The sequence below is a fragment of the Lathamus discolor genome, chromosome 7, assembly GCF_037157495.1.
Source record: "Lathamus discolor isolate bLatDis1 chromosome 7, bLatDis1.hap1, whole genome shotgun sequence".
Lineage (NCBI taxonomy): Eukaryota > Metazoa > Chordata > Aves > Psittaciformes > Psittacidae > Lathamus > Lathamus discolor.
In genome coordinates this window covers 24,092,006-24,234,229 of record NC_088890.1, presented here as the reverse complement: position 1 = coordinate 24,234,229, position 142,224 = coordinate 24,092,006, and positions in this window count along the sequence as shown.

Below are 142,224 nucleotides of genomic sequence, written 5' to 3'. Positions count from 1 at the left end.
AATGAGTGTGTCACCCTTGCAGTGCTCCCTGTGTGCTGAAGATCCTCAGCAACATCTTTCACTCCTGCCTCTTTGGCTCTGGGAGCAGAGTTCAAACGTTCCTGCTTTACTCAGCTGTGCTCAGAGATGACCAGGCACCAGAGATGATTCAAATGCACTTTGTGGTAGGAAAATGAGGAGAGACAGCAATGTGTGTGTCACCCTTGCAAAGCTCACTGAGTGCTGAAGACGCCCAGAAACATCATTCGCACCTGGATCTTCTGCTCTGGGAGCAGAGTTCAAACATTCGTTTCCTACGCTGCTCTGCTCAGGCAGCTCCAGACTCCACCGATGTCGGATTCGAATGCACTTTGAGGTAGGGAAGTAAGGAGTGACAGCAATGTGTGTGTCACCCTTGAAAGCGCACTGTGTGCAGAAGATGCCCAGACACATCTTTCACTCCTGCCTCTTTTCCTGTGGGAGCAGAGTTCACATGTTTATGCTTCACTCTGCTGAGCTCAGCCGACGGCAGGAACCGGAGATGTTGGATTCAAATGCACTTTAAGGTAGGAAAGTGAGGAAAAACAGCAATGTGTGTGTCACCCTTGCAAAGCTCACTGGGTGCTGAAGATGGCGAGAGAGATCTTTCACTCCTGGCTCTTTGGCTGTGGGAGCAGAGTTCAAACGTTCGTGCCTTACTCTGCTGCGCTCAGAGAGCACCAGGCACCAAAGATGTTGGATTCAATCGCACTTTTAGGTAGGAAGGGAGGAGAGACAGCAATGAGTGTGTCACCCTTGCAGTGCTCCCTGTGTGCTGAAGGTGCCCAGCAACATCTTTCACTCCTGCCTCTTTGGTTCTGGGAGCAGAGTTGAAACGTTCGTGCTTTACTCTGCTGTGCTCAGCTGGAAATAGGCACCGGAGATATTGAATTCAAATGCACTTTGAGGTAGGGATTGAGGAGAGACAGCAATGTGTGTGTCGCTCTTCAAAGCTCACTGTCTGCTGAAATTGCAATGCAACATCTTTCATTCCTGCCTCTTTTCCGGTAGGAGCAGAGTTTAAACGTTCGTGCTTTACTCTGCTGTGCTCTGAGAGCACCAGGCACCAAAGATGTTGGATTCAAATGCACTTTCAGGTAGAAAGACAGTAGAGACAGCAATGTGTGTGTCACCCTTGCAAAGCTCACTGAGTGCTGAAGACGCCCAGAAACATCATTCGCACCTGGATCTTCTGCTCTGGGAGCAGAGTTCAAACATTCGTTTCCTACGCTGCTCTGCTCAGGCAGCTCCAGACTCCACCGATGTCGGATTCGAATGCACTTTGAGGTAGGGAAGTAAGGAGTGACAGCAATGTGTGTATCACCCTTGAAAGCGCACTGTGTGCAGAAGATGCCCAGACACATCTTTCACTCCTGCCTCTTTTCCTGTGGGAGCAGAGTTCACAAGTTTATGCTTCACTCTGCTGAGCTCAGCCGACGGCAGGAACCGGAGATGTTGGATTCAAATGCACTTTAAGGTAGGAAAGTGAGGAAAAACAGCAATGTGTGTGTCACCCTTGCAAAGCTCACTGGGTGCTGAAGATGGCGAGAGAGATCTTTCACTCCTGGCTCTTTGGCTGTGGGAGCAGAGTTCAAACGTTCGTGCTTTACTCTGCTGTGCTCAGAGAGCACCAGGCACCGGAGATGTTGGATTCAAACGCACTTTTAGGTAGGAAGGGAGGAGAGACAGCAATGAGTGTGTCACCCTTGCAGTGCTCCCTGTGTGCTGAAGATCCTCAGCAACATCTTTCACTCCTGCCTCTTTGGCTCTGGGAGCAGAGTTCAAACGTTCCTGCTTTACTCAGCTGTGCTCAGAGATGACCAGGCACCAGAGATGATTCAAATGCACTTTGTGGTAGGAAAATGAGGAGAGACAGCAATGTGTGTGTCACCCTTGCAAAGCTCACTGAGTGCTGAAGACGCCCAGAAACATCATTCGCACCTGGATCTTCTGCTCTGGGAGCAGAGTTCAAACATTCGTTTCCTACGCTGCTCTGCTCAGGCAGCTCCAGACTCCACCGATGTCGGATTCGAATGCACTTTGAGGTAGGGAAGTAAGGAGTGACAGCAATGTGTGTGTCACCCTTGAAAGCGCACTGTGTGCAGAAGATGCCCAGACACATCTTTCACTCCTGCCTCTTTTCCTGTGGGAGCAGAGTTCACATGTTTATGCTTCACTCTGCTGAGCTCAGCCGACGGCAGGAACCGGAGAAGTTGGATTCAAATGCACTTTTAGGTAGGAAGGGAGGAGAGACAGCAATGTGTGTGTCACCCTTGCAAAGCTCACTGGGTGCTGAAGATGGCGAGAGAGATCTTTCACTCCTGGCTCTTTGGCTGTGGGAGCAGAGTTCAAACGTTCGTGCTTTACTCTGCTGTGCTCAGAGAGCACCAGGCACCGGAGATGTTGGATTCAAACGCACTTTTAGGTAGGAAGGGAGGAGAGACAGCAATGAGTGTGTCACCCTTGCAGTGCTCCCTGTGTGCTGAAGATCCTCAGCAACATCTTTCACTCCTGCCTCTTTGGCTCTGGGAGCAGAGTTCAAACGTTCCTGCTTTACTCAGCTGTGCTCAGAGATGACCAGGCACCAGAGATGATTCAAATGCACTTTGTGGTAGGAAAATGAGGAGAGACAGCAATGTGTGTGTCACCCTTGCAAAGCTCACTGAGTGCTGAAGACGCCCAGAAACATCATTCGCACCTGGATCTTCTGCTCTGGGAGCAGAGTTCAAACATTCGTTTCCTACGCTGCTCTGCTCAGGCAGCTCCAGACTCCACCGATGTCGGATTCGAATGCACTTTGAGGTAGGGAAGTAAGGAGTGACAGCAATGTGTGTGTCACCCTTGAAAGCGCACTGTGTGCAGAAGATGCCCAGACACATCTTTCACTCCTGCCTCTTTTCCTGTGGGAGCAGAGTTCACATGTTTATGCTTCACTCTGCTGAGCTCAGCCGACGGCAGGAACCGGAGATGTTGGATTCAAATGCACTTTAAGGTAGGAAAGTGAGGAAAAACAGCAATGTGTGTGTCACCCTTGCAAAGCTCACTGGGTGCTGAAGATGGCGAGAGAGATCTTTCACTCCTGGCTCTTTGGCTGTGGGAGCAGAGTTCAAACGTTCGTGCCTTACTCTGCTGCGCTCAGAGAGCACCAGGCACCAAAGATGTTGGATTCAATCGCACTTTTAGGTAGGAAGGGAGGAGAGACAGCAATGAGTGTGTCACCCTTGCAGTGCTCCCTGTGTGCTGAAGGTGCCCAGCAACATCTTTCACTCCTGCCTCTTTGGTTCTGGGATTAGAGTTGAAACGTTCGTGCTTTACTCTGCTGTGCTCAGCTGGAAATAGGCACCGGAGATATTGAATTCAAATGCACTTTGAGGTAGGGATTGAGGAGAGACAGCAATGTGTGTGTCGCTCTTCAAAGCTCACTGTCTGCTGAAATTGCAATGCAACATCTTTCATTCCTGCCTCTTTCCCGGTAGGAGCAGAGTTTAAACGTTCGTGCTTTACTCTGCTGTGCTCTGAGAGCACCAGGCACCAAAGATGTTGGATTCAAATGCACTTTCAGGTAGAAAGACAGTAGAGACAGCAATGTGTGTGTCACCCTTGCAAAGCTCACTGAGTGCTGAAGACGCCCAGAAACATCATTCGCACCTGGATCTTCTGCTCTGGGAGCAGAGTTCAAACATTCGTTTCCTACGCTGCTCTGCTCAGGCAGCTCCAGACTCCACCGATGTCGGATTCGAATGCACTTTGAGGTAGGGAAGTAAGGAGTGACAGCAATGTGTGTATCACCCTTGAAAGCGCACTGTGTGCAGAAGATGCCCAGACACATCTTTCACTCCTGCCTCTTTTCCTGTGGGAGCAGAGTTCACAAGTTTATGCTTCACTCTGCTGAGCTCAGCCGACGGCAGGAACCGGAGATGTTGGATTCAAATGCACTTTAAGGTAGGAAAGTGAGGAAAAACAGCAATGTGTGTGTCACCCTTGCAAAGCTCACTGGGTGCTGAAGATGGCGAGAGAGATCTTTCACTCCTGGCTCTTTGGCTGTGGGAGCAGAGTTCAAACGTTCGTGCTTTACTCTGCTGTGCTCAGAGAGCACCAGGCACCGGAGATGTTGGATTCAAACGCACTTTTAGGTAGGAAGGGAGGAGAGACAGCAATGAGTGTGTCACCCTTGCAGTGCTCCCTGTGTGCTGAAGATCCTCAGCAACATCTTTCACTCCTGCCTCTTTGGCTCTGGGAGCAGAGTTCAAACGTTCCTGCTTTACTCAGCTGTGCTCAGAGATGACCAGGCACCAGAGATGATTCAAATGCACTTTGTGGTAGGAAAATGAGGAGAGACAGCAATGTGTGTGTCACCCTTGCAAAGCTCACTGAGTGCTGAAGACGCCCAGAAACATCATTCGCACCTGGATCTTCTGCTCTGGGAGCAGAGTTCAAACATTCGTTTCCTACGCTGCTCTGCTCAGGCAGCTCCAGACTCCACCGATGTCGGATTCGAATGCACTTTGAGGTAGGGAAGTAAGGAGTGACAGCAATGTGTGTGTCACCCTTGAAAGCGCACTGTGTGCAGAAGATGCCCAGACACATCTTTCACTCCTGCCTCTTTTCCTGTGGGAGCAGAGTTCACATGTTTATGCTTCACTCTGCTGAGCTCAGCCGACGGCAGGAACCGGAGAAGTTGGATTCAAATGCACTTTTAGGTAGGAAGGGAGGAGAGACAGCAATGTGTGTGTCACCCTTGCAAAGCTCACTGGGTGCTGAAGATGGCGAGAGAGATCTTTCACTCCTGGCTCTTTGGCTGTGGGAGCAGAGTTCAAACGTTCGTGCTTTACTCTGCTGTGCTCAGAGAGCACCAGGCACCGGAGATGTTGGATTCAAACGCACTTTTAGGTAGGAAGGGAGGAGAGACAGCAATGAGTGTGTCACCCTTGCAGTGCTCCCTGTGTGCTGAAGATCCTCAGCAACATCTTTCACTCCTGCCTCTTTGGCTCTGGGAGCAGAGTTCAAACGTTCCTGCTTTACTCAGCTGTGCTCAGAGATGACCAGGCACCAGAGATGATTCAAATGCACTTTGTGGTAGGAAAATGAGGAGAGACAGCAATGTGTGTGTCACCCTTGCAAAGCTCACTGAGTGCTGAAGACGCCCAGAAACATCATTCGCACCTGGATCTTCTGCTCTGGGAGCAGAGTTCAAACATTCGTTTCCTACGCTGCTCTGCTCAGGCAGCTCCAGACTCCACCGATGTCGGATTCGAATGCACTTTGAGGTAGGGAAGTAAGGAGTGACAGCAATGTGTGTGTCACCCTTGAAAGCGCACTGTGTGCAGAAGATGCCCAGACACATCTTTCACTCCTGCCTCTTTTCCTGTGGGAGCAGAGTTCACATGTTTATGCTTCACTCTGCTGAGCTCAGCCGACGGCAGGAACCGGAGATGTTGGATTCAAATGCACTTTAAGGTAGGAAAGTGAGGAAAAACAGCAATGTGTGTGTCACCCTTGCAAAGCTCACTGGGTGCTGAAGATGGCGAGAGAGATCTTTCACTCCTGGCTCTTTGGCTGTGGGAGCAGAGTTCAAACGTTCGTGCCTTACTCTGCTGCGCTCAGAGAGCACCAGGCACCAAAGATGTTGGATTCAATCGCACTTTTAGGTAGGAAGGGAGGAGAGACAGCAATGAGTGTGTCACCCTTGCAGTGCTCCCTGTGTGCTGAAGGTGCCCAGCAACATCTTTCACTCCTGCCTCTTTGGTTCTGGGAGCAGAGTTGAAACGTTCGTGCTTTACTCTGCTGTGCTCAGCTGGAAATAGGCACCGGAGATATTGAATTCAAATGCACTTTGAGGTAGGGATTGAGGAGAGACAGCAATGTGTGTGTCGCTCTTCAAAGCTCACTGTCTGCTGAAATTGCAATGCAACATCTTTCATTCCTGCCTCTTTCCCGGTAGGAGCAGAGTTTAAACGTTCGTGCTTTACTCTGCTGTGCTCTGAGAGCACCAGGCACCAAAGATGTTGGATTCAAATGCACTTTCAGGTAGAAAGACAGTAGAGACAGCAATGTGTGTGTCACCCTTGCAAAGCTCACTGAGTGCTGAAGACGCCCAGAAACATCATTCGCACCTGGATCTTCTGCTCTGGGAGCAGAGTTCAAACATTCGTTTCCTACGCTGCTCTGCTCAGGCAGCTCCAGACTCCACCGATGTCGGATTCGAATGCACTTTGAGGTAGGGAAGTAAGGAGTGACAGCAATGTGTGTGTCACCCTTGAAAGCGCACTGTGTGCAGAAGATGCCCAGACACATCTTTCACTCCTGCCTCTTTTCCTGTGGGAGCAGAGTTCACAAGTTTATGCTTCACTCTGCTGAGCTCAGCCGACGGCAGGAACCGGAGATGTTGGATTCAAATGCACTTTAAGGTAGGAAAGTGAGGAAAAACAGCAATGTGTGTGTCACCCTTGCAAAGCTCACTGGGTGCTGAAGATGGCGAGAGAGATCTTTCACTCCTGGCTCTTTGGCTGTGGGAGCAGAGTTCAAACGTTCGTGCTTTACTCTGCTGTGCTCAGAGAGCACCAGGCACCGGAGATGTTGGATTCAAACGCACTTTTAAGTAGGAAGGGAGGAGAGACAGCAATGAGTGTGTCACCCTTGCAGTGCTCCCTGTGTGCTGAAGATCCTCAGCAACATCTTTCACTCCTGCCTCTTTGGCTCTGGGAGCAGAGTTCAAACGTTCCTGCTTTACTCAGCTGTGCTCAGAGATGACCAGGCACCAGAGATGATTCAAATGCACTTTGTGGTAGGAAAATGAGGAGAGACAGCAATGTGTGTGTCACCCTTGCAAAGCTCACTGAGTGCTGAAGACGCCCAGAAACATCATTCGCACCTGGATCTTCTGCTCTGGGAGCAGAGTTCAAACATTCGTTTCCTACGCTGCTCTGCTCAGGCAGCTCCAGACTCCACCGATGTCGGATTCGAATGCACTTTGAGGTAGGGAAGTAAGGAGTGACAGCAATGTGTGTGTCACCCTTGAAAGCGCACTGTGTGCAGAAGATGCCCAGACACATCTTTCACTCCTGCCTCTTTTCCTGTGGGAGCAGAGTTCACATGTTTATGCTTCACTCTGCTGAGCTCAGCCGACGGCAGGAACCGGAGAAGTTGGATTCAAATGCACTTTTAGGTAGGAAGGGAGGAGAGACAGCAATGTGTGTGTCACCCTTGCAAAGCTCACTGGGTGCTGAAGATGGCGAGAGAGATCTTTCACTCCTGGCTCTTTGGCTGTGGGAGCAGAGTTCAAACGTTCGTGCTTTACTCTGCTGTGCTCAGAGAGCACCAGGCACCGGAGATGTTGGATTCAAACGCACTTTTAGGTAGGAAGGGAGGAGAGACAGCAATGAGTGTGTCACCCTTGCAGTGCTCCCTGTGTGCTGAAGATCCTCAGCAACATCTTTCACTCCTGCCTCTTTGGCTCTGGGAGCAGAGTTCAAACGTTCCTGCTTTACTCAGCTGTGCTCAGAGATGACCAGGCACCAGAGATGATTCAAATGCACTTTGTGGTAGGAAAATGAGGAGAGACAGCAATGTGTGTGTCACCCTTGCAAAGCTCACTGAGTGCTGAAGACGCCCAGAAACATCATTCGCACCTGGATCTTCTGCTCTGGGAGCAGAGTTCAAACATTCGTTTCCTACGCTGCTCTGCTCAGGCAGCTCCAGACTCCACCGATGTCGGATTCGAATGCACTTTGAGGTAGGGAAGTAAGGAGTGACAGCAATGTGTGTGTCACCCTTGAAAGCGCACTGTGTGCAGAAGATGCCCAGACACATCTTTCACTCCTGCCTCTTTTCCTGTGGGAGCAGAGTTCACATGTTTATGCTTCACTCTGCTGAGCTCAGCCGACGGCAGGAACCGGAGATGTTGGATTCAAATGCACTTTAAGGTAGGAAAGTGAGGAAAAACAGCAATGTGTGTGTCACCCTTGCAAAGCTCACTGGGTGCTGAAGATGGCGAGAGAGATCTTTCACTCCTGGCTCTTTGGCTGTGGGAGCAGAGTTCAAACGTTCGTGCTTTACTCTGCTGTGCTCAGAGAGCACCAGGCACCGGAGATGTTGGATTCAAACGCACTTTTAAGTAGGAAGGGAGGAGAGACAGCAATGAGTGTGTCACCCTTGCAGTGCTCCCTGTGTGCTGAAGATCCTCAGCAACATCTTTCACTCCTGCCTCTTTGGTTCTGGGAGCAGAGTTGAAACGTTCGTGCTTTACTCTGCTGTGCTCAGCTGGAAATAGGCACCGGAGATATTGAATTCAAATGCACTTTGAGGTAGGGATTGAGGAGAGACAGCAATGTGTGTGTCGCTCTTCAAAGCTCACTGTCTGCTGAAATTGCAATGCAACATCTTTCATTCCTGCCTCTTTTCCGGTAGGAGCAGAGTTTAAACGTTCGTGCTTTACTCTGCTGTGCTCTGAGAGCACCAGGCACCAAAGATGTTGGATTCAAATGCACTTTCAGGTAGAAAGACAGTAGAGACAGCAATGTGTGTGTCACCCTTGCAAAGCTCACTGAGTGCTGAAGACGCCCAGAAACATCATTCGCACCTGGATCTTCTGCTCTGGGAGCAGAGTTCAAACATTCGTTTCCTACGCTGCTCTGCTCAGGCAGCTCCAGACTCCACCGATGTCGGATTCGAATGCACTTTGAGGTAGGGAAGTAAGGAGTGACAGCAATGTGTGTGTCACCCTTGAAAGCGCACTGTGTGCAGAAGATGCCCAGACACATCTTTCACTCCTGCCTCTTTTCCTGTGGGAGCAGAGTTCACAAGTTTATGCTTCACTCTGCTGAGCTCAGCCGACGGCAGGAACCGGAGATGTTGGATTCAAATGCACTTTAAGGTAGGAAAGTTAGGAAAAACAGCAATGTGTGTGTCACCCTTGCAAAGCTCACTGGGTGCTGAAGATGGCGAGAGAGATCTTTCACTCCTGGCTCTTTGGCTGTGGGAGCAGAGTTCAAACGTTCGTGCTTTACTCTGCTGTGCTCAGAGAGCACCAGGCACCGGAGATGTTGGATTCAAACGCACTTTTAGGTAGGAAGGGAGGAGAGACAGCAATGAGTGTGTCACCCTTGCAGTGCTCCCTGTGTGCTGAAGATCCTCAGCAACATCTTTCACTCCTGCCTCTTTGGCTCTGGGAGCAGAGTTCAAACGTTCCTGCTTTACTCAGCTGTGCTCAGAGATGACCAGGCACCAGAGATGATTCAAATGCACTTTGTGGTAGGAAAATGAGGAGAGACAGCAATGTGTGTGTCACCCTTGCAAAGCTCACTGAGTGCTGAAGACGCCCAGAAACATCATTCGCACCTGGATCTTCTGCTCTGGGAGCAGAGTTCAAACATTCGTTTCCTACGCTGCTCTGCTCAGGCAGCTCCAGACTCCACCGATGTCGGATTCGAATGCACTTTGAGGTAGGGAAGTAAGGAGTGACAGCAATGTGTGTGTCACCCTTGAAAGCGCACTGTGTGCAGAAGATGCCCAGACACATCTTTCACTCCTGCCTCTTTTCCTGTGGGAGCAGAGTTCACATGTTTATGCTTCACTCTGCTGAGCTCAGCCGACGGCAGGAACCGGAGAAGTTGGATTCAAATGCACTTTTAGGTAGGAAGGGAGGAGAGACAGCAATGTGTGTGTCACCCTTGCAAAGCTCACTGGGTGCTGAAGATGGCGAGAGAGATCTTTCACTCCTGGCTCTTTGGCTGTGGGAGCAGAGTTCAAACGTTCGTGCTTTACTCTGCTGTGCTCAGAGAGCACCAGGCACCGGAGATGTTGGATTCAAACGCACTTTTAGGTAGGAAGGGAGGAGAGACAGCAATGAGTGTGTCACCCTTGCAGTGCTCCCTGTGTGCTGAAGATCCTCAGCAACATCTTTCACTCCTGCCTCTTTGGCTCTGGGAGCAGAGTTCAAACGTTCCTGCTTTACTCAGCTGTGCTCAGAGATGACCAGGCACCAGAGATGATTCAAATGCACTTTGTGGTAGGAAAATGAGGAGAGACAGCAATGTGTGTGTCACCCTTGCAAAGCTCACTGAGTGCTGAAGACGCCCAGAAACATCATTCGCACCTGGATCTTCTGCTCTGGGAGCAGAGTTCAAACATTCGTTTCCTACGCTGCTCTGCTCAGGCAGCTCCAGACTCCACCGATGTCGGATTCGAATGCACTTTGAGGTAGGGAAGTAAGGAGTGACAGCAATGTGTGTGTCACCCTTGAAAGCGCACTGTGTGCAGAAGATGCCCAGACACATCTTTCACTCCTGCCTCTTTTCCTGTGGGAGCAGAGTTCACATGTTTATGCTTCACTCTGCTGAGCTCAGCCGACGGCAGGAACCGGAGATGTTGGATTCAAATGCACTTTAAGGTAGGAAAGTGAGGAAAAACAGCAATGTGTGTGTCACCCTTGCAAAGCTCACTGGGTGCTGAAGATGGCGAGAGAGATCTTTCACTCCTGGCTCTTTGGCTGTGGGAGCAGAGTTCAAACGTTCGTGCCTTACTCTGCTGCGCTCAGAGAGCACCAGGCACCAAAGATGTTGGATTCAATCGCACTTTTAGGTAGGAAGGGAGGAGAGACAGCAATGAGTGTGTCACCCTTGCAGTGCTCCCTGTGTGCTGAAGGTGCCCAGCAACATCTTTCACTCCTGCCTCTTTGGTTCTGGGATTAGAGTTGAAACGTTCGTGCTTTACTCTGCTGTGCTCAGCTGGAAATAGGCACCGGAGATATTGAATTCAAATGCACTTTGAGGTAGGGATTGAGGAGAGACAGCAATGTGTGTGTCGCTCTTCAAAGCTCACTGTCTGCTGAAATTGCAATGCAACATCTTTCATTCCTGCCTCTTTCCCGGTAGGAGCAGAGTTTAAACGTTCGTGCTTTACTCTGCTGTGCTCTGAGAGCACCAGGCACCAAAGATGTTGGATTCAAATGCACTTTCAGGTAGAAAGACAGTAGAGACAGCAATGTGTGTGTCACCCTTGCAAAGCTCACTGAGTGCTGAAGACGCCCAGAAACATCATTCGCACCTGGATCTTCTGCTCTGGGAGCAGAGTTCAAACATTCGTTTCCTACGCTGCTCTGCTCAGGCAGCTCCAGACTCCACCGATGTCGGATTCGAATGCACTTTGAGGTAGGGAAGTAAGGAGTGACAGCAATGTGTGTGTCACCCTTGAAAGCGCACTGTGTGCAGAAGATGCCCAGACACATCTTTCACTCCTGCCTCTTTTCCTGTGGGAGCAGAGTTCACAAGTTTATGCTTCACTCTGCTGAGCTCAGCCGACGGCAGGAACCGGAGATGTTGGATTCAAATGCACTTTAAGGTAGGAAAGTGAGGAAAAACAGCAATGTGTGTGTCACCCTTGCAAAGCTCACTGGGTGCTGAAGATGGCGAGAGAGATCTTTCACTCCTGGCTCTTTGGCTGTGGGAGCAGAGTTCAAACGTTCGTGCTTTACTCTGCTGTGCTCAGAGAGCACCAGGCACCGGAGATGTTGGATTCAAACGCACTTTTAAGTAGGAAGGGAGGAGAGACAGCAATGAGTGTGTCACCCTTGCAGTGCTCCCTGTGTGCTGAAGATCCTCAGCAACATCTTTCACTCCTGCCTCTTTGGCTCTGGGAGCAGAGTTCAAACGTTCCTGCTTTACTCAGCTGTGCTCAGAGATGACCAGGCACCAGAGATGATTCAAATGCACTTTGTGGTAGGAAAATGAGGAGAGACAGCAATGTGTGTGTCACCCTTGCAAAGCTCACTGAGTGCTGAAGACGCCCAGAAACATCATTCGCACCTGGATCTTCTGCTCTGGGAGCAGAGTTCAAACATTCGTTTCCTACGCTGCTCTGCTCAGGCAGCTCCAGACTCCACCGATGTCGGATTCGAATGCACTTTGAGGTAGGGAAGTAAGGAGTGACAGCAATGTGTGTGTCACCCTTGAAAGCGCACTGTGTGCAGAAGATGCCCAGACACATCTTTCACTCCTGCCTCTTTTCCTGTGGGAGCAGAGTTCACATGTTTATGCTTCACTCTGCTGAGCTCAGCCGACGGCAGGAACCGGAGAAGTTGGATTCAAATGCACTTTTAGGTAGGAAGGGAGGAGAGACAGCAATGTGTGTGTCACCCTTGCAAAGCTCACTGGGTGCTGAAGATGGCGAGAGAGATCTTTCACTCCTGGCTCTTTGGCTGTGGGAGCAGAGTTCAAACGTTCGTGCTTTACTCTGCTGTGCTCAGAGAGCACCAGGCACCGGAGATGTTGGATTCAAACGCACTTTTAGGTAGGAAGGGAGGAGAGACAGCAATGAGTGTGTCACCCTTGCAGTGCTCCCTGTGTGCTGAAGATCCTCAGCAACATCTTTCACTCCTGCCTCTTTGGCTCTGGGAGCAGAGTTCAAACGTTCCTGCTTTACTCAGCTGTGCTCAGAGATGACCAGGCACCAGAGATGATTCAAATGCACTTTGTGGTAGGAAAATGAGGAGAGACAGCAATGTGTGTGTCACCCTTGCAAAGCTCACTGAGTGCTGAAGACGCCCAGAAACATCATTCGCACCTGGATCTTCTGCTCTGGGAGCAGAGTTCAAACATTCGTTTCCTACGCTGCTCTGCTCAGGCAGCTCCAGACTCCACCGATGTCGGATTCGAATGCACTTTGAGGTAGGGAAGTAAGGAGTGACAGCAATGTGTGTGTCACCCTTGAAAGCGCACTGTGTGCAGAAGATGCCCAGACACATCTTTCACTCCTGCCTCTTTTCCTGTGGGAGCAGAGTTCACATGTTTATGCTTCACTCTGCTGAGCTCAGCCGACGGCAGGAACCGGAGATGTTGGATTCAAATGCACTTTAAGGTAGGAAAGTGAGGAAAAACAGCAATGTGTGTGTCACCCTTGCAAAGCTCACTGGGTGCTGAAGATGGCGAGAGAGATCTTTCACTCCTGGCTCTTTGGCTGTGGGAGCAGAGTTCAAACGTTCGTGCCTTACTCTGCTGCGCTCAGAGAGCACCAGGCACCAAAGATGTTGGATTCAATCGCACTTTTAGGTAGGAAGGGAGGAGAGACAGCAATGAGTGTGTCACCCTTGCAGTGCTCCCTGTGTGCTGAAGGTGCCCAGCAACATCTTTCACTCCTGCCTCTTTGGTTCTGGGAGCAGAGTTGAAACGTTCGTGCTTTACTCTGCTGTGCTCAGCTGGAAATAGGCACCGGAGATATTGAATTCAAATGCACTTTGAGGTAGGGATTGAGGAGAGACAGCAATGTGTGTGTCGCTCTTCAAAGCTCACTGTCTGCTGAAATTGCAATGCAACATCTTTCATTCCTGCCTCTTTTCCGGTAGGAGCAGAGTTTAAACGTTCGTGCTTTACTCTGCTGTGCTCTGAGAGCACCAGGCACCAAAGATGTTGGATTCAAATGCACTTTCAGGTAGAAAGACAGTAGAGACAGCAATGTGTGTGTCACCCTTGCAAAGCTCACTGAGTGCTGAAGACGCCCAGAAACATCATTCGCACCTGGATCTTCTGCTCTGGGAGCAGAGTTCAAACATTCGTTTCCTACGCTGCTCTGCTCAGGCAGCTCCAGACTCCACCGATGTCGGATTCGAATGCACTTTGAGGTAGGGAAGTAAGGAGTGACAGCAATGTGTGTGTCACCCTTGAAAGCGCACTGTGTGCAGAAGATGCCCAGACACATCTTTCACTCCTGCCTCTTTTCCTGTGGGAGCAGAGTTCACAAGTTTATGCTTCACTCTGCTGAGCTCAGCCGACGGCAGGAACCGGAGATGTTGGATTCAAATGCACTTTAAGGTAGGAAAGTTAGGAAAAACAGCAATGTGTGTGTCACCCTTGCAAAGCTCACTGGGTGCTGAAGATGGCGAGAGAGATCTTTCACTCCTGGCTCTTTGGCTGTGGGAGCAGAGTTCAAACGTTCGTGCTTTACTCTGCTGTGCTCAGAGAGCACCAGGCACCGGAGATGTTGGATTCAAACGCACTTTTAGGTAGGAAGGGAGGAGAGACAGCAATGAGTGTGTCACCCTTGCAGTGCTCCCTGTGTGCTGAAGATCCTCAGCAACATCTTTCACTCCTGCCTCTTTGGCTCTGGGAGCAGAGTTCAAACGTTCCTGCTTTACTCAGCTGTGCTCAGAGATGACCAGGCACCAGAGATGATTCAAATGCACTTTGTGGTAGGAAAATGAGGAGAGACAGCAATGTGTGTGTCACCCTTGCAAAGCTCACTGAGTGCTGAAGACGCCCAGAAACATCATTCGCACCTGGATCTTCTGCTCTGGGAGCAGAGTTCAAACATTCGTTTCCTACGCTGCTCTGCTCAGGCAGCTCCAGACTCCACCGATGTCGGATTCGAATGCACTTTGAGGTAGGGAAGTAAGGAGTGACAGCAATGTGTGTGTCACCCTTGAAAGCGCACTGTGTGCAGAAGATGCCCAGACACATCTTTCACTCCTGCCTCTTTTCCTGTGGGAGCAGAGTTCACATGTTTATGCTTCACTCTGCTGAGCTCAGCCGACGGCAGGAACCGGAGAAGTTGGATTCAAATGCACTTTTAGGTAGGAAGGGAGGAGAGACAGCAATGTGTGTGTCACCCTTGCAAAGCTCACTGGGTGCTGAAGATGGCGAGAGAGATCTTTCACTCCTGGCTCTTTGGCTGTGGGAGCAGAGTTCAAACGTTCGTGCTTTACTCTGCTGTGCTCAGAGAGCACCAGGCACCGGAGATGTTGGATTCAAACGCACTTTTAGGTAGGAAGGGAGGAGAGACAGCAATGAGTGTGTCACCCTTGCAGTGCTCCCTGTGTGCTGAAGATCCTCAGCAACATCTTTCACTCCTGCCTCTTTGGCTCTGGGAGCAGAGTTCAAACGTTCCTGCTTTACTCAGCTGTGCTCAGAGATGACCAGGCACCAGAGATGATTCAAATGCACTTTGTGGTAGGAAAATGAGGAGAGACAGCAATGTGTGTGTCACCCTTGCAAAGCTCACTGAGTGCTGAAGACGCCCAGAAACATCATTCGCACCTGGATCTTCTGCTCTGGGAGCAGAGTTCAAACATTCGTTTCCTACGCTGCTCTGCTCAGGCAGCTCCAGACTCCACCGATGTCGGATTCGAATGCACTTTGAGGTAGGGAAGTAAGGAGTGACAGCAATGTGTGTGTCACCCTTGAAAGCGCACTGTGTGCAGAAGATGCCCAGACACATCTTTCACTCCTGCCTCTTTTCCTGTGGGAGCAGAGTTCACATGTTTATGCTTCACTCTGCTGAGCTCAGCCGACGGCAGGAACCGGAGATGTTGGATTCAAATGCACTTTAAGGTAGGAAAGTGAGGAAAAACAGCAATGTGTGTGTCACCCTTGCAAAGCTCACTGGGTGCTGAAGATGGCGAGAGAGATCTTTCACTCCTGGCTCTTTGGCTGTGGGAGCAGAGTTCAAACGTTCGTGCCTTACTCTGCTGCGCTCAGAGAGCACCAGGCACCAAAGATGTTGGATTCAATCGCACTTTTAGGTAGGAAGGGAGGAGAGACAGCAATGAGTGTGTCACCCTTGCAGTGCTCCCTGTGTGCTGAAGGTGCCCAGCAACATCTTTCACTCCTGCCTCTTTGGTTCTGGGAGCAGAGTTGAAACGTTCGTGCTTTACTCTGCTGTGCTCAGCTGGAAATAGGCACCGGAGATATTGAATTCAAATGCACTTTGAGGTAGGGATTGAGGAGAGACAGCAATGTGTGTGTCGCTCTTCAAAGCTCACTGTCTGCTGAAATTGCAATGCAACATCTTTCATTCCTGCCTCTTTTCCGGTAGGAGCAGAGTTTAAACGTTCGTGCTTTACTCTGCTGTGCTCTGAGAGCACCAGGCACCAAAGATGTTGGATTCAAATGCACTTTCAGGTAGAAAGACAGTAGAGACAGCAATGTGTGTGTCACCCTTGCAAAGCTCACTGAGTGCTGAAGACGCCCAGAAACATCATTCGCACCTGGATCTTCTGCTCTGGGAGCAGAGTTCAAACATTCGTTTCCTACGCTGCTCTGCTCAGGCAGCTCCAGACTCCACCGATGTCGGATTCGAATGCACTTTGAGGTAGGGAAGTAAGGAGTGACAGCAATGTGTGTGTCACCCTTGAAAGCGCACTGTGTGCAGAAGATGCCCAGACACATCTTTCACTCCTGCCTCTTTTCCTGTGGGAGCAGAGTTCACAAGTTTATGCTTCACTCTGCTGAGCTCAGCCGACGGCAGGAACCGGAGATGTTGGATTCAAATGCACTTTAAGGTAGGAAAGTTAGGAAAAACAGCAATGTGTGTGTCACCCTTGCAAAGCTCACTGGGTGCTGAAGATGGCGAGAGAGATCTTTCACTCCTGGCTCTTTGGCTGTGGGAGCAGAGTTCAAACGTTCGTGCTTTACTCTGCTGTGCTCAGAGAGCACCAGGCACCGGAGATGTTGGATTCAAACGCACTTTTAGGTAGGAAGGGAGGAGAGACAGCAATGAGTGTGTCACCCTTGCAGTGCTCCCTGTGTGCTGAAGATCCTCAGCAACATCTTTCACTCCTGCCTCTTTGGCTCTGGGAGCAGAGTTCAAACGTTCCTGCTTTACTCAGCTGTGCTCAGAGATGACCAGGCACCAGAGATGATTCAAATGCACTTTGTGGTAGGAAAATGAGGAGAGACAGCAATGTGTGTGTCACCCTTGCAAAGCTCACTGAGTGCTGAAGACGCCCAGAAACATCATTCGCACCTGGATCTTCTGCTCTGGGAGCAGAGTTCAAACATTCGTTTCCTACGCTGCTCTGCTCAGGCAGCTCCAGACTCCACCGATGTCGGATTCGAATGCACTTTGAGGTAGGGAAGTAAGGAGTGACAGCAATGTGTGTGTCACCCTTGAAAGCGCACTGTGTGCAGAAGATGCCCAGACACATCTTTCACTCCTGCCTCTTTTCCTGTGGGAGCAGAGTTCACATGTTTATGCTTCACTCTGCTGAGCTCAGCCGACGGCAGGAACCGGAGAAGTTGGATTCAAATGCACTTTTAGGTAGGAAGGGAGGAGAGACAGCAATGTGTGTGTCACCCTTGCAAAGCTCACTGGGTGCTGAAGATGGCGAGAGAGATCTTTCACTCCTGGCTCTTTGGCTGTGGGAGCAGAGTTCAAACGTTCGTGCTTTACTCTGCTGTGCTCAGAGAGCACCAGGCACCGGAGATGTTGGATTCAAACGCACTTTTAGGTAGGAAGGGAGGAGAGACAGCAATGAGTGTGTCACCCTTGCAGTGCTCCCTGTGTGCTGAAGATCCTCAGCAACATCTTTCACTCCTGCCTCTTTGGCTCTGGGAGCAGAGTTCAAACGTTCCTGCTTTACTCAGCTGTGCTCAGAGATGACCAGGCACCAGAGATGATTCAAATGCACTTTGTGGTAGGAAAATGAGGAGAGACAGCAATGTGTGTGTCACCCTTGCAAAGCTCACTGAGTGCTGAAGACGCCCAGAAACATCATTCGCACCTGGATCTTCTGCTCTGGGAGCAGAGTTCAAACATTCGTTTCCTACGCTGCTCTGCTCAGGCAGCTCCAGACTCCACCGATGTCGGATTCGAATGCACTTTGAGGTAGGGAAGTAAGGAGTGACAGCAATGTGTGTGTCACCCTTGAAAGCGCACTGTGTGCAGAAGATGCCCAGACACATCTTTCACTCCTGCCTCTTTTCCTGTGGGAGCAGAGTTCACATGTTTATGCTTCACTCTGCTGAGCTCAGCCGACGGCAGGAACCGGAGATGTTGGATTCAAATGCACTTTAAGGTAGGAAAGTGAGGAAAAACAGCAATGTGTGTGTCACCCTTGCAAAGCTCACTGGGTGCTGAAGATGGCGAGAGAGATCTTTCACTCCTGGCTCTTTGGCTGTGGGAGCAGAGTTCAAACGTTCGTGCCTTACTCTGCTGCGCTCAGAGAGCACCAGGCACCAAAGATGTTGGATTCAATCGCACTTTTAGGTAGGAAGGGAGGAGAGACAGCAATGAGTGTGTCACCCTTGCAGTGCTCCCTGTGTGCTGAAGGTGCCCAGCAACATCTTTCACTCCTGCCTCTTTGGTTCTGGGAGCAGAGTTGAAACGTTCGTGCTTTACTCTGCTGTGCTCAGCTGGAAATAGGCACCGGAGATATTGAATTCAAATGCACTTTGAGGTAGGGATTGAGGAGAGACAGCAATGTGTGTGTCGCTCTTCAAAGCTCACTGTCTGCTGAAATTGCAATGCAACATCTTTCATTCCTGCCTCTTTCCCGGTAGGAGCAGAGTTTAAACGTTCGTGCTTTACTCTGCTGTGCTCTGAGAGCACCAGGCACCAAAGATGTTGGATTCAAATGCACTTTCAGGTAGAAAGACAGTAGAGACAGCAATGTGTGTGTCACCCTTGCAAAGCTCACTGAGTGCTGAAGACGCCCAGAAACATCATTCGCACCTGGATCTTCTGCTCTGGGAGCAGAGTTCAAACATTCGTTTCCTACGCTGCTCTGCTCAGGCAGCTCCAGACTCCACCGATGTCGGATTCGAATGCACTTTGAGGTAGGGAAGTAAGGAGTGACAGCAATGTGTGTGTCACCCTTGAAAGCGCACTGTGTGCAGAAGATGCCCAGACACATCTTTCACTCCTGCCTCTTTTCCTGTGGGAGCAGAGTTCACAAGTTTATGCTTCACTCTGCTGAGCTCAGCCGACGGCAGGAACCGGAGATGTTGGATTCAAATGCACTTTAAGGTAGAAAAGTGAGGAAAAACAGCAATGTGTGTGTCACCCTTGCAAAGCTCACTGGGTGCTGAAGATGGCGAGAGAGATCTTTCACTCCTGGCTCTTTGGCTGTGGGAGCAGAGTTCAAACGTTCGTGCTTTACTCTGCTGTGCTCAGAGAGCACCAGGCACCGGAGATGTTGGATTCAAACGCACTTTTAGGTAGGAAGGGAGGAGAGACAGCAATGAGTGTGTCACCCTTACAGTGCTCCCTGTGTGCTGAAGATCCTCAGCAACATCTTTCACTCCTGCCTCTTTGGCTCTGGGAGCAGAGTTCAAACGTTCCTGCTTTACTCAGCTGTGCTCAGAGATGACCAGGCACCAGAGATGATTCAAATGCACTTTGTGGTAGGAAAATGAGGAGAGACAGCAATGTGTGTGTCACCCTTGCAAAGCTCACTGAGTGCTGAAGACGCCCAGAAACATCATTCGCACCTGGATCTTCTGCTCTGGGAGCAGAGTTCGAACATTCGTTTCCTACGCTGCTCTGCTCAGGCAGCTCCAGACTCCACCGATGTCGGATTCGAATGCACTTTGAGGTAGGGAAGTAAGGAGTGACAGCAATGTGTGTGTCACCCTTGAAAGCGCACTGTGTGCAGAAGATGCCCAGACACATCTTTCACTCCTGCCTCTTTTCCTGTGGGAGCAGAGTTCACATGTTTATGCTTCACTCTGCTGAGCTCAGCCGACGGCAGGAACCGGAGAAGTTGGATTCAAATGCACTTTTAGGTAGGAAGGGAGGAGAGACAGCAATGTGTGTGTCACCCTTGCAAAGCTCACTGGGTGCTGAAGATGGCGAGAGAGATCTTTCACTCCTGGCTCTTTGGCTGTGGGAGCAGAGTTCAAACGTTCGTGCTTTACTCTGCTGTGCTCAGAGAGCACCAGGCACCGGAGATGTTGGATTCAAACGCACTTTTAGGTAGGAAGGGAGGAGAGACAGCAATGAGTGTGTCACCCTTGCAGTGCTCCCTGTGTGCTGAAGATCCTCAGCAACATCTTTCACTCCTGCCTCTTTGGCTCTGGGAGCAGAGTTCAAACGTTCCTGCTTTACTCAGCTGTGCTCAGAGATGACCAGGCACCAGAGATGATTCAAATGCACTTTGTGGTAGGAAAATGAGGAGAGACAGCAATGTGTGTGTCACCCTTGCAAAGCTCACTGAGTGCTGAAGACGCCCAGAAACATCATTCGCACCTGGATCTTCTGCTCTGGGAGCAGAGTTCAAACATTCGTTTCCTACGCTGCTCTGCTCAGGCAGCTCCAGACTCCACCGATGTCGGATTCGAATGCACTTTGAGGTAGGGAAGTAAGGAGTGACAGCAATGTGTGTGTCACCCTTGAAAGCGCACTGTGTGCAGAAGATGCCCAGACACATCTTTCACTCCTGCCTCTTTTCCTGTGGGAGCAGAGTTCACATGTTTATGCTTCACTCTGCTGAGCTCAGCCGACGGCAGGAACCGGAGATGTTGGATTCAAATGCACTTTAAGGTAGGAAAGTGAGGAAAAACAGCAATGTGTGTGTCACCCTTGCAAAGCTCACTGGGTGCTGAAGATGGCGAGAGAGATCTTTCACTCCTGGCTCTTTGGCTGTGGGAGCAGAGTTCAAACGTTCGTGCCTTACTCTGCTGCGCTCAGAGAGCACCAGGCACCAAAGATGTTGGATTCAATCGCACTTTTAGGTAGGAAGGGAGGAGAGACAGCAATGAGTGTGTCACCCTTGCAGTGCTCCCTGTGTGCTGAAGGTGCCCAGCAACATCTTTCACTCCTGCCTCTTTGGTTCTGGGAGCAGAGTTGAAACGTTCGTGCTTTACTCTGCTGTGCTCAGCTGGAAATAGGCACCGGAGATATTGAATTCAAATGCACTTTGAGGTAGGGATTGAGGAGAGACAGCAATGTGTGTGTCGCTCTTCAAAGCTCACTGTCTGCTGAAATTGCAATGCAACATCTTTCATTCCTGCCTCTTTTCCGGTAGGAGCAGAGTTTAAACGTTCGTGCTTTACTCTGCTGTGCTCTGAGAGCACCAGGCACCAAAGATGTTGGATTCAAATGCACTTTCAGGTAGAAAGACAGTAGAGACAGCAATGTGTGTGTCACCCTTGCAAAGCTCACTGAGTGCTGAAGACGCCCAGAAACATCATTCGCACCTGGATCTTCTGCTCTGGGAGCAGAGTTCAAACATTCGTTTCCTACGCTGCTCTGCTCAGGCAGCTCCAGACTCCACCGATGTCGGATTCGAATGCACTTTGAGGTAGGGAAGTAAGGAGTGACAGCAATGTGTGTGTCACCCTTGAAAGCGCACTGTGTGCAGAAGATGCCCAGACACATCTTTCACTCCTGCCTCTTTTCCTGTGGGAGCAGAGTTCACAAGTTTATGCTTCACTCTGCTGAGCTCAGCCGACGGCAGGAACCGGAGATGTTGGATTCAAATGCACTTTAAGGTAGAAAAGTGAGGAAAAACAGCAATGTGTGTGTCACCCTTGCAAAGCTCACTGGGTGCTGAAGATGGCGAGAGAGATCTTTCACTCCTGGCTCTTTGGCTGTGGGAGCAGAGTTCAAACGTTCGTGCTTTACTCTGCTGTGCTCAGAGAGCACCAGGCACCGGAGATGTTGGATTCAAACGCACTTTTAGGTAGGAAGGGAGGAGAGACAGCAATGAGTGTGTCACCCTTACAGTGCTCCCTGTGTGCTGAAGATCCTCAGCAACATCTTTCACTCCTGCCTCTTTGGCTCTGGGAGCAGAGTTCAAACGTTCCTGCTTTACTCAGCTGTGCTCAGAGATGACCAGGCACCAGAGATGATTCAAATGCACTTTGTGGTAGGAAAATGAGGAGAGACAGCAATGTGTGTGTCACCCTTGCAAAGCTCACTGAGTGCTGAAGACGCCCAGAAACATCATTCGCACCTGGATCTTCTGCTCTGGGAGCAGAGTTCGAACATTCGTTTCCTACGCTGCTCTGCTCAGGCAGCTCCAGACTCCACCGATGTCGGATTCGAATGCACTTTGAGGTAGGGAAGTAAGGAGTGACAGCAATGTGTGTGTCACCCTTGAAAGCGCACTGTGTGCAGAAGATGCCCAGACACATCTTTCACTCCTGCCTCTTTTCCTGTGGGAGCAGAGTTCACATGTTTATGCTTCACTCTGCTGAGCTCAGCCGACGGCAGGAACCGGAGAAGTTGGATTCAAATGCACTTTTAGGTAGGAAGGGAGGAGAGACAGCAATGTGTGTGTCACCCTTGCAAAGCTCACTGGGTGCTGAAGATGGCGAGAGAGATCTTTCACTCCTGGCTCTTTGGCTGTGGGAGCAGAGTTCAAACGTTCGTGCTTTACTCTGCTGTGCTCAGAGAGCACCAGGCACCGGAGATGTTGGATTCAAACGCACTTTTAGGTAGGAAGGGAGGAGAGACAGCAATGAGTGTGTCACCCTTGCAGTGCTCCCTGTGTGCTGAAGATCCTCAGCAACATCTTTCACTCCTGCCTCTTTGGCTCTGGGAGCAGAGTTCAAACGTTCCTGCTTTACTCAGCTGTGCTCAGAGATGACCAGGCACCAGAGATGATTCAAATGCACTTTGTGGTAGGAAAATGAGGAGAGACAGCAATGTGTGTGTCACCCTTGCAAAGCTCACTGAGTGCTGAAGACGCCCAGAAACATCATTCGCACCTGGATCTTCTGCTCTGGGAGCAGAGTTCAAACATTCGTTTCCTACGCTGCTCTGCTCAGGCAGCTCCAGACTCCACCGATGTCGGATTCGAATGCACTTTGAGGTAGGGAAGTAAGGAGTGACAGCAATGTGTGTGTCACCCTTGAAAGCGCACTGTGTGCAGAAGATGCCCAGACACATCTTTCACTCCTGCCTCTTTTCCTGTGGGAGCAGAGTTCACATGTTTATGCTTCACTCTGCTGAGCTCAGCCGACGGCAGGAACCGGAGATGTTGGATTCAAATGCACTTTAAGGTAGGAAAGTGAGGAAAAACAGCAATGTGTGTGTCACCCTTGCAAAGCTCACTGGGTGCTGAAGATGGCGAGAGAGATCTTTCACTCCTGGCTCTTTGGCTGTGGGAGCAGAGTTCAAACGTTCGTGCCTTACTCTGCTGCGCTCAGAGAGCACCAGGCACCAAAGATGTTGGATTCAATCGCACTTTTAGGTAGGAAGGGAGGAGAGACAGCAATGAGTGTGTCACCCTTGCAGTGCTCCCTGTGTGCTGAAGGTGCCCAGCAACATCTTTCACTCCTGCCTCTTTGGTTCTGGGAGCAGAGTTGAAACGTTCGTGCTTTACTCTGCTGTGCTCAGCTGGAAATAGGCACCGGAGATATTGAATTCAAATGCACTTTGAGGTAGGGATTGAGGAGAGACAGCAATGTGTGTGTCGCTCTTCAAAGCTCACTGTCTGCTGAAATTGCAATGCAACATCTTTCATTCCTGCCTCTTTTCCGGTAGGAGCAGAGTTTAAACGTTCGTGCTTTACTCTGCTGTGCTCTGAGAGCACCAGGCACCAAAGATGTTGGATTCAAATGCACTTTCAGGTAGAAAGACAGTAGAGACAGCAATGTGTGTGTCACCCTTGCAAAGCTCACTGAGTGCTGAAGACGCCCAGAAACATCATTCGCACCTGGATCTTCTGCTCTGGGAGCAGAGTTCAAACATTCGTTTCCTACGCTGCTCTGCTCAGGCAGCTCCAGACTCCACCGATGTCGGATTCGAATGCACTTTGAGGTAGGGAAGTAAGGAGTGACAGCAATGTGTGTATCACCCTTGAAAGCGCACTGTGTGCAGAAGATGCCCAGACACATCTTTCACTCCTGCCTCTTTTCCTGTGGGAGCAGAGTTCACAAGTTTATGCTTCACTCTGCTGAGCTCAGCCGACGGCAGGAACCGGAGATGTTGGATTCAAATGCACTTTAAGGTAGGAAAGTGAGGAAAAACAGCAATGTGTGTGTCACCCTTGCAAAGCTCACTGGGTGCTGAAGATGGCGAGAGAGATCTTTCACTCCTGGCTCTTTGGCTGTGGGAGCAGAGTTCAAACGTTCGTGCTTTACTCTGCTGTGCTCAGAGAGCACCAGGCACCGGAGATGTTGGATTCAAACGCACTTTTAGGTAGGAAGGGAGGAGAGACAGCAATGAGTGTGTCACCCTTGCAGTGCTCCCTGTGTGCTGAAGATCCTCAGCAACATCTTTCACTCCTGCCTCTTTGGCTCTGGGAGCAGAGTTCAAACGTTCCTGCTTTACTCAGCTGTGCTCAGAGATGACCAGGCACCAGAGATGATTCAAATGCACTTTGTGGTAGGAAAATGAGGAGAGACAGCAATGTGTGTGTCACCCTTGCAAAGCTCACTGAGTGCTGAAGACGCCCAGAAACATCATTCGCACCTGGATCTTCTGCTCTGGGAGCAGAGTTCAAACATTCGTTTCCTACGCTGCTCTGCTCAGGCAGCTCCAGACTCCACCGATGTCGGATTCGAATGCACTTTGAGGTAGGGAAGTAAGGAGTGACAGCAATGTGTGTGTCACCCTTGAAAGCGCACTGTGTGCAGAAGATGCCCAGACACATCTTTCACTCCTGCCTCTTTTCCTGTGGGAGCAGAGTTCACATGTTTATGCTTCACTCTGCTGAGCTCAGCCGACGGCAGGAACCGGAGAAGTTGGATTCAAATGCACTTTTAGGTAGGAAGGGAGGAGAGACAGCAATGTGTGTGTCACCCTTGCAAAGCTCACTGGGTGCTGAAGATGGCGAGAGAGATCTTTCACTCCTGGCTCTTTGGCTGTGGGAGCAGAGTTCAAACGTTCGTGCTTTACTCTGCTGTGCTCAGAGAGCACCAGGCACCGGAGATGTTGGATTCAAACGCACTTTTAGGTAGGAAGGGAGGAGAGACAGCAATGAGTGTGTCACCCTTGCAGTGCTCCCTGTGTGCTGAAGATCCTCAGCAACATCTTTCACTCCTGCCTCTTTGGCTCTGGGAGCAGAGTTCAAACGTTCCTGCTTTACTCAGCTGTGCTCAGAGATGACCAGGCACCAGAGATGATTCAAATGCACTTTGTGGTAGGAAAATGAGGAGAGACAGCAATGTGTGTGTCACCCTTGCAAAGCTCACTGAGTGCTGAAGACGCCCAGAAACATCATTCGCACCTGGATCTTCTGCTCTGGGAGCAGAGTTCAAACATTCGTTTCCTACGCTGCTCTGCTCAGGCAGCTCCAGACTCCACCGATGTCGGATTCGAATGCACTTTGAGGTAGGGAAGTAAGGAGTGACAGCAATGTGTGTGTCACCCTTGAAAGCGCACTGTGTGCAGAAGATGCCCAGACACATCTTTCACTCCTGCCTCTTTTCCTGTGGGAGCAGAGTTCACATGTTTATGCTTCACTCTGCTGAGCTCAGCCGACGGCAGGAACCGGAGATGTTGGATTCAAATGCACTTTAAGGTAGGAAAGTGAGGAAAAACAGCAATGTGTGTGTCACCCTTGCAAAGCTCACTGGGTGCTGAAGATGGCGAGAGAGATCTTTCACTCCTGGCTCTTTGGCTGTGGGAGCAGAGTTCAAACGTTCGTGCCTTACTCTGCTGCGCTCAGAGAGCACCAGGCACCAAAGATGTTGGATTCAATCGCACTTTTAGGTAGGAAGGGAGGAGAGACAGCAATGAGTGTGTCACCCTTGCAGTGCTCCCTGTGTGCTGAAGGTGCCCAGCAACATCTTTCACTCCTGCCTCTTTGGTTCTGGGAGCAGAGTTGAAACGTTCGTGCTTTACTCTGCTGTGCTCAGCTGGAAATAGGCACCGGAGATATTGAATTCAAATGCACTTTGAGGTAGGGATTGAGGAGAGACAGCAATGTGTGTGTCGCTCTTCAAAGCTCACTGTCTGCTGAAATTGCAATGCAACATCTTTCATTCCTGCCTCTTTCCCGGTAGGAGCAGAGTTTAAACGTTCGTGCTTTACTCTGCTGTGCTCTGAGAGCACCAGGCACCAAAGATGTTGGATTCAAATGCACTTTCAGGTAGAAAGACAGTAGAGACAGCAATGTGTGTGTCACCCTTGCAAAGCTCACTGAGTGCTGAAGACGCCCAGAAACATCATTCGCACCTGGATCTTCTGCTCTGGGAGCAGAGTTCAAACATTCGTTTCCTACGCTGCTCTGCTCAGGCAGCTCCAGACTCCACCGATGTCGGATTCGAATGCACTTTGAGGTAGGGAAGTAAGGAGTGACAGCAATGTGTGTGTCACCCTTGAAAGCGCACTGTGTGCAGAAGATGCCCAGACACATCTTTCACTCCTGCCTCTTTTCCTGTGGGAGCAGAGTTCACAAGTTTATGCTTCACTCTGCTGAGCTCAGCCGACGGCAGGAACCGGAGATGTTGGATTCAAATGCACTTTAAGGTAGGAAAGTGAGGAAAAACAGCAATGTGTGTGTCACCCTTGCAAAGCTCACTGGGTGCTGAAGATGGCGAGAGAGATCTTTCACTCCTGGCTCTTTGGCTGTGGGAGCAGAGTTCAAACGTTCGTGCTTTACTCTGCTGTGCTCAGAGAGCACCAGGCACCGGAGATGTTGGATTCAAACGCACTTTTAGGTAGGAAGGGAGGAGAGACAGCAATGAGTGTGTCACCCTTACAGTGCTCCCTGTGTGCTGAAGATCCTCAGCAACATCTTTCACTCCTGCCTCTTTGGCTCTGGGAGCAGAGTTCAAACGTTCCTGCTTTACTCAGCTGTGCTCAGAGATGACCAGGCACCAGAGATGATTCAAATGCACTTTGTGGTAGGAAAATGAGGAGAGACAGCAATGTGTGTGTCACCCTTGCAAAGCTCACTGAGTGCTGAAGACGCCCAGAAACATCATTCGCACCTGGATCTTCTGCTCTGGGAGCAGAGTTCGAACATTCGTTTCCTACGCTGCTCTGCTCAGGCAGCTCCAGACTCCACCGATGTCGGATTCGAATGCACTTTGAGGTAGGGAAGTAAGGAGTGACAGCAATGTGTGTGTCACCCTTGAAAGCGCACTGTGTGCAGAAGATGCCCAGACACATCTTTCACTCCTGCCTCTTTTCCTGTGGGAGCAGAGTTCACATGTTTATGCTTCACTCTGCTGAGCTCAGCCGACGGCAGGAACCGGAGAAGTTGGATTCAAATGCACTTTTAGGTAGGAAGGGAGGAGAGACAGCAATGTGTGTGTCACCCTTGCAAAGCTCACTGGGTGCTGAAGATGGCGAGAGAGATCTTTCACTCCTGGCTCTTTGGCTGTGGGAGCAGAGTTCAAACGTTCGTGCTTTACTCTGCTGTGCTCAGAGAGCACCAGGCACCGGAGATGTTGGATTCAAACGCACTTTTAGGTAGGAAGGGAGGAGAGACAGCAATGAGTGTGTCACCCTTGCAGTGCTCCCTGTGTGCTGAAGATCCTCAGCAACATCTTTCACTCCTGCCTCTTTGGCTCTGGGAGCAGAGTTCAAACGTTCCTGCTTTACTCAGCTGTGCTCAGAGATGACCAGGCACCAGAGATGATTCAAATGCACTTTGTGGTAGGAAAATGAGGAGAGACAGCAATGTGTGTGTCACCCTTGCAAAGCTCACTGAGTGCTGAAGACGCCCAGAAACATCATTCGCACCTGGATCTTCTGCTCTGGGAGCAGAGTTCAAACATTCGTTTCCTACGCTGCTCTGCTCAGGCAGCTCCAGACTCCACCGATGTCGGATTCGAATGCACTTTGAGGTAGGGAAGTAAGGAGTGACAGCAATGTGTGTGTCACCCTTGAAAGCGCACTGTGTGCAGAAGATGCCCAGACACATCTTTCACTCCTGCCTCTTTTCCTGTGGGAGCAGAGTTCACATGTTTATGCTTCACTCTGCTGAGCTCAGCCGACGGCAGGAACCGGAGATGTTGGATTCAAATGCACTTTAAGGTAGGAAAGTGAGGAAAAACAGCAATGTGTGTGTCACCCTTGCAAAGCTCACTGGGTGCTGAAGATGGCGAGAGAGATCTTTCACTCCTGGCTCTTTGGCTGTGGGAGCAGAGTTCAAACGTTCGTGCCTTACTCTGCTGCGCTCAGAGAGCACCAGGCACCAAAGATGTTGGATTCAATCGCACTTTTAGGTAGGAAGGGAGGAGAGACAGCAATGAGTGTGTCACCCTTGCAGTGCTCCCTGTGTGCTGAAGGTGCCCAGCAACATCTTTCACTCCTGCCTCTTTGGTTCTGGGAGCAGAGTTGAAACGTTCGTGCTTTACTCTGCTGTGCTCAGCTGGAAATAGGCACCGGAGATATTGAATTCAAATGCACTTTGAGGTAGGGATTGAGGAGAGACAGCAATGTGTGTGTCGCTCTTCAAAGCTCACTGTCTGCTGAAATTGCAATGCAACATCTTTCATTCCTGCCTCTTTTCCGGTAGGAGCAGAGTTTAAACGTTCGTGCTTTACTCTGCTGTGCTCTGAGAGCACCAGGCACCAAAGATGTTGGATTCAAATGCACTTTCAGGTAGAAAGACAGTAGAGACAGCAATGTGTGTGTCACCCTTGCAAAGCTCACTGAGTGCTGAAGACGCCCAGAAACATCATTCGCACCTGGATCTTCTGCTCTGGGAGCAGAGTTCAAACATTCGTTTCCTACGCTGCTCTGCTCAGGCAGCTCCAGACTCCACCGATGTCGGATTCGAATGCACTTTGAGGTAGGGAAGTAAGGAGTGACAGCAATGTGTGTATCACCCTTGAAAGCGCACTGTGTGCAGAAGATGCCCAGACACATCTTTCACTCCTGCCTCTTTTCCTGTGGGAGCAGAGTTCACAAGTTTATGCTTCACTCTGCTGAGCTCAGCCGACGGCAGGAACCGGAGATGTTGGATTCAAATGCACTTTAAGGTAGGAAAGTGAGGAAAAACAGCAATGTGTGTGTCACCCTTGCAAAGCTCACTGGGTGCTGAAGATGGCGAGAGAGATCTTTCACTCCTGGCTCTTTGGCTGTGGGAGCAGAGTTCAAACGTTCGTGCTTTACTCTGCTGTGCTCAGAGAGCACCAGGCACCGGAGATGTTGGATTCAAACGCACTTTTAGGTAGGAAGGGAGGAGAGACAGCAATGAGTGTGTCACCCTTGCAGTGCTCCCTGTGTGCTGAAGATCCTCAGCAACATCTTTCACTCCTGCCTCTTTGGCTCTGGGAGCAGAGTTCAAACGTTCCTGCTTTACTCAGCTGTGCTCAGAGATGACCAGGCACCAGAGATGATTCAAATGCACTTTGTGGTAGGAAAATGAGGAGAGACAGCAATGTGTGTGTCACCCTTGCAAAGCTCACTGAGTGCTGAAGACGCCCAGAAACATCATTCGCACCTGGATCTTCTGCTCTGGGAGCAGAGTTCAAACATTCGTTTCCTACGCTGCTCTGCTCAGGCAGCTCCAGACTCCACCGATGTCGGATTCGAATGCACTTTGAGGTAGGGAAGTAAGGAGTGACAGCAATGTGTGTGTCACCCTTGAAAGCGCACTGTGTGCAGAAGATGCCCAGACACATCTTTCACTCCTGCCTCTTTTCCTGTGGGAGCAGAGTTCACATGTTTATGCTTCACTCTGCTGAGCTCAGCCGACGGCAGGAACCGGAGAAGTTGGATTCAAATGCACTTTTAGGTAGGAAGGGAGGAGAGACAGCAATGTGTGTGTCACCCTTGCAAAGCTCACTGGGTGCTGAAGATGGCGAGAGAGATCTTTCACTCCTGGCTCTTTGGCTGTGGGAGCAGAGTTCAAACGTTCGTGCTTTACTCTGCTGTGCTCAGAGAGCACCAGGCACCGGAGATGTTGGATTCAAACGCACTTTTAGGTAGGAAGGGAGGAGAGACAGCAATGAGTGTGTCACCCTTGCAGTGCTCCCTGTGTGCTGAAGATCCTCAGCAACATCTTTCACTCCTGCCTCTTTGGCTCTGGGAGCAGAGTTCAAACGTTCCTGCTTTACTCAGCTGTGCTCAGAGATGACCAGGCACCAGAGATGATTCAAATGCACTTTGTGGTAGGAAAATGAGGAGAGACAGCAATGTGTGTGTCACCCTTGCAAAGCTCACTGAGTGCTGAAGACGCCCAGAAACATCATTCGCACCTGGATCTTCTGCTCTGGGAGCAGAGTTCAAACATTCGTTTCCTACGCTGCTCTGCTCAGGCAGCTCCAGACTCCACCGATGTCGGATTCGAATGCACTTTGAGGTAGGGAAGTAAGGAGTGACAGCAATGTGTGTGTCACCCTTGAAAGCGCACTGTGTGCAGAAGATGCCCAGACACATCTTTCACTCCTGCCTCTTTTCCTGTGGGAGCAGAGTTCACATGTTTATGCTTCACTCTGCTGAGCTCAGCCGACGGCAGGAACCGGAGATGTTGGATTCAAATGCACTTTAAGGTAGGAAAGTGAGGAAAAACAGCAATGTGTGTGTCACCCTTGCAAAGCTCACTGGGTGCTGAAGATGGCGAGAGAGATCTTTCACTCCTGGCTCTTTGGCTGTGGGAGCAGAGTTCAAACGTTCGTGCCTTACTCTGCTGCGCTCAGAGAGCACCAGGCACCAAAGATGTTGGATTCAATCGCACTTTTAGGTAGGAAGGGAGGAGAGACAGCAATGAGTGTGTCACCCTTGCAGTGCTCCCTGTGTGCTGAAGGTGCCCAGCAACATCTTTCACTCCTGCCTCTTTGGTTCTGGGAGCAGAGTTGAAACGTTCGTGCTTTACTCTGCTGTGCTCAGCTGGAAATAGGCACCGGAGATATTGAATTCAAATGCACTTTGAGGTAGGGATTGAGGAGAGACAGCAATGTGTGTGTCGCTCTTCAAAGCTCACTGTCTGCTGAAATTGCAATGCAACATCTTTCATTCCTGCCTCTTTCCCGGTAGGAGCAGAGTTTAAACGTTCGTGCTTTACTCTGCTGTGCTCTGAGAGCACCAGGCACCAAAGATGTTGGATTCAAATGCACTTTCAGGTAGAAAGACAGTAGAGACAGCAATGTGTGTGTCACCCTTGCAAAGCTCACTGAGTGCTGAAGACGCCCAGAAACATCATTCGCACCTGGATCTTCTGCTCTGGGAGCAGAGTTCAAACATTCGTTTCCTACGCTGCTCTGCTCAGGCAGCTCCAGACTACACCGATGTCGGATTCGAATGCACTTTGAGGTAGGGAAGTAAGGAGTGACAGCAATGTGTGTGTCACCCTTGAAAGCGCACTGTGTGCAGAAGATGCCCAGACACATCTTTCACTCCTGCCTCTTTTCCTGTGGGAGCAGAGTTCACAAGTTTATGCTTCACTCTGCTGAGCTCAGCCGACGGCAGGAACCGGAGATGTTGGATTCAAATGCACTTTAAGGTAGGAAAGTGAGGAAAAACAGCAATGTGTGTGTCACCCTTGCAAAGCTCACTGGGTGCTGAAGATGGCGAGAGAGATCTTTCACTCCTGGCTCTTTGGCTGTGGGAGCAGAGTTCAAACGTTCGTGCTTTACTCTGCTGTGCTCAGAGAGCACCAGGCACCGGAGATGTTGGATTCAAACGCACTTTTAGGTAGGAAGGGAGGAGAGACAGCAATGAGTGTGTCACCCTTGCAGTGCTCCCTGTGTGCTGAAGATCCTCAGCAACATCTTTCACTCCTGCCTCTTTGGCTCTGGGAGCAGAGTTCAAACGTTCCTGCTTTACTCAGCTGTGCTCAGAGATGACCAGGCACCAGAGATGATTCAAATGCACTTTGTGGTAGGAAAATGAGGAGAGACAGCAATGTGTGTGTCACCCTTGCAAAGCTCACTGAGTGCTGAAGACGCCCAGAAACATCATTCGCACCTGGATCTTCTGCTCTGGGAGCAGAGTTCAAACATTCGTTTCCTACGCTGCTCTGCTCAGGCAGCTCCAGACTCCACCGATGTCGGATTCGAATGCACTTTGAGGTAGGGAAGTAAGGAGTGACAGCAATGTGTGTGTCACCCTTGAAAGCGCACTGTGTGCAGAAGATGCCCAGACACATCTTTCACTCCTGCCTCTTTTCCTGTGGGAGCAGAGTTCACATGTTTATGCTTCACTCTGCTGAGCTCAGCCGACGGCAGGAACCGGAGAAGTTGGATTCAAATGCACTTTTAGGTAGGAAGGGAGGAGAGACAGCAATGTGTGTGTCACCCTTGCAAAGCTCACTGGGTGCTGAAGATGGCGAGAGAGATCTTTCACTCCTGGCTCTTTGGCTGTGGGAGCAGAGTTCAAACGTTCGTGCTTTACTCTGCTGTGCTCAGAGAGCACCAGGCACCGGAGATGTTGGATTCAAACGCACTTTTAGGTAGGAAGGGAGGAGAGACAGCAATGAGTGTGTCACCCTTGCAGTGCTCCCTGTGTGCTGAAGATCCTCAGCAACATCTTTCACTCCTGCCTCTTTGGCTCTGGGAGCAGAGTTCAAACGTTCCTGCTTTACTCAGCTGTGCTCAGAGATGACCAGGCACCAGAGATGATTCAAATGCACTTTGTGGTAGGAAAATGAGGAGAGACAGCAATGTGTGTGTCACCCTTGCAAAGCTCACTGAGTGCTGAAGACGCCCAGAAACATCATTCGCACCTGGATCTTCTGCTCTGGGAGCAGAGTTCAAACATTCGTTTCCTACGCTGCTCTGCTCAGGCAGCTCCAGACTCCACCGATGTCGGATTCGAATGCACTTTGAGGTAGGGAAGTAAGGAGTGACAGCAATGTGTGTGTCACCCTTGAAAGCGCACTGTGTGCAGAAGATGCCCAGACACATCTTTCACTCCTGCCTCTTTTCCTGTGGGAGCAGAGTTCACATGTTTATGCTTCACTCTGCTGAGCTCAGCCGACGGCAGGAACCGGAGATGTTGGATTCAAATGCACTTTAAGGTAGGAAAGTGAGGAAAAACAGCAATGTGTGTGTCACCCTTGCAAAGCTCACTGGGTGCTGAAGATGGCGAGAGAGATCTTTCACTCCTGGCTCTTTGGCTGTGGGAGCAGAGTTCAAACGTTCGTGCCTTACTCTGCTGCGCTCAGAGAGCACCAGGCACCAAAGATGTTGGATTCAATCGCACTTTTAGGTAGGAAGGGAGGAGAGACAGCAATGAGTGTGTCACCCTTGCAGTGCTCCCTGTGTGCTGAAGGTGCCCAGCAACATCTTTCACTCCTGCCTCTTTGGTTCTGGGAGCAGAGTTGAAACGTTCGTGCTTTACTCTGCTGTGCTCAGCTGGAAATAGGCACCGGAGATATTGAATTCAAATGCACTTTGAGGTAGGGATTGAGGAGAGACAGCAATGTGTGTGTCGCTCTTCAAAGCTCACTGTCTGCTGAAATTGCAATGCAACATCTTTCATTCCTGCCTCTTTCCCGGTAGGAGCAGAGTTTAAACGTTCGTGCTTTACTCTGCTGTGCTCTGAGAGCACCAGGCACCAAAGATGTTGGATTCAAATGCACTTTCAGGTAGAAAGACAGTAGAGACAGCAATGTGTGTGTCACCCTTGCAAAGCTCACTGAGTGCTGAAGACGCCCAGAAACATCATTCGCACCTGGATCTTCTGCTCTGGGAGCAGAGTTCAAACATTCGTTTCCTACGCTGCTCTGCTCAGGCAGCTCCAGACTACACCGATGTCGGATTCGAATGCACTTTGAGGTAGGGAAGTAAGGAGTGACAGCAATGTGTGTGTCACCCTTGAAAGCGCACTGTGTGCAGAAGATGCCCAGACACATCTTTCACTCCTGCCTCTTTTCCTGTGGGAGCAGAGTTCACAAGTTTATGCTTCACTCTGCTGAGCTCAGCCGACGGCAGGAACCGGAGATGTTGGATTCAAATGCACTTTAAGGTAGGAAAGTGAGGAAAAACAGCAATGTGTGTGTCACCCTTGCAAAGCTCACTGGGTGCTGAAGATGGCGAGAGAGATCTTTCACTCCTGGCTCTTTGGCTGTGGGAGCAGAGTTCAAACGTTCGTGCTTTACTCTGCTGTGCTCAGAGAGCACCAGGCACCGGAGATGTTGGATTCAAACGCACTTTTAAGTAGGAAGGGAGGAGAGACAGCAATGAGTGTGTCACCCTTGCAGTGCTCCCTGTGTGCTGAAGATCCTCAGCAACATCTTTCACTCCTGCCTCTTTGGCTCTGGGAGCAGAGTTCAAACGTTCCTGCTTTACTCAGCTGTGCTCAGAGATGACCAGGCACCAGAGATGATTCAAATGCACTTTGTGGTAGGAAAATGAGGAGAGACAGCAATGTGTGTGTCACCCTTGCAAAGCTCACTGAGTGCTGAAGACGCCCAGAAACATCATTCGCACCTGGATCTTCTGCTCTGGGAGCAGAGTTCAAACATTCGTTTCCTACGCTGCTCTGCTCAGGCAGCTCCAGACTCCACCGATGTCGGATTCGAATGCACTTTGAGGTAGGGAAGTAAGGAGTGACAGCAATGTGTGTGTCACCCTTGAAAGCGCACTGTGTGCAGAAGATGCCCAGACACATCTTTCACTCCTGCCTCTTTTCCTGTGGGAGCAGAGTTCACATGTTTATGCTTCACTCTGCTGAGCTCAGCCGACGGCAGGAACCGGAGAAGTTGGATTCAAATGCACTTTTAGGTAGGAAGGGAGGAGAGACAGCAATGTGTGTGTCACCCTTGCAAAGCTCACTGGGTGCTGAAGATGGCGAGAGAGATCTTTCACTCCTGGCTCTTTGGCTGTGGGAGCAGAGTTCAAACGTTCGTGCTTTACTCTGCTGTGCTCAGAGAGCACCAGGCACCGGAGATGTTGGATTCAAACGCACTTTTAGGTAGGAAGGGAGGAGAGACAGCAATGAGTGTGTCACCCTTGCAGTGCTCCCTGTGTGCTGAAGATCCTCAGCAACATCTTTCACTCCTGCCTCTTTGGCTCTGGGAGCAGAGTTCAAACGTTCCTGCTTTACTCAGCTGTGCTCAGAGATGACCAGGCACCAGAGATGATTCAAATGCACTTTGTGGTAGGAAAATGAGGAGAGACAGCAATGTGTGTGTCACCCTTGCAAAGCTCACTGAGTGCTGAAGACGCCCAGAAACATCATTCGCACCTGGATCTTCTGCTCTGGGAGCAGAGTTCAAACATTCGTTTCCTACGCTGCTCTGCTCAGGCAGCTCCAGACTCCACCGATGTCGGATTCGAATGCACTTTGAGGTAGGGAAGTAAGGAGTGACAGCAATGTGTGTGTCACCCTTGAAAGCGCACTGTGTGCAGAAGATGCCCAGACACATCTTTCACTCCTGCCTCTTTTCCTGTGGGAGCAGAGTTCACATGTTTATGCTTCACTCTGCTGAGCTCAGCCGACGGCAGGAACCGGAGATGTTGGATTCAAATGCACTTTAAGGTAGGAAAGTGAGGAAAAACAGCAATGTGTGTGTCACCCTTGCAAAGCTCACTGGGTGCTGAAGATGGCGAGAGAGATCTTTCACTCCTGGCTCTTTGGCTGTGGGAGCAGAGTTCAAACGTTCGTGCCTTACTCTGCTGCGCTCAGAGAGCACCAGGCACCAAAGATGTTGGATTCAATCGCACTTTTAGGTAGGAAGGGAGGAGAGACAGCAATGAGTGTGTCACCCTTGCAGTGCTCCCTGTGTGCTGAAGGTGCCCAGCAACATCTTTCACTCCTGCCTCTTTGGTTCTGGGATTAGAGTTGAAACGTTCGTGCTTTACTCTGCTGTGCTCAGCTGGAAATAGGCACCGGAGATATTGAATTCAAATGCACTTTTAGGTAGGGATTGAGGAGAGACAGCAATGTGTGTGTCGCTCTTCAAAGCTCACTGTCTGCTGAAATTGCAATGCAACATCTTTCATTCCTGCCTCTTTCCCGGTAGGAGCAGAGTTTAAACGTTCGTGCTTTACTCTGCTGTGCTCTGAGAGCACCAGGCACCAAAGATGTTGGATTCAAATGCACTTTCAGGTAGAAAGACAGTAGAGACAGCAATGTGTGTGTCACCCTTGCAAAGCTCACTGAGTGCTGAAGACGCCCAGAAACATCATTCGCACCTGGATCTTCTGCTCTGGGAGCAGAGTTCAAACATTCGTTTCCTACGCTGCTCTGCTCAGGCAGCTCCAGACTCCACCGATGTCGGATTCGAATGCACTTTGAGGTAGGGAAGTAAGGAGTGACAGCAATGTGTGTGTCACCCTTGAAAGCGCACTGTGTGCAGAAGATGCCCAGACACATCTTTCACTCCTGCCTCTTTTCCTGTGGGAGCAGAGTTCACAAGTTTATGCTTCACTCTGCTGAGCTCAGCCGACGGCAGGAACCGGAGATGTTGGATTCAAATGCACTTTAAGGTAGGAAAGTGAGGAAAAACAGCAATGTGTGTGTCACCCTTGCAAAGCTCACTGGGTGCTGAAGATGGCGAGAGAGATCTTTCACTCCTGGCTCTTTGGCTGTGGGAGCAGAGTTCAAACGTTCGTGCTTTACTCTGCTGTGCTCAGAGAGCACCAGGCACCGGAGATGTTGGATTCAAACGCACTTTTAAGTAGGAAGGGAGGAGAGACAGCAATGAGTGTGTCACCCTTGCAGTGCTCCCTGTGTGCTGAAGATCCTCAGCAACATCTTTCACTCCTGCCTCTTTGGCTCTGGGAGCAGAGTTCAAACGTTCCTGCTTTACTCAGCTGTGCTCAGAGATGACCAGGCACCAGAGATGATTCAAATGCACTTTGTGGTAGGAAAATGAGGAGAGACAGCAATGTGTGTGTCACCCTTGCAAAGCTCACTGAGTGCTGAAGACGCCCAGAAACATCATTCGCACCTGGATCTTCTGCTCTGGGAGCAGAGTTCAAACATTCGTTTCCTACGCTGCTCTGCTCAGGCAGCTCCAGACTCCACCGATGTCGGATTCGAATGCACTTTGAGGTAGGGAAGTAAGGAGTGACAGCAATGTGTGTGTCACCCTTGAAAGCGCACTGTGTGCAGAAGATGCCCAGACACATCTTTCACTCCTGCCTCTTTTCCTGTGGGAGCAGAGTTCACATGTTTATGCTTCACTCTGCTGAGCTCAGCCGACGGCAGGAACCGGAGATGTTGGATTCAAATGCACTTTAAGGTAGGAAAGTGAGGAAAAACAGCAATGTGTGTGTCACCCTTGCAAAGCTCACTGGGTGCTGAAGATGGCGAGAGAGATCTTTCACTCCTGGCTCTTTGGCTGTGGGAGCAGAGTTCAAACGTTCGTGCCTTACTCTGCTGCGCTCAGAGAGCACCAGGCACCAAAGATGTTGGATTCAATCGCACTTTTAGGTAGGAAGGGAGGAGAGACAGCAATGAGTGTGTCACCCTTGCAGTGCTCCCTGTGTGCTGAAGGTGCCCAGCAACATCTTTCACTCCTGCCTCTTTGGTTCTGGGAGCAGAGTTGAAACGTTCGTGCTTTACTCTGCTGTGCTCAGCTGGAAATAGGCACCGGAGATATTGAATTCAAATGCACTTTGAGGTAGGGATTGAGGAGAGACAGCAATGTGTGTGTCGCTCTTCAAAGCTCACTGTCTGCTGAAATTGCAATGCAACATCTTTCATTCCTGCCTCTTTCCCGGTAGGAGCAGAGTTTAAACGTTCGTGCTTTACTCTGCTGTGCTCTGAGAGCACCAGGCACCAAAGATGTTGGATTCAAATGCACTTTCAGGTAGAAAGACAGTAGAGACAGCAATGTGTGTGTCACCCTTGCAAAGCTCACTGAGTGCTGAAGACGCCCAGAAACATCATTCGCACCTGGATCTTCTGCTCTGGGAGCAGAGTTCAAACATTCGTTTCCTACGCTGCTCTGCTCAGGCAGCTCCAGACTACACCGATGTCGGATTCGAATGCACTTTGAGGTAGGGAAGTAAGGAGTGACAGCAATGTGTGTGTCACCCTTGAAAGCGCACTGTGTGCAGAAGATGCCCAGACACATCTTTCACTCCTGCCTCTTTTCCTGTGGGAGCAGAGTTCACAAGTTTATGCTTCACTCTGCTGAGCTCAGCCGACGGCAGGAACCGGAGATGTTGGATTCAAATGCACTTTAAGGTAGGAAAGTGAGGAAAAACAGCAATGTGTGTGTCACCCTTGCAAAGCTCACTGGGTGCTGAAGATGGCGAGAGAGATCTTTCACTCCTGGCTCTTTGGCTGTGGGAGCAGAGTTCAAACGTTCGTGCATTACTCTGCTGTGCTCAGAGAGCACCAGGCACCGGAGATGTTGGATTCAAACGCACTTTTAGGTAGGAAGGGAGGAGAGACAGCAATGAGTGTGTCACCCTTGCAGTGCTCCCTGTGTGCTGAAGATCCTCAGCAACATCTTTCACTCCTGCCTCTTTGGCTCTGGGAGCAGAGTTCAAACGTTCCTGCTTTACTCAGCTGTGCTCAGAGATGACCAGGCACCAGAGATGATTCAAATGCACTTTGTGGTAGGAAAATGAGGAGAGACAGCAATGTGTGTGTCACCCTTGCAAAGCTCACTGAGTGCTGAAGACGCCCAGAAACATCATTCGCACCTGGATCTTCTGCTCTGGGAGCAGAGTTCAAACATTCGTTTCCTACGCTGCTCTGCTCAGGCAGCTCCAGACTCCACCGATGTCGGATTCGAATGCACTTTGAGGTAGGGAAGTAAGGAGTGACAGCAATGTGTGTGTCACCCTTGAAAGCGCACTGTGTGCAGAAGATGCCCAGACACATCTTTCACTCCTGCCTCTTTTCCTGTGGGAGCAGAGTTCACATGTTTATGCTTCACTCTGCTGAGCTCAGCCGACGGCAGGAACCGGAGAAGTTGGATTCAAATGCACTTTTAGGTAGGAAGGGAGGAGAGACAGCAATGTGTGTGTCACCCTTGCAAAGCTCACTGGGTGCTGAAGATGGCGAGAGAGATCTTTCACTCCTGGCTCTTTGGCTGTGGGAGCAGAGTTCAAACGTTCGTGCTTTACTCTGCTGTGCTCAGAGAGCACCAGGCACCGGAGATGTTGGATTCAAACGCACTTTTAGGTAGGAAGGGAGGAGAGACAGCAATGAGTGTGTCACCCTTGCAGTGCTCCCTGTGTGCTGAAGATCCTCAGCAACATCTTTCACTCCTGCCTCTTTGGCTCTGGGAGCAGAGTTCAAACGTTCCTGCTTTACTCAGCTGTGCTCAGAGATGACCAGGCACCAGAGATGATTCAAATGCACTTTGTGGTAGGAAAATGAGGAGAGACAGCAATGTGTGTGTCACCCTTGCAAAGCTCACTGAGTGCTGAAGACGCCCAGAAACATCATTCGCACCTGGATCTTCTGCTCTGGGAGCAGAGTTCAAACATTCGTTTCCTACGCTGCTCTGCTCAGGCAGCTCCAGACTCCACCGATGTCGGATTCGAATGCACTTTGAGGTAGGGAAGTAAGGAGTGACAGCAATGTGTGTGTCACCCTTGAAAGCGCACTGTGTGCAGAAGATGCCCAGACACATCTTTCACTCCTGCCTCTTTTCCTGTGGGAGCAGAGTTCACATGTTTATGCTTCACTCTGCTGAGCTCAGCCGACGGCAGGAACCGGAGATGTTGGATTCAAATGCACTTTAAGGTAGGAAAGTGAGGAAAAACAGCAATGTGTGTGTCACCCTTGCAAAGCTCACTGGGTGCTGAAGATGGCGAGAGAGATCTTTCACTCCTGGCTCTTTGGCTGTGGGAGCAGAGTTCAAACGTTCGTGCCTTACTCTGCTGCGCTCAGAGAGCACCAGGCACCAAAGATGTTGGATTCAATCGCACTTTTAGGTAGGAAGGGAGGAGAGACAGCAATGAGTGTGTCACCCTTGCAGTGCTCCCTGTGTGCTGAAGGTGCCCAGCAACATCTTTCACTCCTGCCTCTTTGGTTCTGGGAGCAGAGTTGAAACGTTCGTGCTTTACTCTGCTGTGCTCAGCTGGAAATAGGCACCGGAGATATTGAATTCAAATGCACTTTGAGGTAGGGATTGAGGAGAGACAGCAATGTGTGTGTCGCTCTTCAAAGCTCACTGTCTGCTGAAATTGCAATGCAACATCTTTCATTCCTGCCTCTTTCCCGGTAGGAGCAGAGTTTAAACGTTCGTGCTTTACTCTGCTGTGCTCTGAGAGCACCAGGCACCAAAGATGTTGGATTCAAATGCACTTTCAGGTAGAAAGACAGTAGAGACAGCAATGTGTGTGTCACCCTTGCAAAGCTCACTGAGTGCTGAAGACGCCCAGAAACATCATTCGCACCTGGATCTTCTGCTCTGGGAGCAGAGTTCAAACATTCGTTTCCTACGCTGCTCTGCTCAGGCAGCTCCAGACTCCACCGATGTCGGATTCGAATGCACTTTGAGGTAGGGAAGTAAGGAGTGACAGCAATGTGTGTGTCACCCTTGAAAGCGCACTGTGTGCAGAAGATGCCCAGACACATCTTTCACTCCTGCCTCTTTTCCTGTGGGAGCAGAGTTCACAAGTTTATGCTTCACTCTGCTGAGCTCAGCCGACGGCAGGAACCGGAGATGTTGGATTCAAATGCACTTTAAGGTAGGAAAGTGAGGAAAAACAGCAATGTGTGTGTCACCCTTGCAAAGCTCACTGGGTGCTGAAGATGGCGAGAGAGATCTTTCACTCCTGGCTCTTTGGCTGTGGGAGCAGAGTTCAAACGTTCGTGCTTTACTCTGCTGTGCTCAGAGAGCACCAGGCACCGGAGATGTTGGATTCAAACGCACTTTTAAGTAGGAAGGGAGGAGAGACAGCAATGAGTGTGTCACCCTTGCAGTGCTCCCTGTGTGCTGAAGATCCTCAGCAACATCTTTCACTCCTGCCTCTTTGGCTCTGGGAGCAGAGTTCAAACGTTCCTGCTTTACTCAGCTGTGCTCAGAGATGACCAGGCACCAGAGATGATTCAAATGCACTTTGTGGTAGGAAAATGAGGAGAGACAGCAATGTGTGTGTCACCCTTGCAAAGCTCACTGAGTGCTGAAGACGCCCAGAAACATCATTCGCACCTGGATCTTCTGCTCTGGGAGCAGAGTTCAAACATTCGTTTCCTACGCTGCTCTGCTCAGGCAGCTCCAGACTCCACCGATGTCGGATTCGAATGCACTTTGAGGTAGGGAAGTAAGGAGTGACAGCAATGTGTGTGTCACCCTTGAAAGCGCACTGTGTGCAGAAGATGCCCAGACACATCTTTCACTCCTGCCTCTTTTCCTGTGGGAGCAGAGTTCACATGTTTATGCTTCACTCTGCTGAGCTCAGCCGACGGCAGGAACCGGAGAAGTTGGATTCAAATGCACTTTTAGGTAGGAAGGGAGGAGAGACAGCAATGTGTGTGTCACCCTTGCAAAGCTCACTGGGTGCTGAAGATGGCGAGAGAGATCTTTCACTCCTGGCTCTTTGGCTGTGGGAGCAGAGTTCAAACGTTCGTGCTTTACTCTGCTGTGCTCAGAGAGCACCAGGCACCGGAGATGTTGGATTCAAACGCACTTTTAGGTAGGAAGGGAGGAGAGACAGCAATGAGTGTGTCACCCTTGCAGTGCTCCCTGTGTGCTGAAGATCCTCAGCAACATCTTTCACTCCTGCCTCTTTGGCTCTGGGAGCAGAGTTCAAACGTTCGTGCTTTACTCAGCTGTGCTCAGAGATGACCAGGCACCAGAGATGATTCAAATGCACTTTGTGGTAGGAAAATGAGGAGAGACAGCAATGTGTGTGTCACCCTTGCAAAGCTCACTGAGTGCTGAAGACGCCCAGAAACATCATTCGCACCTGGATCTTCTGCTCTGGGAGCAGAGTTCAAACATTCGTTTCCTACGCTGCTCTGCTCAGGCAGCTCCAGACTACACCGATGTCGGATTCGAATGCACTTTGAGGTAGGGAAGTAAGGAGTGACAGCAATGTGTGTGTCACCCTTGAAAGCGCACTGTGTGCAGAAGATGCCCAGACACATCTTTCACTCCTGCCTCTTTTCCTGTGGGAGCAGAGTTCACATGTTTATGCTTCACTCTGCTGAGCTCAGCCGACGGCAGGAACCGGAGATGTTGGATTCAAATGCACTTTAAGGTAGGAAAGTGAGGAAAAACAGCAATGTGTGTGTCACCCTTGCAAAGCTCACTGGGTGCTGAAGATGGCGAGAGAGATCTTTCACTCCTGGCTCTTTGGCTGTGGGAGCAGAGTTCAAACGTTCGTGCCTTACTCTGCTGCGCTCAGAGAGCACCAGGCACCAAAGATGTTGGATTCAATCGCACTTTTAGGTAGGAAGGGAGGAGAGACAGCAATGAGTGTGTCACCCTTGCAGTGCTCCCTGTGTGCTGAAGGTGCCCAGCAACATCTTTCACTCCTGCCTCTTTGGTTCTGGGAGCAGAGTTGAAACGTTCGTGCTTTACTCTGCTGTGCTCAGCTGGAAATAGGCACCGGAGATATTGAATTCAAATGCACTTTGAGGTAGGGATTGAGGAGAGACAGCAATGTGTGTGTCGCTCTTCAAAGCTCACTGTCTGCTGAAATTGCAATGCAACATCTTTCATTCCTGCCTCTTTCCCGGTAGGAGCAGAGTTTAAACGTTCGTGCTTTACTCTGCTGTGCTCTGAGAGCACCAGGCACCAAAGATGTTGGATTCAAATGCACTTTCAGGTAGAAAGACAGTAGAGACAGCAATGTGTGTGTCACCCTTGCAAAGCTCACTGAGTGCTGAAGACGCCCAGAAACATCATTCGCACCTGGATCTTCTGCTCTGGGAGCAGAGTTCAAACATTCGTTTCCTACGCTGCTCTGCTCAGGCAGCTCCAGACTCCACCGATGTCGGATTCGAATGCACTTTGAGGTAGGGAAGTAAGGAGTGACAGCAATGTGTGTGTCACCCTTGAAAGCGCACTGTGTGCAGAAGATGCCCAGACACATCTTTCACTCCTGCCTCTTTTCCTGTGGGAGCAGAGTTCACAAGTTTATGCTTCACTCTGCTGAGCTCAGCCGACGGCAGGAACCGGAGATGTTGGATTCAAATGCACTTTAAGGTAGGAAAGTGAGGAAAAACAGCAATGTGTGTGTCACCCTTGCAAAGCTCACTGGGTGCTGAAGATGGCGAGAGAGATCTTTCACTCCTGGCTCTTTGGCTGTGGGAGCAGAGTTCAAACGTTCGTGCTTTACTCTGCTGTGCTCAGAGAGCACCAGGCACCGGAGATGTTGGATTCAAACGCACTTTTAGGTAGGAAGGGAGGAGAGACAGCAATGAGTGTGTCACCCTTGCAGTGCTCCCTGTGTGCTGAAGATCCTCAGCAACATCTTTCACTCCTGCCTCTTTGGCTCTGGGAGCAGAGTTCAAACGTTCGTGCTTTACTCAGCTGTGCTCAGAGATGACCAGGCACCAGAGATGATTCAAATGCACTTTGTGGTAGGAAAATGAGGAGAGACAGCAATGTGTGTGTCACCCTTGCAAAGCTCACTGAGTGCTGAAGACGCCCAGAAACATCATTCGCACCTGGATCTTCTGCTCTGGGAGCAGAGTTCAAACATTCGTTTCCTACGCTGCTCTGCTCAGGCAGCTCCAGACTCCACCGATGTCGGATTCGAATGCACTTTGAGGTAGGGAAGTAAGGAGTGACAGCAATGTGTGTGTCACCCTTGAAAGCGCACTGTGTGCAGAAGATGCCCAGACACATCTTTCACTCCTGCCTCTTTTCCTGTGGGAGCAGAGTTCACATGTTTATGCTTCACTCTGCTGAGCTCAGCCGACGGCAGGAACCGGAGATGTTGGATTCAAATGCACTTTAAGGTAGGAAAGTGAGGAAAAACAGCAATGTGTGTGTCACCCTTGCAAAGCTCACTGGGTGCTGAAGATGGCGAGAGAGATCTTTCACTCCTGGCTCTTTGGCTGTGGGAGCAGAGTTCAAACGTTCGTGCCTTACTCTGCTGCGCTCAGAGAGCACCAGGCACCAAAGATGTTGGATTCAATCGCACTTTTAGGTAGGAAGGGAGGAGAGACAGCAATGAGTGTGTCACCCTTGCAGTGCTCCCTGTGTGCTGAAGGTGCCCAGCAACATCTTTCACTCCTGCCTCTTTGGTTCTGGGAGCAGAGTTGAAACGTTCGTGCTTTACTCTGCTGTGCTCAGCTGGAAATAGGCACCGGAGATATTGAATTCAAATGCACTTTGAGGTAGGGATTGAGGAGAGACAGCAATGTGTGTGTCGCTCTTCAAAGCTCACTGTCTGCTGAAATTGCAATGCAACATCTTTCATTCCTGCCTCTTTCCCGGTAGGAGCAGAGTTTAAACGTTCGTGCTTTACTCTGCTGTGCTCTGAGAGCACCAGGCACCAAAGATGTTGGATTCAAATGCACTTTCAGGTAGAAAGACAGTAGAGACAGCAATGTGTGTGTCACCCTTGCAAAGCTCACTGAGTGCTGAAGACGCCCAGAAACATCATTCGCACCTGGATCTTCTGCTCTGGGAGCAGAGTTCAAACATTCGTTTCCTACGCTGCTCTGCTCAGGCAGCTCCAGACTCCACCGATGTCGGATTCGAATGCACTTTGAGGTAGGGAAGTAAGGAGTGACAGCAATGTGTGTGTCACCCTTGAAAGCGCACTGTGTGCAGAAGATGCCCAGACACATCTTTCACTCCTGCCTCTTTTCCTGTGGGAGCAGAGTTCACATGTTTATGCTTCACTCTGCTGAGCTCAGCCGACGGCAGGAACCGGAGAAGTTGGATTCAAATGCACTTTTAGGTAGGAAGGGAGGAGAGACAGCAATGTGTGTGTCACCCTTGCAAAGCTCACTGGGTGCTGAAGATGGCGAGAGAGATCTTTCACTCCTGGCTCTTTGGCTGTGGGAGCAGAGTTCAAACGTTCGTGCTTTACTCTGCTGTGCTCAGAGAGCACCAGGCACCGGAGATGTTGGATTCAAACGCACTTTTAGGTAGGAAGGGAGGAGAGACAGCAATGAGTGTGTCACCCTTGCAGTGCTCCCTGTGTGCTGAAGATCCTCAGCAACATCTTTCACTCCTGCCTCTTTGGCTCTGGGAGCAGAGTTCAAACGTTCGTGCTTTACTCAGCTGTGCTCAGAGATGACCAGGCACCAGAGATGATTCAAATGCACTTTGTGGTAGGAAAATGAGGAGAGACAGCAATGTGTGTGTCACCCTTGCAAAGCTCACTGAGTGCTGAAGACGCCCAGAAACATCATTCGCACCTGGATCTTCTGCTCTGGGAGCAGAGTTCAAACATTCGTTTCCTACGCTGCTCTGCTCAGGCAGCTCCAGACTCCACCGATGTCGGATTCGAATGCACTTTGAGGTAGGGAAGTAAGGAGTGACAGCAATGTGTGTGTCACCCTTGAAAGCGCACTGTGTGCAGAAGATGCCCAGACACATCTTTCACTCCTGCCTCTTTTCCTGTGGGAGCAGAGTTCACATGTTTATGCTTCACTCTGCTGAGCTCAGCCGACGGCAGGAACCGGAGATGTTGGATTCAAATGCACTTTAAGGTAGGAAAGTGAGGAAAAACAGCAATGTGTGTGTCACCCTTGCAAAGCTCACTGGGTGCTGAAGATGGCGAGAGAGATCTTTCACTCCTGGCTCTTTGGCTGTGGGAGCAGAGTTCAAACGTTCGTGCCTTACTCTGCTGCGCTCAGAGAGCACCAGGCACCAAAGATGTTGGATTCAATCGCACTTTTAGGTAGGAAGGGAGGAGAGACAGCAATGAGTGTGTCACCCTTGCAGTGCTCCCTGTGTGCTGAAGGTGCCCAGCAACATCTTTCACTCCTGCCTCTTTGGTTCTGGGAGCAGAGTTGAAACGTTCGTGCTTTACTCTGCTGTGCTCAGCTGGAAATAGGCACCGGAGATATTGAATTCAAATGCACTTTGAGGTAGGGATTGAGGAGAGACAGCAATGTGTGTGTCGCTCTTCAAAGCTCACTGTCTGCTGAAATTGCAATGCAACATCTTTCATTCCTGCCTCTTTCCCGGTAGGAGCAGAGTTTAAACGTTCGTGCTTTACTCTGCTGTGCTCTGAGAGCACCAGGCACCAAAGATGTTGGATTCAAATGCACTTTCAGGTAGAAAGACAGTAGAGACAGCAATGTGTGTGTCACCCTTGCAAAGCTCACTGAGTGCTGAAGACGCCCAGAAACATCATTCGCACCTGGATCTTCTGCTCTGGGAGCAGAGTTCAAACATTCGTTTCCTACGCTGCTCTGCTCAGGCAGCTCCAGACTCCACCGATGTCGGATTCGAATGCACTTTGAGGTAGGGAAGTAAGGAGTGACAGCAATGTGTGTGTCACCCTTGAAAGCGCACTGTGTGCAGAAGATGCCCAGACACATCTTTCACTCCTGCCTCTTTTCCTGTGGGAGCAGAGTTCACAAGTTTATGCTTCACTCTGCTGAGCTCAGCCGACGGCAGGAACCGGAGATGTTGGATTCAAATGCACTTTAAGGTAGGAAAGTGAGGAAAAACAGCAATGTGTGTGTCACCCTTGCAAAGCTCACTGGGTGCTGAAGATGGCGAGAGAGATCTTTCACTCCTGGCTCTTTGGCTGTGGGAGCAGAGTTCAAACGTTCGTGCTTTACTCTGCTGTGCTCAGAGAGCACCAGGCACCGGAGATGTTGGATTCAAACGCACTTTTAGGTAGGAAGGGAGGAGAGACAGCAATGAGTGTGTCACCCTTGCAGTGCTCCCTGTGTGCTGAAGATCCTCAGCAACATCTTTCACTCCTGCCTCTTTGGCTCTGGGAGCAGAGTTCAAACGTTCGTGCTTTACTCAGCTGTGCTCAGAGATGACCAGGCACCAGAGATGATTCAAATGCACTTTGTGGTAGGAAAATGAGGAGAGACAGCAATGTGTGTGTCACCCTTGCAAAGCTCACTGAGTGCTGAAGACGCCCAGAAACATCATTCGCACCTGGATCTTCTGCTCTGGGAGCAGAGTTCAAACATTCGTTTCCTACGCTGCTCTGCTCAGGCAGCTCCAGACTCCACCGATGTCGGATTCGAATGCACTTTGAGGTAGGGAAGTAAGGAGTGACAGCAATGTGTGTGTCACCCTTGAAAGCGCACTGTGTGCAGAAGATGCCCAGACACATCTTTCACTCCTGCCTCTTTTCCTGTGGGAGCAGAGTTCACATGTTTATGCTTCACTCTGCTGAGCTCAGCCGACGGCAGGAACCGGAGATGTTGGATTCAAATGCACTTTAAGGTAGGAAAGTGAGGAAAAACAGCAATGTGTGTGTCACCCTTGCAAAGCTCACTGGGTGCTGAAGATGGCGAGAGAGATCTTTCACTCCTGGCTCTTTGGCTGTGGGAGCAGAGTTCAAACGTTCGTGCCTTACTCTGCTGCGCTCAGAGAGCACCAGGCACCAAAGATGTTGGATTCAATCGCACTTTTAGGTAGGAAGGGAGGAGAGACAGCAATGAGTGTGTCACCCTTGCAGTGCTCCCTGTGTGCTGAAGGTGCCCAGCAACATCTTTCACTCCTGCCTCTTTGGTTCTGGGAGCAGAGTTGAAACGTTCGTGCTTTACTCTGCTGTGCTCAGCTGGAAATAGGCACCGGAGATATTGAATTCAAATGCACTTTGAGGTAGGGATTGAGGAGAGACAGCAATGTGTGTGTCGCTCTTCAAAGCTCACTGTCTGCTGAAATTGCAATGCAACATCTTTCATTCCTGCCTCTTTCCCGGTAGGAGCAGAGTTTAAACGTTCGTGCTTTACTCTGCTGTGCTCTGAGAGCACCAGGCACCAAAGATGTTGGATTCAAATGCACTTTCAGGTAGAAAGACAGTAGAGACAGCAATGTGTGTGTCACCCTTGCAAAGCTCACTGAGTGCTGAAGACGCCCAGAAACATCATTCGCACCTGGATCTTCTGCTCTGGGAGCAGAGTTCAAACATTCGTTTCCTACGCTGCTCTGCTCAGGCAGCTCCAGACTCCACCGATGTCGGATTCGAATGCACTTTGAGGTAGGGAAGTAAGGAGTGACAGCAATGTGTGTGTCACCCTTGAAAGCGCACTGTGTGCAGAAGATGCCCAGACACATCTTTCACTCCTGCCTCTTTTCCTGTGGGAGCAGAGTTCACAAGTTTATGCTTCACTCTGCTGAGCTCAGCCGACGGCAGGAACCGGAGATGTTGGATTCAAATGCACTTTAAGGTAGGAAAGTGAGGAAAAACAGCAATGTGTGTGTCACCCTTGCAAAGCTCACTGGGTGCTGAAGATGGCGAGAGAGATCTTTCACTCCTGGCTCTTTGGCTGTGGGAGCAGAGTTCAAACGTTCGTGCTTTACTCTGCTGTGCTCAGAGAGCACCAGGCACCGGAGATGTTGGATTCAAACGCACTTTTAGGTAGGAAGGGAGGAGAGACAGCAATGAGTGTGTCACCCTTGCAGTGCTCCCTGTGTGCTGAAGATCCTCAGCAACATCTTTCACTCCTGCCTCTTTGGCTCTGGGAGCAGAGTTCAAACGTTCCTGCTTTACTCAGCTGTGCTCAGAGATGACCAGGCACCAGAGATGATTCAAATGCACTTTGTGGTAGGAAAATGAGGAGAGACAGCAATGTGTGTGTCACCCTTGCAAAGCTCACTGAGTGCTGAAGACGCCCAGAAACATCATTCGCACCTGGATCTTCTGCTCTGGGAGCAGAGTTCAAACATTCGTTTCCTACGCTGCTCTGCTCAGGCAGCTCCAGACTCCACCGATGTCGGATTCGAATGCACTTTGAGGTAGGGAAGTAAGGAGTGACAGCAATGTGTGTGTCACCCTTGAAAGCGCACTGTGTGCAGAAGATGCCCAGACACATCTTTCACTCCTGCCTCTTTTCCTGTGGGAGCAGAGTTCACATGTTTATGCTTCACTCTGCTGAGCTCAGCCGACGGCAGGAACCGGAGATGTTGGATTCAAATGCACTTTAAGGTAGGAAAGTGAGGAAAAACAGCAATGTGTGTGTCACCCTTGCAAAGCTCACTGGGTGCTGAAGATGGCGAGAGAGATCTTTCACTCCTGGCTCTTTGGCTGTGGGAGCAGAGTTCAAACGTTCGTGCCTTACTCTGCTGCGCTCAGAGAGCACCAGGCACCAAAGATGTTGGATTCAATCGCACTTTTAGGTAGGAAGGGAGGAGAGACAGCAATGAGTGTGTCACCCTTGCAGTGCTCCCTGTGTGCTGAAGGTGCCCAGCAACATCTTTCACTCCTGCCTCTTTGGTTCTGGGAGCAGAGTTGAAACGTTCGTGCTTTACTCTGCTGTGCTCAGCTGGAAATAGGCACCGGAGATATTGAATTCAAATGCACTTTGAGGTAGGGATTGAGGAGAGACAGCAATGTGTGTGTCGCTCTTCAAAGCTCACTGTCTGCTGAAATTGCAATGCAACATCTTTCATTCCTGCCTCTTTCCCGGTAGGAGCAGAGTTTAAACGTTCGTGCTTTACTCTGCTGTGCTCTGAGAGCACCAGGCACCAAAGATGTTGGATTCAAATGCACTTTCAGGTAGAAAGACAGTAGAGACAGCAATGTGTGTGTCACCCTTGCAAAGCTCACTGAGTGCTGAAGACGCCCAGAAACATCATTCGCACCTGGATCTTCTGCTCTGGGAGCAGAGTTCAAACATTCGTTTCCTACGCTGCTCTGCTCAGGCAGCTCCAGACTCCACCGATGTCGGATTCGAATGCACTTTGAGGTAGGGAAGTAAGGAGTGACAGCAATGTGTGTGTCACCCTTGAAAGCGCACTGTGTGCAGAAGATGCCCAGACACATCTTTCACTCCTGCCTCTTTTCCTGTGGGAGCAGAGTTCACAAGTTTATGCTTCACTCTGCTGAGCTCAGCCGACGGCAGGAACCGGAGATGTTGGATTCAAATGCACTTTAAGGTAGGAAAGTGAGGAAAAACAGCAATGTGTGTGTCACCCTTGCAAAGCTCACTGGGTGCTGAAGATGGCGAGAGAGATCTTTCACTCCTGGCTCTTTGGCTGTGGGAGCAGAGTTCAAACGTTCGTGCTTTACTCTGCTGTGCTCAGAGAGCACCAGGCACCGGAGATGTTGGATTCAAACGCACTTTTAGGTAGGAAGGGAGGAGAGACAGCAATGAGTGTGTCACCCTTGCAGTGCTCCCTGTGTGCTGAAGATCCTCAGCAACATCTTTCACTCCTGCCTCTTTGGCTCTGGGAGCAGAGTTCAAACGTTCCTGCTTTACTCAGCTGTGCTCAGAGATGACCAGGCACCAGAGATGATTCAAATGCACTTTGTGGTAGGAAAATGAGGAGAGACAGCAATGTGTGTGTCACCCTTGCAAAGCTCACTGAGTGCTGAAGACGCCCAGAAACATCATTCGCACCTGGATCTTCTGCTCTGGGAGCAGAGTTCAAACATTCGTTTCCTACGCTGCTCTGCTCAGGCAGCTCCAGACTCCACCGATGTCGGATTCGAATGCACTTTGAGGTAGGGAAGTAAGGAGTGACAGCAATGTGTGTGTCACCCTTGAAAGCGCACTGTGTGCAGAAGATGCCCAGACACATCTTTCACTCCTGCCTCTTTTCCTGTGGGAGCAGAGTTCACATGTTTATGCTTCACTCTGCTGAGCTCAGCCGACGGCAGGAACCGGAGATGTTGGATTCAAATGCACTTTAAGGTAGGAAAGTGAGGAAAAACAGCAATGTGTGTGTCACCCTTGCAAAGCTCACTGGGTGCTGAAGATGGCGAGAGAGATCTTTCACTCCTGGCTCTTTGGCTGTGGGAGCAGAGTTCAAACGTTCGTGCCTTACTCTGCTGCGCTCAGAGAGCACCAGGCACCAAAGATGTTGGATTCAATCGCACTTTTAGGTAGGAAGGGAGGAGAGACAGCAATGAGTGTGTCACCCTTGCAGTGCTCCCTGTGTGCTGAAGGTGCCCAGCAACATCTTTCACTCCTGCCTCTTTGGTTCTGGGAGCAGAGTTGAAACGTTCGTGCTTTACTCTGCTGTGCTCAGCTGGAAATAGGCACCGGAGATATTGAATTCAAATGCACTTTGAGGTAGGGATTGAGGAGAGACAGCAATGTGTGTGTCGCTCTTCAAAGCTCACTGTCTGCTGAAATTGCAATGCAACATCTTTCATTCCTGCCTCTTTCCCGGTAGGAGCAGAGTTTAAACGTTCGTGCTTTACTCTGCTGTGCTCTGAGAGCACCAGGCACCAAAGATGTTGGATTCAAATGCACTTTCAGGTAGAAAGACAGTAGAGACAGCAATGTGTGTGTCACCCTTGCAAAGCTCACTGAGTGCTGAAGACGCCCAGAAACATCATTCGCACCTGGATCTTCTGCTCTGGGAGCAGAGTTCAAACATTCGTTTCCTACGCTGCTCTGCTCAGGCAGCTCCAGACTCCACCGATGTCGGATTCGAATGCACTTTGAGGTAGGGAAGTAAGGAGTGACAGCAATGTGTGTGTCACCCTTGAAAGCGCACTGTGTGCAGAAGATGCCCAGACACATCTTTCACTCCTGCCTCTTTTCCTGTGGGAGCAGAGTTCACAAGTTTATGCTTCACTCTGCTGAGCTCAGCCGACGGCAGGAACCGGAGATGTTGGATTCAAATGCACTTTAAGGTAGGAAAGTGAGGAAAAACAGCAATGTGTGTGTCACCCTTGCAAAGCTCACTGGGTGCTGAAGATGGCGAGAGAGATCTTTCACTCCTGGCTCTTTGGCTGTGGGAGCAGAGTTCAAACGTTCGTGCTTTACTCTGCTGTGCTCAGAGAGCACCAGGCACCGGAGATGTTGGATTCAAACGCACTTTTAGGTAGGAAGGGAGGAGAGACAGCAATGAGTGTGTCACCCTTGCAGTGCTCCCTGTGTGCTGAAGATCCTCAGCAACATCTTTCACTCCTGCCTCTTTGGCTCTGGGAGCAGAGTTCAAACGTTCCTGCTTTACTCAGCTGTGCTCAGAGATGACCAGGCACCAGAGATGATTCAAATGCACTTTGTGGTAGGAAAATGAGGAGAGACAGCAATGTGTGTGTCACCCTTGCAAAGCTCACTGAGTGCTGAAGACGCCCAGAAACATCATTCGCACCTGGATCTTCTGCTCTGGGAGCAGAGTTCAAACATTCGTTTCCTACGCTGCTCTGCTCAGGCAGCTCCAGACTCCACCGATGTCGGATTCGAATGCACTTTGAGGTAGGGAAGTAAGGAGTGACAGCAATGTGTGTGTCACCCTTGAAAGCGCACTGTGTGCAGAAGATGCCCAGACACATCTTTCACTCCTGCCTCTTTTCCTGTGGGAGCAGAGTTCACATGTTTATGCTTCACTCTGCTGAGCTCAGCCGACGGCAGGAACCGGAGAAGTTGGATTCAAATGCACTTTTAGGTAGGAAGGGAGGAGAGACAGCAATGTGTGTGTCACCCTTGCAAAGCTCACTGGGTGCTGAAGATGGCGAGAGAGATCTTTCACTCCTGGCTCTTTGGCTGTGGGAGCAGAGTTCAAACGTTCGTGCTTTACTCTGCTGTGCTCAGAGAGCACCAGGCACCGGAGATGTTGGATTCAAACGCACTTTTAGGTAGGAAGGGAGGAGAGACAGCAATGAGTGTGTCACCCTTGCAGTGCTCCCTGTGTGCTGAAGATCCTCAGCAACATCTTTCACTCCTGCCTCTTTGGCTCTGGGAGCAGAGTTCAAACGTTCCTGCTTTACTCAGCTGTGCTCAGAGATGACCAGGCACCAGAGATGATTCAAATGCACTTTGTGGTAGGAAAATGAGGAGAGACAGCAATGTGTGTGTCACCCTTGCAAAGCTCACTGAGTGCTGAAGACGCCCAGAAACATCATTCGCACCTGGATCTTCTGCTCTGGGAGCAGAGTTCAAACATTCGTTTCCTACGCTGCTCTGCTCAGGCAGCTCCAGACTCCACCGATGTCGGATTCGAATGCACTTTGAGGTAGGGAAGTAAGGAGTGACAGCAATGTGTGTGTCACCCTTGAAAGCGCACTGTGTGCAGAAGATGCCCAGACACATCTTTCACTCCTGCCTCTTTTCCTGTGGGAGCAGAGTTCACAAGTTTATGCTTCACTCTGCTGAGCTCAGCCGACGGCAGGAACCGGAGATGTTGGATTCAAATGCACTTTAAGGTAGGAAAGTGAGGAAAAACAGCAATGTGTGTGTCACCCTTGCAAAGCTCACTGGGTGCTGAAGATGGCGAGAGAGATCTTTCACTCCTGGCTCTTTGGCTGTGGGAGCAGAGTTCAAACGTTCGTGCTTTACTCTGCTGTGCTCAGAGAGCACCAGGCACCGGAGATGTTGGATTCAAACGCACTTTTAGGTAGGAAGGGAGGAGAGACAGCAATGAGTGTGTCACCCTTGCAGTGCTCCCTGTGTGCTGAAGATCCTCAGCAACATCTTTCACTCCTGCCTCTTTGGCTCTGGGAGCAGAGTTCAAACGTTCCTGCTTTACTCAGCTGTGCTCAGAGATGACCAGGCACCAGAGATGATTCAAATGCACTTTGTGGTAGGAAAATGAGGAGAGACAGCAATGTGTGTGTCACCCTTGCAAAGCTCACTGAGTGCTGAAGACGCCCAGAAACATCATTCGCACCTGGATCTTCTGCTCTGGGAGCAGAGTTCAAACATTCGTTTCCTACGCTGCTCTGCTCAGGCAGCTCCAGACTCCACCGATGTCGGATTCGAATGCACTTTGAGGTAGGGAAGTAAGGAGTGACAGCAATGTGTGTGTCACCCTTGAAAGCGCACTGTGTGCAGAAGATGCCCAGACACATCTTTCACTCCTGCCTCTTTTCCTGTGGGAGCAGAGTTCACATGTTTATGCTTCACTCTGCTGAGCTCAGCCGACGGCAGGAACCGGAGATGTTGGATTCAAATGCACTTTAAGGTAGGAAAGTGAGGAAAAACAGCAATGTGTGTGTCACCCTTGCAAAGCTCACTGGGTGCTGAAGATGGCGAGAGAGATCTTTCACTCCTGGCTCTTTGGCTGTGGGAGCAGAGTTCAAACGTTCGTGCCTTACTCTGCTGCGCTCAGAGAGCACCAGGCACCAAAGATGTTGGATTCAATCGCACTTTTAGGTAGGAAGGGAGGAGAGACAGCAATGAGTGTGTCACCCTTGCAGTGCTCCCTGTGTGCTGAAGGTGCCCAGCAACATCTTTCACTCCTGCCTCTTTGGTTCTGGGAGCAGAGTTGAAACGTTCGTGCTTTACTCTGCTGTGCTCAGCTGGAAATAGGCACCGGAGATATTGAATTCAAATGCACTTTGAGGTAGGGATTGAGGAGAGACAGCAATGTGTGTGTCGCTCTTCAAAGCTCACTGTCTGCTGAAATTGCAATGCAACATCTTTCATTCCTGCCTCTTTCCCGGTAGGAGCAGAGTTTAAACGTTCGTGCTTTACTCTGCTGTGCTCTGAGAGCACCAGGCACCAAAGATGTTGGATTCAAATGCACTTTCAGGTAGAAAGACAGTAGAGACAGCAATGTGTGTGTCACCCTTGCAAAGCTCACTGAGTGCTGAAGACGCCCAGAAACATCATTCGCACCTGGATCTTCTGCTCTGGGAGCAGAGTTCAAACATTCGTTTCCTACGCTGCTCTGCTCAGGCAGCTCCAGACTCCACCGATGTCGGATTCGAATGCACTTTGAGGTAGGGAAGTAAGGAGTGACAGCAATGTGTGTGTCACCCTTGAAAGCGCACTGTGTGCAGAAGATGCCCAGACACATCTTTCACTCCTGCCTCTTTTCCTGTGGGAGCAGAGTTCACAAGTTTATGCTTCACTCTGCTGAGCTCAGCCGACGGCAGGAACCGGAGATGTTGGATTCAAATGCACTTTAAGGTAGGAAAGTGAGGAAAAACAGCAATGTGTGTGTCACCCTTGCAAAGCTCACTGGGTGCTGAAGATGGCGAGAGAGATCTTTCACTCCTGGCTCTTTGGCTGTGGGAGCAGAGTTCAAACGTTCGTGCTTTACTCTGCTGTGCTCAGAGAGCACCAGGCACCGGAGATGTTGGATTCAAACGCACTTTTAGGTAGGAAGGGAGGAGAGACAGCAATGAGTGTGTCACCCTTGCAGTGCTCCCTGTGTGCTGAAGATCCTCAGCAACATCTTTCACTCCTGCCTCTTTGGCTCTGGGAGCAGAGTTCAAACGTTCCTGCTTTACTCAGCTGTGCTCAGAGATGACCAGGCACCAGAGATGATTCAAATGCACTTTGTGGTAGGAAAATGAGGAGAGACAGCAATGTGTGTGTCACCCTTGCAAAGCTCACTGAGTGCTGAAGACGCCCAGAAACATCATTCGCACCTGGATCTTCTGCTCTGGGAGCAGAGTTCAAACATTCGTTTCCTACGCTGCTCTGCTCAGGCAGCTCCAGACTCCACCGATGTCGGATTCGAATGCACTTTGAGGTAGGGAAGTAAGGAGTGACAGCAATGTGTGTGTCACCCTTGAAAGCGCACTGTGTGCAGAAGATGCCCAGACACATCTTTCACTCCTGCCTCTTTTCCTGTGGGAGCAGAGTTCACATGTTTATGCTTCACTCTGCTGAGCTCAGCCGACGGCAGGAACCGGAGAAGTTGGATTCAAATGCACTTTTAGGTAGGAAGGGAGGAGAGACAGCAATGTGTGTGTCACCCTTGCAAAGCTCACTGGGTGCTGAAGATGGCGAGAGAGATCTTTCACTCCTGGCTCTTTGGCTGTGGGAGCAGAGTTCAAACGTTCGTGCTTTACTCTGCTGTGCTCAGAGAGCACCAGGCACCGGAGATGTTGGATTCAAACGCACTTTTAGGTAGGAAGGGAGGAGAGACAGCAATGAGTGTGTCACCCTTGCAGTGCTCCCTGTGTGCTGAAGATCCTCAGCAACATCTTTCACTCCTGCCTCTTTGGCTCTGGGAGCAGAGTTCAAACGTTCCTGCTTTACTCAGCTGTGCTCAGAGATGACCAGGCACCAGAGATGATTCAAATGCACTTTGTGGTAGGAAAATGAGGAGAGACAGCAATGTGTGTGTCACCCTTGCAAAGCTCACTGAGTGCTGAAGACGCCCAGAAACATCATTCGCACCTGGATCTTCTGCTCTGGGAGCAGAGTTCAAACATTCGTTTCCTACGCTGCTCTGCTCAGGCAGCTCCAGACTCCACCGATGTCGGATTCGAATGCACTTTGAGGTAGGGAAGTAAGGAGTGACAGCAATGTGTGTGTCACCCTTGAAAGCGCACTGTGTGCAGAAGATGCCCAGACACATCTTTCACTCCTGCCTCTTTTCCTGTGGGAGCAGAGTTCACATGTTTATGCTTCACTCTGCTGAGCTCAGCCGACGGCAGGAACCGGAGATGTTGGATTCAAATGCACTTTAAGGTAGGAAAGTGAGGAAAAACAGCAATGTGTGTGTCACCCTTGCAAAGCTCACTGGGTGCTGAAGATGGCGAGAGAGATCTTTCACTCCTGGCTCTTTGGCTGTGGGAGCAGAGTTCAAACGTTCGTGCCTTACTCTGCTGCGCTCAGAGAGCACCAGGCACCAAAGATGTTGGATTCAATCGCACTTTTAGGTAGGAAGGGAGGAGAGACAGCAATGAGTGTGTCACCCTTGCAGTGCTCCCTGTGTGCTGAAGGTGCCCAGCAACATCTTTCACTCCTGCCTCTTTGGTTCTGGGAGCAGAGTTGAAACGTTCGTGCTTTACTCTGCTGTGCTCAGCTGGAAATAGGCACCGGAGATATTGAATTCAAATGCACTTTGAGGTAGGGATTGAGGAGAGACAGCAATGTGTGTGTCGCTCTTCAAAGCTCACTGTCTGCTGAAATTGCAATGCAACATCTTTCATTCCTGCCTCTTTCCCGGTAGGAGCAGAGTTTAAACGTTCGTGCTTTACTCTGCTGTGCTCTGAGAGCACCAGGCACCAAAGATGTTGGATTCAAATGCACTTTCAGGTAGAAAGACAGTAGAGACAGCAATGTGTGTGTCACCCTTGCAAAGCTCACTGAGTGCTGAAGACGCCCAGAAACATCATTCGCACCTGGATCTTCTGCTCTGGGAGCAGAGTTCAAACATTCGTTTCCTACGCTGCTCTGCTCAGGCAGCTCCAGACTCCACCGATGTCGGATTCGAATGCACTTTGAGGTAGGGAAGTAAGGAGTGACAGCAATGTGTGTGTCACCCTTGAAAGCGCACTGTGTGCAGAAGATGCCCAGACACATCTTTCACTCCTGCCTCTTTTCCTGTGGGAGCAGAGTTCACAAGTTTATGCTTCACTCTGCTGAGCTCAGCCGACGGCAGGAACCGGAGATGTTGGATTCAAATGCACTTTAAGGTAGGAAAGTGAGGAAAAACAGCAATGTGTGTGTCACCCTTGCAAAGCTCACTGGGTGCTGAAGATGGCGAGAGAGATCTTTCACTCCTGGCTCTTTGGCTGTGGGAGCAGAGTTCAAACGTTCGTGCTTTACTCTGCTGTGCTCAGAGAGCACCAGGCACCGGAGATGTTGGATTCAAACGCACTTTTAGGTAGGAAGGGAGGAGAGACAGCAATGAGTGTGTCACCCTTGCAGTGCTCCCTGTGTGCTGAAGATCCTCAGCAACATCTTTCACTCCTGCCTCTTTGGCTCTGGGAGCAGAGTTCAAACGTTCCTGCTTTACTCAGCTGTGCTCAGAGATGACCAGGCACCAGAGATGATTCAAATGCACTTTGTGGTAGGAAAATGAGGAGAGACAGCAATGTGTGTGTCACCCTTGCAAAGCTCACTGAGTGCTGAAGACGCCCAGAAACATCATTCGCACCTGGATCTTCTGCTCTGGGAGCAGAGTTCAAACATTCGTTTCCTACGCTGCTCTGCTCAGGCAGCTCCAGACTCCACCGATGTCGGATTCGAATGCACTTTGAGGTAGGGAAGTAAGGAGTGACAGCAATGTGTGTGTCACCCTTGAAAGCGCACTGTGTGCAGAAGATGCCCAGACACATCTTTCACTCCTGCCTCTTTTCCTGTGGGAGCAGAGTTCACATGTTTATGCTTCACTCTGCTGAGCTCAGCCGACGGCAGGAACCGGAGAAGTTGGATTCAAATGCACTTTTAGGTAGGAAGGGAGGAGAGACAGCAATGTGTGTGTCACCCTTGCAAAGCTCACTGGGTGCTGAAGATGGCGAGAGAGATCTTTCACTCCTGGCTCTTTGGCTGTGGGAGCAGAGTTCAAACGTTCGTGCTTTACTCTGCTGTGCTCAGAGAGCACCAGGCACCGGAGATGTTGGATTCAAACGCACTTTTAGGTAGGAAGGGAGGAGAGACAGCAATGAGTGTGTCACCCTTGCAGTGCTCCCTGTGTGCTGAAGATCCTCAGCAACATCTTTCACTCCTGCCTCTTTGGCTCTGGGAGCAGAGTTCAAACGTTCCTGCTTTACTCAGCTGTGCTCAGAGATGACCAGGCACCAGAGATGATTCAAATGCACTTTGTGGTAGGAAAATGAGGAGAGACAGCAATGTGTGTGTCACCCTTGCAAAGCTCACTGAGTGCTGAAGACGCCCAGAAACATCATTCGCACCTGGATCTTCTGCTCTGGGAGCAGAGTTCAAACATTCGTTTCCTACGCTGCTCTGCTCAGGCAGCTCCAGACTCCACCGATGTCGGATTCGAATGCACTTTGAGGTAGGGAAGTAAGGAGTGACAGCAATGTGTGTGTCACCCTTGAAAGCGCACTGTGTGCAGAAGATGCCCAGACACATCTTTCACTCCTGCCTCTTTTCCTGTGGGAGCAGAGTTCACATGTTTATGCTTCACTCTGCTGAGCTCAGCCGACGGCAGGAACCGGAGATGTTGGATTCAAATGCACTTTAAGGTAGGAAAGTGAGGAAAAACAGCAATGTGTGTGTCACCCTTGCAAAGCTCACTGGGTGCTGAAGATGGCGAGAGAGATCTTTCACTCCTGGCTCTTTGGCTGTGGGAGCAGAGTTCAAACGTTCGTGCCTTACTCTGCTGCGCTCAGAGAGCACCAGGCACCAAAGATGTTGGATTCAATCGCACTTTTAGGTAGGAAGGGAGGAGAGACAGCAATGAGTGTGTCACCCTTGCAGTGCTCCCTGTGTGCTGAAGGTGCCCAGCAACATCTTTCACTCCTGCCTCTTTGGTTCTGGGAGCAGAGTTGAAACGTTCGTGCTTTACTCTGCTGTGCTCAGCTGGAAATAGGCACCGGAGATATTGAATTCAAATGCACTTTGAGGTAGGGATTGAGGAGAGACAGCAATGTGTGTGTCGCTCTTCAAAGCTCACTGTCTGCTGAAATTGCAATGCAACATCTTTCATTCCTGCCTCTTTCCCGGTAGGAGCAGAGTTTAAACGTTCGTGCTTTACTCTGCTGTGCTCTGAGAGCACCAGGCACCAAAGATGTTGGATTCAAATGCACTTTCAGGTAGAAAGACAGTAGAGACAGCAATGTGTGTGTCACCCTTGCAAAGCTCACTGAGTGCTGAAGACGCCCAGAAACATCATTCGCACCTGGATCTTCTGCTCTGGGAGCAGAGTTCAAACATTCGTTTCCTACGCTGCTCTGCTCAGGCAGCTCCAGACTCCACCGATGTCGGATTCGAATGCACTTTGAGGTAGGGAAGTAAGGAGTGACAGCAATGTGTGTGTCACCCTTGAAAGCGCACTGTGTGCAGAAGATGCCCAGACACATCTTTCACTCCTGCCTCTTTTCCTGTGGGAGCAGAGTTCACAAGTTTATGCTTCACTCTGCTGAGCTCAGCCGACGGCAGGAACCGGAGATGTTGGATTCAAATGCACTTTAAGGTAGGAAAGTGAGGAAAAACAGCAATGTGTGTGTCACCCTTGCAAAGCTCACTGGGTGCTGAAGATGGCGAGAGAGATCTTTCACTCCTGGCTCTTTGGCTGTGGGAGCAGAGTTCAAACGTTCGTGCTTTACTCTGCTGTGCTCAGAGAGCACCAGGCACCGGAGATGTTGGATTCAAACGCACTTTTAGGTAGGAAGGGAGGAGAGACAGCAATGAGTGTGTCACCCTTGCAGTGCTCCCTGTGTGCTGAAGATCCTCAGCAACATCTTTCACTCCTGCCTCTTTGGCTCTGGGAGCAGAGTTCAAACGTTCCTGCTTTACTCAGCTGTGCTCAGAGATGACCAGGCACCAGAGATGATTCAAATGCACTTTGTGGTAGGAAAATGAGGAGAGACAGCAATGTGTGTGTCACCCTTGCAAAGCTCACTGAGTGCTGAAGACGCCCAGAAACATCATTCGCACCTGGATCTTCTGCTCTGGGAGCAGAGTTCAAACATTCGTTTCCTACGCTGCTCTGCTCAGGCAGCTCCAGACTCCACCGATGTCGGATTCGAATGCACTTTGAGGTAGGGAAGTAAGGAGTGACAGCAATGTGTGTGTCACCCTTGAAAGCGCACTGTGTGCAGAAGATGCCCAGACACATCTTTCACTCCTGCCTCTTTTCCTGTGGGAGCAGAGTTCACATGTTTATGCTTCACTCTGCTGAGCTCAGCCGACGGCAGGAACCGGAGAAGTTGGATTCAAATGCACTTTTAGGTAGGAAGGGAGGAGAGACAGCAATGTGTGTGTCACCCTTGCAAAGCTCACTGGGTGCTGAAGATGGCGAGAGAGATCTTTCACTCCTGGCTCTTTGGCTGTGGGAGCAGAGTTCAAACGTTCGTGCTTTACTCTGCTGTGCTCAGAGAGCACCAGGCACCGGAGATGTTGGATTCAAACGCACTTTTAGGTAGGAAGGGAGGAGAGACAGCAATGAGTGTGTCACCCTTGCAGTGCTCCCTGTGTGCTGAAGATCCTCAGCAACATCTTTCACTCCTGCCTCTTTGGCTCTGGGAGCAGAGTTCAAACGTTCCTGCTTTACTCAGCTGTGCTCAGAGATGACCAGGCACCAGAGATGATTCAAATGCACTTTGTGGTAGGAAAATGAGGAGAGACAGCAATGTGTGTGTCACCCTTGCAAAGCTCACTGAGTGCTGAAGACGCCCAGAAACATCATTCGCACCTGGATCTTCTGCTCTGGGAGCAGAGTTCAAACATTCGTTTCCTACGCTGCTCTGCTCAGGCAGCTCCAGACTCCACCGATGTCGGATTCGAATGCACTTTGAGGTAGGGAAGTAAGGAGTGACAGCAATGTGTGTGTCACCCTTGAAAGCGCACTGTGTGCAGAAGATGCCCAGACACATCTTTCACTCCTGCCTCTTTTCCTGTGGGAGCAGAGTTCACATGTTTATGCTTCACTCTGCTGAGCTCAGCCGACGGCAGGAACCGGAGATGTTGGATTCAAATGCACTTTAAGGTAGGAAAGTGAGGAAAAACAGCAATGTGTGTGTCACCCTTGCAAAGCTCACTGGGTGCTGAAGATGGCGAGAGAGATCTTTCACTCCTGGCTCTTTGGCTGTGGGAGCAGAGTTCAAACGTTCGTGCTTTACTCTGCTGTGCTCAGAGAGCACCAGGCACCGGAGATGTTGGATTCAAACGCACTTTTAGGTAGGAAAGGAGGAGAGACAGCAATGAGTGTGTCACCCTTGCAGTGCTCCCTGTGTGCTGAAGGTGCCCAGCAACATCTTTCACTCCTGCCTCTTTGGTTCTGGGAGCAGAGTTGAAACGTTCGTGCTTTACTCTGCTGTGCTCAGCTGGAAATAGGCACCGGAGATATTGAATTCAAATGCACTTTGAGGTAGGGATTGAGGAGAGACAGCAATGTGTGTGTCGCTCTTCAAAGCTCACTGTCTGCTGAAATTGCAATGCAACATCTTTCATTCCTGCCTCTTTCCCGGTAGGAGCAGAGTTTAAACGTTCGTGCTTTACTCTGCTGTGCTCTGAGAGCACCAGGCACCAAAGATGTTGGATTCAAATGCACTTTCAGGTAGAAAGACAGTAGAGACAGCAATGTGTGTGTCACCCTTGCAAAGCTCACTGAGTGCTGAAGACGCCCAGAAACATCATTCGCACCTGGATCTTCTGCTCTGGGAGCAGAGTTCAAACATTCGTTTCCTACGCTGCTCTGCTCAGGCAGCTCCAGACTCCACCGATGTCGGATTCGAATGCACTTTGAGGTAGGGAAGTAAGGAGTGACAGCAATGTGTGTATCACCCTTGAAAGCGCACTGTGTGCAGAAGATGCCCAGACACATCTTTCACTCCTGCCTCTTTTCCTGTGGGAGCAGAGTTCACAAGTTTATGCTTCACTCTGCTGAGCTCAGCCGACGGCAGGAACCGGAGATGTTGGATTCAAATGCACTTTAAGGTAGGAAAGTGAGGAAAAACAGCAATGTGTGTGTCACCCTTGCAAAGCTCACTGGGTGCTGAAGATGGCGAGAGAGATCTTTCACTCCTGGCTCTTTGGCTGTGGGAGCAGAGTTCAAACGTTCGTGCTTTACTCTGCTGTGCTCAGAGAGCACCAGGCACCGGAGATGTTGGATTCAAACGCACTTTTAGGTAGGAAGGGAGGAGAGACAGCAATGAGTGTGTCACCCTTGCAGTGCTCCCTGTGTGCTGAAGATCCTCAGCAACATCTTTCACTCCTGCCTCTTTGGCTCTGGGAGCAGAGTTCAAACGTTCCTGCTTTACTCAGCTGTGCTCAGAGATGACCAGGCACCAGAGATGATTCAAATGCACTTTGTGGTAGGAAAATGAGGAGAGACAGCAATGTGTGTGTCACCCTTGCAAAGCTCACTGAGTGCTGAAGACGCCCAGAAACATCATTCGCACCTGGATCTTCTGCTCTGGGAGCAGAGTTCAAACATTCGTTTCCTACGCTGCTCTGATCAGGCAGCTCCAGACTCCACCGATGTCGGATTCGAATGCACTTTGAGGTAGGGAAGTAAGGAGTGACAGCAATGTGTGTGTCACCCTTGAAAGCGCACTGTGTGCAGAAGATGCCCAGACACATCTTTCACTCCTGCCTCTTTTCCTGTGGGAGCAGAGTTCACATGTTTATGCTTCACTCTGCTGAGCTCAGCCGACGGCAGGAACCGGAGAAGTTGGATTCAAATGCACTTTTAGGTAGGAAGGGAGGAGAGACAGCAATGTGTGTGTCACCCTTGCAAAGCTCACTGGGTGCTGAAGATGGCGAGAGAGATCTTTCACTCCTGGCTCTTTGGCTGTGGGAGCAGAGTTCAAACGTTCGTGCTTTACTCTGCTGTGCTCAGAGAGCACCAGGCACCGGAGATGTTGGATTCAAACGCACTTTTAGGTAGGAAGGGAGGAGAGACAGCAATGAGTGTGTCACCCTTGCAGTGCTCCCTGTGTGCTGAAGATCCTCAGCAACATCTTTCACTCCTGCCTCTTTGGCTCTGGGAGCAGAGTTCAAACGTTCCTGCTTTACTCAGCTGTGCTCAGAGATGACCAGGCACCAGAGATGATTCAAATGCACTTTGTGGTAGGAAAATGAGGAGAGACAGCAATGTGTGTGTCACCCTTGCAAAGCTCACTGAGTGCTGAAGACGCCCAGAAACATCATTCGCACCTGGATCTTCTGCTCTGGGAGCAGAGTTCAAACATTCGTTTCCTACGCTGCTCTGCTCAGGCAGCTCCAGACTCCACGGATGTCGGATTCGAATGCACTTTGAGGTAGGGAAGTAAGGAGTGACAGCAATGTGTGTGTCACCCTTGAAAGCGCACTGTGTGCAGAAGATGCCCAGACACATCTTTCACTCCTGCCTCTTTTCCTGTGGGAGCAGAGTTCACATGTTTATGCTTCACTCTGCTGAGCTCAGCCGACGGCAGGAACCGGAGATGTTGGATTCAAATGCACTTTAAGGTAGGAAAGTGAGGAAAAACAGCAATGTGTGTGTCACCCTTGCAAAGCTCACTGGGTGCTGAAGATGGCGAGAGAGATCTTTCACTCCTGGCTCTTTGGCTGTGGGAGCAGAGTTCAAACGTTCGTGCCTTACTCTGCTGCGCTCAGAGAGCACCAGGCACCAAAGATGTTGGATTCAATCGCACTTTTAGGTAGGAAGGGAGGAGAGACAGCAATGAGTGTGTCACCCTTGCAGTGCTCCCTGTGTGCTGAAGGTGCCCAGCAACATCTTTCACTCCTGCCTCTTTGGTTCTGGGAGCAGAGTTGAAACGTTCGTGCTTTACTCTGCTGTGCTCAGCTGGAAATAGGCACCGGAGATATTGAATTCAAATGCACTTTGAGGTAGGGATTGAGGAGAGACAGCAATGTGTGTGTCGCTCTTCAAAGCTCACTGTCTGCTGAAATTGCAATGCAACATCTTTCATTCCTGCCTCTTTCCCGGTAGGAGCAGAGTTTAAACGTTCGTGCTTTACTCTGCTGTGCTCTGAGAGCACCAGGCACCAAAGATGTTGGATTCAAATGCACTTTCAGGTAGAAAGACAGTAGAGACAGCAATGTGTGTGTCACCCTTGCAAAGCTCACTGAGTGCTGAAGACGCCCAGAAACATCATTCGCACCTGGATCTTCTGCTCTGGGAGCAGAGTTCAAACATTCGTTTCCTACGCTGCTCTGCTCAGGCAGCTCCAGACTCCACCGATGTCGGATTCGAATGCACTTTGAGGTAGGGAAGTAAGGAGTGACAGCAATGTGTGTGTCACCCTTGAAAGCGCACTGTGTGCAGAAGATGCCCAGACACATCTTTCACTCCTGCCTCTTTTCCTGTGGGAGCAGAGTTCACAAGTTTATGCTTCACTCTGCTGAGCTCAGCCGACGGCAGGAACCGGAGATGTTGGATTCAAATGCACTTTAAGGTAGGAAAGTGAGGAAAAACAGCAATGTGTGTGTCACCCTTGCAAAGCTCACTGGGTGCTGAAGATGGCGAGAGAGATCTTTCACTCCTGGCTCTTTGGCTGTGGGAGCAGAGTTCAAACGTTCGTGCTTTACTCTGCTGTGCTCAGAGAGCACCAGGCACCGGAGATGTTGGATTCAAACGCACTTTTAGGTAGGAAGGGAGGAGAGACAGCAATGAGTGTGTCACCCTTGCAGTGCTCCCTGTGTGCTGAAGATCCTCAGCAACATCTTTCACTCCTGCCTCTTTGGCTCTGGGAGCAGAGTTCAAACGTTCCTGCTTTACTCAGCTGTGCTCAGAGATGACCAGGCACCAGAGATGATTCAAATGCACTTTGTGGTAGGAAAATGAGGAGAGACAGCAATGTGTGTGTCACCCTTGCAAAGCTCACTGAGTGCTGAAGACGCCCAGAAACATCATTCGCACCTGGATCTTCTGCTCTGGGAGCAGAGTTCAAACATTCGTTTCCTACGCTGCTCTGCTCAGGCAGCTCCAGACTCCACCGATGTCGGATTCGAATGCACTTTGAGGTAGGGAAGTAAGGAGTGACAGCAATGTGTGTGTCACCCTTGAAAGCGCACTGTGTGCAGAAGATGCCCAGACACATCTTTCACTCCTGCCTCTTTTCCTGTGGGAGCAGAGTTCACATGTTTATGCTTCACTCTGCTGAGCTCAGCCGACGGCAGGAACCGGAGAAGTTGGATTCAAATGCACTTTTAGGTAGGAAGGGAGGAGAGACAGCAATGTGTGTGTCACCCTTGCAAAGCTCACTGGGTGCTGAAGATGGCGAGAGAGATCTTTCACTCCTGGCTCTTTGGCTGTGGGAGCAGAGTTCAAACGTTCGTGCTTTACTCTGCTGTGCTCAGAGAGCACCAGGCACCGGAGATGTTGGATTCAAACGCACTTTTAGGTAGGAAGGGAGGAGAGACAGCAATGAGTGTGTCACCCTTGCAGTGCTCCCTGTGTGCTGAAGATCCTCAGCAACATCTTTCACTCCTGCCTCTTTGGCTCTGGGAGCAGAGTTCAAACGTTCCTGCTTTACTCAGCTGTGCTCAGAGATGACCAGGCACCAGAGATGATTCAAATGCACTTTGTGGTAGGAAAATGAGGAGAGACAGCAATGTGTGTGTCACCCTTGCAAAGCTCACTGAGTGCTGAAGACGCCCAGAAACATCATTCGCACCTGGATCTTCTGCTCTGGGAGCAGAGTTCAAACATTCGTTTCCTACGCTGCTCTGCTCAGGCAGCTCCAGACTCCACCGATGTCGGATTCGAATGCACTTTGAGGTAGGGAAGTAAGGAGTGACAGCAATGTGTGTGTCACCCTTGAAAGCGCACTGTGTGCAGAAGATGCCCAGACACATCTTTCACTCCTGCCTCTTTTCCTGTGGGAGCAGAGTTCACATGTTTATGCTTCACTCTGCTGAGCTCAGCCGACGGCAGGAACCGGAGATGTTGGATTCAAATGCACTTTAAGGTAGGAAAGTGAGGAAAAACAGCAATGTGTGTGTCACCCTTGCAAAGCTCACTGGGTGCTGAAGATGGCGAGAGAGATCTTTCACTCCTGGCTCTTTGGCTGTGGGAGCAGAGTTCAAACGTTCGTGCCTTACTCTGCTGCGCTCAGAGAGCACCAGGCACCAAAGATGTTGGATTCAATCGCACTTTTAGGTAGGAAGGGAGGAGAGACAGCAATGAGTGTGTCACCCTTGCAGTGCTCCCTGTGTGCTGAAGGTGCCCAGCAACATCTTTCACTCCTGCCTCTTTGGTTCTGGGAGCAGAGTTGAAACGTTCGTGCTTTACTCTGCTGTGCTCAGCTGGAAATAGGCACCGGAGATATTGAATTCAAATGCACTTTGAGGTAGGGATTGAGGAGAGACAGCAATGTGTGTGTCGCTCTTCAAAGCTCACTGTCTGCTGAAATTGCAATGCAACATCTTTCATTCCTGCCTCTTTCCCGGTAGGAGCAGAGTTTAAACGTTCGTGCTTTACTCTGCTGTGCTCTGAGAGCACCAGGCACCAAAGATGTTGGATTCAAATGCACTTTCAGGTAGAAAGACAGTAGAGACAGCAATGTGTGTGTCACCCTTGCAAAGCTCACTGAGTGCTGAAGACGCCCAGAAACATCATTCGCACCTGGATCTTCTGCTCTGGGAGCAGAGTTCAAACATTCGTTTCCTACGCTGCTCTGCTCAGGCAGCTCCAGACTCCACCGATGTCGGATTCGAATGCACTTTGAGGTAGGGAAGTAAGGAGTGACAGCAATGTGTGTGTCACCCTTGAAAGCGCACTGTGTGCAGAAGATGCCCAGACACATCTTTCACTCCTGCCTCTTTTCCTGTGGGAGCAGAGTTCACATGTTTATGCTTCACTCTGCTGAGCTCAGCCGACGGCAGGAACCGGAGAAGTTGGATTCAAATGCACTTTTAGGTAGGAAGGGAGGAGAGACAGCAATGTGTGTGTCACCCTTGCAAAGCTCACTGGGTGCTGAAGATGGCGAGAGAGATCTTTCACTCCTGGCTCTTTGGCTGTGGGAGCAGAGTTCAAACGTTCGTGCTTTACTCTGCTGTGCTCAGAGAGCACCAGGCACCGGAGATGTTGGATTCAAACGCACTTTTAGGTAGGAAGGGAGGAGAGACAGCAATGAGTGTGTCACCCTTGCAGTGCTCCCTGTGTGCTGAAGATCCTCAGCAACATCTTTCACTCCTGCCTCTTTGGCTCTGGGAGCAGAGTTCAAACGTTCCTGCTTTACTCAGCTGTGCTCAGAGATGACCAGGCACCAGAGATGATTCAAATGCACTTTGTGGTAGGAAAATGAGGAGAGACAGCAATGTGTGTGTCACCCTTGCAAAGCTCACTGAGTGCTGAAGACGCCCAGAAACATCATTCGCACCTGGATCTTCTGCTCTGGGAGCAGAGTTCAAACATTCGTTTCCTACGCTGCTCTGCTCAGGCAGCTCCAGACTCCACCGATGTCGGATTCGAATGCACTTTGAGGTAGGGAAGTAAGGAGTGACAGCAATGTGTGTGTCACCCTTGAAAGCGCACTGTGTGCAGAAGATGCCCAGACACATCTTTCACTCCTGCCTCTTTTCCTGTGGGAGCAGAGTTCACATGTTTATGCTTCACTCTGCTGAGCTCAGCCGACGGCAGGAACCGGAGATGTTGGATTCAAATGCACTTTAAGGTAGGAAAGTGAGGAAAAACAGCAATGTGTGTGTCACCCTTGCAAAGCTCACTGGGTGCTGAAGATGGCGAGAGAGATCTTTCACTCCTGGCTCTTTGGCTGTGGGAGCAGAGTTCAAACGTTCGTGCCTTACTCTGCTGCGCTCAGAGAGCACCAGGCACCAAAGATGTTGGATTCAATCGCACTTTTAGGTAGGAAGGGAGGAGAGACAGCAATGAGTGTGTCACCCTTGCAGTGCTCCCTGTGTGCTGAAGGTGCCCAGCAACATCTTTCACTCCTGCCTCTTTGGTTCTGGGATTAGAGTTGAAACGTTCGTGCTTTACTCTGCTGTGCTCAGCTGGAAATAGGCACCGGAGATATTGAATTCAAATGCACTTTGAGGTAGGGATTGAGGAGAGACAGCAATGTGTGTGTCGCTCTTCAAAGCTCACTGTCTGCTGAAATTGCAATGCAACATCTTTCATTCCTGCCTCTTTCCCGGTAGGAGCAGAGTTTAAACGTTCGTGCTTTACTCTGCTGTGCTCTGAGATGACCAGGCACCAAAGATGTTGGATTCAAATGCACTTTCAGGTAGAAAGACAGTAGAGACAGCAATGTGTGTGTCACCCTTGCAAAGCTCACTGAGTGCTGAAGACGCCCAGAAACATCATTCGCACCTGGATCTTCTGCTCTGGGAGCAGAGTTCAAACATTCGTTTCCTACGCTGCTCTGCTCAGGCAGCTCCAGACTCCACCGATGTCGGATTCGAATGCACTTTGAGGTAGGGAAGTAAGGAGTGACAGCAATGTGTGTGTCACCCTTGAAAGCGCACTGTGTGCAGAAGATGCCCAGACACATCTTTCACTCCTGCCTCTTTTCCTGTGGGAGCAGAGTTCACATGTTTATGCTTCACTCTGCTGAGCTCAGCCGACGGCAGGAACCGGAGATGTTGGATTCAAATGCACTTTAAGGTAGGAAAGTGAGGAAAAACAGCAATGTGTGTGTCACCCTTGCAAAGCTCACTGGGTGCTGAAGATGGCGAGAGAGATCTTTCACTCCTGGCTCTTTGGCTGTGGGAGCAGAGTTCAAACGTTCGTGCTTTACTCTGCTGTGCTCAGAGAGCACCAGGCACCGGAGATGTTGGATTCAAACGCACTTTTAGGTAGGAAGGGAGGAGAGACAGCAATGAGTGTGTCACCCTTGCAGTGCTCCCTGTGTGCTGAAGGTGCCCAGCAACATCTTTCACTCCTGCCTCTTTGGTTCTGGGAGCAGAGTTGAAACGTTCGTGCTTTACTCTGCTGTGCTCAGCTGGAAATAGGCACCGGAGATATTGAATTCAAATGCACTTTGAGGTAGGGATTGAGGAGAGACAGCAATGTGTGTGTCGCTCTTCAAAGCTCACTGTCTGCTGAAATTGCAATGCAACATCTTTCATTCCTGCCTCTTTCCCGGTAGGAGCAGAGTTTAAACGTTCGTGCTTTACTCTGCTGTGCTCTGAGAGCACCAGGCACCAAAGATGTTGGATTCAAATGCACTTTCAGGTAGAAAGACAGTAGAGACAGCAATGTGTGTGTCACCCTTGCAAAGCTCACTGAGTGCTGAAGACGCCCAGAAACATCATTCGCACCTGGATCTTCTGCTCTGGGAGCAGAGTTCAAACATTCGTTTCCTACGCTGCTCTGCTCAGGCAGCTCCAGACTCCACCGATGTCGGATTCGAATGCACTTTGAGGTAGGGAAGTAAGGAGTGACAGCAATGTGTGTGTCACCCTTGAAAGCGCACTGTGTGCAGAAGATGCCCAGACACATCTTTCACTCCTGCCTCTTTTCCTGTGGGAGCAGAGTTCACATGTTTATGCTTCACTCTGCTGAGCTCAGCCGACGGCAGGAACCGGAGATGTTGGATTCAAATGCACTTTAAGGTAGGAAAGTGAGGAAAAACAGCAATGTGTGTGTCACCCTTGCAAAGCTCACTGGGTGCTGAAGATGGCGAGAGAGATCTTTCACTCCTGGCTCTTTGGCTGTGGGAGCAGAGTTCAAACGTTCGTGCCTTACTCTGCTGCGCTCAGAGAGCACCAGGCACCAAAGATGTTGGATTCAATCGCACTTTTAGGTAGGAAGGGAGGAGAGACAGCAATGAGTGTGTCACCCTTGCAGTGCTCCCTGTGTGCTGAAGGTGCCCAGCAACATCTTTCACTCCTGCCTCTTTGGTTCTGGGAGCAGAGTTGAAACGTTCGTGCTTTACTCTGCTGTGCTCAGCTGGAAATAGGCACCGGAGATATTGAATTCAAATGCACTTTGAGGTAGGGATTGAGGAGAGACAGCAATGTGTGTGTCGCTCTTCAAAGCTCACTGTCTGCTGAAATTGCAATGCAACATCTTTCATTCCTGCCTCTTTCCCGGTAGGAGCAGAGTTTAAACGTTCGTGCTTTACTCTGCTGTGCTCTGAGAGCACCAGGCACCAAAGATGTTGGATTCAAATGCACTTTCAGGTAGAAAGACAGTAGAGACAGCAATGTGTGTGTCACCCTTGCAAAGCTCACTGAGTGCTGAAGACGCCCAGAAACATCATTCGCACCTGGATCTTCTGCTCTGGGAGCAGAGTTCAAACATTCGTTTCCTACGCTGCTCTGCTCAGGCAGCTCCAGACTCCACCGATGTCGGATTCGAATGCACTTTGAGGTAGGGAAGTAAGGAGTGACAGCAATGTGTGTGTCACCCTTGAAAGCGCACTGTGTGCAGAAGATGCCCAGACACATCTTTCACTCCTGCCTCTTTTCCTGTGGGAGCAGAGTTCACAAGTTTATGCTTCACTCTGCTGAGCTCAGCCGACGGCAGGAACCGGAGATGTTGGATTCAAATGCACTTTAAGGTAGGAAAGTGAGGAAAAACAGCAATGTGTGTGTCACCCTTGCAAAGCTCACTGGGTGCTGAAGATGGCGAGAGAGATCTTTCACTCCTGGCTCTTTGGCTGTGGGAGCAGAGTTCAAACGTTCGTGCTTTACTCTGCTGTGCTCAGAGAGCACCAGGCACCGGAGATGTTGGATTCAAACGCACTTTTAGGTAGGAAGGGAGGAGAGACAGCAATGAGTGTGTCACCCTTGCAGTGCTCCCTGTGTGCTGAAGATCCTCAGCAACATCTTTCACTCCTGCCTCTTTGGCTCTGGGAGCAGAGTTCAAACGTTCCTGCTTTACTCAGCTGTGCTCAGAGATGACCAGGCACCAGAGATGATTCAAATGCACTTTGTGGTAGGAAAATGAGGAGAGACAGCAATGTGTGTGTCACCCTTGCAAAGCTCACTGAGTGCTGAAGACGCCCAGAAACATCATTCGCACCTGGATCTTCTGCTCTGGGAGCAGAGTTCAAACATTCGTTTCCTACGCTGCTCTGCTCAGGCAGCTCCAGACTCCACCGATGTCGGATTCGAATGCACTTTGAGGTAGGGAAGTAAGGAGTGACAGCAATGTGTGTGTCACCCTTGAAAGCGCACTGTGTGCAGAAGATGCCCAGACACATCTTTCACTCCTGCCTCTTTTCCTGTGGGAGCAGAGTTCACATGTTTATGCTTCACTCTGCTGAGCTCAGCCGACGGCAGGAACCGGAGAAGTTGGATTCAAATGCACTTTTAGGTAGGAAGGGAGGAGAGACAGCAATGTGTGTGTCACCCTTGCAAAGCTCACTGGGTGCTGAAGATGGCGAGAGAGATCTTTCACTCCTGGCTCTTTGGCTGTGGGAGCAGAGTTCAAACGTTCGTGCTTTACTCTGCTGTGCTCAGAGAGCACCAGGCACCGGAGATGTTGGATTCAAACGCACTTTTAGGTAGGAAGGGAGGAGAGACAGCAATGAGTGTGTCACCCTTGCAGTGCTCCCTGTGTGCTGAAGATCCTCAGCAACATCTTTCACTCCTGCCTCTTTGGCTCTGGGAGCAGAGTTCAAACGTTCCTGCTTTACTCAGCTGTGCTCAGAGATGACCAGGCACCAGAGATGATTCAAATGCACTTTGTGGTAGGAAAATGAGGAGAGACAGCAATGTGTGTGTCACCCTTGCAAAGCTCACTGAGTGCTGAAGACGCCCAGAAACATCATTCGCACCTGGATCTTCTGCTCTGGGAGCAGAGTTCAAACATTCGTTTCCTACGCTGCTCTGCTCAGGCAGCTCCAGACTCCACCGATGTCGGATTCGAATGCACTTTGAGGTAGGGAAGTAAGGAGTGACAGCAATGTGTGTGTCACCCTTGAAAGCGCACTGTGTGCAGAAGATGCCCAGACACATCTTTCACTCCTGCCTCTTTTCCTGTGGGAGCAGAGTTCACATGTTTATGCTTCACTCTGCTGAGCTCAGCCGACGGCAGGAACCGGAGATGTTGGATTCAAATGCACTTTAAGGTAGGAAAGTGAGGAAAAACAGCAATGTGTGTGTCACCCTTGCAAAGCTCACTGGGTGCTGAAGATGGCGAGAGAGATCTTTCACTCCTGGCTCTTTGGCTGTGGGAGCAGAGTTCAAACGTTCGTGCCTTACTCTGCTGCGCTCAGAGAGCACCAGGCACCAAAGATGTTGGATTCAATCGCACTTTTAGGTAGGAAGGGAGGAGAGACAGCAATGAGTGTGTCACCCTTGCAGTGCTCCCTGTGTGCTGAAGGTGCCCAGCAACATCTTTCACTCCTGCCTCTTTGGTTCTGGGAGCAGAGTTGAAACGTTCGTGCTTTACTCTGCTGTGCTCAGCTGGAAATAGGCACCGGAGATATTGAATTCAAATGCACTTTGAGGTAGGGATTGAGGAGAGACAGCAATGTGTGTGTCGCTCTTCAAAGCTCACTGTCTGCTGAAATTGCAATGCAACATCTTTCATTCCTGCCTCTTTCCCGGTAGGAGCAGAGTTTAAACGTTCGTGCTTTACTCTGCTGTGCTCTGAGAGCACCAGGCACCAAAGATGTTGGATTCAAATGCACTTTCAGGTAGAAAGACAGTAGAGACAGCAATGTGTGTGTCACCCTTGCAAAGCTCACTGAGTGCTGAAGACGCCCAGAAACATCATTCGCACCTGGATCTTCTGCTCTGGGAGCAGAGTTCAAACATTCGTTTCCTACGCTGCTCTGCTCAGGCAGCTCCAGACTCCACCGATGTCGGATTCGAATGCACTTTGAGGTAGGGAAGTAAGGAGTGACAGCAATGTGTGTGTCACCCTTGAAAGCGCACTGTGTGCAGAAGATGCCCAGACACATCTTTCACTCCTGCCTCTTTTCCTGTGGGAGCAGAGTTCACAAGTTTATGCTTCACTCTGCTGAGCTCAGCCGACGGCAGGAACCGGAGATGTTGGATTCAAATGCACTTTAAGGTAGGAAAGTGAGGAAAAACAGCAATGTGTGTGTCACCCTTGCAAAGCTCACTGGGTGCTGAAGATGGCGAGAGAGATCTTTCACTCCTGGCTCTTTGGCTGTGGGAGCAGAGTTCAAACGTTCGTGCTTTACTCTGCTGTGCTCAGAGAGCACCAGGCACCGGAGATGTTGGATTCAAACGCACTTTTAGGTAGGAAGGGAGGAGAGACAGCAATGAGTGTGTCACCCTTGCAGTGCTCCCTGTGTGCTGAAGATCCTCAGCAACATCTTTCACTCCTGCCTCTTTGGCTCTGGGAGCAGAGTTCAAACGTTCCTGCTTTACTCAGCTGTGCTCAGAGATGACCAGGCACCAGAGATGATTCAAATGCACTTTGTGGTAGGAAAATGAGGAGAGACAGCAATGTGTGTGTCACCCTTGCAAAGCTCACTGAGTGCTGAAGACGCCCAGAAACATCATTCGCACCTGGATCTTCTGCTCTGGGAGCAGAGTTCAAACATTCGTTTCCTACGCTGCTCTGCTCAGGCAGCTCCAGACTCCACCGATGTCGGATTCGAATGCACTTTGAGGTAGGGAAGTAAGGAGTGACAGCAATGTGTGTGTCACCCTTGAAAGCGCACTGTGTGCAGAAGATGCCCAGACACATCTTTCACTCCTGCCTCTTTTCCTGTGGGAGCAGAGTTCACAAGTTTATGCTTCACTCTGCTGAGCTCAGCCGACGGCAGGAACCGGAGATGTTGGATTCAAATGCACTTTAAGGTAGGAAAGTGAGGAAAAACAGCAATGTGTGTGTCACCCTTGCAAAGCTCACTGGGTGCTGAAGATGGCGAGAGAGATCTTTCACTCCTGGCTCTTTGGCTGTGGGAGCAGAGTTCAAACGTTCGTGCTTTACTCTGCTGTGCTCAGAGAGCACCAGGCACCGGAGATGTTGGATTCAAACGCACTTTTAGGTAGGAAGGGAGGAGAGACAGCAATGAGTGTGTCACCCTTGCAGTGCTCCCTGTGTGCTGAAGATCCTCAGCAACATCTTTCACTCCTGCCTCTTTGGCTCTGGGAGCAGAGTTCAAACGTTCCTGCTTTACTCAGCTGTGCTCAGAGATGACCAGGCACCAGAGATGATTCAAATGCACTTTGTGGTAGGAAAATGAGGAGAGACAGCAATGTGTGTGTCACCCTTGCAAAGCTCACTGAGTGCTGAAGACGCCCAGAAACATCATTCGCACCTGGATCTTCTGCTCTGGGAGCAGAGTTCAAACATTCGTTTCCTACGCTGCTCTGCTCAGGCAGCTCCAGACTCCACCGATGTCGGATTCGAATGCACTTTGAGGTAGGGAAGTAAGGAGTGACAGCAATGTGTGTGTCACCCTTGAAAGCGCACTGTGTGCAGAAGATGCCCAGACACATCTTTCACTCCTGCCTCTTTTCCTGTGGGAGCAGAGTTCACATGTTTATGCTTCACTCTGCTGAGCTCAGCCGACGGCAGGAACCGGAGATGTTGGATTCAAATGCACTTTAAGGTAGGAAAGTGAGGAAAAACAGCAATGTGTGTGTCACCCTTGCAAAGCTCACTGGGTGCTGAAGATGGCGAGAGAGATCTTTCACTCCTGGCTCTTTGGCTGTGGGAGCAGAGTTCAAACGTTCGTGCCTTACTCTGCTGCGCTCAGAGAGCACCAGGCACCAAAGATGTTGGATTCAATCGCACTTTTAGGTAGGAAGGGAGGAGAGACAGCAATGAGTGTGTCACCCTTGCAGTGCTCCCTGTGTGCTGAAGGTGCCCAGCAACATCTTTCACTCCTGCCTCTTTGGTTCTGGGATTAGAGTTGAAACGTTCGTGCTTTACTCTGCTGTGCTCAGCTGGAAATAGGCACCGGAGATATTGAATTCAAATGCACTTTGAGGTAGGGATTGAGGAGAGACAGCAATGTGTGTGTCGCTCTTCAAAGCTCACTGTCTGCTGAAATTGCAATGCAACATCTTTCATTCCTGCCTCTTTCCCGGTAGGAGCAGAGTTTAAACGTTCGTGCTTTACTCTGCTGTGCTCTGAGATGACCAGGCACCAAAGATGTTGGATTCAAATGCACTTTCAGGTAGAAAGACAGTAGAGACAGCAATGTGTGTGTCACCCTTGCAAAGCTCACTGAGTGCTGAAGACGCCCAGAAACATCATTCGCACCTGGATCTTCTGCTCTGGGAGCAGAGTTCAAACATTCGTTTCCTACGCTGCTCTGCTCAGGCAGCTCCAGACTCCACCGATGTCGGATTCGAATGCACTTTGAGGTAGGGAAGTAAGGAGTGACAGCAATGTGTGTGTCACCCTTGAAAGCGCACTGTGTGCAGAAGATGCCCAGACACATCTTTCACTCCTGCCTCTTTTCCTGTGGGAGCAGAGTTCACATGTTTATGCTTCACTCTGCTGAGCTCAGCCGACGGCAGGAACCGGAGATGTTGGATTCAAATGCACTTTAAGGTAGGAAAGTGAGGAAAAACAGCAATGTGTGTGTCACCCTTGCAAAGCTCACTGGGTGCTGAAGATGGCGAGAGAGATCTTTCACTCCTGGCTCTTTGGCTGTGGGAGCAGAGTTCAAACGTTCGTGCCTTACTCTGCTGCGCTCAGAGAGCACCAGGCACCAAAGATGTTGGATTCAATCGCACTTTTAGGTAGGAAGGGAGGAGAGACAGCAATGAGTGTGTCACCCTTGCAGTGCTCCCTGTGTGCTGAAGGTGCCCAGCAACATCTTTCACTCCTGCCTCTTTGGTTCTGGGATTAGAGTTGAAACGTTCGTGCTTTACTCTGCTGTGCTCAGCTGGAAATAGGCACCGGAGATATTGAATTCAAATGCACTTTGAGGTAGGGATTGAGGAGAGACAGCAATGTGTGTGTCGCTCTTCAAAGCTCACTGTCTGCTGAAATTGCAATGCAACATCTTTCATTCCTGCCTCTTTCCCGGTAGGAGCAGAGTTTAAACGTTCGTGCTTTACTCTGCTGTGCTCTGAGATGACCAGGCACCAAAGATGTTGGATTCAAATGCACTTTCAGGTAGAAAGACAGTAGAGACAGCAATGTGTGTGTCACCCTTGCAAAGCTCACTGAGTGCTGAAGACGCCCAGAAACATCATTCGCACCTGGATCTTCTGCTCTGGGAGCAGAGTTCAAACATTCGTTTCCTACGCTGCTCTGCTCAGGCAGCTCCAGACTCCACCGATGTCGGATTCGAATGCACTTTGAGGTAGGGAAGTAAGGAGTGACAGCAATGTGTGTGTCACCCTTGAAAGCGCACTGTGTGCAGAAGATGCCCAGACACATCTTTCACTCCTGCCTCTTTTCCTGTGGGAGCAGAGTTCACATGTTTATGCTTCACTCTGCTGAGCTCAGCCGACGGCAGGAACCGGAGATGTTGGATTCAAATGCACTTTAAGGTAGGAAAGTGAGGAAAAACAGCAATGTGTGTGTCACCCTTGCAAAGCTCACTGGGTGCTGAAGATGGCGAGAGAGATCTTTCACTCCTGGCTCTTTGGCTGTGGGAGCAGAGTTCAAACGTTCGTGCTTTACTCTGCTGTGCTCAGAGAGCACCAGGCACCGGAGATGTTGGATTCAAACGCACTTTTAGGTAGGAAGGGAGGAGAGACAGCAATGAGTGTGTCACCCTTGCAGTGCTCCCTGTGTGCTGAAGGTGCCCAGCAACATCTTTCACTCCTGCCTCTTTGGTTCTGGGAGCAGAGTTGAAACGTTCGTGCTTTACTCTGCTGTGCTCAGCTGGAAATAGGCACCGGAGATATTGAATTCAAATGCACTTTGAGGTAGGGATTGAGGAGAGACAGCAATGTGTGTGTCGCTCTTCAAAGCTCACTGTCTGCTGAAATTGCAATGCAACATCTTTCATTCCTGCCTCTTTCCCGGTAGGAGCAGAGTTTAAACGTTCGTGCTTTACTCTGCTGTGCTCTGAGAGCACCAGGCACCAAAGATGTTGGATTCAAATGCACTTTCAGGTAGAAAGACAGTAGAGACAGCAATGTGTGTGTCACCCTTGCAAAGCTCACTGAGTGCTGAAGACGCCCAGAAACATCATTCGCACCTGGATCTTCTGCTCTGGGAGCAGAGTTCAAACATTCGTTTCCTACGCTGCTCTGCTCAGGCAGCTCCAGACTCCACCGATGTCGGATTCGAATGCACTTTGAGGTAGGGAAGTAAGGAGTGACAGCAATGTGTGTATCACCCTTGAAAGCGCACTGTGTGCAGAAGATGCCCAGACACATCTTTCACTCCTGCCTCTTTTCCTGTGGGAGCAGAGTTCACAAGTTTATGCTTCACTCTGCTGAGCTCAGCCGACGGCAGGAACCGGAGATGTTGGATTCAAATGCACTTTAAGGTAGGAAAGTGAGGAAAAACAGCAATGTGTGTGTCACCCTTGCAAAGCTCACTGGGTGCTGAAGATGGCGAGAGAGATCTTTCACTCCTGGCTCTTTGGCTGTGGGAGCAGAGTTCAAACGTTCGTGCTTTACTCTGCTGTGCTCAGAGAGCACCAGGCACCGGAGATGTTGGATTCAAACGCACTTTTAGGTAGGAAGGGAGGAGAGACAGCAATGAGTGTGTCACCCTTGCAGTGCTCCCTGTGTGCTGAAGATCCTCAGCAACATCTTTCACTCCTGCCTCTTTGGCTCTGGGAGCAGAGTTCAAACGTTCCTGCTTTACTCAGCTGTGCTCAGAGATGACCAGGCACCAGAGATGATTCAAATGCACTTTGTGGTAGGAAAATGAGGAGAGACAGCAATGTGTGTGTCACCCTTGCAAAGCTCACTGAGTGCTGAAGACGCCCAGAAACATCATTCGCACCTGGATCTTCTGCTCTGGGAGCAGAGTTCAAACATTCGTTTCCTACGCTGCTCTGCTCAGGCAGCTCCAGACTCCACCGATGTCGGATTCGAATGCACTTTGAGGTAGGGAAGTAAGGAGTGACAGCAATGTGTGTGTCACCCTTGAAAGCGCACTGTGTGCAGAAGATGCCCAGACACATCTTTCACTCCTGCCTCTTTTCCTGTGGGAGCAGAGTTCACATGTTTATGCTTCACTCTGCTGAGCTCAGCCGACGGCAGGAACCGGAGAAGTTGGATTCAAATGCACTTTTAGGTAGGAAGGGAGGAGAGACAGCAATGTGTGTGTCACCCTTGCAAAGCTCACTGGGTGCTGAAGATGGCGAGAGAGATCTTTCACTCCTGGCTCTTTGGCTGTGGGAGCAGAGTTCAAACGTTCGTGCTTTACTCTGCTGTGCTCAGAGAGCACCAGGCACCGGAGATGTTGGATTCAAACGCACTTTTAGGTAGGAAGGGAGGAGAGACAGCAATGAGTGTGTCACCCTTGCAGTGCTCCCTGTGTGCTGAAGATCCTCAGCAACATCTTTCACTCCTGCCTCTTTGGCTCTGGGAGCAGAGTTCAAACGTTCCTGCTTTACTCAGCTGTGCTCAGAGATGACCAGGCACCAGAGATGATTCAAATGCACTTTGTGGTAGGAAAATGAGGAGAGACAGCAATGTGTGTGTCACCCTTGCAAAGCTCACTGAGTGCTGAAGACGCCCAGAAACATCATTCGCACCTGGATCTTCTGCTCTGGGAGCAGAGTTCAAACATTCGTTTCCTACGCTGCTCTGCTCAGGCAGCTCCAGACTCCACCGATGTCGGATTCGAATGCACTTTGAGGTAGGGAAGTAAGGAGTGACAGCAATGTGTGTGTCACCCTTGAAAGCGCACTGTGTGCAGAAGATGCCCAGACACATCTTTCACTCCTGCCTCTTTTCCTGTGGGAGCAGAGTTCACATGTTTATGCTTCACTCTGCTGAGCTCAGCCGACGGCAGGAACCGGAGATGTTGGATTCAAATGCACTTTAAGGTAGGAAAGTGAGGAAAAACAGCAATGTGTGTGTCACCCTTGCAAAGCTCACTGGGTGCTGAAGATGGCGAGAGAGATCTTTCACTCCTGGCTCTTTGGCTGTGGGAGCAGAGTTCAAACGTTCGTGCCTTACTCTGCTGCGCTCAGAGAGCACCAGGCACCAAAGATGTTGGATTCAATCGCACTTTTAGGTAGGAAGGGAGGAGAGACAGCAATGAGTGTGTCACCCTTGCAGTGCTCCCTGTGTGCTGAAGGTGCCCAGCAACATCTTTCACTCCTGCCTCTTTGGTTCTGGGAGCAGAGTTGAAACGTTCGTGCTTTACTCTGCTGTGCTCAGCTGGAAATAGGCACCGGAGATATTGAATTCAAATGCACTTTGAGGTAGGGATTGAGGAGAGACAGCAATGTGTGTGTCGCTCTTCAAAGCTCACTGTCTGCTGAAATTGCAATGCAACATCTTTCATTCCTGCCTCTTTCCCGGTAGGAGCAGAGTTTAAACGTTCGTGCTTTACTCTGCTGTGCTCTGAGAGCACCAGGCACCAAAGATGTTGGATTCAAATGCACTTTCAGGTAGAAAGACAGTAGAGACAGCAATGTGTGTGTCACCCTTGCAAAGCTCACTGAGTGCTGAAGACGCCCAGAAACATCATTCGCACCTGGATCTTCTGCTCTGGGAGCAGAGTTCAAACATTCGTTTCCTACGCTGCTCTGCTCAGGCAGCTCCAGACTCCACCGATGTCGGATTCGAATGCACTTTGAGGTAGGGAAGTAAGGAGTGACAGCAATGTGTGTGTCACCCTTGAAAGCGCACTGTGTGCAGAAGATGCCCAGACACGTCTTTCACTCCTGCCTCTTTTCCTGTGGGAGCAGAGTTCACAAGTTTATGCTTCACTCTGCTGAGCTCAGCCGACGGCAGGAACCGGAGATGTTGGATTCAAATGCACTTTAAGGTAGGAAAGTGAGGAAAAACAGCAATGTGTGTGTCACCCTTGCAAAGCTCACTGGGTGCTGAAGATGGCGAGAGAGATCTTTCACTCCTGGCTCTTTGGCTGTGGGAGCAGAGTTCAAACGTTCGTGCTTTACTCTGCTGTGCTCAGAGAGCACCAGGCACCGGAGATGTTGGATTCAAACGCACTTTTAGGTAGGAAGGGAGGAGAGACAGCAATGAGTGTGTCACCCTTGCAGTGCTCCCTGTGTGCTGAAGATCCTCAGCAACATCTTTCACTCCTGCCTCTTTGGCTCTGGGAGCAGAGTTCAAACGTTCCTGCTTTACTCAGCTGTGCTCAGAGATGACCAGGCACCAGAGATGATTCAAATGCACTTTGTGGTAGGAAAATGAGGAGAGACAGCAATGTGTGTGTCACCCTTGCAAAGCTCACTGAGTGCTGAAGACGCCCAGAAACATCATTCGCACCTGGATCTTCTGCTCTGGGAGCAGAGTTCAAACATTCGTTTCCTACGCTGCTCTGCTCAGGCAGCTCCAGACTCCACCGATGTCGGATTCGAATGCACTTTGAGGTAGGGAAGTAAGGAGTGACAGCAATGTGTGTGTCACCCTTGAAAGCGCACTGTGTGCAGAAGATGCCCAGACACATCTTTCACTCCTGCCTCTTTTCCTGTGGGAGCAGAGTTCACATGTTTATGCTTCACTCTGCTGAGCTCAGCCGACGGCAGGAACCGGAGAAGTTGGATTCAAATGCACTTTTAGGTAGGAAGGGAGGAGAGACAGCAATGTGTGTGTCACCCTTGCAAAGCTCACTGGGTGCTGAAGATGGCGAGAGAGATCTTTCACTCCTGGCTCTTTGGCTGTGGGAGCAGAGTTCAAACGTTCGTGCTTTACTCTGCTGTGCTCAGAGAGCACCAGGCACCGGAGATGTTGGATTCAAACGCACTTTTAGGTAGGAAGGGAGGAGAGACAGCAATGAGTGTGTCACCCTTGCAGTGCTCCCTGTGTGCTGAAGATCCTCAGCAACATCTTTCACTCCTGCCTCTTTGGCTCTGGGAGCAGAGTTCAAACGTTCCTGCTTTACTCAGCTGTGCTCAGAGATGACCAGGCACCAGAGATGATTCAAATGCACTTTGTGGTAGGAAAATGAGGAGAGACAGCAATGTGTGTGTCACCCTTGCAAAGCTCACTGAGTGCTGAAGACGCCCAGAAACATCATTCGCACCTGGATCTTCTGCTCTGGGAGCAGAGTTCAAACATTCGTTTCCTACGCTGCTCTGCTCAGGCAGCTCCAGACTCCACCGATGTCGGATTCGAATGCACTTTGAGGTAGGGAAGTAAGGAGTGACAGCAATGTGTGTGTCACCCTTGAAAGCGCACTGTGTGCAGAAGATGCCCAGACACATCTTTCACTCCTGCCTCTTTTCCTGTGGGAGCAGAGTTCACATGTTTATGCTTCACTCTGCTGAGCTCAGCCGACGGCAGGAACCGGAGATGTTGGATTCAAATGCACTTTAAGGTAGGAAAGTGAGGAAAAACAGCAATGTGTGTGTCACCCTTGCAAAGCTCACTGGGTGCTGAAGATGGCGAGAGAGATCTTTCACTCCTGGCTCTTTGGCTGTGGGAGCAGAGTTCAAACGTTCGTGCCTTACTCTGCTGCGCTCAGAGAGCACCAGGCACCAAAGATGTTGGATTCAATCGCACTTTTAGGTAGGAAGGGAGGAGAGACAGCAATGAGTGTGTCACCCTTGCAGTGCTCCCTGTGTGCTGAAGGTGCCCAGCAACATCTTTCACTCCTGCCTCTTTGGTTCTGGGATTAGAGTTGAAACGTTCGTGCTTTACTCTGCTGTGCTCAGCTGGAAATAGGCACCGGAGATATTGAATTCAAATGCACTTTGAGGTAGGGATTGAGGAGAGACAGCAATGTGTGTGTCGCTCTTCAAAGCTCACTGTCTGCTGAAATTGCAATGCAACATCTTTCATTCCTGCCTCTTTCCCGGTAGGAGCAGAGTTTAAACGTTCGTGCTTTACTCTGCTGTGCTCTGAGATGACCAGGCACCAAAGATGTTGGATTCAAATGCACTTTCAGGTAGAAAGACAGTAGAGACAGCAATGTGTGTGTCACCCTTGCAAAGCTCACTGAGTGCTGAAGACGCCCAGAAACATCATTCGCACCTGGATCTTCTGCTCTGGGAGCAGAGTTCAAACATTCGTTTCCTACGCTGCTCTGCTCAGGCAGCTCCAGACTCCACCGATGTCGGATTCGAATGCACTTTGAGGTAGGGAAGTAAGGAGTGACAGCAATGTGTGTGTCACCCTTGAAAGCGCACTGTGTGCAGAAGATGCCCAGACACATCTTTCACTCCTGCCTCTTTTCCTGTGGGAGCAGAGTTCACATGTTTATGCTTCACTCTGCTGAGCTCAGCCGACGGCAGGAACCGGAGAAGTTGGATTCAAATGCACTTTTAGGTAGGAAGGGAGGAGAGACAGCAATGTGTGTGTCACCCTTGCAAAGCTCACTGGGTGCTGAAGATGGCGAGAGAGATCTTTCACTCCTGGCTCTTTGGCTGTGGGAGCAGAGTTCAAACGTTCGTGCTTTACTCTGCTGTGCTCAGAGAGCACCAGGCACCGGAGATGTTGGATTCAAACGCACTTTTAGGTAGGAAGGGAGGAGAGACAGCAATGAGTGTGTCACCCTTGCAGTGCTCCCTGTGTGCTGAAGATCCTCAGCAACATCTTTCACTCCTGCCTCTTTGGCTCTGGGAGCAGAGTTCAAACGTTCCTGCTTTACTCAGCTGTGCTCAGAGATGACCAGGCACCAGAGATGATTCAAATGCACTTTGTGGTAGGAAAATGAGGAGAGACAGCAATGTGTGTGTCACCCTTGCAAAGCTCACTGAGTGCTGAAGACGCCCAGAAACATCATTCGCACCTGGATCTTCTGCTCTGGGAGCAGAGTTCAAACATTCGTTTCCTACGCTGCTCTGCTCAGGCAGCTCCAGACTCCACCGATGTCGGATTCGAATGCACTTTGAGGTAGGGAAGTAAGGAGTGACAGCAATGTGTGTGTCACCCTTGAAAGCGCACTGTGTGCAGAAGATGCCCAGACACATCTTTCACTCCTGCCTCTTTTCCTGTGGGAGCAGAGTTCACATGTTTATGCTTCACTCTGCTGAGCTCAGCCGACGGCAGGAACCGGAGATGTTGGATTCAAATGCACTTTAAGGTAGGAAAGTGAGGAAAAACAGCAATGTGTGTGTCACCCTTGCAAAGCTCACTGGGTGCTGAAGATGGCGAGAGAGATCTTTCACTCCTGGCTCTTTGGCTGTGGGAGCAGAGTTCAAACGTTCGTGCCTTACTCTGCTGCGCTCAGAGAGCACCAGGCACCAAAGATGTTGGATTCAATCGCACTTTTAGGTAGGAAGGGAGGAGAGACAGCAATGAGTGTGTCACCCTTGCAGTGCTCCCTGTGTGCTGAAGGTGCCCAGCAACATCTTTCACTCCTGCCTCTTTGGTTCTGGGATTAGAGTTGAAACGTTCGTGCTTTACTCTGCTGTGCTCAGCTGGAAATAGGCACCGGAGATATTGAATTCAAATGCACTTTGAGGTAGGGATTGAGGAGAGACAGCAATGTGTGTGTCGCTCTTCAAAGCTCACTGTCTGCTGAAATTGCAATGCAACATCTTTCATTCCTGCCTCTTTCCCGGTAGGAGCAGAGTTTAAACGTTCGTGCTTTACTCTGCTGTGCTCTGAGAGCACCAGGCACCAAAGATGTTGGATTCAAATGCACTTTCAGGTAGAAAGACAGTAGAGACAGCAATGTGTGTGTCACCCTTGCAAAGCTCACTGAGTGCTGAAGACGCCCAGAAACATCATTCGCACCTGGATCTTCTGCTCTGGGAGCAGAGTTCAAACATTCGTTTCCTACGCTGCTCTGCTCAGGCAGCTCCAGACTCCACCGATGTCGGATTCGAATGCACTTTGAGGTAGGGAAGTAAGGAGTGACAGCAATGTGTGTGTCACCCTTGAAAGCGCACTGTGTGCAGAAGATGCCCAGACACATCTTTCACTCCTGCCTCTTTTCCTGTGGGAGCAGAGTTCACAAGTTTATGCTTCACTCTGCTGAGCTCAGCCGACGGCAGGAACCGGAGATGTTGGATTCAAATGCACTTTAAGGTAGGAAAGTGAGGAAAAACAGCAATGTGTGTGTCACCCTTGCAAAGCTCACTGGGTGCTGAAGATGGCGAGAGAGATCTTTCACTCCTGGCTCTTTGGCTGTGGGAGCAGAGTTCAAACGTTCGTGCTTTACTCTGCTGTGCTCAGAGAGCACCAGGCACCGGAGATGTTGGATTCAAACGCACTTTTAGGTAGGAAGGGAGGAGAGACAGCAATGAGTGTGTCACCCTTGCAGTGCTCCCTGTGTGCTGAAGATCCTCAGCAACATCTTTCACTCCTGCCTCTTTGGCTCTGGGAGCAGAGTTCAAACGTTCCTGCTTTACTCAGCTGTGCTCAGAGATGACCAGGCACCAGAGATGATTCAAATGCACTTTGTGGTAGGAAAATGAGGAGAGACAGCAATGTGTGTGTCACCCTTGCAAAGCTCACTGAGTGCTGAAGACGCCCAGAAACATCATTCGCACCTGGATCTTCTGCTCTGGGAGCAGAGTTCAAACATTCGTTTCCTACGCTGCTCTGCTCAGGCAGCTCCAGACTCCACCGATGTCGGATTCGAATGCACTTTGAGGTAGGGAAGTAAGGAGTGACAGCAATGTGTGTGTCACCCTTGAAAGCGCACTGTGTGCAGAAGATGCCCAGACACATCTTTCACTCCTGCCTCTTTTCCTGTGGGAGCAGAGTTCACATGTTTATGCTTCACTCTGCTGAGCTCAGCCGACGGCAGGAACCGGAGATGTTGGATTCAAATGCACTTTAAGGTAGGAAAGTGAGGAAAAACAGCAATGTGTGTGTCACCCTTGCAAAGCTCACTGGGTGCTGAAGATGGCGAGAGAGATCTTTCACTCCTGGCTCTTTGGCTGTGGGAGCAGAGTTCAAACGTTCGTGCCTTACTCTGCTGCGCTCAGAGAGCACCAGGCACCAAAGATGTTGGATTCAATCGCACTTTTAGGTAGGAAGGGAGGAGAGACAGCAATGAGTGTGTCACCCTTGCAGTGCTCCCTGTGTGCTGAAGGTGCCCAGCAACATCTTTCACTCCTGCCTCTTTGGTTCTGGGAGCAGAGTTGAAACGTTCGTGCTTTACTCTGCTGTGCTCAGCTGGAAATAGGCACCGGAGATATTGAATTCAAATGCACTTTGAGGTAGGGATTGAGGAGAGACAGCAATGTGTGTGTCGCTCTTCAAAGCTCACTGTCTGCTGAAATTGCAATGCAACATCTTTCATTCCTGCCTCTTTCCCGGTAGGAGCAGAGTTTAAACGTTCGTGCTTTACTCTGCTGTGCTCTGAGAGCACCAGGCACCAAAGATGTTGGATTCAAATGCACTTTCAGGTAGAAAGACAGTAGAGACAGCAATGTGTGTGTCACCCTTGCAAAGCTCACTGAGTGCTGAAGACGCCCAGAAACATCATTCGCACCTGGATCTTCTGCTCTGGGAGCAGAGTTCAAACATTCGTTTCCTACGCTGCTCTGCTCAGGCAGCTCCAGACTCCACCGATGTCGGATTCGAATGCACTTTGAGGTAGGGAAGTAAGGAGTGACAGCAATGTGTGTGTCACCCTTGAAAGCGCACTGTGTGCAGAAGATGCCCAGACACATCTTTCACTCCTGCCTCTTTTCCTGTGGGAGCAGAGTTCACAAGTTTATGCTTCACTCTGCTGAGCTCAGCCGACGGCAGGAACCGGAGATGTTGGATTCAAATGCACTTTAAGGTAGGAAAGTGAGGAAAAACAGCAATGTGTGTGTCACCCTTGCAAAGCTCACTGGGTGCTGAAGATGGCGAGAGAGATCTTTCACTCCTGGCTCTTTGGCTGTGGGAGCAGAGTTCAAACGTTCGTGCTTTACTCTGCTGTGCTCAGAGAGCACCAGGCACCGGAGATGTTGGATTCAAACGCACTTTTAGGTAGGAAGGGAGGAGAGACAGCAATGAGTGTGTCACCCTTGCAGTGCTCCCTGTGTGCTGAAGATCCTCAGCAACATCTTTCACTCCTGCCTCTTTGGCTCTGGGAGCAGAGTTCAAACGTTCCTGCTTTACTCAGCTGTGCTCAGAGATGACCAGGCACCAGAGATGATTCAAATGCACTTTGTGGTAGGAAAATGAGGAGAGACAGCAATGTGTGTGTCACCCTTGCAAAGCTCACTGAGTGCTGAAGACGCCCAGAAACATCATTCGCACCTGGATCTTCTGCTCTGGGAGCAGAGTTCAAACATTCGTTTCCTACGCTGCTCTGCTCAGGCAGCTCCAGACTCCACCGATGTCGGATTCGAATGCACTTTGAGGTAGGGAAGTAAGGAGTGACAGCAATGTGTGTGTCACCCTTGAAAGCGCACTGTGTGCAGAAGATGCCCAGACACATCTTTCACTCCTGCCTCTTTTCCTGTGGGAGCAGAGTTCACAAGTTTATGCTTCACTCTGCTGAGCTCAGCCGACGGCAGGAACCGGAGATGTTGGATTCAAATGCACTTTAAGGTAGGAAAGTGAGGAAAAACAGCAATGTGTGTGTCACCCTTGCAAAGCTCACTGGGTGCTGAAGATGGCGAGAGAGATCTTTCACTCCTGGCTCTTTGGCTGTGGGAGCAGAGTTCAAACGTTCGTGCCTTACTCTGCTGCGCTCAGAGAGCACCAGGCACCAAAGATGTTGGATTCAATCGCACTTTTAGGTAGGAAGGGAGGAGAGACAGCAATGAGTGTGTCACCCTTGCAGTGCTCCCTGTGTGCTGAAGGTGCCCAGCAACATCTTTCACTCCTGCCTCTTTGGTTCTGGGAGCAGAGTTGAAACGTTCGTGCTTTACTCTGCTGTGCTCAGCTGGAAATAGGCACCGGAGATATTGAATTCAAATGCACTTTGAGGTAGGGATTGAGGAGAGACAGCAATGTGTGTGTCGCTCTTCAAAGCTCACTGTCTGCTGAAATTGCAATGCAACATCTTTCATTCCTGCCTCTTTCCCGGTAGGAGCAGAGTTTAAACGTTCGTGCTTTACTCTGCTGTGCTCTGAGAGCACCAGGCACCAAAGATGTTGGATTCAAATGCACTTTCAGGTAGAAAGACAGTAGAGACAGCAATGTGTGTGTCACCCTTGCAAAGCTCACTGAGTGCTGAAGACGCCCAGAAACATCATTCGCACCTGGATCTTCTGCTCTGGGAGCAGAGTTCAAACATTCGTTTCCTACGCTGCTCTGCTCAGGCAGCTCCAGACTCCACCGATGTCGGATTCGAATGCACTTTGAGGTAGGGAAGTAAGGAGTGACAGCAATGTGTGTGTCACCCTTGAAAGCGCACTGTGTGCAGAAGATGCCCAGACACATCTTTCACTCCTGCCTCTTTTCCTGTGGGAGCAGAGTTCACAAGTTTATGCTTCACTCTGCTGAGCTCAGCCGACGGCAGGAACCGGAGATGTTGGATTCAAATGCACTTTAAGGTAGGAAAGTGAGGAAAAACAGCAATGTGTGTGTCACCCTTGCAAAGCTCACTGGGTGCTGAAGATGGCGAGAGAGATCTTTCACTCCTGGCTCTTTGGCTGTGGGAGCAGAGTTCAAACGTTCGTGCTTTACTCTGCTGTGCTCAGAGAGCACCAGGCACCGGAGATGTTGGATTCAAACGCACTTTTAGGTAGGAAGGGAGGAGAGACAGCAATGAGTGTGTCACCCTTGCAGTGCTCCCTGTGTGCTGAAGATCCTCAGCAACATCTTTCACTCCTGCCTCTTTGGCTCTGGGAGCAGAGTTCAAACGTTCCTGCTTTACTCAGCTGTGCTCAGAGATGACCAGGCACCAGAGATGATTCAAATGCACTTTGTGGTAGGAAAATGAGGAGAGACAGCAATGTGTGTGTCACCCTTGCAAAGCTCACTGAGTGCTGAAGACGCCCAGAAACATCATTCGCACCTGGATCTTCTGCTCTGGGAGCAGAGTTCAAACATTCGTTTCCTACGCTGCTCTGCTCAGGCAGCTCCAGACTCCACCGATGTCGGATTCGAATGCACTTTGAGGTAGGGAAGTAAGGAGTGACAGCAATGTGTGTGTCACCCTTGAAAGCGCACTGTGTGCAGAAGATGCCCAGACACATCTTTCACTCCTGCCTCTTTTCCTGTGGGAGCAGAGTTCACATGTTTATGCTTCACTCTGCTGAGCTCAGCCGACGGCAGGAACCGGAGATGTTGGATTCAAATGCACTTTAAGGTAGGAAAGTGAGGAAAAACAGCAATGTGTGTGTCACCCTTGCAAAGCTCACTGGGTGCTGAAGATGGCGAGAGAGATCTTTCACTCCTGGCTCTTTGGCTGTGGGAGCAGAGTTCAAACGTTCGTGCCTTACTCTGCTGCGCTCAGAGAGCACCAGGCACCAAAGATGTTGGATTCAATCGCACTTTTAGGTAGGAAGGGAGGAGAGACAGCAATGAGTGTGTCACCCTTGCAGTGCTCCCTGTGTGCTGAAGGTGCCCAGCAACATCTTTCACTCCTGCCTCTTTGGTTCTGGGATTAGAGTTGAAACGTTCGTGCTTTACTCTGCTGTGCTCAGCTGGAAATAGGCACCGGAGATATTGAATTCAAATGCACTTTGAGGTAGGGATTGAGGAGAGACAGCAATGTGTGTGTCGCTCTTCAAAGCTCACTGTCTGCTGAAATTGCAATGCAACATCTTTCATTCCTGCCTCTTTCCCGGTAGGAGCAGAGTTTAAACGTTCGTGCTTTACTCTGCTGTGCTCTGAGAGCACCAGGCACCAAAGATGTTGGATTCAAATGCACTTTCAGGTAGAAAGACAGTAGAGACAGCAATGTGTGTGTCACCCTTGCAAAGCTCACTGAGTGCTGAAGACGCCCAGAAACATCATTCGCACCTGGATCTTCTGCTCTGGGAGCAGAGTTCAAACATTCGTTTCCTACGCTGCTCTGCTCAGGCAGCTCCAGACTCCACCGATGTCGGATTCGAATGCACTTTGAGGTAGGGAAGTAAGGAGTGACAGCAATGTGTGTGTCACCCTTGAAAGCGCACTGTGTGCAGAAGATGCCCAGACACATCTTTCACTCCTGCCTCTTTTCCTGTGGGAGCAGAGTTCACAAGTTTATGCTTCACTCTGCTGAGCTCAGCCGACGGCAGGAACCGGAGATGTTGGATTCAAATGCACTTTAAGGTAGGAAAGTGAGGAAAAACAGCAATGTGTGTGTCACCCTTGCAAAGCTCACTGGGTGCTGAAGATGGCGAGAGAGATCTTTCACTCCTGGCTCTTTGGCTGTGGGAGCAGAGTTCAAACGTTCGTGCTTTACTCTGCTGTGCTCAGAGAGCACCAGGCACCGGAGATGTTGGATTCAAACGCACTTTTAAGTAGGAAGGGAGGAGAGACAGCAATGAGTGTGTCACCCTTGCAGTGCTCCCTGTGTGCTGAAGATCCTCAGCAACATCTTTCACTCCTGCCTCTTTGGCTCTGGGAGCAGAGTTCAAACGTTCCTGCTTTACTCAGCTGTGCTCAGAGATGACCAGGCACCAGAGATGATTCAAATGCACTTTGTGGTAGGAAAATGAGGAGAGACAGCAATGTGTGTGTCACCCTTGCAAAGCTCACTGAGTGCTGAAGACGCCCAGAAACATCATTCGCACCTGGATCTTCTGCTCTGGGAGCAGAGTTCAAACATTCGTTTCCTACGCTGCTCTGCTCAGGCAGCTCCAGACTCCACCGATGTCGGATTCGAATGCACTTTGAGGTAGGGAAGTAAGGAGTGACAGCAATGTGTGTGTCACCCTTGAAAGCGCACTGTGTGCAGAAGATGCCCAGACACATCTTTCACTCCTGCCTCTTTTCCTGTGGGAGCAGAGTTCACATGTTTATGCTTCACTCTGCTGAGCTCAGCCGACGGCAGGAACCGGAGATGTTGGATTCAAATGCACTTTAAGGTAGGAAAGTGAGGAAAAACAGCAATGTGTGTGTCACCCTTGCAAAGCTCACTGGGTGCTGAAGATGGCGAGAGAGATCTTTCACTCCTGGCTCTTTGGCTGTGGGAGCAGAGTTCAAACGTTCGTGCCTTACTCTGCTGCGCTCAGAGAGCACCAGGCACCAAAGATGTTGGATTCAATCGCACTTTTAGGTAGGAAGGGAGGAGAGACAGCAATGAGTGTGTCACCCTTGCAGTGCTCCCTGTGTGCTGAAGGTGCCCAGCAACATCTTTCACTCCTGCCTCTTTGGTTCTGGGAGCAGAGTTGAAACGTTCGTGCTTTACTCTGCTGTGCTCAGCTGGAAATAGGCACCGGAGATATTGAATTCAAATGCACTTTGAGGTAGGGATTGAGGAGAGACAGCAATGTGTGTGTCGCTCTTCAAAGCTCACTGTCTGCTGAAATTGCAATGCAACATCTTTCATTCCTGCCTCTTTCCCGGTAGGAGCAGAGTTTAAACGTTCGTGCTTTACTCTGCTGTGCTCTGAGAGCACCAGGCACCAAAGATGTTGGATTCAAATGCACTTTCAGGTAGAAAGACAGTAGAGACAGCAATGTGTGTGTCACCCTTGCAAAGCTCACTGAGTGCTGAAGACGCCCAGAAACATCATTCGCACCTGGATCTTCTGCTCTGGGAGCAGAGTTCAAACATTCGTTTCCTACGCTGCTCTGCTCAGGCAGCTCCAGACTCCACCGATGTCGGATTCGAATGCACTTTGAGGTAGGGAAGTAAGGAGTGACAGCAATGTGTGTGTCACCCTTGAAAGCGCACTGTGTGCAGAAGATGCCCAGACACATCTTTCACTCCTGCCTCTTTTCCTGTGGGAGCAGAGTTCACAAGTTTATGCTTCACTCTGCTGAGCTCAGCCGACGGCAGGAACCGGAGATGTTGGATTCAAATGCACTTTAAGGTAGGAAAGTGAGGAAAAACAGCAATGTGTGTGTCACCCTTGCAAAGCTCACTGGGTGCTGAAGATGGCGAGAGAGATCTTTCACTCCTGGCTCTTTGGCTGTGGGAGCAGAGTTCAAACGTTCGTGCTTTACTCTGCTGTGCTCAGAGAGCACCAGGCACCGGAGATGTTGGATTCAAACGCACTTTTAGGTAGGAAGGGAGGAGAGACAGCAATGAGTGTGTCACCCTTGCAGTGCTCCCTGTGTGCTGAAGATCCTCAGCAACATCTTTCACTCCTGCCTCTTTGGCTCTGGGAGCAGAGTTCAAACGTTCCTGCTTTACTCAGCTGTGCTCAGAGATGACCAGGCACCAGAGATGATTCAAATGCACTTTGTGGTAGGAAAATGAGGAGAGACAGCAATGTGTGTGTCACCCTTGCAAAGCTCACTGAGTGCTGAAGACGCCCAGAAACATCATTCGCACCTGGATCTTCTGCTCTGGGAGCAGAGTTCAAACATTCGTTTCCTACGCTGCTCTGCTCAGGCAGCTCCAGACTCCACCGATGTCGGATTCGAATGCACTTTGAGGTAGGGAAGTAAGGAGTGACAGCAATGTGTGTGTCACCCTTGAAAGCGCACTGTGTGCAGAAGATGCCCAGACACATCTTTCACTCCTGCCTCTTTTCCTGTGGGAGCAGAGTTCACAAGTTTATGCTTCACTCTGCTGAGCTCAGCCGACGGCAGGAACCGGAGATGTTGGATTCAAATGCACTTTAAGGTAGGAAAGTGAGGAAAAACAGCAATGTGTGTGTCACCCTTGCAAAGCTCACTGGGTGCTGAAGATGGCGAGAGAGATCTTTCACTCCTGGCTCTTTGGCTGTGGGAGCAGAGTTCAAACGTTCGTGCCTTACTCTGCTGCGCTCAGAGAGCACCAGGCACCAAAGATGTTGGATTCAATCGCACTTTTAGGTAGGAAGGGAGGAGAGACAGCAATGAGTGTGTCACCCTTGCAGTGCTCCCTGTGTGCTGAAGGTGCCCAGCAACATCTTTCACTCCTGCCTCTTTGGTTCTGGGAGCAGAGTTGAAACGTTCGTGCTTTACTCTGCTGTGCTCAGCTGGAAATAGGCACCGGAGATATTGAATTCAAATGCACTTTGAGGTAGGGATTGAGGAGAGACAGCAATGTGTGTGTCGCTCTTCAAAGCTCACTGTCTGCTGAAATTGCAATGCAACATCTTTCATTCCTGCCTCTTTCCCGGTAGGAGCAGAGTTTAAACGTTCGTGCTTTACTCTGCTGTGCTCTGAGAGCACCAGGCACCAAAGATGTTGGATTCAAATGCACTTTCAGGTAGAAAGACAGTAGAGACAGCAATGTGTGTGTCACCCTTGCAAAGCTCACTGAGTGCTGAAGACGCCCAGAAACATCATTCGCACCTGGATCTTCTGCTCTGGGAGCAGAGTTCAAACATTCGTTTCCTACGCTGCTCTGCTCAGGCAGCTCCAGACTCCACCGATGTCGGATTCGAATGCACTTTGAGGTAGGGAAGTAAGGAGTGACAGCAATGTGTGTGTCACCCTTGAAAGCGCACTGTGTGCAGAAGATGCCCAGACACATCTTTCACTCCTGCCTCTTTTCCTGTGGGAGCAGAGTTCACAAGTTTATGCTTCACTCTGCTGAGCTCAGCCGACGGCAGGAACCGGAGATGTTGGATTCAAATGCACTTTAAGGTAGGAAAGTGAGGAAAAACAGCAATGTGTGTGTCACCCTTGCAAAGCTCACTGGGTGCTGAAGATGGCGAGAGAGATCTTTCACTCCTGGCTCTTTGGCTGTGGGAGCAGAGTTCAAACGTTCGTGCTTTACTCTGCTGTGCTCAGAGAGCACCAGGCACCGGAGATGTTGGATTCAAACGCACTTTTAGGTAGGAAGGGAGGAGAGACAGCAATGAGTGTGTCACCCTTGCAGTGCTCCCTGTGTGCTGAAGATCCTCAGCAACATCTTTCACTCCTGCCTCTTTGGCTCTGGGAGCAGAGTTCAAACGTTCCTGCTTTACTCAGCTGTGCTCAGAGATGACCAGGCACCAGAGATGATTCAAATGCACTTTGTGGTAGGAAAATGAGGAGAGACAGCAATGTGTGTGTCACCCTTGCAAAGCTCACTGAGTGCTGAAGACGCCCAGAAACATCATTCGCACCTGGATCTTCTGCTCTGGGAGCAGAGTTCAAACATTCGTTTCCTACGCTGCTCTGCTCAGGCAGCTCCAGACTCCACCGATGTCGGATTCGAATGCACTTTGAGGTAGGGAAGTAAGGAGTGACAGCAATGTGTGTGTCACCCTTGAAAGCGCACTGTGTGCAGAAGATGCCCAGACACATCTTTCACTCCTGCCTCTTTTCCTGTGGGAGCAGAGTTCACATGTTTATGCTTCACTCTGCTGAGCTCAGCCGACGGCAGGAACCGGAGATGTTGGATTCAAATGCACTTTAAGGTAGGAAAGTGAGGAAAAACAGCAATGTGTGTGTCACCCTTGCAAAGCTCACTGGGTGCTGAAGATGGCGAGAGAGATCTTTCACTCCTGGCTCTTTGGCTGTGGGAGCAGAGTTCAAACGTTCGTGCCTTACTCTGCTGCGCTCAGAGAGCACCAGGCACCAAAGATGTTGGATTCAATCGCACTTTTAGGTAGGAAGGGAGGAGAGACAGCAATGAGTGTGTCACCCTTGCAGTGCTCCCTGTGTGCTGAAGGTGCCCAGCAACATCTTTCACTCCTGCCTCTTTGGTTCTGGGATTAGAGTTGAAACGTTCGTGCTTTACTCTGCTGTGCTCAGCTGGAAATAGGCACCGGAGATATTGAATTCAAATGCACTTTGAGGTAGGGATTGAGGAGAGACAGCAATGTGTGTGTCGCTCTTCAAAGCTCACTGTCTGCTGAAATTGCAATGCAACATCTTTCATTCCTGCCTCTTTCCCGGTAGGAGCAGAGTTTAAACGTTCGTGCTTTACTCTGCTGTGCTCTGAGATGACCAGGCACCAAAGATGTTGGATTCAAATGCACTTTCAGGTAGAAAGACAGTAGAGACAGCAATGTGTGTGTCACCCTTGCAAAGCTCACTGAGTGCTGAAGACGCCCAGAAACATCATTCGCACCTGGATCTTCTGCTCTGGGAGCAGAGTTCAAACATTCGTTTCCTACGCTGCTCTGCTCAGGCAGCTCCAGACTCCACCGATGTCGGATTCGAATGCACTTTGAGGTAGGGAAGTAAGGAGTGACAGCAATGTGTGTGTCACCCTTGAAAGCGCACTGTGTGCAGAAGATGCCCAGACACATCTTTCACTCCTGCCTCTTTTCCTGTGGGAGCAGAGTTCACATGTTTATGCTTCACTCTGCTGAGCTCAGCCGACGGCAGGAACCGGAGAAGTTGGATTCAAATGCACTTTTAGGTAGGAAGGGAGGAGAGACAGCAATGTGTGTGTCACCCTTGCAAAGCTCACTGGGTGCTGAAGATGGCGAGAGAGATCTTTCACTCCTGGCTCTTTGGCTGTGGGAGCAGAGTTCAAACGTTCGTGCTTTACTCTGCTGTGCTCAGAGAGCACCAGGCACCGGAGATGTTGGATTCAAACGCACTTTTAGGTAGGAAGGGAGGAGAGACAGCAATGAGTGTGTCACCCTTGCAGTGCTCCCTGTGTGCTGAAGATCCTCAGCAACATCTTTCACTCCTGCCTCTTTGGCTCTGGGAGCAGAGTTCAAACGTTCCTGCTTTACTCAGCTGTGCTCAGAGATGACCAGGCACCAGAGATGATTCAAATGCACTTTGTGGTAGGAAAATGAGGAGAGACAGCAATGTGTGTGTCACCCTTGCAAAGCTCACTGAGTGCTGAAGACGCCCAGAAACATCATTCGCACCTGGATCTTCTGCTCTGGGAGCAGAGTTCAAACATTCGTTTCCTACGCTGCTCTGCTCAGGCAGCTCCAGACTCCACCGATGTCGGATTCGAATGCACTTTGAGGTAGGGAAGTAAGGAGTGACAGCAATGTGTGTGTCACCCTTGAAAGCGCACTGTGTGCAGAAGATGCCCAGACACATCTTTCACTCCTGCCTCTTTTCCTGTGGGAGCAGAGTTCACATGTTTATGCTTCACTCTGCTGAGCTCAGCCGACGGCAGGAACCGGAGAAGTTGGATTCAAATGCACTTTTAGGTAGGAAGGGAGGAGAGACAGCAATGTGTGTGTCACCCTTGCAAAGCTCACTGGGTGCTGAAGATGGCGAGAGAGATCTTTCACTCCTGGCTCTTTGGCTGTGGGAGCAGAGTTCAAACGTTCGTGCTTTACTCTGCTGTGCTCAGAGAGCACCAGGCACCGGAGATGTTGGATTCAAACGCACTTTTAGGTAGGAAGGGAGGAGAGACAGCAATGAGTGTGTCACCCTTGCAGTGCTCCCTGTGTGCTGAAGATCCTCAGCAACATCTTTCACTCCTGCCTCTTTGGCTCTGGGAGCAGAGTTCAAACGTTCCTGCTTTACTCAGCTGTGCTCAGAGATGACCAGGCACCAGAGATGATTCAAATGCACTTTGTGGTAGGAAAATGAGGAGAGACAGCAATGTGTGTGTCACCCTTGCAAAGCTCACTGAGTGCTGAAGACGCCCAGAAACATCATTCGCACCTGGATCTTCTGCTCTGGGAGCAGAGTTCAAACATTCGTTTCCTACGCTGCTCTGCTCAGGCAGCTCCAGACTCCACCGATGTCGGATTCGAATGCACTTTGAGGTAGGGAAGTAAGGAGTGACAGCAATGTGTGTGTCACCCTTGAAAGCGCACTGTGTGCAGAAGATGCCCAGACACATCTTTCACTCCTGCCTCTTTTCCTGTGGGAGCAGAGTTCACATGTTTATGCTTCACTCTGCTGAGCTCAGCCGACGGCAGGAACCGGAGATGTTGGATTCAAATGCACTTTAAGGTAGGAAAGTGAGGAAAAACAGCAATGTGTGTGTCACCCTTGCAAAGCTCACTGGGTGCTGAAGATGGCGAGAGAGATCTTTCACTCCTGGCTCTTTGGCTGTGGGAGCAGAGTTCAAACGTTCGTGCCTTACTCTGCTGCGCTCAGAGAGCACCAGGCACCAAAGATGTTGGATTCAATCGCACTTTTAGGTAGGAAGGGAGGAGAGACAGCAATGAGTGTGTCACCCTTGCAGTGCTCCCTGTGTGCTGAAGGTGCCCAGCAACATCTTTCACTCCTGCCTCTTTGGTTCTGGGAGCAGAGTTGAAACGTTCGTGCTTTACTCTGCTGTGCTCAGCTGGAAATAGGCACCGGAGATATTGAATTCAAATGCACTTTGAGGTAGGGATTGAGGAGAGACAGCAATGTGTGTGTCGCTCTTCAAAGCTCACTGTCTGCTGAAATTGCAATGCAACATCTTTCATTCCTGCCTCTTTCCCGGTAGGAGCAGAGTTTAAACGTTCGTGCTTTACTCTGCTGTGCTCTGAGAGCACCAGGCACCAAAGATGTTGGATTCAAATGCACTTTCAGGTAGAAAGACAGTAGAGACAGCAATGTGTGTGTCACCCTTGCAAAGCTCACTGAGTGCTGAAGACGCCCAGAAACATCATTCGCACCTGGATCTTCTGCTCTGGGAGCAGAGTTCAAACATTCGTTTCCTACGCTGCTCTGCTCAGGCAGCTCCAGACTCCACCGATGTCGGATTCGAATGCACTTTGAGGTAGGGAAGTAAGGAGTGACAGCAATGTGTGTGTCACCCTTGAAAGCGCACTGTGTGCAGAAGATGCCCAGACACATCTTTCACTCCTGCCTCTTTTCCTGTGGGAGCAGAGTTCACAAGTTTATGCTTCACTCTGCTGAGCTCAGCCGACGGCAGGAACCGGAGATGTTGGATTCAAATGCACTTTAAGGTAGGAAAGTGAGGAAAAACAGCAATGTGTGTGTCACCCTTGCAAAGCTCACTGGGTGCTGAAGATGGCGAGAGAGATCTTTCACTCCTGGCTCTTTGGCTGTGGGAGCAGAGTTCAAACGTTCGTGCTTTACTCTGCTGTGCTCAGAGAGCACCAGGCACCGGAGATGTTGGATTCAAACGCACTTTTAGGTAGGAAGGGAGGAGAGACAGCAATGAGTGTGTCACCCTTGCAGTGCTCCCTGTGTGCTGAAGATCCTCAGCAACATCTTTCACTCCTGCCTCTTTGGCTCTGGGAGCAGAGTTCAAACGTTCCTGCTTTACTCAGCTGTGCTCAGAGATGACCAGGCACCAGAGATGATTCAAATGCACTTTGTGGTAGGAAAATGAGGAGAGACAGCAATGTGTGTGTCACCCTTGCAAAGCTCACTGAGTGCTGAAGACGCCCAGAAACATCATTCGCACCTGGATCTTCTGCTCTGGGAGCAGAGTTCAAACATTCGTTTCCTACGCTGCTCTGCTCAGGCAGCTCCAGACTCCACCGATGTCGGATTCGAATGCACTTTGAGGTAGGGAAGTAAGGAGTGACAGCAATGTGTGTGTCACCCTTGAAAGCGCACTGTGTGCAGAAGATGCCCAGACACATCTTTCACTCCTGCCTCTTTTCCTGTGGGAGCAGAGTTCACATGTTTATGCTTCACTCTGCTGAGCTCAGCCGACGGCAGGAACCGGAGAAGTTGGATTCAAATGCACTTTTAGGTAGGAAGGGAGGAGAGACAGCAATGTGTGTGTCACCCTTGCAAAGCTCACTGGGTGCTGAAGATGGCGAGAGAGATCTTTCACTCCTGGCTCTTTGGCTGTGGGAGCAGAGTTCAAACGTTCGTGCTTTACTCTGCTGTGCTCAGAGAGCACCAGGCACCGGAGATGTTGGATTCAAACGCACTTTTAGGTAGGAAGGGAGGAGAGACAGCAATGAGTGTGTCACCCTTGCAGTGCTCCCTGTGTGCTGAAGATCCTCAGCAACATCTTTCACTCCTGCCTCTTTGGCTCTGGGAGCAGAGTTCAAACGTTCCTGCTTTACTCAGCTGTGCTCAGAGATGACCAGGCACCAGAGATGATTCAAATGCACTTTGTGGTAGGAAAATGAGGAGAGACAGCAATGTGTGTGTCACCCTTGCAAAGCTCACTGAGTGCTGAAGACGCCCAGAAACATCATTCGCACCTGGATCTTCTGCTCTGGGAGCAGAGTTCAAACATTCGTTTCCTACGCTGCTCTGCTCAGGCAGCTCCAGACTCCACCGATGTCGGATTCGAATGCACTTTGAGGTAGGGAAGTAAGGAGTGACAGCAATGTGTGTGTCACCCTTGAAAGCGCACTGTGTGCAGAAGATGCCCAGACACATCTTTCACTCCTGCCTCTTTTCCTGTGGGAGCAGAGTTCACATGTTTATGCTTCACTCTGCTGAGCTCAGCCGACGGCAGGAACCGGAGATGTTGGATTCAAATGCACTTTAAGGTAGGAAAGTGAGGAAAAACAGCAATGTGTGTGTCACCCTTGCAAAGCTCACTGGGTGCTGAAGATGGCGAGAGAGATCTTTCACTCCTGGCTCTTTGGCTGTGGGAGCAGAGTTCAAACGTTCGTGCCTTACTCTGCTGCGCTCAGAGAGCACCAGGCACCAAAGATGTTGGATTCAATCGCACTTTTAGGTAGGAAGGGAGGAGAGACAGCAATGAGTGTGTCACCCTTGCAGTGCTCCCTGTGTGCTGAAGGTGCCCAGCAACATCTTTCACTCCTGCCTCTTTGGTTCTGGGAGCAGAGTTGAAACGTTCGTGCTTTACTCTGCTGTGCTCAGCTGGAAATAGGCACCGGAGATATTGAATTCAAATGCACTTTGAGGTAGGGATTGAGGAGAGACAGCAATGTGTGTGTCGCTCTTCAAAGCTCACTGTCTGCTGAAATTGCAATGCAACATCTTTCATTCCTGCCTCTTTCCCGGTAGGAGCAGAGTTTAAACGTTCGTGCTTTACTCTGCTGTGCTCTGAGAGCACCAGGCACCAAAGATGTTGGATTCAAATGCACTTTCAGGTAGAAAGACAGTAGAGACAGCAATGTGTGTGTCACCCTTGCAAAGCTCACTGAGTGCTGAAGACGCCCAGAAACATCATTCGCACCTGGATCTTCTGCTCTGGGAGCAGAGTTCAAACATTCGTTTCCTACGCTGCTCTGCTCAGGCAGCTCCAGACTCCACCGATGTCGGATTCGAATGCACTTTGAGGTAGGGAAGTAAGGAGTGACAGCAATGTGTGTGTCACCCTTGAAAGCGCACTGTGTGCAGAAGATGCCCAGACACATCTTTCACTCCTGCCTCTTTTCCTGTGGGAGCAGAGTTCACATGTTTATGCTTCACTCTGCTGAGCTCAGCCGACGGCAGGAACCGGAGAAGTTGGATTCAAATGCACTTTTAGGTAGGAAGGGAGGAGAGACAGCAATGTGTGTGTCACCCTTGCAAAGCTCACTGGGTGCTGAAGATGGCGAGAGAGATCTTTCACTCCTGGCTCTTTGGCTGTGGGAGCAGAGTTCAAACGTTCGTGCTTTACTCTGCTGTGCTCAGAGAGCACCAGGCACCGGAGATGTTGGATTCAAACGCACTTTTAGGTAGGAAGGGAGGAGAGACAGCAATGAGTGTGTCACCCTTGCAGTGCTCCCTGTGTGCTGAAGGTGCCCAGCAACATCTTTCACTCCTGCCTCTTTGGTTCTGGGAGCAGAGTTGAAACGTTCGTGCTTTACTCTGCTGTGCTCAGCTGGAAATAGGCACCGGAGATATTGAATTCAAATGCACTTTGAGGTAGGGATTGAGGAGAGACAGCAATGTGTGTGTCGCTCTTCAAAGCTCACTGTCTGCTGAAATTGCAATGCAACATCTTTCATTCCTGCCTCTTTCCCGGTAGGGGCAGAGTTTAAACGTTCGTGCTTTACTCTGCTGTGCTCTGAGAGCACCAGGCACCAAAGATGTTGGATTCAAATGCACTTTCAGGTAGAAAGACAGTAGAGACAGCAATGTGTGTGTCACCCTTGCAAAGCTCACTGAGTGCTGAAGACGCCCAGAAACATCATTCGCACCTGGATCTTCTGCTCTGGGAGCAGAGTTCAAACATTCGTTTCCTACGCTGCTCTGCTCAGGCAGCTCCAGACTCCACCGATGTCGGATTCGAATGCACTTTGAGGTAGGGAAGTAAGGAGTGACAGCAATGTGTGTGTCACCCTTGAAAGCGCACTGTGTGCAGAAGATGCCCAGACACATCTTTCACTCCTGCCTCTTTTCCTGTGGGAGCAGAGTTCACAAGTTTATGCTTCACTCTGCTGAGCTCAGCCGACGGCAGGAACCGGAGATGTTGGATTCAAATGCACTTTAAGGTAGGAAAGTGAGGAAAAACAGCAATGTGTGTGTCACCCTTGCAAAGCTCACTGGGTGCTGAAGATGGCGAGAGAGATCTTTCACTCCTGGCTCTTTGGCTGTGGGAGCAGAGTTCAAACGTTCGTGCTTTACTCTGCTGTGCTCAGAGAGCACCAGGCACCGGAGATGTTGGATTCAAACGCACTTTTAGGTAGGAAGGGAGGAGAGACAGCAATGAGTGTGTCACCCTTGCAGTGCTCCCTGTGTGCTGAAGATCCTCAGCAACATCTTTCACTCCTGCCTCTTTGGCTCTGGGAGCAGAGTTCAAACGTTCCTGCTTTACTCAGCTGTGCTCAGAGATGACCAGGCACCAGAGATGATTCAAATGCACTTTGTGGTAGGAAAATGAGGAGAGACAGCAATGTGTGTGTCACCCTTGCAAAGCTCACTGAGTGCTGAAGACGCCCAGAAACATCATTCGCACCTGGATCTTCTGCTCTGGGAGCAGAGTTCAAACATTCGTTTCCTACGCTGCTCTGCTCAGGCAGCTCCAGACTCCACCGATGTCGGATTCGAATGCACTTTGAGGTAGGGAAGTAAGGAGTGACAGCAATGTGTGTGTCACCCTTGAAAGCGCACTGTGTGCAGAAGATGCCCAGACACATCTTTCACTCCTGCCTCTTTTCCTGTGGGAGCAGAGTTCACATGTTTATGCTTCACTCTGCTGAGCTCAGCCGACGGCAGGAACCGGAGAAGTTGGATTCAAATGCACTTTTAGGTAGGAAGGGAGGAGAGACAGCAATGTGTGTGTCACCCTTGCAAAGCTCACTGGGTGCTGAAGATGGCGAGAGAGATCTTTCACTCCTGGCTCTTTGGCTGTGGGAGCAGAGTTCAAACGTTCGTGCTTTACTCTGCTGTGCTCAGAGAGCACCAGGCACCGGAGATGTTGGATTCAAACGCACTTTTAGGTAGGAAGGGAGGAGAGACAGCAATGAGTGTGTCACCCTTGCAGTGCTCCCTGTGTGCTGAAGATCCTCAGCAACATCTTTCACTCCTGCCTCTTTGGCTCTGGGAGCAGAGTTCAAACGTTCCTGCTTTACTCAGCTGTGCTCAGAGATGACCAGGCACCAGAGATGATTCAAATGCACTTTGTGGTAGGAAAATGAGGAGAGACAGCAATGTGTGTGTCACCCTTGCAAAGCTCACTGAGTGCTGAAGACGCCCAGAAACATCATTCGCACCTGGATCTTCTGCTCTGGGAGCAGAGTTCAAACATTCGTTTCCTACGCTGCTCTGCTCAGGCAGCTCCAGACTCCACCGATGTCGGATTCGAATGCACTTTGAGGTAGGGAAGTAAGGAGTGACAGCAATGTGTGTGTCACCCTTGAAAGCGCACTGTGTGCAGAAGATGCCCAGACACATCTTTCACTCCTGCCTCTTTTCCTGTGGGAGCAGAGTTCACATGTTTATGCTTCACTCTGCTGAGCTCAGCCGACGGCAGGAACCGGAGATGTTGGATTCAAATGCACTTTAAGGTAGGAAAGTGAGGAAAAACAGCAATGTGTGTGTCACCCTTGCAAAGCTCACTGGGTGCTGAAGATGGCGAGAGAGATCTTTCACTCCTGGCTCTTTGGCTGTGGGAGCAGAGTTCAAACGTTCGTGCCTTACTCTGCTGCGCTCAGAGAGCACCAGGCACCAAAGATGTTGGATTCAATCGCACTTTTAGGTAGGAAGGGAGGAGAGACAGCAATGAGTGTGTCACCCTTGCAGTGCTCCCTGTGTGCTGAAGGTGCCCAGCAACATCTTTCACTCCTGCCTCTTTGGTTCTGGGAGCAGAGTTGAAACGTTCGTGCTTTACTCTGCTGTGCTCAGCTGGAAATAGGCACCGGAGATATTGAATTCAAATGCACTTTGAGGTAGGGATTGAGGAGAGACAGCAATGTGTGTGTCGCTCTTCAAAGCTCACTGTCTGCTGAAATTGCAATGCAACATCTTTCATTCCTGCCTCTTTCCCGGTAGGAGCAGAGTTTAAACGTTCGTGCTTTACTCTGCTGTGCTCTGAGATGACCAGGCACCAAAGATGTTGGATTCAAATGCACTTTCAGGTAGAAAGACAGTAGAGACAGCAATGTGTGTGTCACCCTTGCAAAGCTCACTGAGTGCTGAAGACGCCCAGAAACATCATTCGCACCTGGATCTTCTGCTCTGGGAGCAGAGTTCAAACATTCGTTTCCTACGCTGCTCTGCTCAGGCAGCTCCAGACTCCACCGATGTCGGATTCGAATGCACTTTGAGGTAGGGAAGTAAGGAGTGACAGCAATGTGTGTGTCACCCTTGAAAGCGCACTGTGTGCAGAAGATGCCCAGACACATCTTTCACTCCTGCCTCTTTTCCTGTGGGAGCAGAGTTCACATGTTTATGCTTCACTCTGCTGAGCTCAGCCGACGGCAGGAACCGGAGAAGTTGGATTCAAATGCACTTTTAGGTAGGAAGGGAGGAGAGACAGCAATGTGTGTGTCACCCTTGCAAAGCTCACTGGGTGCTGAAGATGGCGAGAGAGATCTTTCACTCCTGGCTCTTTGGCTGTGGGAGCAGAGTTCAAACGTTCGTGCTTTACTCTGCTGTGCTCAGAGAGCACCAGGCACCGGAGATGTTGGATTCAAACGCACTTTTAGGTAGGAAGGGAGGAGAGACAGCAATGAGTGTGTCACCCTTGCAGTGCTCCCTGTGTGCTGAAGATCCTCAGCAACATCTTTCACTCCTGCCTCTTTGGCTCTGGGAGCAGAGTTCAAACGTTCCTGCTTTACTCAGCTGTGCTCAGAGATGACCAGGCACCAGAGATGATTCAAATGCACTTTGTGGTAGGAAAATGAGGAGAGACAGCAATGTGTGTGTCACCCTTGCAAAGCTCACTGAGTGCTGAAGACGCCCAGAAACATCATTCGCACCTGGATCTTCTGCTCTGGGAGCAGAGTTCAAACATTCGTTTCCTACGCTGCTCTGCTCAGGCAGCTCCAGACTCCACGGATGTCGGATTCGAATGCACTTTGAGGTAGGGAAGTAAGGAGTGACAGCAATGTGTGTGTCACCCTTGAAAGCGCACTGTGTGCAGAAGATGCCCAGACACATCTTTCACTCCTGCCTCTTTTCCTGTGGGAGCAGAGTTCACATGTTTATGCTTCACTCTGCTGAGCTCAGCCGACGGCAGGAACCGGAGATGTTGGATTCAAATGCACTTTAAGGTAGGAAAGTGAGGAAAAACAGCAATGTGTGTGTCACCCTTGCAAAGCTCACTGGGTGCTGAAGATGGCGAGAGAGATCTTTCACTCCTGGCTCTTTGGCTGTGGGAGCAGAGTTCAAACGTTCGTGCCTTACTCTGCTGCGCTCAGAGAGCACCAGGCACCAAAGATGTTGGATTCAATCGCACTTTTAGGTAGGAAGGGAGGAGAGACAGCAATGAGTGTGTCACCCTTGCAGTGCTCCCTGTGTGCTGAAGGTGCCCAGCAACATCTTTCACTCCTGCCTCTTTGGTTCTGGGATTAGAGTTGAAACGTTCGTGCTTTACTCTGCTGTGCTCAGCTGGAAATAGGCACCGGAGATATTGAATTCAAATGCACTTTGAGGTAGGGATTGAGGAGAGACAGCAATGTGTGTGTCGCTCTTCAAAGCTCACTGTCTGCTGAAATTGCAATGCAACATCTTTCATTCCTGCCTCTTTCCCGGTAGGAGCAGAGTTTAAACGTTCGTGCTTTACTCTGCTGTGCTCTGAGAGCACCAGGCACCAAAGATGTTGGATTCAAATGCACTTTCAGGTAGAAAGACAGTAGAGACAGCAATGTGTGTGTCACCCTTGCAAAGCTCACTGAGTGCTGAAGACGCCCAGAAACATCATTCGCACCTGGATCTTCTGCTCTGGGAGCAGAGTTCAAACATTCGTTTCCTACGCTGCTCTGCTCAGGCAGCTCCAGACTCCACCGATGTCGGATTCGAATGCACTTTGAGGTAGGGAAGTAAGGAGTGACAGCAATGTGTGTGTCACCCTTGAAAGCGCACTGTGTGCAGAAGATGCCCAGACACATCTTTCACTCCTGCCTCTTTTCCTGTGGGAGCAGAGTTCACAAGTTTATGCTTCACTCTGCTGAGCTCAGCCGACGGCAGGAACCGGAGATGTTGGATTCAAATGCACTTTAAGGTAGGAAAGTGAGGAAAAACAGCAATGTGTGTGTCACCCTTGCAAAGCTCACTGGGTGCTGAAGATGGCGAGAGAGATCTTTCACTCCTGGCTCTTTGGCTGTGGGAGCAGAGTTCAAACGTTCGTGCTTTACTCTGCTGTGCTCAGAGAGCACCAGGCACCGGAGATGTTGGATTCAAACGCACTTTTAAGTAGGAAGGGAGGAGAGACAGCAATGAGTGTGTCACCCTTGCAGTGCTCCCTGTGTGCTGAAGATCCTCAGCAACATCTTTCACTCCTGCCTCTTTGGCTCTGGGAGCAGAGTTCAAACGTTCCTGCTTTACTCAGCTGTGCTCAGAGATGACCAGGCACCAGAGATGATTCAAATGCACTTTGTGGTAGGAAAATGAGGAGAGACAGCAATGTGTGTGTCACCCTTGCAAAGCTCACTGAGTGCTGAAGACGCCCAGAAACATCATTCGCACCTGGATCTTCTGCTCTGGGAGCAGAGTTCAAACATTCGTTTCCTACGCTGCTCTGCTCAGGCAGCTCCAGACTCCACCGATGTCGGATTCGAATGCACTTTGAGGTAGGGAAGTAAGGAGTGACAGCAATGTGTGTGTCACCCTTGAAAGCGCACTGTGTGCAGAAGATGCCCAGACACATCTTTCACTCCTGCCTCTTTTCCTGTGGGAGCAGAGTTCACATGTTTATGCTTCACTCTGCTGAGCTCAGCCGACGGCAGGAACCGGAGAAGTTGGATTCAAATGCACTTTTAGGTAGGAAGGGAGGAGAGACAGCAATGTGTGTGTCACCCTTGCAAAGCTCACTGGGTGCTGAAGATGGCGAGAGAGATCTTTCACTCCTGGCTCTTTGGCTGTGGGAGCAGAGTTCAAACGTTCGTGCTTTACTCTGCTGTGCTCAGAGAGCACCAGGCACCGGAGATGTTGGATTCAAACGCACTTTTAGGTAGGAAGGGAGGAGAGACAGCAATGAGTGTGTCACCCTTGCAGTGCTCCCTGTGTGCTGAAGATCCTCAGCAACATCTTTCACTCCTGCCTCTTTGGCTCTGGGAGCAGAGTTCAAACGTTCCTGCTTTACTCAGCTGTGCTCAGAGATGACCAGGCACCAGAGATGATTCAAATGCACTTTGTGGTAGGAAAATGAGGAGAGACAGCAATGTGTGTGTCACCCTTGCAAAGCTCACTGAGTGCTGAAGACGCCCAGAAACATCATTCGCACCTGGATCTTCTGCTCTGGGAGCAGAGTTCAAACATTCGTTTCCTACGCTGCTCTGCTCAGGCAGCTCCAGACTCCACCGATGTCGGATTCGAATGCACTTTGAGGTAGGGAAGTAAGGAGTGACAGCAATGTGTGTGTCACCCTTGAAAGCGCACTGTGTGCAGAAGATGCCCAGACACATCTTTCACTCCTGCCTCTTTTCCTGTGGGAGCAGAGTTCACATGTTTATGCTTCACTCTGCTGAGCTCAGCCGACGGCAGGAACCGGAGAAGTTGGATTCAAATGCACTTTTAGGTAGGAAGGGAGGAGAGACAGCAATGTGTGTGTCACCCTTGCAAAGCTCACTGGGTGCTGAAGATGGCGAGAGAGATCTTTCACTCCTGGCTCTTTGGCTGTGGGAGCAGAGTTCAAACGTTCGTGCTTTACTCTGCTGTGCTCAGAGAGCACCAGGCACCGGAGATGTTGGATTCAAACGCACTTTTAGGTAGGAAGGGAGGAGAGACAGCAATGAGTGTGTCACCCTTGCAGTGCTCCCTGTGTGCTGAAGATCCTCAGCAACATCTTTCACTCCTGCCTCTTTGGCTCTGGGAGCAGAGTTCAAACGTTCCTGCTTTACTCAGCTGTGCTCAGAGATGACCAGGCACCAGAGATGATTCAAATGCACTTTGTGGTAGGAAAATGAGGAGAGACAGCAATGTGTGTGTCACCCTTGCAAAGCTCACTGAGTGCTGAAGACGCCCAGAAACATCATTCGCACCTGGATCTTCTGCTCTGGGAGCAGAGTTCAAACATTCGTTTCCTACGCTGCTCTGCTCAGGCAGCTCCAGACTCCACGGATGTCGGATTCGAATGCACTTTGAGGTAGGGAAGTAAGGAGTGACAGCAATGTGTGTGTCACCCTTGAAAGCGCACTGTGTGCAGAAGATGCCCAGACACATCTTTCACTCCTGCCTCTTTTCCTGTGGGAGCAGAGTTCACATGTTTATGCTTCACTCTGCTGAGCTCAGCCGACGGCAGGAACCGGAGATGTTGGATTCAAATGCACTTTAAGGTAGGAAAGTGAGGAAAAACAGCAATGTGTGTGTCACCCTTGCAAAGCTCACTGGGTGCTGAAGATGGCGAGAGAGATCTTTCACTCCTGGCTCTTTGGCTGTGGGAGCAGAGTTCAAACGTTCGTGCCTTACTCTGCTGCGCTCAGAGAGCACCAGGCACCAAAGATGTTGGATTCAATCGCACTTTTAGGTAGGAAGGGAGGAGAGACAGCAATGAGTGTGTCACCCTTGCAGTGCTCCCTGTGTGCTGAAGGTGCCCAGCAACATCTTTCACTCCTGCCTCTTTGGTTCTGGGATTAGAGTTGAAACGTTCGTGCTTTACTCTGCTGTGCTCAGCTGGAAATAGGCACCGGAGATATTGAATTCAAATGCACTTTGAGGTAGGGATTGAGGAGAGACAGCAATGTGTGTGTCGCTCTTCAAAGCTCACTGTCTGCTGAAATTGCAATGCAACATCTTTCATTCCTGCCTCTTTCCCGGTAGGAGCAGAGTTTAAACGTTCGTGCTTTACTCTGCTGTGCTCTGAGAGCACCAGGCACCAAAGATGTTGGATTCAAATGCACTTTCAGGTAGAAAGACAGTAGAGACAGCAATGTGTGTGTCACCCTTGCAAAGCTCACTGAGTGCTGAAGACGCCCAGAAACATCATTCGCACCTGGATCTTCTGCTCTGGGAGCAGAGTTCAAACATTCGTTTCCTACGCTGCTCTGCTCAGGCAGCTCCAGACTCCACCGATGTCGGATTCGAATGCACTTTGAGGTAGGGAAGTAAGGAGTGACAGCAATGTGTGTGTCACCCTTGAAAGCGCACTGTGTGCAGAAGATGCCCAGACACATCTTTCACTCCTGCCTCTTTTCCTGTGGGAGCAGAGTTCACAAGTTTATGCTTCACTCTGCTGAGCTCAGCCGACGGCAGGAACCGGAGATGTTGGATTCAAATGCACTTTAAGGTAGGAAAGTGAGGAAAAACAGCAATGTGTGTGTCACCCTTGCAAAGCTCACTGGGTGCTGAAGATGGCGAGAGAGATCTTTCACTCCTGGCTCTTTGGCTGTGGGAGCAGAGTTCAAACGTTCGTGCTTTACTCTGCTGTGCTCAGAGAGCACCAGGCACCGGAGATGTTGGATTCAAACGCACTTTTAAGTAGGAAGGGAGGAGAGACAGCAATGAGTGTGTCACCCTTGCAGTGCTCCCTGTGTGCTGAAGATCCTCAGCAACATCTTTCACTCCTGCCTCTTTGGCTCTGGGAGCAGAGTTCAAACGTTCCTGCTTTACTCAGCTGTGCTCAGAGATGACCAGGCACCAGAGATGATTCAAATGCACTTTGTGGTAGGAAAATGAGGAGAGACAGCAATGTGTGTGTCACCCTTGCAAAGCTCACTGAGTGCTGAAGACGCCCAGAAACATCATTCGCACCTGGATCTTCTGCTCTGGGAGCAGAGTTCAAACATTCGTTTCCTACGCTGCTCTGCTCAGGCAGCTCCAGACTCCACCGATGTCGGATTCGAATGCACTTTGAGGTAGGGAAGTAAGGAGTGACAGCAATGTGTGTGTCACCCTTGAAAGCGCACTGTGTGCAGAAGATGCCCAGACACATCTTTCACTCCTGCCTCTTTTCCTGTGGGAGCAGAGTTCACATGTTTATGCTTCACTCTGCTGAGCTCAGCCGACGGCAGGAACCGGAGATGTTGGATTCAAATGCACTTTAAGGTAGGAAAGTGAGGAAAAACAGCAATGTGTGTGTCACCCTTGCAAAGCTCACTGGGTGCTGAAGATGGCGAGAGAGATCTTTCACTCCTGGCTCTTTGGCTGTGGGAGCAGAGTTCAAACGTTCGTGCCTTACTCTGCTGCGCTCAGAGAGCACCAGGCACCAAAGATGTTGGATTCAATCGCACTTTTAGGTAGGAAGGGAGGAGAGACAGCAATGAGTGTGTCACCCTTGCAGTGCTCCCTGTGTGCTGAAGGTGCCCAGCAACATCTTTCACTCCTGCCTCTTTGGTTCTGGGAGCAGAGTTGAAACGTTCGTGCTTTACTCTGCTGTGCTCAGCTGGAAATAGGCACCGGAGATATTGAATTCAAATGCACTTTGAGGTAGGGATTGAGGAGAGACAGCAATGTGTGTGTCGCTCTTCAAAGCTCACTGTCTGCTGAAATTGCAATGCAACATCTTTCATTCCTGCCTCTTTCCCGGTAGGAGCAGAGTTTAAACGTTCGTGCTTTACTCTGCTGTGCTCTGAGAGCACCAGGCACCAAAGATGTTGGATTCAAATGCACTTTCAGGTAGAAAGACAGTAGAGACAGCAATTTGTGTGTCACCCTTGCAAAGCTCACTGAGTGCTGAAGACGCCCAGAAACATCATTCGCACCTGGATCTTCTGCTCTGGGAGCAGAGTTCAAACATTCGTTTCCTACGCTGCTCTGCTCAGGCAGCTCCAGACTCCACCGATGTCGGATTCGAATGCACTTTGAGGTAGGGAAGTAAGGAGTGACAGCAATGTGTGTGTCACCCTTGAAAGCGCACTGTGTGCAGAAGATGCCCAGACACATCTTTCACTCCTGCCTCTTTTCCTGTGGGAGCAGAGTTCACAAGTTTATGCTTCACTCTGCTGAGCTCAGCCGACGGCAGGAACCGGAGATGTTGGATTCAAATGCACTTTAAGGTAGGAAAGTGAGGAAAAACAGCAATGTGTGTGTCACCCTTGCAAAGCTCACTGGGTGCTGAAGATGGCGAGAGAGATCTTTCACTCCTGGCTCTTTGGCTGTGGGAGCAGAGTTCAAACGTTCGTGCTTTACTCTGCTGTGCTCAGAGAGCACCAGGCACCGGAGATGTTGGATTCAAACGCACTTTTAGGTAGGAAGGGAGGAGAGACAGCAATGAGTGTGTCACCCTTGCAGTGCTCCCTGTGTGCTGAAGATCCTCAGCAACATCTTTCACTCCTGCCTCTTTGGCTCTGGGAGCAGAGTTCAAACGTTCCTGCTTTACTCAGCTGTGCTCAGAGATGACCAGGCACCAGAGATGATTCAAATGCACTTTGTGGTAGGAAAATGAGGAGAGACAGCAATGTGTGTGTCACCCTTGCAAAGCTCACTGAGTGCTGAAGACGCCCAGAAACATCATTCGCACCTGGATCTTCTGCTCTGGGAGCAGAGTTCAAACATTCGTTTCCTACGCTGCTCTGCTCAGGCAGCTCCAGACTCCACCGATGTCGGATTCGAATGCACTTTGAGGTAGGGAAGTAAGGAGTGACAGCAATGTGTGTGTCACCCTTGAAAGCGCACTGTGTGCAGAAGATGCCCAGACACATCTTTCACTCCTGCCTCTTTTCCTGTGGGAGCAGAGTTCACATGTTTATGCTTCACTCTGCTGAGCTCAGCCGACGGCAGGAACCGGAGATGTTGGATTCAAATGCATTTTCAGGTAGGAAAGTGAGGAAAAACAGCAATGTGTGTGTCACCCTTGCAAAGCTCACTGAGTGCTGAAGACGCCCAGAAACATCATTCGCACCTGGATCTTCTGCTCTGGGAGCAGAGTTCAAACATTCGTTTCCTACGCTGCTCTGCTCAGGCAGCTCCAGACTCCACCGATGTCGGATTCGAATGCACTTTGAGGTAGGGAAGTAAGGAGTGACAGCAATGTGTGTGTCACCCTTGAAAGCGCACTGTGTGCAGAAGATGCCCAGACACATCTTTCACTCCTGCCTCTTTTCCTGTGGGAGCAGAGTTCACATGTTTATGCTTCACTCTGCTGAGCTCAGCCGACGGCAGGAACCGGAGAAGTTGGATTCAAATGCACTTTTAGGTAGGAAGGGAGGAGAGACAGCAATGTGTGTGTCACCCTTGCAAAGCTCACTGGGTGCTGAAGATGGCGAGAGAGATCTTTCACTCCTGGCTCTTTGGCTGTGGGAGCAGAGTTCAAACGTTCGTGCTTTACTCTGCTGTGCTCAGAGAGCACCAGGCACCGGAGATGTTGGATTCAAACGCACTTTTAGGTAGGAAGGGAGGAGAGACAGCAATGAGTGTGTCACCCTTGCAGTGCTCCCTGTGTGCTGAAGATCCTCAGCAACATCTTTCACTCCTGCCTCTTTGGCTCTGGGAGCAGAGTTCAAACGTTCCTGCTTTACTCAGCTGTGCTCAGAGATGACCAGGCACCAGAGATGATTCAAATGCACTTTGTGGTAGGAAAATGAGGAGAGACAGCAATGTGTGTGTCACCCTTGCAAAGCTCACTGAGTGCTGAAGACGCCCAGAAACATCATTCGCACCTGGATCTTCTGCTCTGGGAGCAGAGTTCAAACATTCGTTTCCTACGCTGCTCTGCTCAGGCAGCTCCAGACTCCACCGATGTCGGATTCGAATGCACTTTGAGGTAGGGAAGTAAGGAGTGACAGCAATGTGTGTGTCACCCTTGAAAGCGCACTGTGTGCAGAAGATGCCCAGACACATCTTTCACTCCTGCCTCTTTTCCTGTGGGAGCAGAGTTCACATGTTTATGCTTCACTCTGCTGAGCTCAGCCGACGGCAGGAACCGGAGATGTTGGATTCAAATGCACTTTAAGGTAGGAAAGTGAGGAAAAACAGCAATGTGTGTGTCACCCTTGCAAAGCTCACTGGGTGCTGAAGATGGCGAGAGAGATCTTTCACTCCTGGCTCTTTGGCTGTGGGAGCAGAGTTCAAACGTTCGTGCCTTACTCTGCTGCGCTCAGAGAGCACCAGGCACCAAAGATGTTGGATTCAATCGCACTTTTAGGTAGGAAGGGAGGAGAGACAGCAATGAGTGTGTCACCCTTGCAGTGCTCCCTGTGTGCTGAAGGTGCCCAGCAACATCTTTCACTCCTGCCTCTTTGGTTCTGGGATTAGAGTTGAAACGTTCGTGCTTTACTCTGCTGTGCTCAGCTGGAAATAGGCACCGGAGATATTGAATTCAAATGCACTTTGAGGTAGGGATTGAGGAGAGACAGCAATGTGTGTGTCGCTCTTCAAAGCTCACTGTCTGCTGAAATTGCAATGCAACATCTTTCATTCCTGCCTCTTTCCCGGTAGGAGCAGAGTTTAAACGTTCGTGCTTTACTCTGCTGTGCTCTGAGAGCACCAGGCACCAAAGATGTTGGATTCAAATGCACTTTCAGGTAGAAAGACAGTAGAGACAGCAATGTGTGTGTCACCCTTGCAAAGCTCACTGAGTGCTGAAGACGCCCAGAAACATCATTCGCACCTGGATCTTCTGCTCTGGGAGCAGAGTTCAAACATTCGTTTCCTACGCTGCTCTGCTCAGGCAGCTCCAGACTCCACCGATGTCGGATTCGAATGCACTTTGAGGTAGGGAAGTAAGGAGTGACAGCAATGTGTGTGTCACCCTTGAAAGCGCACTGTGTGCAGAAGATGCCCAGACACATCTTTCACTCCTGCCTCTTTTCCTGTGGGAGCAGAGTTCACAAGTTTATGCTTCACTCTGCTGAGCTCAGCCGACGGCAGGAACCGGAGATGTTGGATTCAAATGCACTTTAAGGTAGGAAAGTGAGGAAAAACAGCAATGTGTGTGTCACCCTTGCAAAGCTCACTGGGTGCTGAAGATGGCGAGAGAGATCTTTCACTCCTGGCTCTTTGGCTGTGGGAGCAGAGTTCAAACGTTCGTGCTTTACTCTGCTGTGCTCAGAGAGCACCAGGCACCGGAGATGTTGGATTCAAACGCACTTTTAAGTAGGAAGGGAGGAGAGACAGCAATGAGTGTGTCACCCTTGCAGTGCTCCCTGTGTGCTGAAGATCCTCAGCAACATCTTTCACTCCTGCCTCTTTGGCTCTGGGAGCAGAGTTCAAACGTTCCTGCTTTACTCAGCTGTGCTCAGAGATGACCAGGCACCAGAGATGATTCAAATGCACTTTGTGGTAGGAAAATGAGGAGAGACAGCAATGTGTGTGTCACCCTTGCAAAGCTCACTGAGTGCTGAAGACGCCCAGAAACATCATTCGCACCTGGATCTTCTGCTCTGGGAGCAGAGTTCAAACATTCGTTTCCTACGCTGCTCTGCTCAGGCAGCTCCAGACTCCACCGATGTCGGATTCGAATGCACTTTGAGGTAGGGAAGTAAGGAGTGACAGCAATGTGTGTGTCACCCTTGAAAGCGCACTGTGTGCAGAAGATGCCCAGACACATCTTTCACTCCTGCCTCTTTTCCTGTGGGAGCAGAGTTCACATGTTTATGCTTCACTCTGCTGAGCTCAGCCGACGGCAGGAACCGGAGATGTTGGATTCAAATGCACTTTAAGGTAGGAAAGTGAGGAAAAACAGCAATGTGTGTGTCACCCTTGCAAAGCTCACTGGGTGCTGAAGATGGCGAGAGAGATCTTTCACTCCTGGCTCTTTGGCTGTGGGAGCAGAGTTCAAACGTTCGTGCCTTACTCTGCTGCGCTCAGAGAGCACCAGGCACCAAAGATGTTGGATTCAATCGCACTTTTAGGTAGGAAGGGAGGAGAGACAGCAATGAGTGTGTCACCCTTGCAGTGCTCCCTGTGTGCTGAAGGTGCCCAGCAACATCTTTCACTCCTGCCTCTTTGGTTCTGGGAGCAGAGTTGAAACGTTCGTGCTTTACTCTGCTGTGCTCAGCTGGAAATAGGCACCGGAGATATTGAATTCAAATGCACTTTGAGGTAGGGATTGAGGAGAGACAGCAATGTGTGTGTCGCTCTTCAAAGCTCACTGTCTGCTGAAATTGCAATGCAACATCTTTCATTCCTGCCTCTTTCCCGGTAGGAGCAGAGTTTAAACGTTCGTGCTTTACTCTGCTGTGCTCTGAGAGCACCAGGCACCAAAGATGTTGGATTCAAATGCACTTTCAGGTAGAAAGACAGTAGAGACAGCAATGTGTGTGTCACCCTTGCAAAGCTCACTGAGTGCTGAAGACGCCCAGAAACATCATTCGCACCTGGATCTTCTGCTCTGGGAGCAGAGTTCAAACATTCGTTTCCTACGCTGCTCTGCTCAGGCAGCTCCAGACTCCACCGATGTCGGATTCGAATGCACTTTGAGGTAGGGAAGTAAGGAGTGACAGCAATGTGTGTGTCACCCTTGAAAGCGCACTGTGTGCAGAAGATGCCCAGACACATCTTTCACTCCTGCCTCTTTTCCTGTGGGAGCAGAGTTCACAAGTTTATGCTTCACTCTGCTGAGCTCAGCCGACGGCAGGAACCGGAGATGTTGGATTCAAATGCACTTTAAGGTAGGAAAGTGAGGAAAAACAGCAATGTGTGTGTCACCCTTGCAAAGCTCACTGGGTGCTGAAGATGGCGAGAGAGATCTTTCACTCCTGGCTCTTTGGCTGTGGGAGCAGAGTTCAAACGTTCGTGCTTTACTCTGCTGTGCTCAGAGAGCACCAGGCACCGGAGATGTTGGATTCAAACGCACTTTTAGGTAGGAAGGGAGGAGAGACAGCAATGAGTGTGTCACCCTTGCAGTGCTCCCTGTGTGCTGAAGATCCTCAGCAACATCTTTCACTCCTGCCTCTTTGGCTCTGGGAGCAGAGTTCAAACGTTCCTGCTTTACTCAGCTGTGCTCAGAGATGACCAGGCACCAGAGATGATTCAAATGCACTTTGTGGTAGGAAAATGAGGAGAGACAGCAATGTGTGTGTCACCCTTGCAAAGCTCACTGAGTGCTGAAGACGCCCAGAAACATCATTCGCACCTGGATCTTCTGCTCTGGGAGCAGAGTTCAAACATTCGTTTCCTACGCTGCTCTGCTCAGGCAGCTCCAGACTCCACCGATGTCGGATTCGAATGCACTTTGAGGTAGGGAAGTAAGGAGTGACAGCAATGTGTGTGTCACCCTTGAAAGCGCACTGTGTGCAGAAGATGCCCAGACACATCTTTCACTCCTGCCTCTTTTCCTGTGGGAGCAGAGTTCACAAGTTTATGCTTCACTCTGCTGAGCTCAGCCGACGGCAGGAACCGGAGATGTTGGATTCAAATGCACTTTAAGGTAGGAAAGTGAGGAAAAACAGCAATGTGTGTGTCACCCTTGCAAAGCTCACTGGGTGCTGAAGATGGCGAGAGAGATCTTTCACTCCTGGCTCTTTGGCTGTGGGAGCAGAGTTCAAACGTTCGTGCCTTACTCTGCTGCGCTCAGAGAGCACCAGGCACCAAAGATGTTGGATTCAATCGCACTTTTAGGTAGGAAGGGAGGAGAGACAGCAATGAGTGTGTCACCCTTGCAGTGCTCCCTGTGTGCTGAAGGTGCCCAGCAACATCTTTCACTCCTGCCTCTTTGGTTCTGGGAGCAGAGTTGAAACGTTCGTGCTTTACTCTGCTGTGCTCAGCTGGAAATAGGCACCGGAGATATTGAATTCAAATGCACTTTGAGGTAGGGATTGAGGAGAGACAGCAATGTGTGTGTCGCTCTTCAAAGCTCACTGTCTGCTGAAATTGCAATGCAACATCTTTCATTCCTGCCTCTTTCCCGGTAGGAGCAGAGTTTAAACGTTCGTGCTTTACTCTGCTGTGCTCTGAGAGCACCAGGCACCAAAGATGTTGGATTCAAATGCACTTTCAGGTAGAAAGACAGTAGAGACAGCAATGTGTGTGTCACCCTTGCAAAGCTCACTGAGTGCTGAAGACGCCCAGAAACATCATTCGCACCTGGATCTTCTGCTCTGGGAGCAGAGTTCAAACATTCGTTTCCTACGCTGCTCTGCTCAGGCAGCTCCAGACTCCACCGATGTCGGATTCGAATGCACTTTGAGGTAGGGAAGTAAGGAGTGACAGCAATGTGTGTGTCACCCTTGAAAGCGCACTGTGTGCAGAAGATGCCCAGACACATCTTTCACTCCTGCCTCTTTTCCTGTGGGAGCAGAGTTCACAAGTTTATGCTTCACTCTGCTGAGCTCAGCCGACGGCAGGAACCGGAGATGTTGGATTCAAATGCACTTTAAGGTAGGAAAGTGAGGAAAAACAGCAATGTGTGTGTCACCCTTGCAAAGCTCACTGGGTGCTGAAGATGGCGAGAGAGATCTTTCACTCCTGGCTCTTTGGCTGTGGGAGCAGAGTTCAAACGTTCGTGCTTTACTCTGCTGTGCTCAGAGAGCACCAGGCACCGGAGATGTTGGATTCAAACGCACTTTTAGGTAGGAAGGGAGGAGAGACAGCAATGAGTGTGTCACCCTTGCAGTGCTCCCTGTGTGCTGAAGATCCTCAGCAACATCTTTCACTCCTGCCTCTTTGGCTCTGGGAGCAGAGTTCAAACGTTCCTGCTTTACTCAGCTGTGCTCAGAGATGACCAGGCACCAGAGATGATTCAAATGCACTTTGTGGTAGGAAAATGAGGAGAGACAGCAATGTGTGTGTCACCCTTGCAAAGCTCACTGAGTGCTGAAGACGCCCAGAAACATCATTCGCACCTGGATCTTCTGCTCTGGGAGCAGAGTTCAAACATTCGTTTCCTACGCTGCTCTGCTCAGGCAGCTCCAGACTCCACCGATGTCGGATTCGAATGCACTTTGAGGTAGGGAAGTAAGGAGTGACAGCAATGTGTGTGTCACCCTTGAAAGCGCACTGTGTGCAGAAGATGCCCAGACACATCTTTCACTCCTGCCTCTTTTCCTGTGGGAGCAGAGTTCACAAGTTTATGCTTCACTCTGCTGAGCTCAGCCGACGGCAGGAACCGGAGATGTTGGATTCAAATGCACTTTAAGGTAGGAAAGTGAGGAAAAACAGCAATGTGTGTGTCACCCTTGCAAAGCTCACTGGGTGCTGAAGATGGCGAGAGAGATCTTTCACTCCTGGCTCTTTGGCTGTGGGAGCAGAGTTCAAACGTTCGTGCTTTACTCTGCTGTGCTCAGAGAGCACCAGGCACCGGAGATGTTGGATTCAAACGCACTTTTAAGTAGGAAGGGAGGAGAGACAGCAATGAGTGTGTCACCCTTGCAGTGCTCCCTGTGTGCTGAAGATCCTCAGCAACATCTTTCACTCCTGCCTCTTTGGCTCTGGGAGCAGAGTTCAAACGTTCCTGCTTTACTCAGCTGTGCTCAGAGATGACCAGGCACCAGAGATGATTCAAATGCACTTTGTGGTAGGAAAATGAGGAGAGACAGCAATGTGTGTGTCACCCTTGCAAAGCTCACTGAGTGCTGAAGACGCCCAGAAACATCATTCGCACCTGGATCTTCTGCTCTGGGAGCAGAGTTCAAACATTCGTTTCCTACGCTGCTCTGCTCAGGCAGCTCCAGACTCCACCGATGTCGGATTCGAATGCACTTTGAGGTAGGGAAGTAAGGAGTGACAGCAATGTGTGTGTCACCCTTGAAAGCGCACTGTGTGCAGAAGATGCCCAGACACATCTTTCACTCCTGCCTCTTTTCCTGTGGGAGCAGAGTTCACATGTTTATGCTTCACTCTGCTGAGCTCAGCCGACGGCAGGAACCGGAGATGTTGGATTCAAATGCACTTTAAGGTAGGAAAGTGAGGAAAAACAGCAATGTGTGTGTCACCCTTGCAAAGCTCACTGGGTGCTGAAGATGGCGAGAGAGATCTTTCACTCCTGGCTCTTTGGCTGTGGGAGCAGAGTTCAAACGTTCGTGCCTTACTCTGCTGCGCTCAGAGAGCACCAGGCACCAAAGATGTTGGATTCAATCGCACTTTTAGGTAGGAAGGGAGGAGAGACAGCAATGAGTGTGTCACCCTTGCAGTGCTCCCTGTGTGCTGAAGGTGCCCAGCAACATCTTTCACTCCTGCCTCTTTGGTTCTGGGAGCAGAGTTGAAACGTTCGTGCTTTACTCTGCTGTGCTCAGCTGGAAATAGGCACCGGAGATATTGAATTCAAATGCACTTTGAGGTAGGGATTGAGGAGAGACAGCAATGTGTGTGTCGCTCTTCAAAGCTCACTGTCTGCTGAAATTGCAATGCAACATCTTTCATTCCTGCCTCTTTCCCGGTAGGAGCAGAGTTTAAACGTTCGTGCTTTACTCTGCTGTGCTCTGAGAGCACCAGGCACCAAAGATGTTGGATTCAAATGCACTTTCAGGTAGAAAGACAGTAGAGACAGCAATGTGTGTGTCACCCTTGCAAAGCTCACTGAGTGCTGAAGACGCCCAGAAACATCATTCGCACCTGGATCTTCTGCTCTGGGAGCAGAGTTCAAACATTCGTTTCCTACGCTGCTCTGCTCAGGCAGCTCCAGACTCCACCGATGTCGGATTCGAATGCACTTTGAGGTAGGGAAGTAAGGAGTGACAGCAATGTGTGTGTCACCCTTGAAAGCGCACTGTGTGCAGAAGATGCCCAGACACATCTTTCACTCCTGCCTCTTTTCCTGTGGGAGCAGAGTTCACATGTTTATGCTTCACTCTGCTGAGCTCAGCCGACGGCAGGAACCGGAGATGTTGGATTCAAATGCACTTTAAGGTAGGAAAGTGAGGAAAAACAGCAATGTGTGTGTCACCCTTGCAAAGCTCACTGGGTGCTGAAGATGGCGAGAGAGATCTTTCACTCCTGGCTCTTTGGCTGTGGGAGCAGAGTTCAAACGTTCGTGCCTTACTCTGCTGCGCTCAGAGAGCACCAGGCACCAAAGATGTTGGATTCAATCGCACTTTTAGGTAGGAAGGGAGGAGAGACAGCAATGAGTGTGTCACCCTTGCAGTGCTCCCTGTGTGCTGAAGGTGCCCAGCAACATCTTTCACTCCTGCCTCTTTGGTTCTGGGAGCAGAGTTGAAACGTTCGTGCTTTACTCTGCTGTGCTCAGCTGGAAATAGGCACCGGAGATATTGAATTCAAATGCACTTTGAGGTAGGGATTGAGGAGAGACAGCAATGTGTGTGTCGCTCTTCAAAGCTCACTGTCTGCTGAAATTGCAATGCAACATCTTTCATTCCTGCCTCTTTCCCGGTAGGAGCAGAGTTTAAACGTTCGTGCTTTACTCTGCTGTGCTCTGAGAGCACCAGGCACCAAAGATGTTGGATTCAAATGCACTTTCAGGTAGAAAGACAGTAGAGACAGCAATGTGTGTGTCACCCTTGCAAAGCTCACTGAGTGCTGAAGACGCCCAGAAACATCATTCGCACCTGGATCTTCTGCTCTGGGAGCAGAGTTCAAACATTCGTTTCCTACGCTGCTCTGCTCAGGCAGCTCCAGACTCCACCGATGTCGGATTCGAATGCACTTTGAGGTAGGGAAGTAAGGAGTGACAGCAATGTGTGTGTCACCCTTGAAAGCGCACTGTGTGCAGAAGATGCCCAGACACATCTTTCACTCCTGCCTCTTTTCCTGTGGGAGCAGAGTTCACAAGTTTATGCTTCACTCTGCTGAGCTCAGCCGACGGCAGGAACCGGAGATGTTGGATTCAAATGCACTTTAAGGTAGGAAAGTGAGGAAAAACAGCAATGTGTGTGTCACCCTTGCAAAGCTCACTGGGTGCTGAAGATGGCGAGAGAGATCTTTCACTCCTGGCTCTTTGGCTGTGGGAGCAGAGTTCAAACGTTCGTGCTTTACTCTGCTGTGCTCAGAGAGCACCAGGCACCGGAGATGTTGGATTCAAACGCACTTTTAGGTAGGAAGGGAGGAGAGACAGCAATGAGTGTGTCACCCTTGCAGTGCTCCCTGTGTGCTGAAGATCCTCAGCAACATCTTTCACTCCTGCCTCTTTGGCTCTGGGAGCAGAGTTCAAACGTTCCTGCTTTACTCAGCTGTGCTCAGAGATGACCAGGCACCAGAGATGATTCAAATGCACTTTGTGGTAGGAAAATGAGGAGAGACAGCAATGTGTGTGTCACCCTTGCAAAGCTCACTGAGTGCTGAAGACGCCCAGAAACATCATTCGCACCTGGATCTTCTGCTCTGGGAGCAGAGTTCAAACATTCGTTTCCTACGCTGCTCTGCTCAGGCAGCTCCAGACTCCACCGATGTCGGATTCGAATGCACTTTGAGGTAGGGAAGTAAGGAGTGACAGCAATGTGTGTGTCACCCTTGAAAGCGCACTGTGTGCAGAAGATGCCCAGACACATCTTTCACTCCTGCCTCTTTTCCTGTGGGAGCAGAGTTCACAAGTTTATGCTTCACTCTGCTGAGCTCAGCCGACGGCAGGAACCGGAGATGTTGGATTCAAATGCACTTTAAGGTAGGAAAGTGAGGAAAAACAGCAATGTGTGTGTCACCCTTGCAAAGCTCACTGGGTGCTGAAGATGGCGAGAGAGATCTTTCACTCCTGGCTCTTTGGCTGTGGGAGCAGAGTTCAAACGTTCGTGCCTTACTCTGCTGCGCTCAGAGAGCACCAGGCACCAAAGATGTTGGATTCAATCGCACTTTTAGGTAGGAAGGGAGGAGAGACAGCAATGAGTGTGTCACCCTTGCAGTGCTCCCTGTGTGCTGAAGGTGCCCAGCAACATCTTTCACTCCTGCCTCTTTGGTTCTGGGAGCAGAGTTGAAACGTTCGTGCTTTACTCTGCTGTGCTCAGCTGGAAATAGGCACCGGAGATATTGAATTCAAATGCACTTTGAGGTAGGGATTGAGGAGAGACAGCAATGTGTGTGTCGCTCTTCAAAGCTCACTGTCTGCTGAAATTGCAATGCAACATCTTTCATTCCTGCCTCTTTCCCGGTAGGAGCAGAGTTTAAACGTTCGTGCTTTACTCTGCTGTGCTCTGAGAGCACCAGGCACCAAAGATGTTGGATTCAAATGCACTTTCAGGTAGAAAGACAGTAGAGAAAGCAATGTGTGTGTCACCCTTGCAAAGCTCACTGAGTGCTGAAGACGCCCAGAAACATCATTCGCACCTGGATCTTCTGCTCTGGGAGCAGAGTTCAAACATTCGTTTCCTACGCTGCTCTGCTCAGGCAGCTCCAGACTCCACCGATGTCGGATTCGAATGCACTTTGAGGTAGGGAAGTAAGGAGTGACAGCAATGTGTGTGTCACCCTTGAAAGCGCACTGTGTGCAGAAGATGCCCAGACACATCTTTCACTCCTGCCTCTTTTCCTGTGGGAGCAGAGTTCACAAGTTTATGCTTCACTCTGCTGAGCTCAGCCGACGGCAGGAACCGGAGATGTTGGATTCAAATGCACTTTAAGGTAGGAAAGTGAGGAAAAACAGCAATGTGTGTGTCACCCTTGCAAAGCTCACTGGGTGCTGAAGATGGCGAGAGAGATCTTTCACTCCTGGCTCTTTGGCTGTGGGAGCAGAGTTCAAACGTTCGTGCTTTACTCTGCTGTGCTCAGAGAGCACCAGGCACCGGAGATGTTGGATTCAAACGCACTTTTAGGTAGGAAGGGAGGAGAGACAGCAATGAGTGTGTCACCCTTGCAGTGCTCCCTGTGTGCTGAAGATCCTCAGCAACATCTTTCACTCCTGCCTCTTTGGCTCTGGGAGCAGAGTTCAAACGTTCCTGCTTTACTCAGCTGTGCTCAGAGATGACCAGGCACCAGAGATGATTCAAATGCACTTTGTGGTAGGAAAATGAGGAGAGACAGCAATGTGTGTGTCACCCTTGCAAAGCTCACTGAGTGCTGAAGACGCCCAGAAACATCATTCGCACCTGGATCTTCTGCTCTGGGAGCAGAGTTCAAACATTCGTTTCCTACGCTGCTCTGCTCAGGCAGCTCCAGACTCCACCGATGTCGGATTCGAATGCACTTTGAGGTAGGGAAGTAAGGAGTGACAGCAATGTGTGTGTCACCCTTGAAAGCGCACTGTGTGCAGAAGATGCCCAGACACATCTTTCACTCCTGCCTCTTTTCCTGTGGGAGCAGAGTTCACATGTTTATGCTTCACTCTGCTGAGCTCAGCCGACGGCAGGAACCGGAGATGTTGGATTCAAATGCATTTTCAGGTAGGAAAGTGAGGAAAAACAGCAATGTGTGTGTCACCCTTGCAAAGCTCACTGAGTGCTGAAGACGCCCAGAAACATCATTCGCACCTGGATCTTCTGCTCTGGGAGCAGAGTTCAAACATTCGTTTCCTACGCTGCTCTGCTCAGGCAGCTCCAGACTCCACCGATGTCGGATTCGAATGCACTTTGAGGTAGGGAAGTAAGGAGTGACAGCAATGTGTGTGTCACCCTTGAAAGCGCACTGTGTGCAGAAGATGCCCAGACACATCTTTCACTCCTGCCTCTTTTCCTGTGGGAGCAGAGTTCACATGTTTATGCTTCACTCTGCTGAGCTCAGCCGACGGCAGGAACCGGAGAAGTTGGATTCAAATGCACTTTTAGGTAGGAAGGGAGGAGAGACAGCAATGTGTGTGTCACCCTTGCAAAGCTCACTGGGTGCTGAAGATGGCGAGAGAGATCTTTCACTCCTGGCTCTTTGGCTGTGGGAGCAGAGTTCAAACGTTCGTGCTTTACTCTGCTGTGCTCAGAGAGCACCAGGCACCGGAGATGTTGGATTCAAACGCACTTTTAGGTAGGAAGGGAGGAGAGACAGCAATGAGTGTGTCACCCTTGCAGTGCTCCCTGTGTGCTGAAGATCCTCAGCAACATCTTTCACTCCTGCCTCTTTGGCTCTGGGAGCAGAGTTCAAACGTTCCTGCTTTACTCAGCTGTGCTCAGAGATGACCAGGCACCAGAGATGATTCAAATGCACTTTGTGGTAGGAAAATGAGGAGAGACAGCAATGTGTGTGTCACCCTTGCAAAGCTCACTGAGTGCTGAAGACGCCCAGAAACATCATTCGCACCTGGATCTTCTGCTCTGGGAGCAGAGTTCAAACATTCGTTTCCTACGCTGCTCTGCTCAGGCAGCTCCAGACTCCACCGATGTCGGATTCGAATGCACTTTGAGGTAGGGAAGTAAGGAGTGACAGCAATGTGTGTGTCACCCTTGAAAGCGCACTGTGTGCAGAAGATGCCCAGACACATCTTTCACTCCTGCCTCTTTTCCTGTGGGAGCAGAGTTCACATGTTTATGCTTCACTCTGCTGAGCTCAGCCGACGGCAGGAACCGGAGATGTTGGATTCAAATGCACTTTAAGGTAGGAAAGTGAGGAAAAACAGCAATGTGTGTGTCACCCTTGCAAAGCTCACTGGGTGCTGAAGATGGCGAGAGAGATCTTTCACTCCTGGCTCTTTGGCTGTGGGAGCAGAGTTCAAACGTTCGTGCCTTACTCTGCTGCGCTCAGAGAGCACCAGGCACCAAAGATGTTGGATTCAATCGCACTTTTAGGTAGGAAGGGAGGAGAGACAGCAATGAGTGTGTCACCCTTGCAGTGCTCCCTGTGTGCTGAAGGTGCCCAGCAACATCTTTCACTCCTGCCTCTTTGGTTCTGGGATTAGAGTTGAAACGTTCGTGCTTTACTCTGCTGTGCTCAGCTGGAAATAGGCACCGGAGATATTGAATTCAAATGCACTTTGAGGTAGGGATTGAGGAGAGACAGCAATGTGTGTGTCGCTCTTCAAAGCTCACTGTCTGCTGAAATTGCAATGCAACATCTTTCATTCCTGCCTCTTTCCCGGTAGGAGCAGAGTTTAAACGTTCGTGCTTTACTCTGCTGTGCTCTGAGAGCACCAGGCACCAAAGATGTTGGATTCAAATGCACTTTCAGGTAGAAAGACAGTAGAGACAGCAATGTGTGTGTCACCCTTGCAAAGCTCACTGAGTGCTGAAGACGCCCAGAAACATCATTCGCACCTGGATCTTCTGCTCTGGGAGCAGAGTTCAAACATTCGTTTCCTACGCTGCTCTGCTCAGGCAGCTCCAGACTCCACCGATGTCGGATTCGAATGCACTTTGAGGTAGGGAAGTAAGGAGTGACAGCAATGTGTGTGTCACCCTTGAAAGCGCACTGTGTGCAGAAGATGCCCAGACACATCTTTCACTCCTGCCTCTTTTCCTGTGGGAGCAGAGTTCACAAGTTTATGCTTCACTCTGCTGAGCTCAGCCGACGGCAGGAACCGGAGATGTTGGATTCAAATGCACTTTAAGGTAGGAAAGTGAGGAAAAACAGCAATGTGTGTGTCACCCTTGCAAAGCTCACTGGGTGCTGAAGATGGCGAGAGAGATCTTTCACTCCTGGCTCTTTGGCTGTGGGAGCAGAGTTCAAACGTTCGTGCTTTACTCTGCTGTGCTCAGAGAGCACCAGGCACCGGAGATGTTGGATTCAAACGCACTTTTAAGTAGGAAGGGAGGAGAGACAGCAATGAGTGTGTCACCCTTGCAGTGCTCCCTGTGTGCTGAAGATCCTCAGCAACATCTTTCACTCCTGCCTCTTTGGCTCTGGGAGCAGAGTTCAAACGTTCCTGCTTTACTCAGCTGTGCTCAGAGATGACCAGGCACCAGAGATGATTCAAATGCACTTTGTGGTAGGAAAATGAGGAGAGACAGCAATGTGTGTGTCACCCTTGCAAAGCTCACTGAGTGCTGAAGACGCCCAGAAACATCATTCGCACCTGGATCTTCTGCTCTGGGAGCAGAGTTCAAACATTCGTTTCCTACGCTGCTCTGCTCAGGCAGCTCCAGACTCCACCGATGTCGGATTCGAATGCACTTTGAGGTAGGGAAGTAAGGAGTGACAGCAATGTGTGTGTCACCCTTGAAAGCGCACTGTGTGCAGAAGATGCCCAGACACATCTTTCACTCCTGCCTCTTTTCCTGTGGGAGCAGAGTTCACATGTTTATGCTTCACTCTGCTGAGCTCAGCCGACGGCAGGAACCGGAGATGTTGGATTCAAATGCACTTTAAGGTAGGAAAGTGAGGAAAAACAGCAATGTGTGTGTCACCCTTGCAAAGCTCACTGGGTGCTGAAGATGGCGAGAGAGATCTTTCACTCCTGGCTCTTTGGCTGTGGGAGCAGAGTTCAAACGTTCGTGCCTTACTCTGCTGCGCTCAGAGAGCACCAGGCACCAAAGATGTTGGATTCAATCGCACTTTTAGGTAGGAAGGGAGGAGAGACAGCAATGAGTGTGTCACCCTTGCAGTGCTCCCTGTGTGCTGAAGGTGCCCAGCAACATCTTTCACTCCTGCCTCTTTGGTTCTGGGAGCAGAGTTGAAACGTTCGTGCTTTACTCTGCTGTGCTCAGCTGGAAATAGGCACCGGAGATATTGAATTCAAATGCACTTTGAGGTAGGGATTGAGGAGAGACAGCAATGTGTGTGTCGCTCTTCAAAGCTCACTGTCTGCTGAAATTGCAATGCAACATCTTTCATTCCTGCCTCTTTCCCGGTAGGAGCAGAGTTTAAACGTTCGTGCTTTACTCTGCTGTGCTCTGAGAGCACCAGGCACCAAAGATGTTGGATTCAAATGCACTTTCAGGTAGAAAGACAGTAGAGACAGCAATGTGTGTGTCACCCTTGCAAAGCTCACTGAGTGCTGAAGACGCCCAGAAACATCATTCGCACCTGGATCTTCTGCTCTGGGAGCAGAGTTCAAACATTCGTTTCCTACGCTGCTCTGCTCAGGCAGCTCCAGACTCCACCGATGTCGGATTCGAATGCACTTTGAGGTAGGGAAGTAAGGAGTGACAGCAATGTGTGTGTCACCCTTGAAAGCGCACTGTGTGCAGAAGATGCCCAGACACATCTTTCACTCCTGCCTCTTTTCCTGTGGGAGCAGAGTTCACAAGTTTATGCTTCACTCTGCTGAGCTCAGCCGACGGCAGGAACCGGAGATGTTGGATTCAAATGCACTTTAAGGTAGGAAAGTGAGGAAAAACAGCAATGTGTGTGTCACCCTTGCAAAGCTCACTGGGTGCTGAAGATGGCGAGAGAGATCTTTCACTCCTGGCTCTTTGGCTGTGGGAGCAGAGTTCAAACGTTCGTGCCTTACTCTGCTGCGCTCAGAGAGCACCAGGCACCAAAGATGTTGGATTCAATCGCACTTTTAGGTAGGAAGGGAGGAGAGACAGCAATGAGTGTGTCACCCTTGCAGTGCTCCCTGTGTGCTGAAGGTGCCCAGCAACATCTTTCACTCCTGCCTCTTTGGTTCTGGGAGCAGAGTTGAAACGTTCGTGCTTTACTCTGCTGTGCTCAGCTGGAAATAGGCACCGGAGATATTGAATTCAAATGCACTTTGAGGTAGGGATTGAGGAGAGACAGCAATGTGTGTGTCGCTCTTCAAAGCTCACTGTCTGCTGAAATTGCAATGCAACATCTTTCATTCCTGCCTCTTTCCCGGTAGGAGCAGAGTTTAAACGTTCGTGCTTTACTCTGCTGTGCTCTGAGAGCACCAGGCACCAAAGATGTTGGATTCAAATGCACTTTCAGGTAGAAAGACAGTAGAGACAGCAATGTGTGTGTCACCCTTGCAAAGCTCACTGAGTGCTGAAGACGCCCAGAAACATCATTCGCACCTGGATCTTCTGCTCTGGGAGCAGAGTTCAAACATTCGTTTCCTACGCTGCTCTGCTCAGGCAGCTCCAGACTCCACCGATGTCGGATTCGAATGCACTTTGAGGTAGGGAAGTAAGGAGTGACAGCAATGTGTGTGTCACCCTTGAAAGCGCACTGTGTGCAGAAGATGCCCAGACACATCTTTCACTCCTGCCTCTTTTCCTGTGGGAGCAGAGTTCACAAGTTTATGCTTCACTCTGCTGAGCTCAGCCGACGGCAGGAACCGGAGATGTTGGATTCAAATGCACTTTAAGGTAGGAAAGTGAGGAAAAACAGCAATGTGTGTGTCACCCTTGCAAAGCTCACTGGGTGCTGAAGATGGCGAGAGAGATCTTTCACTCCTGGCTCTTTGGCTGTGGGAGCAGAGTTCAAACGTTCGTGCTTTACTCTGCTGTGCTCAGAGAGCACCAGGCACCGGAGATGTTGGATTCAAACGCACTTTTAGGTAGGAAGGGAGGAGAGACAGCAATGAGTGTGTCACCCTTGCAGTGCTCCCTGTGTGCTGAAGATCCTCAGCAACATCTTTCACTCCTGCCTCTTTGGCTCTGGGAGCAGAGTTCAAACGTTCCTGCTTTACTCAGCTGTGCTCAGAGATGACCAGGCACCAGAGATGATTCAAATGCACTTTGTGGTAGGAAAATGAGGAGAGACAGCAATGTGTGTGTCACCCTTGCAAAGCTCACTGAGTGCTGAAGACGCCCAGAAACATCATTCGCACCTGGATCTTCTGCTCTGGGAGCAGAGTTCAAACATTCGTTTCCTACGCTGCTCTGCTCAGGCAGCTCCAGACTCCACCGATGTCGGATTCGAATGCACTTTGAGGTAGGGAAGTAAGGAGTGACAGCAATGTGTGTGTCACCCTTGAAAGCGCACTGTGTGCAGAAGATGCCCAGACACATCTTTCACTCCTGCCTCTTTTCCTGTGGGAGCAGAGTTCACAAGTTTATGCTTCACTCTGCTGAGCTCAGCCGACGGCAGGAACCGGAGATGTTGGATTCAAATGCACTTTAAGGTAGGAAAGTGAGGAAAAACAGCAATGTGTGTGTCACCCTTGCAAAGCTCACTGGGTGCTGAAGATGGCGAGAGAGATCTTTCACTCCTGGCTCTTTGGCTGTGGGAGCAGAGTTCAAACGTTCGTGCTTTACTCTGCTGTGCTCAGAGAGCACCAGGCACCGGAGATGTTGGATTCAAACGCACTTTTAAGTAGGAAGGGAGGAGAGACAGCAATGAGTGTGTCACCCTTGCAGTGCTCCCTGTGTGCTGAAGATCCTCAGCAACATCTTTCACTCCTGCCTCTTTGGCTCTGGGAGCAGAGTTCAAACGTTCCTGCTTTACTCAGCTGTGCTCAGAGATGACCAGGCACCAGAGATGATTCAAATGCACTTTGTGGTAGGAAAATGAGGAGAGACAGCAATGTGTGTGTCACCCTTGCAAAGCTCACTGAGTGCTGAAGACGCCCAGAAACATCATTCGCACCTGGATCTTCTGCTCTGGGAGCAGAGTTCAAACATTCGTTTCCTACGCTGCTCTGCTCAGGCAGCTCCAGACTCCACCGATGTCGGATTCGAATGCACTTTGAGGTAGGGAAGTAAGGAGTGACAGCAATGTGTGTGTCACCCTTGAAAGCGCACTGTGTGCAGAAGATGCCCAGACACATCTTTCACTCCTGCCTCTTTTCCTGTGGGAGCAGAGTTCACATGTTTATGCTTCACTCTGCTGAGCTCAGCCGACGGCAGGAACCGGAGATGTTGGATTCAAATGCACTTTAAGGTAGGAAAGTGAGGAAAAACAGCAATGTGTGTGTCACCCTTGCAAAGCTCACTGGGTGCTGAAGATGGCGAGAGAGATCTTTCACTCCTGGCTCTTTGGCTGTGGGAGCAGAGTTCAAACGTTCGTGCCTTACTCTGCTGCGCTCAGAGAGCACCAGGCACCAAAGATGTTGGATTCAATCGCACTTTTAGGTAGGAAGGGAGGAGAGACAGCAATGAGTGTGTCACCCTTGCAGTGCTCCCTGTGTGCTGAAGGTGCCCAGCAACATCTTTCACTCCTGCCTCTTTGGTTCTGGGAGCAGAGTTGAAACGTTCGTGCTTTACTCTGCTGTGCTCAGCTGGAAATAGGCACCGGAGATATTGAATTCAAATGCACTTTGAGGTAGGGATTGAGGAGAGACAGCAATGTGTGTGTCGCTCTTCAAAGCTCACTGTCTGCTGAAATTGCAATGCAACATCTTTCATTCCTGCCTCTTTCCCGGTAGGAGCAGAGTTTAAACGTTCGTGCTTTACTCTGCTGTGCTCTGAGAGCACCAGGCACCAGAGATGATTCAAATGCACTTTCAGGTAGAAAGACAGTAGAGACAGCAATGTGTGTGTCACCCTTGCAAAGCTCACTGAGTGCTGAAGACGCCCAGAAACATCATTCGCACCTGGATCTTCTGCTCTGGGAGCAGAGTTCAAACATTCGTTTCCTACGCTGCTCTGCTCAGGCAGCTCCAGACTCCACCGATGTCGGATTCGAATGCACTTTGAGGTAGGGAAGTAAGGAGTGACAGCAATGTGTGTGTCACCCTTGAAAGCGCACTGTGTGCAGAAGATGCCCAGACACATCTTTCACTCCTGCCTCTTTTCCTGTGGGAGCAGAGTTCACATGTTTATGCTTCACTCTGCTGAGCTCAGCCGACGGCAGGAACCGGAGATGTTGGATTCAAATGCACTTTAAGGTAGGAAAGTGAGGAAAAACAGCAATGTGTGTGTCACCCTTGCAAAGCTCACTGGGTGCTGAAGATGGCGAGAGAGATCTTTCACTCCTGGCTCTTTGGCTGTGGGAGCAGAGTTCAAACGTTCGTGCCTTACTCTGCTGCGCTCAGAGAGCACCAGGCACCAAAGATGTTGGATTCAATCGCACTTTTAGGTAGGAAGGGAGGAGAGACAGCAATGAGTGTGTCACCCTTGCAGTGCTCCCTGTGTGCTGAAGGTGCCCAGCAACATCTTTCACTCCTGCCTCTTTGGTTCTGGGAGCAGAGTTGAAACGTTCGTGCTTTACTCTGCTGTGCTCAGCTGGAAATAGGCACCGGAGATATTGAATTCAAATGCACTTTGAGGTAGGGATTGAGGAGAGACAGCAATGTGTGTGTCGCTCTTCAAAGCTCACTGTCTGCTGAAATTGCAATGCAACATCTTTCATTCCTGCCTCTTTCCCGGTAGGAGCAGAGTTTAAACGTTCGTGCTTTACTCTGCTGTGCTCTGAGAGCACCAGGCACCAAAGATGTTGGATTCAAATGCACTTTCAGGTAGAAAGACAGTAGAGACAGCAATGTGTGTGTCACCCTTGCAAAGCTCACTGAGTGCTGAAGACGCCCAGAAACATCATTCGCACCTGGATCTTCTGCTCTGGGAGCAGAGTTCAAACATTCGTTTCCTACGCTGCTCTGCTCAGGCAGCTCCAGACTCCACCGATGTCGGATTCGAATGCACTTTGAGGTAGGGAAGTAAGGAGTGACAGCAATGTGTGTGTCACCCTTGAAAGCGCACTGTGTGCAGAAGATGCCCAGACACATCTTTCACTCCTGCCTCTTTTCCTGTGGGAGCAGAGTTCACAAGTTTATGCTTCACTCTGCTGAGCTCAGCCGACGGCAGGAACCGGAGATGTTGGATTCAAATGCACTTTAAGGTAGGAAAGTGAGGAAAAACAGCAATGTGTGTGTCACCCTTGCAAAGCTCACTGGGTGCTGAAGATGGCGAGAGAGATCTTTCACTCCTGGCTCTTTGGCTGTGGGAGCAGAGTTCAAACGTTCGTGCTTTACTCTGCTGTGCTCAGAGAGCACCAGGCACCGGAGATGTTGGATTCAAACGCACTTTTAGGTAGGAAGGGAGGAGAGACAGCAATGAGTGTGTCACCCTTGCAGTGCTCCCTGTGTGCTGAAGATCCTCAGCAACATCTTTCACTCCTGCCTCTTTGGCTCTGGGAGCAGAGTTCAAACGTTCCTGCTTTACTCAGCTGTGCTCAGAGATGACCAGGCACCAGAGATGATTCAAATGCACTTTCAGGTAGAAAGACAGTAGAGACAGCAATGTGTGTGTCACCCTTGCAAAGCTCACTGAGTGCTGAAGACGCCCAGAAACATCATTCGCACCTGGATCTTCTGCTCTGGGAGCAGAGTTCAAACATTCGTTTCCTACGCTGCTCTGCTCAGGCAGCTCCAGACTCCACCGATGTCGGATTCGAATGCACTTTGAGGTAGGGAAGTAAGGAGTGACAGCAATGTGTGTGTCACCCTTGAAAGCGCACTGTGTGCAGAAGATGCCCAGACACATCTTTCACTCCTGCCTCTTTTCCTGTGGGAGCAGAGTTCACATGTTTATGCTTCACTCTGCTGAGCTCAGCCGACGGCAGGAACCGGAGATGTTGGATTCAAATGCACTTTAAGGTAGGAAAGTGAGGAAAAACAGCAATGTGTGTGTCACCCTTGCAAAGCTCACTGGGTGCTGAAGATGGCGAGAGAGATCTTTCACTCCTGGCTCTTTGGCTGTGGGAGCAGAGTTCAAACGTTCGTGCCTTACTCTGCTGCGCTCAGAGAGCACCAGGCACCAAAGATGTTGGATTCAATCGCACTTTTAGGTAGGAAGGGAGGAGAGACAGCAATGAGTGTGTCACCCTTGCAGTGCTCCCTGTGTGCTGAAGGTGCCCAGCAACATCTTTCACTCCTGCCTCTTTGGTTCTGGGAGCAGAGTTGAAACGTTCGTGCTTTACTCTGCTGTGCTCAGCTGGAAATAGGCACCGGAGATATTGAATTCAAATGCACTTTGAGGTAGGGATTGAGGAGAGACAGCAATGTGTGTGTCGCTCTTCAAAGCTCACTGTCTGCTGAAATTGCAATGCAACATCTTTCATTCCTGCCTCTTTCCCGGTAGGAGCAGAGTTTAAACGTTCGTGCTTTACTCTGCTGTGCTCTGAGAGCACCAGGCACCAAAGATGTTGGATTCAAATGCACTTTCAGGTAGAAAGACAGTAGAGACAGCAATGTGTGTGTCACCCTTGCAAAGCTCACTGAGTGCTGAAGACGCCCAGAAACATCATTCGCACCTGGATCTTCTGCTCTGGGAGCAGAGTTCAAACATTCGTTTCCTACGCTGCTCTGCTCAGGCAGCTCCAGACTCCACCGATGTCGGATTCGAATGCACTTTGAGGTAGGGAAGTAAGGAGTGACAGCAATGTGTGTGTCACCCTTGAAAGCGCACTGTGTGCAGAAGATGCCCAGACACATCTTTCACTCCTGCCTCTTTTCCTGTGGGAGCAGAGTTCACAAGTTTATGCTTCACTCTGCTGAGCTCAGCCGACGGCAGGAACCGGAGATGTTGGATTCAAATGCACTTTAAGGTAGGAAAGTGAGGAAAAACAGCAATGTGTGTGTCACCCTTGCAAAGCTCACTGGGTGCTGAAGATGGCGAGAGAGATCTTTCACTCCTGGCTCTTTGGCTGTGGGAGCAGAGTTCAAACGTTCGTGCTTTACTCTGCTGTGCTCAGAGAGCACCAGGCACCGGAGATGTTGGATTCAAACGCACTTTTAGGTAGGAAGGGAGGAGAGACAGCAATGAGTGTGTCACCCTTGCAGTGCTCCCTGTGTGCTGAAGATCCTCAGCAACATCTTTCACTCCTGCCTCTTTGGCTCTGGGAGCAGAGTTCAAACGTTCCTGCTTTACTCAGCTGTGCTCAGAGATGACCAGGCACCAGAGATGATTCAAATGCACTTTGTGGTAGGAAAATGAGGAGAGACAGCAATGTGTGTGTCACCCTTGCAAAGCTCACTGAGTGCTGAAGACGCCCAGAAACATCATTCGCACCTGGATCTTCTGCTCTGGGAGCAGAGTTCAAACATTCGTTTCCTACGCTGCTCTGCTCAGGCAGCTCCAGACTCCACCGATGTCGGATTCGAATGCACTTTGAGGTAGGGAAGTAAGGAGTGACAGCAATGTGTGTGTCACCCTTGAAAGCGCACTGTGTGCAGAAGATGCCCAGACACATCTTTCACTCCTGCCTCTTTTCCTGTGGGAGCAGAGTTCACAAGTTTATGCTTCACTCTGCTGAGCTCAGCCGACGGCAGGAACCGGAGATGTTGGATTCAAATGCACTTTAAGGTAGGAAAGTGAGGAAAAACAGCAATGTGTGTGTCACCCTTGCAAAGCTCACTGGGTGCTGAAGATGGCGAGAGAGATCTTTCACTCCTGGCTCTTTGGCTGTGGGAGCAGAGTTCAAACGTTCGTGCCTTACTCTGCTGCGCTCAGAGAGCACCAGGCACCAAAGATGTTGGATTCAATCGCACTTTTAGGTAGGAAGGGAGGAGAGACAGCAATGAGTGTGTCACCCTTGCAGTGCTCCCTGTGTGCTGAAGGTGCCCAGCAACATCTTTCACTCCTGCCTCTTTGGTTCTGGGAGCAGAGTTGAAACGTTCGTGCTTTACTCTGCTGTGCTCAGCTGGAAATAGGCACCGGAGATATTGAATTCAAATGCACTTTGAGGTAGGGATTGAGGAGAGACAGCAATGTGTGTGTCGCTCTTCAAAGCTCACTGTCTGCTGAAATTGCAATGCAACATCTTTCATTCCTGCCTCTTTCCCGGTAGGAGCAGAGTTTAAACGTTCGTGCTTTACTCTGCTGTGCTCTGAGAGCACCAGGCACCAAAGATGTTGGATTCAAATGCACTTTCAGGTAGAAAGACAGTAGAGACAGCAATGTGTGTGTCACCCTTGCAAAGCTCACTGAGTGCTGAAGACGCCCAGAAACATCATTCGCACCTGGATCTTCTGCTCTGGGAGCAGAGTTCAAACATTCGTTTCCTACGCTGCTCTGCTCAGGCAGCTCCAGACTCCACCGATGTCGGATTCGAATGCACTTTGAGGTAGGGAAGTAAGGAGTGACAGCAATGTGTGTGTCACCCTTGAAAGCGCACTGTGTGCAGAAGATGCCCAGACACATCTTTCACTCCTGCCTCTTTTCCTGTGGGAGCAGAGTTCACAAGTTTATGCTTCACTCTGCTGAGCTCAGCCGACGGCAGGAACCGGAGATGTTGGATTCAAATGCACTTTAAGGTAGGAAAGTGAGGAAAAACAGCAATGTGTGTGTCACCCTTGCAAAGCTCACTGGGTGCTGAAGATGGCGAGAGAGATCTTTCACTCCTGGCTCTTTGGCTGTGGGAGCAGAGTTCAAACGTTCGTGCTTTACTCTGCTGTGCTCAGAGAGCACCAGGCACCGGAGATGTTGGATTCAAACGCACTTTTAGGTAGGAAGGGAGGAGAGACAGCAATGAGTGTGTCACCCTTGCAGTGCTCCCTGTGTGCTGAAGATCCTCAGCAACATCTTTCACTCCTGCCTCTTTGGCTCTGGGAGCAGAGTTCAAACGTTCCTGCTTTACTCAGCTGTGCTCAGAGATGACCAGGCACCAGAGATGATTCAAATGCACTTTGTGGTAGGAAAATGAGGAGAGACAGCAATGTGTGTGTCACCCTTGCAAAGCTCACTGAGTGCTGAAGACGCCCAGAAACATCATTCGCACCTGGATCTTCTGCTCTGGGAGCAGAGTTCAAACATTCGTTTCCTACGCTGCTCTGCTCAGGCAGCTCCAGACTCCACCGATGTCGGATTCGAATGCACTTTGAGGTAGGGAAGTAAGGAGTGACAGCAATGTGTGTGTCACCCTTGAAAGCGCACTGTGTGCAGAAGATGCCCAGACACATCTTTCACTCCTGCCTCTTTTCCTGTGGGAGCAGAGTTCACATGTTTATGCTTCACTCTGCTGAGCTCAGCCGACGGCAGGAACCGGAGATGTTGGATTCAAATGCACTTTAAGGTAGGAAAGTGAGGAAAAACAGCAATGTGTGTGTCACCCTTGCAAAGCTCACTGGGTGCTGAAGATGGCGAGAGAGATCTTTCACTCCTGGCTCTTTGGCTGTGGGAGCAGAGTTCAAACGTTCGTGCCTTACTCTGCTGCGCTCAGAGAGCACCAGGCACCAAAGATGTTGGATTCAATCGCACTTTTAGGTAGGAAGGGAGGAGAGACAGCAATGAGTGTGTCACCCTTGCAGTGCTCCCTGTGTGCTGAAGGTGCCCAGCAACATCTTTCACTCCTGCCTCTTTGGTTCTGGGAGCAGAGTTGAAACGTTCGTGCTTTACTCTGCTGTGCTCAGCTGGAAATAGGCACCGGAGATATTGAATTCAAATGCACTTTGAGGTAGGGATTGAGGAGAGACAGCAATGTGTGTGTCGCTCTTCAAAGCTCACTGTCTGCTGAAATTGCAATGCAACATCTTTCATTCCTGCCTCTTTCCCGGTAGGAGCAGAGTTTAAACGTTCGTGCTTTACTCTGCTGTGCTCTGAGAGCACCAGGCACCAAAGATGTTGGATTCAAATGCACTTTCAGGTAGAAAGACAGTAGAGACAGCAATGTGTGTGTCACCCTTGCAAAGCTCACTGAGTGCTGAAGACGCCCAGAAACATCATTCGCACCTGGATCTTCTGCTCTGGGAGCAGAGTTCAAACATTCGTTTCCTACGCTGCTCTGCTCAGGCAGCTCCAGACTCCACCGATGTCGGATTCGAATGCACTTTGAGGTAGGGAAGTAAGGAGTGACAGCAATGTGTGTGTCACCCTTGAAAGCGCACTGTGTGCAGAAGATGCCCAGACACATCTTTCACTCCTGCCTCTTTTCCTGTGGGAGCAGAGTTCACAAGTTTATGCTTCACTCTGCTGAGCTCAGCCGACGGCAGGAACCGGAGATGTTGGATTCAAATGCACTTTAAGGTAGGAAAGTGAGGAAAAACAGCAATGTGTGTGTCACCCTTGCAAAGCTCACTGGGTGCTGAAGATGGCGAGAGAGATCTTTCACTCCTGGCTCTTTGGCTGTGGGAGCAGAGTTCAAACGTTCGTGCTTTACTCTGCTGTGCTCAGAGAGCACCAGGCACCGGAGATGTTGGATTCAAACGCACTTTTAGGTAGGAAGGGAGGAGAGACAGCAATGAGTGTGTCACCCTTGCAGTGCTCCCTGTGTGCTGAAGATCCTCAGCAACATCTTTCACTCCTGCCTCTTTGGCTCTGGGAGCAGAGTTCAAACGTTCCTGCTTTACTCAGCTGTGCTCAGAGATGACCAGGCACCAGAGATGATTCAAATGCACTTTGTGGTAGGAAAATGAGGAGAGACAGCAATGTGTGTGTCACCCTTGCAAAGCTCACTGAGTGCTGAAGACGCCCAGAAACATCATTCGCACCTGGATCTTCTGCTCTGGGAGCAGAGTTCAAACATTCGTTTCCTACGCTGCTCTGCTCAGGCAGCTCCAGACTCCACCGATGTCGGATTCGAATGCACTTTGAGGTAGGGAAGTAAGGAGTGACAGCAATGTGTGTGTCACCCTTGAAAGCGCACTGTGTGCAGAAGATGCCCAGACACATCTTTCACTCCTGCCTCTTTTCCTGTGGGAGCAGAGTTCACATGTTTATGCTTCACTCTGCTGAGCTCAGCCGACGGCAGGAACCGGAGATGTTGGATTCAAATGCACTTTAAGGTAGGAAAGTGAGGAAAAACAGCAATGTGTGTGTCACCCTTGCAAAGCTCACTGGGTGCTGAAGATGGCGAGAGAGATCTTTCACTCCTGGCTCTTTGGCTGTGGGAGCAGAGTTCAAACGTTCGTGCCTTACTCTGCTGCGCTCAGAGAGCACCAGGCACCAAAGATGTTGGATTCAATCGCACTTTTAGGTAGGAAGGGAGGAGAGACAGCAATGAGTGTGTCACCCTTGCAGTGCTCCCTGTGTGCTGAAGGTGCCCAGCAACATCTTTCACTCCTGCCTCTTTGGTTCTGGGAGCAGAGTTGAAACGTTCGTGCTTTACTCTGCTGTGCTCAGCTGGAAATAGGCACCGGAGATATTGAATTCAAATGCACTTTGAGGTAGGGATTGAGGAGAGACAGCAATGTGTGTGTCGCTCTTCAAAGCTCACTGTCTGCTGAAATTGCAATGCAACATCTTTCATTCCTGCCTCTTTCCCGGTAGGAGCAGAGTTTAAACGTTCGTGCTTTACTCTGCTGTGCTCTGAGAGCACCAGGCACCAAAGATGTTGGATTCAAATGCACTTTCAGGTAGAAAGACAGTAGAGACAGCAATGTGTGTGTCACCCTTGCAAAGCTCACTGAGTGCTGAAGACGCCCAGAAACATCATTCGCACCTGGATCTTCTGCTCTGGGAGCAGAGTTCAAACATTCGTTTCCTACGCTGCTCTGCTCAGGCAGCTCCAGACTCCACCGATGTCGGATTCGAATGCACTTTGAGGTAGGGAAGTAAGGAGTGACAGCAATGTGTGTGTCACCCTTGAAAGCGCACTGTGTGCAGAAGATGCCCAGACACATCTTTCACTCCTGCCTCTTTTCCTGTGGGAGCAGAGTTCACAAGTTTATGCTTCACTCTGCTGAGCTCAGCCGACGGCAGGAACCGGAGATGTTGGATTCAAATGCACTTTAAGGTAGGAAAGTGAGGAAAAACAGCAATGTGTGTGTCACCCTTGCAAAGCTCACTGGGTGCTGAAGATGGCGAGAGAGATCTTTCACTCCTGGCTCTTTGGCTGTGGGAGCAGAGTTCAAACGTTCGTGCTTTACTCTGCTGTGCTCAGAGAGCACCAGGCACCGGAGATGTTGGATTCAAACGCACTTTTAGGTAGGAAGGGAGGAGAGACAGCAATGAGTGTGTCACCCTTGCAGTGCTCCCTGTGTGCTGAAGATCCTCAGCAACATCTTTCACTCCTGCCTCTTTGGCTCTGGGAGCAGAGTTCAAACGTTCCTGCTTTACTCAGCTGTGCTCAGAGATGACCAGGCACCAGAGATGATTCAAATGCACTTTGTGGTAGGAAAATGAGGAGAGACAGCAATGTGTGTGTCACCCTTGCAAAGCTCACTGAGTGCTGAAGACGCCCAGAAACATCATTCGCACCTGGATCTTCTGCTCTGGGAGCAGAGTTCAAACATTCGTTTCCTACGCTGCTCTGCTCAGGCAGCTCCAGACTCCACCGATGTCGGATTCGAATGCACTTTGAGGTAGGGAAGTAAGGAGTGACAGCAATGTGTGTGTCACCCTTGAAAGCGCACTGTGTGCAGAAGATGCCCAGACACATCTTTCACTCCTGCCTCTTTTCCTGTGGGAGCAGAGTTCACAAGTTTATGCTTCACTCTGCTGAGCTCAGCCGACGGCAGGAACCGGAGATGTTGGATTCAAATGCACTTTAAGGTAGGAAAGTGAGGAAAAACAGCAATGTGTGTGTCACCCTTGCAAAGCTCACTGGGTGCTGAAGATGGCGAGAGAGATCTTTCACTCCTGGCTCTTTGGCTGTGGGAGCAGAGTTCAAACGTTCGTGCCTTACTCTGCTGCGCTCAGAGAGCACCAGGCACCAAAGATGTTGGATTCAATCGCACTTTTAGGTAGGAAGGGAGGAGAGACAGCAATGAGTGTGTCACCCTTGCAGTGCTCCCTGTGTGCTGAAGGTGCCCAGCAACATCTTTCACTCCTGCCTCTTTGGTTCTGGGAGCAGAGTTGAAACGTTCGTGCTTTACTCTGCTGTGCTCAGCTGGAAATAGGCACCGGAGATATTGAATTCAAATGCACTTTGAGGTAGGGATTGAGGAGAGACAGCAATGTGTGTGTCGCTCTTCAAAGCTCACTGTCTGCTGAAATTGCAATGCAACATCTTTCATTCCTGCCTCTTTCCCGGTAGGAGCAGAGTTTAAACGTTCGTGCTTTACTCTGCTGTGCTCTGAGAGCACCAGGCACCAAAGATGTTGGATTCAAATGCACTTTCAGGTAGAAAGACAGTAGAGACAGCAATGTGTGTGTCACCCTTGCAAAGCTCACTGAGTGCTGAAGACGCCCAGAAACATCATTCGCACCTGGATCTTCTGCTCTGGGAGCAGAGTTCAAACATTCGTTTCCTACGCTGCTCTGCTCAGGCAGCTCCAGACTCCACCGATGTCGGATTCGAATGCACTTTGAGGTAGGGAAGTAAGGAGTGACAGCAATGTGTGTGTCACCCTTGAAAGCGCACTGTGTGCAGAAGATGCCCAGACACATCTTTCACTCCTGCCTCTTTTCCTGTGGGAGCAGAGTTCACAAGTTTATGCTTCACTCTGCTGAGCTCAGCCGACGGCAGGAACCGGAGATGTTGGATTCAAATGCACTTTAAGGTAGGAAAGTGAGGAAAAACAGCAATGTGTGTGTCACCCTTGCAAAGCTCACTGGGTGCTGAAGATGGCGAGAGAGATCTTTCACTCCTGGCTCTTTGGCTGTGGGAGCAGAGTTCAAACGTTCGTGCTTTACTCTGCTGTGCTCAGAGAGCACCAGGCACCGGAGATGTTGGATTCAAACGCACTTTTAGGTAGGAAGGGAGGAGAGACAGCAATGAGTGTGTCACCCTTGCAGTGCTCCCTGTGTGCTGAAGATCCTCAGCAACATCTTTCACTCCTGCCTCTTTGGCTCTGGGAGCAGAGTTCAAACGTTCCTGCTTTACTCAGCTGTGCTCAGAGATGACCAGGCACCAGAGATGATTCAAATGCACTTTGTGGTAGGAAAATGAGGAGAGACAGCAATGTGTGTGTCACCCTTGCAAAGCTCACTGAGTGCTGAAGACGCCCAGAAACATCATTCGCACCTGGATCTTCTGCTCTGGGAGCAGAGTTCAAACATTCGTTTCCTACGCTGCTCTGCTCAGGCAGCTCCAGACTCCACCGATGTCGGATTCGAATGCACTTTGAGGTAGGGAAGTAAGGAGTGACAGCAATGTGTGTGTCACCCTTGAAAGCGCACTGTGTGCAGAAGATGCCCAGACACATCTTTCACTCCTGCCTCTTTTCCTGTGGGAGCAGAGTTCACATGTTTATGCTTCACTCTGCTGAGCTCAGCCGACGGCAGGAACCGGAGATGTTGGATTCAAATGCACTTTAAGGTAGGAAAGTGAGGAAAAACAGCAATGTGTGTGTCACCCTTGCAAAGCTCACTGGGTGCTGAAGATGGCGAGAGAGATCTTTCACTCCTGGCTCTTTGGCTGTGGGAGCAGAGTTCAAACGTTCGTGCCTTACTCTGCTGCGCTCAGAGAGCACCAGGCACCAAAGATGTTGGATTCAATCGCACTTTTAGGTAGGAAGGGAGGAGAGACAGCAATGAGTGTGTCACCCTTGCAGTGCTCCCTGTGTGCTGAAGGTGCCCAGCAACATCTTTCACTCCTGCCTCTTTGGTTCTGGGAGCAGAGTTGAAACGTTCGTGCTTTACTCTGCTGTGCTCAGCTGGAAATAGGCACCGGAGATATTGAATTCAAATGCACTTTGAGGTAGGGATTGAGGAGAGACAGCAATGTGTGTGTCGCTCTTCAAAGCTCACTGTCTGCTGAAATTGCAATGCAACATCTTTCATTCCTGCCTCTTTCCCGGTAGGAGCAGAGTTTAAACGTTCGTGCTTTACTCTGCTGTGCTCTGAGAGCACCAGGCACCAAAGATGTTGGATTCAAATGCACTTTCAGGTAGAAAGACAGTAGAGACAGCAATGTGTGTGTCACCCTTGCAAAGCTCACTGAGTGCTGAAGACGCCCAGAAACATCATTCGCACCTGGATCTTCTGCTCTGGGAGCAGAGTTCAAACATTCGTTTCCTACGCTGCTCTGCTCAGGCAGCTCCAGACTCCACCGATGTCGGATTCGAATGCACTTTGAGGTAGGGAAGTAAGGAGTGACAGCAATGTGTGTGTCACCCTTGAAAGCGCACTGTGTGCAGAAGATGCCCAGACACATCTTTCACTCCTGCCTCTTTTCCTGTGGGAGCAGAGTTCACAAGTTTATGCTTCACTCTGCTGAGCTCAGCCGACGGCAGGAACCGGAGATGTTGGATTCAAATGCACTTTAAGGTAGGAAAGTGAGGAAAAACAGCAATGTGTGTGTCACCCTTGCAAAGCTCACTGGGTGCTGAAGATGGCGAGAGAGATCTTTCACTCCTGGCTCTTTGGCTGTGGGAGCAGAGTTCAAACGTTCGTGCTTTACTCTGCTGTGCTCAGAGAGCACCAGGCACCGGAGATGTTGGATTCAAACGCACTTTTAGGTAGGAAGGGAGGAGAGACAGCAATGAGTGTGTCACCCTTGCAGTGCTCCCTGTGTGCTGAAGATCCTCAGCAACATCTTTCACTCCTGCCTCTTTGGCTCTGGGAGCAGAGTTCAAACGTTCCTGCTTTACTCAGCTGTGCTCAGAGATGACCAGGCACCAGAGATGATTCAAATGCACTTTGTGGTAGGAAAATGAGGAGAGACAGCAATGTGTGTGTCACCCTTGCAAAGCTCACTGAGTGCTGAAGACGCCCAGAAACATCATTCGCACCTGGATCTTCTGCTCTGGGAGCAGAGTTCAAACATTCGTTTCCTACGCTGCTCTGCTCAGGCAGCTCCAGACTCCACCGATGTCGGATTCGAATGCACTTTGAGGTAGGGAAGTAAGGAGTGACAGCAATGTGTGTGTCACCCTTGAAAGCGCACTGTGTGCAGAAGATGCCCAGACACATCTTTCACTCCTGCCTCTTTTCCTGTGGGAGCAGAGTTCACATGTTTATGCTTCACTCTGCTGAGCTCAGCCGACGGCAGGAACCGGAGATGTTGGATTCAAATGCACTTTAAGGTAGGAAAGTGAGGAAAAACAGCAATGTGTGTGTCACCCTTGCAAAGCTCACTGGGTGCTGAAGATGGCGAGAGAGATCTTTCACTCCTGGCTCTTTGGCTGTGGGAGCAGAGTTCAAACGTTCGTGCCTTACTCTGCTGCGCTCAGAGAGCACCAGGCACCAAAGATGTTGGATTCAATCGCACTTTTAGGTAGGAAGGGAGGAGAGACAGCAATGAGTGTGTCACCCTTGCAGTGCTCCCTGTGTGCTGAAGGTGCCCAGCAACATCTTTCACTCCTGCCTCTTTGGTTCTGGGAGCAGAGTTGAAACGTTCGTGCTTTACTCTGCTGTGCTCAGCTGGAAATAGGCACCGGAGATATTGAATTCAAATGCACTTTGAGGTAGGGATTGAGGAGAGACAGCAATGTGTGTGTCGCTCTTCAAAGCTCACTGTCTGCTGAAATTGCAATGCAACATCTTTCATTCCTGCCTCTTTCCCGGTAGGAGCAGAGTTTAAACGTTCGTGCTTTACTCTGCTGTGCTCTGAGAGCACCAGGCACCAAAGATGTTGGATTCAAATGCACTTTCAGGTAGAAAGACAGTAGAGACAGCAATGTGTGTGTCACCCTTGCAAAGCTCACTGAGTGCTGAAGACGCCCAGAAACATCATTCGCACCTGGATCTTCTGCTCTGGGAGCAGAGTTCAAACATTCGTTTCCTACGCTGCTCTGCTCAGGCAGCTCCAGACTCCACCGATGTCGGATTCGAATGCACTTTGAGGTAGGGAAGTAAGGAGTGACAGCAATGTGTGTGTCACCCTTGAAAGCGCACTGTGTGCAGAAGATGCCCAGACACATCTTTCACTCCTGCCTCTTTTCCTGTGGGAGCAGAGTTCACAAGTTTATGCTTCACTCTGCTGAGCTCAGCCGACGGCAGGAACCGGAGATGTTGGATTCAAATGCACTTTAAGGTAGGAAAGTGAGGAAAAACAGCAATGTGTGTGTCACCCTTGCAAAGCTCACTGGGTGCTGAAGATGGCGAGAGAGATCTTTCACTCCTGGCTCTTTGGCTGTGGGAGCAGAGTTCAAACGTTCGTGCTTTACTCTGCTGTGCTCAGAGAGCACCAGGCACCGGAGATGTTGGATTCAAACGCACTTTTAGGTAGGAAGGGAGGAGAGACAGCAATGAGTGTGTCACCCTTGCAGTGCTCCCTGTGTGCTGAAGATCCTCAGCAACATCTTTCACTCCTGCCTCTTTGGCTCTGGGAGCAGAGTTCAAACGTTCCTGCTTTACTCAGCTGTGCTCAGAGATGACCAGGCACCAGAGATGATTCAAATGCACTTTGTGGTAGGAAAATGAGGAGAGACAGCAATGTGTGTGTCACCCTTGCAAAGCTCACTGAGTGCTGAAGACGCCCAGAAACATCATTCGCACCTGGATCTTCTGCTCTGGGAGCAGAGTTCAAACATTCGTTTCCTACGCTGCTCTGCTCAGGCAGCTCCAGACTCCACCGATGTCGGATTCGAATGCACTTTGAGGTAGGGAAGTAAGGAGTGACAGCAATGTGTGTGTCACCCTTGAAAGCGCACTGTGTGCAGAAGATGCCCAGACACATCTTTCACTCCTGCCTCTTTTCCTGTGGGAGCAGAGTTCACATGTTTATGCTTCACTCTGCTGAGCTCAGCCGACGGCAGGAACCGGAGATGTTGGATTCAAATGCACTTTAAGGTAGGAAAGTGAGGAAAAACAGCAATGTGTGTGTCACCCTTGCAAAGCTCACTGGGTGCTGAAGATGGCGAGAGAGATCTTTCACTCCTGGCTCTTTGGCTGTGGGAGCAGAGTTCAAACGTTCGTGCCTTACTCTGCTGCGCTCAGAGAGCACCAGGCACCAAAGATGTTGGATT